Below are 141,834 nucleotides of genomic sequence, written 5' to 3'. Positions count from 1 at the left end.
ATACACGCAGCTTCGGAGCAAACAGAAAAATAAAGGGGGCAGGAGAAGGCGCAGCAGAGGGACAGACAGACGGACAGACAGGGCACTGCTGCGATTCGCAGTGACCCGAGCGGTGCCCGACCCTGCCGAGCCCCGGCGGCCCCCCGAGGCTCCCCGGCCGCCGCGCGGCTCCAGGGCGAGCACAGCACTCGCTAAACGCCCCCCTTCGCCCTCGTTTCGTTTCCTTTTTTTTTTTTTTTTAATATAAATATTTTAAAGCATTTTCTTAAATAAAACAGCGGCCGAAGCCCAGCGACAATTCCCGTAAAGACGCAGGAACAGGCAGGACGCAGCAACAGGCAGGGCCGGGCGCACCCCGCTCCCCCCGGCCCCGCTCCCGGCGCGTCCCGGCTCGGCCCCGTCCCGGTCGGGCCGTGTCAGGGGGCAGCGGGGCAGAGCCGGGACGTGCCCAGGTTTTGCCCGGCTCCGGAGGGGCTCACCTTGGGCTTGCTGCCGCCGATGGCCCCCGGCCGGATGGAGCCCGTCTCCTGGTACCTGCAGAGAATTTTGGAGACGCAGCCGTGGGACACTCGCAGCTGGCGAGAGATGACACAGGGCCTTATGCCATGGTGGGCCATCTCCACTATCTTGTGTCGGATATGGTTGGGTAAAGGCCTGCCATTGATAAACACTCCTCCGAGCTGATTGACTCTGCCCTGGCCTAGAGGAGTAGAGACTAGAAAAGGAGGGGAGGGGAGGCGGGGGGGGGGGGGGGGGAAACGGCGTTAACGTCTCCTTCGGATCCCGCTGGCTGTCTTTTTGCCGTCGCTTTCTGGAAGGCAACTCGCCGCCCCCCCCCGCCGAGCCGCCCCGCAGCGCGCCCGGAGCCCCTCCGAGCCGCCCGCGGGCAGGGCCGGGCCGGGAGGCTTCACCTGAGCCCCGGTGCCGCCCGCAGGCCGTGCTCCGGCCCGCCGGGAAGGTCACCAGCCCCCGGGGGGGGCACCCAAAAGCTGCGGAGACCCCGCCGAGCAGGGCCGGGGGCCGCCGGCCGCAGGACGGGGCGCGCACCGCTGCAGCGCCGGGGCCCCTTTCGGCTCCGCCAGCCGATTTGCGTTTTCTAACTTTTCCCCCCGCTCCCTCTCCCCCGATCGCCGCTTCCCGCAAGGGCGGCGGGGCTCCGGGACCCCCCCCCCCCGGTACCCCTCCCCGGCTCCCCCCCGCCGCCGGCCGTCGGGGCGGCCCCCGTCCCGTGGCGGTGCCGGTGCCGGTGCCGGGCCTTACCTTCCAGCGGGAAGCCGCTGCGGGGGTAGTTCTGCCCGGCCCCGGGCCGCATCATCCTGGGGACGGCTCCGGCCAGAGTTGTCATCGCGGCGGGCGGCCGGGGTTATATCCGGCGGGCGGCCGGGCTGGGGGAGAGCCGCGCTGTCGGGGGGTCCCCGCCGGCAGGGGGTGGGCGCTGCCGCCGGGGGGCGGGGAGGGGGCAGCTCCCCGCTGCCCCTCGGGCACTGCCCCGCACCGGGAGGGCTGCGGGGGCCGGGGGCCGGGCGGGGGCGGCGTCGCTGTGCCCGGTGCGGCGGGGAGCGGCAGAGCGGGGCCGGGAGCATTTATCGGCTCCGGCCCCGGCGCGGCTCCGCGGCGGCACCGCCGCGATTGGCCGCCTCCGCCCGGCCCGGCCGCGCCGCCCCAGCTGATTGGGCGACGGCCGGGGCTCTCCCGCATCGCCGGCAGCGTGACCGGCTCGGCACGGCTCGGCACGGCTCGGCTCCGGCACGGCACGGCTGCCTACAGCCCGCTGCAGCTCGCGGCGGCGCGGCACGGGGTGGCACGGCTCGGCACGGGGTGGCACGGCCCGGCCCGGCTCGGCCCCGCGCTGGGCTCCCGTTAGCCAGCACCGCGGAGCCGCTCCGTGCCCCGACGGCAGCCCAGGGGTCCGCTGGGCTCCGGGCGGGGGGCACGAGGCCCCTCTGTCCCCCAGCACCTCCCCTTCCCCCTCCCTCCCGTTTATTCGTTTCGCCCCGCAGCCCCTCGCCGTGCCGAAGAAGCCTCCCGGGACCGAGCGGTGCCACCGGGCCCGCAGCGGGAGCTGCCGTCGGGGCTCGGCGCTGCCAAACGCCGCCGGCAGGAGCGGCCCGGGGCCGCGGGTGTGTGCGGTACCGGCGTGTGCGGGGGGCTGCGGGCGCTGTGCGGTACAGCCTTACTAACGAGCGTTTGTTCCCAGGAATTTATTGTAGTATTCAAACTAAACTGCTGGAAAAATAAAAGAGGTAAAGTCTGCCTCGGAGCTGAAGTGACCACAGCAGGATATGACGCCAGGAGTGTTGTAAAGACTGTCTGTCCTTAAAGAAGGTACTATTGTGCGCGGCCTTTTATTTATAACTTGGTAAGTGCCAGCAAACTCGCCTCCTTTACACTCTGAAGTGCCAGCCCGGCTTTCCACAGCGCTCTTTATTTGCAATAGTCTATTCAGCAACTGTCACTCCCGAGCTTCAAGTTATTCAGGACCTTAATCAATCAAAAGGATGAGAATCGCTCAGGTTCCCCCTTTGAAACGGAGCGAACAATGTCGGCCGGGCCGCGGCTCCGCTTCCCCTCCGCCGGGCGCGGGGCGCGGATCGGGGCCGGGGGCGGGCGCCAGCGACCCCCCCCCGGAGGGAAGGGCGGCGGGGCGGGGGGAAACGGGGAGCTGCCGGCCGGCCCCGCACCGCCCCGCATCGCCCCGCATCGCGCCGCAGCCCCCCGGCTTTTCCAAGCGCTTTGGGATGCAGAGGCGCAGCCCCTCCGCAGCGCGCTGCCCGGCGGAGCCCGCAGGGGACGGGGCTCGGGGACAGGTTGGTGCGGGGAGCTGCGGGGAGAGGGAAGCTCGTGTGGGATCGGCACGGCGTCGCCGGCACCGAAGCTTGGCCAAGGGGCGGCTGCGAGGCCCCAGCCCCGGCCCCGGCCCCGGCCCCGGCCCGCAGCAGCCGCGCGGGTCTCCAGGGGGATCCGCTCCGCCGCCCTCTGTCCTGCGCGTTCTCGGCGGAGGAGTACGGAAGAAGCACCTTTAAAAAAATAAAAAATAAAAAGTAAAAAATAAAAAGTGAAGAAAAAAGAGAAAGAGAGAGAGAAAAGAAAGAAAGAGAGAGAAAAAAGAAAGAAAGAAAGAAAGAAAGAAAGAAAGAAAGAAAGAAAGAAAGAAAGAAAACTAAAGAGGAAGAAAGAAAACTAAAGAGGAAGAAAGAAGGAAAGAGATAGGAGGAAGAGAAAAAAGAGAATGAAGGAGAGAGAATAAGAGAATGAGAGAAAGAAGGAAAGAAAGAGAGAGAAAGAAGAAAAGAAAATGGAAGAAAATAAAATGGAAGAAAATAAAATGAAAGAAAATGGAAGAAAATAAAATGGAAGAAAATAAAATGAAAGAAAATAAAATGGAAGAAAATGGAAGGAAATAAAACGGAAGGAAATAAAATGGAAGGAAATAAAATGGAAGAAAATAAAATGAAAGAAAATAAAATGAAAGAAAATGGAAGAAAATAAAATGGAAGAAAAGAAAAAAAGAAAAGAAAAGAAAAGAAAAGAAAAGAAAAGAAAAGAAAAGAAAAGAAAAGAAAAGAAAAGAAAAGAAAAGAAAAGAAAAGAAAAGAAAAGAAAAGAGAAAAAAGAAAAGAAAAAAGAAAAGAAAAAAAGAAAAGAAAAGAACTCTTTAAGACCCTTGGTGCTTGAGAAGCGCAGGCAGACGCGGGGAGCGCAGGGGCCCAGCAGCGTGGCGATGCCCACCCGCGGGGAGCGGCCGCGAGTGGGGGCTGCTCGGAGCCCTCGCAGGACGAGGCGGAGGAGCGGGGTCCCTCAGCCCCGGGGCCGCGAAGCGGCCGTGAGTCGCCTTTCGCTGTCATTCGGGTGCGAGTGGGGTGGGAGCGGGGTGTGTGCACGGAGCGTGTGCATGGGGTGTGCGTGGGGGACCCGGGCCGAGCCCTGCGCTGCCCCCCGAGGGCTGCGCCCCCCCGGGGCCGCCAGAGCCACGCCGGGGCCGCCGCGGTACCGGGCGGAGCGGCCCCGTCCTCCCGCAGCGCCCCGGTGGCGGTGCCCCGGGAGGGGACCGGCCCGGCCGCCTGGCCCCGCTCCTCCGCCCCTCCTCGCCCCCACCCCCGCATTGCCGCCCTTTAGGCCAGCAGAGATGATTTCACGGTTTGCCAGTGGAAATAGCTAAAAATGCTCCTGCTAATTACAGAGCCCTTCCAGGCCAGGTGCACTTTTAATTGGATTAGCGAGTGCTCTATATTAAACCTGCAGCACATCAAATGGACAGTGAAAATTAGAGCTATTAGGAACAGAGGCAATCATTTCGGAACGATAACGTTGCTGTTTTCTCCTCTATTAGAAATAAATCAATTACACTGTTTCCGGGTTTGAGCGCATACATTAATTTCTCCTAAGGACTCCGGAGGGGATCTTCGCATAACTGTGTCGTGGGGGGGCCGGGGGAGAGGGCGTCGGGCTTCGGGGGTGGAAACGCTTGGGGGGGGAAATGGAAAGAAAAAAGAAGGAGGGGGAAAGAAGAGAAGAGAAGAGAAGAGAAGAGAAGAGAAGAGAAGAGAAGAGAAGAGAAGAGAAGAGAAGAGAAGAGAAGAGAAGAGAAGAGAAGAGAAGAGAAGAGAAGAGAAGAGAAGAGAAGAGAAGAGAAGAGAAGAGAAGAGAGAAAGAATGAGAGAAAGAGAGAAAGAAAAATTAAAGAAAAATTAAAGAAAAATTAAAGAAAAATTAAAGAAGTTAAAGGAATTAAAGGAATTAAAGAAAGAGAGAGAGAAAAAAACAGTTATTTTATTTTCAGGCTATTTTCGAGCACACCGAGCGTGTAGGACCGCCTGTTACTTCTGGTTCGTGTTCCCCGCTGCCCTCACAACAACCACCCCGCACCACAGCCGGCCGGGGGGCTGCGGACCCCCCCCCGCTGTCCCGGGGCCATGTTCCCCCCCCCGGCTGGTGTCCCCCTCTCTCCCAGCACGGCCCCCCCTTCCCTCCTGCCCAGCGAAGTGCTGCGGGGCTCTGCGGGGTGCTGCGGGGCGGGGATGCTGAAATTCAGCCCGGCTGGACCTCCTCAGCAGAGGGACCTCCGTACGACAGCGCGTTGGGAAACGCCACCAAAAAAGACACGAACCAAACCAACAGCGACAAAACCCAGGAACGTGGCCGGGGAGCGGCCAGCAGCAGCGCCGTCCTCATTAATTGTTTTTTTATCCCTTTTTTTTTTTTTTTTGGTGGCAGAAACATAATACTATTTGGCGAAAAAAAAAAAAAAATCACCAGCAAAGGGCCGGGGAGATTAACGTTTGGAAACTTATGAAATGTAATCTGCATATCCAATTGATTCCCAGCATATCAGTTGAAAGGATAAAGATGCATATCTCCATGATGGATATTGCATTAATAGGCACATAAATAAAGGTTGAAAAGTCATCACCGAAAGCTTTGAACCTTTTTCCTCCACTTTTATGTCCCGTGCGCACGCCTCAGCAGCGTCTGAGGTTTTTTTCCCCCTTTCGAGTTCCGTTTTCATCAATTCACGGCCCCAGCGCCTGGCAGCCCGAGAAGGGCTCGGCACCGGAGGATGCTCTGTGCAAGGACGGGGACGGGGCACAGGACCCCCTTGAACATCCCGAGCAGCCCTGGGGACCACTGCGGAGCCCCAGGACAGGGCAGAGCGCCCTTCTCCACCTCCTCGCCCCGCTGGTCCCACCGGAGCCGCCGGGACGCGATGCTGCGGGGGTGAGGACGGGGACAACCCCACGGCTCGGAGGGAGAAGCGGCCCGGCAGGACTCGGCCGTGCAGGGGGGCACAAGGGACATGGGCCCCCCCCCCAGAGCTCCGAGGGGCTCCCCTGCCGCCGGAAGAGGCGGAGGGCAGGGGCTGGTGGCCTCCTGCGGGGGTGGGAGGGAGGGAGGGAAGGAGGGAAAGATGGAAGGAAGGAGGAAAGGAGCGGGGAGAGAGGAAGGGAAGGAGGAAGGAAAGGAGAGAAAGAGAAAAGGAGAGAAGGAGAGAATGAGGGAGGGAGACAGGGAGGGAGGGAGGGAAGGAGGGAAGGAGGGAAGGAGGGAAGTCTCTCTGCCCCCCGGTGCCGCAGGGACACACGGGCGCAGCAGCCCCGCGCCCCCGGGCCGAGCAGCGGGGGGCACCCCCCGGCCCGGCCTCTCCCTTCGCTCACAGCCGCGTTTCAAACCGAAGCCTCTAACCCTCGTTAATTACTTGTGAAAACACCAGCGATGATTAAATTCCAGCGGCATCACGGCGGATTTCCACGGGGAGCCGTCCTGCAGTCAGACGCCCGTCCAGTCAGGGTTTGGCACGCCGAAGGCTCGGACCGGCCGAAGGGGCTCGCACCGGGAGCCGGGGGGGGGGGGGGGGGTTCGGAGCTGGGGGGGGGACGAGGAGCACCCGTGGCCCTGCGTGACCCACGGCAGAGGAGGCAGAGCCCGGGCCTGCCGGCAGGCAGCGGGCACAGGCGGACATCCAGCCCTGTCCCCGGGGGACTCCGGGGCCGTCCCCGGCCTCCGCGCCCTGCACCCAACGCGATGGGGCCAGGGACTGACTGCGCGGGGGGGGAAAGCAGCCAAGCGGCGCTCCGAGCTCCGACAGTGAGTTCGTTCATCGGTATCTCGCCCAGAGATTGAGGATTTCACCAGTTGTTCTTCTGAGGATGAACTGGATTGGGACCTGGGAGGAGAGAAAATGAAAGGGGGAGAGAGAAGGAAAAAGAGAGGGAAAGAGCAGGAGAAAGAAGGAAAGGGGGAACGGGGAGAAGAGAAGAGAAGAGAAGAGAAGAGAAGAGAAGAGAAGAGAAGAGAAGAGAAGAGAAGAGAAGAGAAGAGAAGAGAAGAGAAGAGAAGAGAAGAGAAGAGAAGAGAAGAGAAGGATAGTGGAAATGAAAGAATAAAGGAAAGGAAAAGAAGGGAAAGAGAAAAGAAAGGAAAGGGGAAGAGAACGAGAAAGGAAAGGAAAGCAAAGAGAAGGAGAGGAGCAAGAAACAAGCCTGGCAGGAGGCAAAGCAGACCCCCGCGGGAGGGGAGCCGCCCGTGGGGCCGCTGGGGGCCGGGCCGGGCCGGGCAGCACCAGCAGCAGCAGCAGCAGCATCACCAGCACCAGCAGCAGCAGCACCAGCAGCACCAGCAGCAGCACCAGCAGCAGGGCCGAACCCGGGGGTGCCGGCACGGCCCCGTCCCCCTTCCCGCAGGATTTCTGCCCCCGGGCACAGCCGCAAGGACCCGAGGGCGGCGCAGCCCCTGCTCCCGGCCCCAGGTAGGGCAGCGGGACCGGGGGGCTCGGGGCTCGCTGCTGCCCCCCGAGGCTCGCCGACGGTGCCCCGGGGGGCACAGAGCCTGCCCGGCCCCCGGTGCCGGCGGGGAGAACCGGGACCGGCCCCCGGCACGCAGAACGGGATTGGGGGGCAAGGCGACCCGCCGGTACCTGGCAGAGCACCTCGGAGGTCCTAACCAGAGGCTCTTCCCCCCCTTCAGAAGGCGATAGCAGCAACTGCCGGAGCCACCAGACCGCCACTCGCTCCCCGCATGAGCTCGGTCCTTCCCTAACTGAGCGGGATGTAAATCCGTCCTCAGAGAGGGGCGTTTGCTGTCTAACCAGAAGTAAGTGCGGCTTCCACTGCATTTTGTACGGTTTCATTTCATTTACTTTAAAGCCTGCAATACTAGCAGCTTGTTTTTCCTTTTTTTCTTCTTTTCAGTCAGAAGAGTATTTTCCCATCCCCTACCATTAACTGTGCGACTAGAGTCCTCACTCACAATGTGGAAAGCAAGCCACAAGTATTGCTCATCTCCGAGTTTTCTACACCGTAAAAAGTTTCATTATTTCCACATTAAAGGAAAGCAAATTTTGATTTATATCTCGCGCGTATTTCTCAGGTTTCAGTCCTTGAAAAAACCAAACCAAACGAAATAATTTTCTTGCTATTACTATTAATCAAACGGTTATAAAATAACGACCTGAATGGATTTGTTAGGGTGGAAGGCTAAACAACATAGAGGGAGGATGGGGAAACTGCTTAGATCTGGACCTGTAAGGAGCTGAAATCTAAGATTTAGATTCTCTGATAAAGAACAAGTAGGTTGGGGCGTAAATTCAAACAAAGATGTCAAAAACTTCTAGGCTATTCTTCCCAAAATCTGTATTCCAGTGAGACCAATCAACCTCACAGTATTTCATCTTACTGTAAAAATCCCCTTAAACCAGCCGAGGTGTTTCTTAACCGAAGCTATTTGGGAGAGATTACAACCACCCCGATCCAAAATGTCACCACCCGAATCCGAAGTTAAAAGTAAGCCTGAGCCCAGCTCGGGATCAGGGCTGCAAGGCCGGTGTCAGAAGTGTTTTTTGGGGGGCAGAGGAGATGTGTGCCAACCGGGTCCCAGTACTGCTCCTTCCTCACAACACGAGCAGAGGTGTTTTGTGCTGCACCGATCAGAGATCCGTGTAGCTAAATACATCAGGTACCAACACAGGCATCCCCCAGGACAATACACGCGTTTTGTTAAGGCAGCTGTGGCATTTCTTCCAAACACCTCAACCTCTACGCACACCCGCATCGAGGGGTAAAAACAGGGTAAGTCACGGGGCTGTCTAGCGATACTACAAGCAAGCCACCAAATTTAAACACCCGTCAGAAACATTAGAAATCAGAGCCATGAAAGACCTCTCTCACAACCTGCTTCCTCGCCCCGTTTGTAACATAATGAGAGAACGTGCAATGTTTGTGTACAGATACTGCAGGAGCTGCCTCTCACGTGGTTTAAGTGGTCAGAGGTTAATACAAACAAAGATGCAAGTTTTATTTGGCTGTATAATATGTTAACAAAATAACTAACTTCCAGTGAGATTAAACCTATTTTCTAGACCAGACAGGGACCTCGGAGCTGCAAAACGTCCTTAGCACAGGGAAAAGGGGCAGTGAATTCAGGAGGATTTATGCGTACACCAAGAACTCCCACAATATTAGGCAAACAATTCTCCTACATTTTTATTTCCAGTATCAGGCACTCGATATAGTGTCCATAAACATATCCCACAGTGTGTTAGTATCAAATGCACTGCTTATCCCTGACTCTGCAAGCAGAGTTGATTAATACCCATTTATCTGAATGATGTACACATTCATATATAAATATTGGTTTCTTCAGCAGTTGTTAAATTTTGACTGATGTGCACAACACACTGATATAGGAAAGAGACTGTTTCAGCCGCGAACACAAGCAAGGGAGCTGCAGCAGCAGTTTTGGTTGCCATTCGCAATTGCTGTTCCCCTAAGTGACTGCTCTCAGCGCCAGGTCTCAGTACAGGACTGCACACCATTTTCCAGGGAAACTTGCAGCTCACACACATCCAAAATTCCAGCTCTGCAGGATTTTTTGTTGTTGGTTTTTTTTTTGGTACAATCCCCAGTCTTGGCCAGTTGAAAAGCGCGGCTTCTCCAGTGACACTAAAACAGGATTTCAGCTGGGAATTCACATTAACTCTGTAGCTACATCTGTATTCCTAAGTGCTAATTCGCTGTGAGGACAATTCACTCTTCCTTCATTTGCAAAACGTATTTTATACAGTGTAATGCACAGCAAGCTACTTTGGACTTAAGCCTTGAAAACAAACCTGAATCCCTGTGAACAGTAATTTGAGCTACAAAAGAAGAGCACTAAGGTAAGAAGCAACAGTATTTCCATATGCACCTGTAATCTACCAACTTTAATCATGCCTTTTATAGTGCAAGAAAAAATAATTAAGTTTATTCTGTTTTCGTTTCTGAAGTATGAACCCAGACAGGAATTCACTTCCCAGAGTAAGATGCTCTTTTGGATTCTCAGCCTGCATTACTATTATACAGCCTGATTTTCTAAATATCTTTTTGGAAAAATTAGACTTTGCTGCCACAGCCCAGGCAAAAATAGAACCCAAACCACCAGTCACTTTTGGAAATTCAGGTCATCGATCTAACTTCCAGTGATGTGTGCTTCGGTACCCACTGCTGGTAGCTCCTTTTTTATCATTTGGCTTTGTGGTACATTTCTAATAACCGTACAGGAGAGTAACTGCTCTGTCCCTATTTGTATGATAAAGGAATACAAAAGTGCCTCTCTACACAGGCCTTTTAACCAATCCAACTAGATAATCAAGGTTTTTATTCCTTCCATGCATTTACAAAACACTCAAGTGTTTTTCTGTCAAACGTGACTTTCATGAGATGATATCTGCTGTTAGGTAAATTAACATCGTATGATTACTTGCTACCTGTGGGCTAAGCGATGCCGAAAGGAATATAATTTCTTCCCTGCAGTCACAGTGTTTATCAGAGACACCTTAAAATGAGAGAGCAGAAATAAAAAGCCCTTTGCTATAGCACCGATGGTGCACAACGTGTGTTAAGAACATAATGGTGCCTTAAAAAATTGAATTGAAAATTGAAAGAAGTTGTAATGCGGTGGTGACCGTGCTAGGACGTCCCCTTACATCTGAAGGGGCAGAAGCTCCACTCTGCCCCTAGGGCTGTATCACGTACTGAGCCTTATCCCCAGCTGCAGTGAGCCTGTGAGCACTCCTCAGCTGAGAAATCCCAGGTACGATGGAGAGGAGCATTTCCCAGGACTGAACTGCTGAAGACCGTATTTCAGCCACCCAGGTGCAGTGTCGGTGAGTTAAACTCTGCCCTTGTACCTGCTCTGCTCTGCCCCCTTGGACTGGCACCACTGCTGCCCAGCAGCCCACTCCAAATCATCGTCGGCGTACCATTTAATCTGACCTCCCACTCTGCAGTCCAGCGTGCTTCCAATCCGGTGCAGGAACAGAGGGCTACCACGACACAAAATTTAAGATCTATTGGCACGACTGGAAACTGCAGTAATCTCTCAAAATTCATGTAGCCCGTGCTCTCGCAGAGGTCAAACAATTCCTGGGAAAACTTCAGGTCTTCATTTACTTTCCTGGTGCTCCCATGTACTGGCTGCAGCAGCCCCTGCCACAGGCTGTGCAACTCAGAGTTGCATAGCAAAAAAAGAGTATAAGAAAATACAAAACAAACCAGCTTGCATTTCCCATGGCTTTCCCCCACGGTGCTGTGGCACACCCTGCCTTCTCTGCTTTCCCCCCACGTGCCCCAGAGCGCTGTTTTTCTGCTAGATGTGTGGATAGCGTAACTGATGTATACCCCTCCAGCTGCATATCTCCACATATTTTATGAACAACCAGAAAAGACAAGTGTTCTGACTAAAATAATTACAATAACAAAACACCACCAGTGACACGGTTTTTCTCTTTTCTGTATTTTACTTTTTTTTTTTTTTTTTTTTAAACTGAAACTTGAGCAAAGTTTGGCTTTGGACAAGTGATCTGTACACTTGGAGGAACCCAAAATACAAATATAATACTGGGATTCTAGAGATGTATACAATGCATGATTTTTTTTCTGACTAGTACTGTGATGTGGATCCAGACAAACGCTCCTGAAACCAGTGGAGTTTCCCAAAATTTGCGTAAGTACAGAGAAGGATTTGGCATGTGGTCAGACTGTCCATTTTAATTTGGCTCTGAAATATTTTGAAATGTATAGGTAGGAACCTGATATGTAATATGACTGTTCAATTGTAAATAAGCCTGAAAATCCTGCTTAGGCCTGTGATCTTCAACTTCTTGTAACGTGCAAACCTCTAAACAATTTAAAGTTGACCCTCGCATAACAAATTTAAGGTTCTGGTGATTGATTTGCTTTTCTTACTTACCTTTTGCAGATCCTTTAGAAGTAGTCCACAGATCCCAGTTGAAACCATTGGTTTAGACAAAATGGCAAATACTGTTTACAGAGAAAAAGGCAAAAATAGAACCATGATATGGAAAGAAAAGAGAAAGATGGAGTATCAATTTCTTCCTGTAATCAGTATTTAAGGGCCCAGCTACGTAACAGCTCTTGTTGTGACTGCAGCTCCTGTAAACTCGGCCAGGTCAGCGTGAGCTCGTTCAGACACCGCTGGCAGCACATCCACAGCACCCAGAGAGCCCCCAGGAGTAAATCAGAGCAGGAACGAGCTCCACCTGAGCTCCCCGATCCCTCCAAGGCAGCTGCGGCATGTTTACAGGAGATGGAGTTAGAGCAGTGCCCGCTGGGTGGGCCAGCCTAAACTGCGACTTAATGGAGCTTACCTGACTGCATACAAAGGCCGGAACACACGCTGCGTTTGCAGTAGAAGCACAAGCAGGTAAATCGTAAATTGGTGCATATGATGTACACACGTACATATTTGATATATTTATTTTTCTTAGAAAACATTGCTGCTGTTTATGTCCATTAATTTACATATATTTATTCTTACTACAGTATCATTTATAATAATACTTTCACTTCTATAGCACCTCCTCTTCAAGGATCTCCAATTGCTTAAAAACTTTAATAAATAAAGCCTCACATCTTGCCTGTGAGGTAGGTCAACGCTATTATCAAACTTTACAGATGCATTAACTGAAAAGAGAGAGGTTAAGGCCAAAATTTTCAAATGTTTGTACCTGAAGTCAACCATCTAAATTCTCATTTAGATGCTTCAATAAAAGTCTTGTGGTTTTCTTTGGTGCCGAACATCCACAACTACTGCTGAAGTCAACAGGGGCTAATAGTCAGGCCTGATTTTAGGAGGCATACCTTTTACATGGCCATCAAACAACTCCAAGTTTGAAAACACTGGTCTAAATACACAACCCACGGTCAGAGCCAGAATCGATCCCAGTGATTTATCTCCTCAGGGCCTTTATATTATTAAATATAACTTTAAAAGGCTGGTGTGGATCTGGTAAATAAACGTGACACAAAAATCATATACTATTTCCACAAACTATGTCCGTCATAGCAAAGGCTGTATAAATACCACTTGGGTTTGTGGTAGTGGTGTTTTTTTTTTTTTTCTTTTTTTTTGGTGGGGGGGGAGAGGGGTCCACAGATTTGTGATAATTAAGACTATGCACAGTACACATCACTTGTGCAGTCATAAAACACATCACACATCTTCACTTGCTGTCTTTACACGTCTACATAGTAAATTCCTTTGCACTTGTGATAAATAGAAGTGGTCAAGTAAAGGTCTATTAAGAGGATACTTGTCAGAATTCATGCAGACAGCTTGCAAAATACACATACTAAAAGATCACTTTTAAAATTCTTGAATCGTTAAGCACGAAAATAATTACCTCATTCCAATACAGTACTGTGTAGAAACGTGGAATAAGCAGCATCATCTTATTCCCCATGTAATAGATTATAACAACTAATTAAGTTAAAAAAATTCAGGCACCAAATGAATTATCCTGCAACATAGAATAGTACCTATATAGAGTGCTCTCCTTAATATACTACAAAATCAGTTGTATGGCAATATTTTTCATTTCATAGTATGAGCGTCTCATTGCGTTTCCCATACATCTCTGACGTGCCAACCGCACAAAACAAAAGCATTTTCTACTGGCCTTTACTGAAACTCCTAATACAGAAGAGAAACTTTCCAAGAGGGGAAAAACACCGTCTTATGACAGCTACCTTGGCAGAAGGTAAGTGCTCGAGACGCGGATTATGCTACTGTATTCCACCTTTACAGCGACGCTGGAAGTCCGTATTTTAATGTGGGTTTCTCTCACTGTATAAAAACTGAAATCAAGGGGCCAGTGAAATATCGTTCTCTACCACGGGACCCTCCCAGCTCTGCGTTAGAGCTCCATTAATTAAATCATCTTCTGTAAACTGTTTCAAGTGTGCAACGTAGCGCTTCAGTCTCCCACATTAAATGAGAATTTCAAAGAATTAAATAATAAAGCTTATTTTAAGCAACCAACAGAGGGCCCGGCGGCCTTCCAATAGAATTATAACAAAACCGTACGCGATACACTGAGGGGTGCTTTGGCTCAGCCTCGTGAAGACAACACGCCTCTGTCACAGCTTCTATACGCACTTTGCAGCCTCGTGAAAGGAAAAATACAAAACGCATCGTTAGCGCCGTGGTCCTGCCCTGCTCCCACCGGCAGCGAAGCATCCGAGTACCTTCCAGGTGGGGGCAACAGCAAGCCAGCTTCGTGCGGGGCTCCGTCCTGCGGGAGCCGGGCAGCAGGGGCTGCAGAGGCGGAGCACGGCCCTGGCCCCGGCCCCGGCCCCGCTGCGGCCCCACACCCGGCCGCCCCCCGCCGCCCCCGGCTCCCCCCGGCCCGCGGGCGCTACGTGTCGGTCCTGCGGGCTGCCGCCCGGCCCCGCGGGGTGCCGTCGGCCGGGGCCCCGCCGGCGTTGGCCGCCGCCTCGGGCCGGTACTTGAGCCAGCAGATGAGCCAGGTGACGACGACGGAGAAGAGGGCCAGGATGCTGGCGACCGACAGGCAGATGGGCCCCACGGGCGACGGCGAGGCCGAGGCGGCGGGCTCGGCGCCGTACTGGTTGACGAAGATGAGGCCGGTGAAGAGCAGCACCACCATGGAGAGGAAGGAGACGACGACGCACACGCAGCCGGCGCTCAGCGCCGCCCGCTTGCAGCTCTGGCAGCTCTCGCACCCGCCGCCGCCGCCCGAGGAGCGCGGCCCGGCCCGGCTCGGGGCGGCGGGCGGCGGGGCCAGGGCGGCCGCCGCCTCCCGGGCGCGGGGCGGGCGGCGGGGCGGCAGCGGCGGCAGGCGGTCCTGGGGCAGCGGGTCGCGGGCCCGCAGCTGCGGCGGGCAGGCGGCGGCCAGCTTGGTGTTGACGGGCAGGCCGTGGACGCGGTGCTCGGGCAGCGCCGTGCGGTGGCGGCACAGCGGGCAGGCGAGGGAGCCGCCGCCCGCCCGCCCCGCCGCCGGCCCCGCCGCCGGTCCCTGCTCGGCGGCGGCCGGGGGCTGCTGGGCGGCCCGCAGGTGCAGCTGGCTCAGGCACTCCTGGCAGAAGGTGTGCAGGCACTCCAGCAGCTTGGGCGCCCGCCGCTCCAGGTCGAAGTAGTTGTAGCAGATCTTGCACTCGTAGTCCTCGTAGCTGGGGGCGGCCGCCGCCGCCGCCGCCCCCCCGGCCGCCGCCGCCTCATCGTCCTGCCGCCCGCCGCGCCCTACGCCGCCCTTCTTCTGCGCCGGCTCGGCCATAACATGTCGCCGGAGGGGGACGGAGCGCCGCGGAATGGCGGGGGAGCCCCGGGCGCCCCTCGGCCGAGCCGCGCCTGGCGGGCGGGCGGGCGGCAGCCGCCGCCTCCTGGCCGCGCCCGCGGGCTGCGGCGAGCCCGGGCCGGGCCGGCGGCAGGCGAGGGGCGGGGAGGGGCGGGCCGGGCCGGGCCGGGCCGCGGTGCCGCCGGGCTGCCGCGGGGGGGCGGCCGGAGCGCGCTGCCCGCCGCCGGGGCCGCCCCGGGCCGCAAGGCCGCGGCGCTGAGGGAAGGGCCGGGGGCTGCGGGGGGCCGTGGTTGTGCTTGGGGCCGTGGAACGGCCCGAGCTGGAAGGGACCCGTAAGGGTCACCGAGAGCAGCTCCTGGCTCCACACAGGTCTACCCCAAAATTCAGACCGTGTGACTGAGGGCACAGCCCGAACGCTTCTTGAAGTCCGACAGGCTCGGTGCCGTGACTGCGTCCCTGGGGAGCCTGTTCCAGTGCGCCACCACCCTCTCGGTGAAGAGCCTCTTCCTGATGTCCAGCCTGAACTTCCCCTGCCGCAGCTTGACACCATTCCTGGGGTCCTGTCGCTGGTCACCAGAGAGAACAGATCGGCACCGGCACCCCCACTCCCCCTCGTGAGCTTATTTCTTGAAAGTAAGCTCACCTTCGTGAACTTCACTTCTGCAAATGGAGTCAAAAATCCCCCCTTTTTAAAAGCCCACACTGGTCTGCAGCCTCAGGGGCATTCTGCCCACAGTCACCCGAGGGACCCTTTCAGTGTTAGCTTTTCTGGTGCTGCATAGCATCCCTAGGGAATTTGGAATATACAAGGGCTAGATGAAAACAGTCCATTTTTTACACTGCACCTCATTTCATTTACTTGTGAATTCTTGAAGTCATATAAATATATATTTTTAAGGGTCTTTGTCTGCTTGCTTGTTTGCTAGTGCTTCCCAGTTTAGCCTTGCCTTCTGATTTAATTAGTTCATTGTTAAGTTTCAGGAGGTCTTGAATATGGGTGTATGTCAAATTATCCCAGGTGCCACCCTTTCACTTAATATTTTTGCAATTTTCATAACCCTCCAGCTTTTGGTTAATTTTCAGGACACGTGAAAGTGCCTAGATCCAAGCAAATTGGAATTAATTTTTCAAGAAAATTATTTGAGGCACTGTATCAAAAGCTTTAATAAAGTCCAGATATATCAACTGTGTTTCTGTTTCAGACTGCTTTGCCTCTGTCTTTTGTGTTCTGAGTTTTCTTATCTGAGTTGTATCTGCCTCGAGGTCAACTGAAACTCCACCTAATGAGTATATGAAAGTCAGCATTGGGAAAGCTTCCTGTAACTCAGGCATGAAAAGCACACAGGCAAAAAATGGCAAAGCTGAGCATAACTGAAAAATAAAAATGCTAGAGGTGAAATTAGGATGAATTTTACTTTTTTTGATAAAACTAAGAATGAGAAAAACTTGTGTTTTGTCACAGGAACTAACTCCATCACACCCAAGCAAGGTTATCTTGTGGCACGAGGTCTTAGAGAAGACTTAATGGAAGGTAGAAGCAGGATGGAGAATTGTGACAGCAGCAGATGTCCCCATCCCGGCGAGTGGTGAGCTACTGCTTTTGTCTGCAGAAGGATGCAGCTCGTATTTACCCGCTTGTATGGCCGGTGGTTCTTGTGCTGTCTGTCCTGACCCTTTGGCTGGCATGGGGCATCGTGGTCACATAGTGAGAGGCACAACCGAACGCCGTCCCATTTTCTGTTATTTTTTTCTGCTGGACCAACTCTGCAGAGCAGGTTGCTGCTGCCTGGTTGTGCAAGGCCTGCAGCCAGCGCAAGGAGAAACACTGGTGGCTGTGGTCAGGAGAGGAAACGAGGCTGGGACCACAGCGGCTGTGATTTATGTACACTTACCTCGCTGTGGAACAAAACCACTAATGATTTTAGCCCTCTTGTCAGCCCAGCGCCATGCCACCTGCGTATTGGGACAGCCTGGTCTGGAGCAAGGCTTGCACACCAGCGTGTCAGCCTGCGGGACGAGCTGCCTGCCCGCATCTGCTGGCAGCCTTCTCAGTGAGGGTGAGCGGCTTTGGTGGGCAGGCTGCTGCTCCCGCGGACATGGGCTCCATCACCCGGGTCCCCAGGGCGCCTGGCCTCCATCCCGGCTGGATTCTTCCCTTGTCCAGGCCCGTCGTTCTCTCCAGGTGGAGGAACTGGACAATGAGTACAGGTAAACATTTTCATAGGCCTTTCATTAAAGGTCTCGTGGGCTGGAACTGAAGAGAATAGAAATGTCTCCAGACTTTGGAAGAGTTACTGTCATTCTCAAGGTCCAGATGTACTCTCTCCTTTAGTTGCTTTAATTGCAATTAGCATGTGTTTTTTGGACTGTCAGCTTGGAGGGCCTGTTCTTTAATGGAAAAGTTGTATTGGTTATTGTAAAAAAACCTGAAATGCAGCTGAGCTGATTCTGAGGGCTGACTTTTGGCTGAACCAGTGTCTGAGCCTTTGGATGTTATTCAGCAGAGGTTGTGTTATGAATTCTGAGCAAAAGTGGCAAACAACCCTTATGAAATACACATTTTTCCACTTAAAATAATCATCCCGCAGCTGGTAAGAATTGATTTTTTAGCATTTTAAATATTGTGCCTGATTTACCCAGTGCAGCATGCCAGTTCTGTGCCGGTGTAAGCCTTGATCCCAGAGGAGTTGTAACAGTGAGAAATGAACCCACTGATGAGCCAAGCCCCAGATGTCGCAGAAGAATCCTCACGTTGGTCACAAGGAACGTACTGGCATGCATCTCTAGCATAGCAATAGAGTATTGTTTAGCTGTTTTAATTCTTTAGAATTTCTGTGTTACTGTACAATAAGTATGTTTAATGAAACTTGACATCTTGCTTTTTATTTGTAGGTAGGAAGGACGCTACCTCTGATGCATACATAAGACAGGAGTGGATCGGATGCCAGCCCATTCAAGGTAAAAATGCTACGAACCCCTTTTTGATGCCCATGTTTTCCATACATTTCAACAATTAAGTAGCTTGTATAGGACTGATGCGAAGATCACTGAAGTCGCACAGCTCTTTGGTAAGTCCTTGTGGTTTAATTTGGTATCATGGTTGACAACAGAAGCTTTTTGCCAATATTTTAAGATCAAGAGTGTCTTACTTTTATAAAAGTCTGCTTATTGTATGAGTTTCTAGAGTGCATTACGTAACTAAGCCTAGAGCACGTTTGGTAAATATTTAGAAGAGAACCGTCTTGCTTTTCATCCTTGTACTCAAACTCAATTTACATGGGTTTCCTCCTCCAGCCCCATTTCCACTCACCTTTCAGGGGTAGCAGAAGCTGCACATTACATTTATGCCCTATAATTGGATTGTGGGATGCTGCAACATCATCTTCTGATTTCTTCACGTTAACATTTTATTTCATATAATGTATTTCTGAATAATTTATAATTAAAGTGCTTTTTTTACCTTTTCTGTCCTGGAACTACTTTTGCAGCTATTGCATGTGTGGTTTATTGCATTCAGTACAGAAGGGAATGCTAATTTCCAATAGTATTTGTGTGCCATTTTGGGGAGCTGAAAAAGGAAAGAGAAAGGATTATAGTTATGAGCAATTCCACATCAGTCAGAGCAAAATGTGTTGTTCTCTTAATGCATACGATATGAATGATGCAGAGGTAAATCGCTGCGCAGGTACCATATTTGACACCCCTCTCCTCTCCAAAACCCTCTTTGTTGTGTTGTAGTTGCTAAATATGGTCCTGTGTCAGTTGCCTCAAGCAACGAGGAATGTGTGAAACATCCCAGATTTTCTAAAAGTGAAGCTGCCTTCTCCTGAAAGGTGAGAAAGGCCAGGAACTGACATTGTGTCTTGTTTGCAAGCCCTGACAAAACTCTGGCGCATTTGCAATAAAAGGGTGAGGGACGTGGGCTTTCAGCTGGGAATGAACACATCCGACACCATTTCTGATTATTCCCACCCATAGGTTTTCCACATCCCTGTGTTTTCTGCATGTCACAAACAGGCAGCCGCATGGTGAGATTTGATTAAGACAAGATGAAGAAGCATTTAAAATTAGGGGTGTACGTCCATCAGTGCAATATCCTTCTCAAATAGCCCAGGTTGAACGGCAACAAGGATCATCACTAGACTTGCTACCCAGAGTGAACTCATCCTGGACATGTTACTTAAGCCGATGGCAGGCATGGGCTAACCCTACCTTTCAGGCAAGGGGGACTCCAGTGATTTAATCAAACAGTTAGTAACTGTTCTTAAATTCGTGCAGACTTCCAAGTTAGTTGCAGCTTTAGGAACAAATGTATTTTTTTAGAATTTGCCTTCTACTGAAACACACTTCTTCAAACCCTTCATTGATGGTATAGCTGAGAAAATAATCTAGGAATTGCACTGATGTAACTGTTTTTTTTTTTTTTTTTCCAAAAAGAAAATAGCTAAAAAGGGGAAAAAACTGAACTGGGAGAAGTCCTTTGGTCTGGACAGTAGTGTGTTTCCTGCATAGTATGGTAATAGTGAACGCTGAATTTGATGTTGGAGCGTTAATTTAGGTGCTGGTGCGGGGCTGGCAGAGCTGCGTTTGGCTTGGCTGGTGCAGCGTGTGGCTGCAGCGAGCTCAGCGAGGAGACTGGGCGTTTGGGGATGAGGGACATCACGCCTCACGTAGCACCTTGGGGCTTATGTTAGCTACAGGTTAGGGCTCTGCTGGCCACATTAAAGCACCCGCATTTGAAAATACTGCTGAAATGAATAATTACCAATAATAGTGGTTAGTGTAATTACTGAATAGCAGCATGGCTATTTGCTATTGGGCAGTAACTTCCTGCTACCCAAATTGTCCTTGCATTCTACTGAGACAGAAAAGCTATTTCTATGTGGAATCACTTAAAAAGATTATGTAGTGCTTTGGGAACTTTATTTGCAATACACAATACCGATTTCAGTTACAGCTTTTGTTACAGCACATCATTGGCATTGAGTTGAAATAAGGATGGTTATCTTCAAACTAAAGTCCCGATCCAGTGAAGTTGGTAAGCATTTTCTCATCAGCTTCAAAGGGGACAAATTTTTATCCTTAGTAATGACAGGGACACATTTTTTTTAACACAGCTTGGAAAAAACTGCTATTGCCCAGACCACAATATTATGTATATGTGCTTAAATCAATTTTATTCAGAATGAGAAACAGATGAAGGATTTGGAGATTTTTGCATTCGTACTATTGCATCAGTTCAGATAATAAAATTGTGTTTTTTTGTTGTTGTTGTTTTAAGCTGAAGCAAGCACATGGGAGTTTCTTATTTTTTAGACAAACTTTAACATCTCACAGGAAATATCAGATTTAAAATTCACATGATGTGAACCTAAAACTGGATCTATTGCTAACCTAAGGGGCCATTTCTATCAATTTCTCTGGGCTTGAGGTTTGTTTCAATTTTCCATTGTAGATATATTCCAGGTTTATGCTCAAGAAGCTCCTATGTTGGCAGGGGAGAAGACACTTCATAGGTTCACCTGAGCTTCCTCTAAGGTAGCTTGTGAGAGGTGGCTTGCAGAGCAGCAGGAGCTTTGAGTACCAAGTGTTAGGGATACATTAGGAACAGCCACAGACCACAACACAAAGCCTAATTTTTCTACTGTATCCATCAGCAGCATGTTCACTGCGTGCGCTTCTGGTGCCCCTTCTCTAGGAAGGCATCTAGGGCAGAAAATATTCAGGAAGAGCAGGGAGGAGGAGAGGCTGCGAAGAGCTTCCAGGGGAAGGGAAGCAAATGGTCTGGAACCGCACGACCTGAGGAAGAGGCAGCTCAGAGGGGATGCAATAGTGGTCTGGCTGTCTCTGCTCAACCAGCCAAGCAGCTCAGACATAGCAAATGAATCTCCGGCATTAAAAGGGCCGAAGACTGCCAAAAGGGAGGCTGCCAACTTTTAAAGTGGCCCCGCCAAGGGTGACTGTAACTCTAGAGGGAAAGGGATATCTGATTTGTTACTTGGCATACTTTCGCTGTATATTCTGTTATGCTGGCCCACTCATTTTCATAATATTGGAAAGGAAGATGAGAAGCTTGCTTCTAATGGGTTGATTAGATATTAAATATTTTGGAACAAAAAAGGCTAGCAACTGGGATGTCTTTCTGATGGGGGTGAGAACTCAGGATGTTAGATTTGGAGAAAAAGCCCTCCAATTAGCTGAAAATGCAGTTCTAGCTGAGTCAAGAAAGAGACTCCTTTATCCCAATTTGAAATCTAAATTACTTTAATTGAAGAGTATATGGTTCCTGAGTTTTATGAGTAGGAATAATTGGAAATGAATTCAATTGCAATTTTTTTTTGGTACACAATTGTTTTTCCCACAAAAATGTGGACTAAATTTGTACTCCCACTAGTGAGTGCCAATTTGGAAAAATTCCACTGAATTCATTGCAGCTACCCTGCTTGCACCTTCCTTTGTGAGTACAGAATCAGGCCCTGCGTGCATAATTTCTCCACTTTTAGACCTGAGGGAATATAATCGGGAGCCAGGCTGAGGTCCCATTTCAGATCAAGTCTTTCATATGCAGATTATAAAATCACTGAAAAACAAGCTTGGTTTGGCAGTTACTTTAAAAGAGACCTTGGGTGATTTTATCAACAGCAGACGAGGCAATTCATTCTTCATGCTAGGAATCACCATATAACTCATTCTGGGAGATGCGATCTATACTGACTTTTTCACGGTGAGGGAAAAATACTGTATTTGGGAGATTTCTTAGGGCCACTTCAGGTCTTCTGCCCTCAAAAACCTCATCCCATAATCTCAGAGAAATGTCTTTACACAATTTATTTAGATCAATATTTTTGTCTTATTTATTTCTGTAGTCTTGTCTCATGTCTCTGACTGTCTGAAGCTTCAAATAAGATTTCAGAAGCTCATCCAAAGTTTCTATATTAATTCTATTAGAAGCATGGACTTTGAGTTAGCAGTGTGGGTCAGGTTTGTAGATACCAAGGCAGGAAAGCACCCAAGGATTGCATCTTTGCTCAGATCTTGCACTGCTAGAGACCTCGTAACCATGAAGAAGGGGAGTTAAAACATGATTTTGTCTTCAGCCATTGCCAGGAAAGCTGCTGACCAGATGGATGATCCATGAGGGATGTGAACAACGGTAGTTAAATGCTCAGGAGTTGCTACCATTGTCTTTCAAAAGAATGTGTATTCCCCAAATGAGCACAAGTAAATAGAGATAACTATTTATTGGGCACGCATATCTTCTGTAAAACAATGAGGGAATGGCTGAAGTCTTGTTCTCGGATTATTTTGTGGGTCAGGAACGTAAAGCAGTGCCTTATGAGTAGTAAGGTCCAGCATGCCAGATACAGCTCTGGGTATTCAGGAACACTAAAGGCTTAGCACAGCTAAAGCACAATTCTCCCCTGCAAAAAAATACTGACAATACCTGCCATTTGGTGGTATTTTGATGCATCTCAACAGCAAAGCATCTGCTCTAAGAGTGAGGCATGGGAGAAAATAATTTCTGTGGTGAGTTACAAGAGGCAGGCTCAGTGCTAGCTCCAATCTGACGTGGGATGATGGAGCTGCCCAGGCAAGCTGCCTCCCCAGTGCTGTCCCCACGGAGATGCCAGTGAGGGCAGGAGAGCCCCATATTTCTGTCTCTCTTTTGGGTCCCTTTTCCTTCCTCCCTTCTCCAGTCTGAGGACGTTGCACCCTGCTTCAGAAGGTGCCTGATGCTCAGGAAATACATGGGTTTGTGCCGTGGTTTACGCTTCTTGCAGTGCTTGGGCCAGGCCTGTCCTGACACAGGCAGTAAAAGTCCTGCTCTGGAATGGTGCAGATCGCCTTAACGTCACCTGAAACAAAGGCAAATGCTGTCAGACTGCCTAATGGTTGTTTCTATCTACTATCCCATAAAAGATGTACATATATATCCTTCTTGGTGTACTGCCAGTCAATCAATGTTAAAAAGTTGACATATGGGTGTGGGATTTTTTGCTGCCTTTAAAATAGGATCAATGACATTAAGGTTTGTCAAGTAAATAGTAGAAATAAAGCAAAAAAACCAAGAGCTATTTATGGTTTTAGGATGGCATCTGTAGGGTGGGTGGCAGTAGAATGAAAAGCAGAGAATCTCAAGGCTCTCTGTAGCTGAATGAAAAGACTGAACATACATTTTTGGTGGTTTAAGAAGCGGTGGTTACCCAAGGTTCATGCATACAAGCAAAATAAACCCTATGAACTAACGTGCTGTCAGTAGAAGATTTTCAGAAAGGATTAGTGTTAGGCACTGTACATTTACAAAGCTCTAACTAAAATATGAAGATATACTTAGTTTATGACTGACTGCAAAAAATCAGGGAAGAAAATTGAGCAGAGGGAAAAAAATGAGCCAAAGTAAAAGAAATCAGTAGCCCAGACAGTTTGCAGGTTCTCTCCTTCTTATAGGATAGAAAAACGGACCAAAACATTTGCCAGAAAGTGAGGTTTTGTACCACAGCAGAATGGATTCAGTTCTGATGTCTGGGTTATCATGCAGTGGCAATGCCCAGCTTCGTGTTGCATACGCAGAGCTTAAGGGAAAGAAAGAACAGCTCTCAGCCTGTTGCATTCCTAACAAATGCTTGGCAGCAGTGACTCATGCCACTGATAAACACTTAGAAAACATCATGCTGCAGCTTCAGGAATGATGGCTGAGGTTTCCTACATGTAAGGTGCCACTGAAGAGAAACTATGAAGCTGCCTGGGGGAATGGGACCTGGCTTTTAAATCCTCAGCTCTGAACAGGATGGAGAACCACGGAACAACGTGCAGCGCACAGAGGGCTCTGGCAGTGGTCTCTGCTGGGGCAGGATAAGCCAGTGCTGCCCAACACCAGTGGGTATCAATTTCTTCTCCTCTGGGAAGATTATGTGATTAACATCAACAACTCCTTTCCGTCAGTTTTCGCTCAGTTTTGTACGTGCTGGATGTGAGGGCATCCATCAGCGACCAACAGTTCAGAGAAAACACGCCGTGGTCATGCTCTGTTTGTGCACAGGGGCGCCAAGCAAAACCGACCTTTTCAAGAATAATGGCTTGCTTGAAAGACAGGGAAGTTGTAAAAAGAAGGGCGTTACACCGCGTTCAGTAATAATTACTCAAGAACTGTCATGTTGTCACCATTTCTTCATCTGCCGAGTGAGAGTTTGTTCAAGATAGCGTGCTAAGAGATTTCTGGGAGTAAAACAAGCAAACAGAAAGCCTGTTTGTTCAGCTGACCTCTTTCAGCGGAGACCGCATCTCTGCAGGGCAGCTGCCCCACGAGACTGGCGGTTCTCGGGGAATCCATTTGTCGTGATCTAGGAGCCCCTCCATGCTCCAGACAGATGGCTTTACGTGGCCGGTTAGCAGGGGTTGCCGAATTGCCGTACCAATGTGCTGTCCATCAGGCCAGGCACTGACTGCCCCGAGCACAAACACGCTGGGCAGCGCCTGAGCACCACGGTGAGAGCTGCCAGGAACTCTTCCCCTGGTTTCACGTACATCAAGGCAAAACTCAGCCCAGAGAGAGAGGAGTTTTCACCAATTTAGGCCTCGGCTCTTGTTGAGACAATTTTTCCAGAGGGATGAGATGGAATTGCGAATGAAACCAATGCAACTCTATTGATAGTCAAAGTTTTAAAAATTCTTAGGGGTTAAGTTAGTTATTTAAACACAGTGTTATTAAATTCCATTTTGTCATCATTTTCTCCAAACACTGAAACAGCCAAGGTGTGGGATAAGCCTACAAATAACTAGAAATGTTGAGAGCACCTCCAGGAATTTCACAGTAGAGATGCATGCAATTGAAGTGTCCAAATGATATGGTGCAGAATAATTATTTAAATGACATGCTAATCATTGCTGGAAATTAGCAATACCATTTCAAGCAATGCAAATCATAAGCAATTACATAGCATTATCTGGTTACTTACACTACAAACAGAAAAGTTAATTATTCCTACCCAAAACAGCAGCAGAAGCTTCAGCACATTCTCCTTCCTGCAGCTTTTGGAGATGCTTTCATCTTTCCAAGTTCTGAAATTCACTTTTCTTTTTGTACTTAACATTCTCTCAAACTGGAAAGATGACCATATATATGGTAAGGATTTAATAAGAAAATTACGTGAAAGTTATAAAAACAAGGGTCTGCAATTCCATTTTTTCTGTGCCTAAACTTCCAGGAGTTGATGAGCTGTTTGGACCTTACAGGAGTGATATATTTAGCACACACAACACCGTGTGCTGCTGGAGCTTCACATTTTTGAGACCATCTGTGCAAAGACAATTGGCTGTGTGTTCAGGGCACTGAAGGCAGCTGATGTATCAGAAACATGTTCCGATCTCACCATGCTGCTCAGCTAAGCTAACGAAGAAGGTACTTGCATAGAAAATGCTTTCTCAAAGCCAGAAAAGCCATGCAAAACGGGCAGGCTTGAAACCCATTACAGGTGTGTGGACTTCTGTTGCTCTTAATTGAGTTGGTTTTGTGTTATACCCTCTCAAATGGAGATCAAATCTGGGAGAGATCCAGTGAGAACAGTGCCTATCCTGGGCTTCCCATGGCAGACATGTAGCTGTTCCTGCTGCTGCAGAGCAAAGCCTGGTGAAGCTTCGTGTTTCATGTTTTTTATTGACCTACGTTGCAAAAGTTTGTTTTTTTTTTTTCCCCTCAGAAACCTTCTATTTAAAAATAGAATTTTATTTGAACTTTGATATGCATTAAATCAAAAGTGAAGGATTGAAGTGCTGTGAAAGCCACGTTTTCTGGTGGGGTGGTTTCTAAGGGCACATTGAACAGCACTTTGCCATCTCTTCAGCTTACTTCACAATCTTCACTTCTTCCAGATAAACTGAGAAAGCTCCAGTTTGTTCCCTGGGAGGTTGGTGGGTGGTCGGGTCTGACATGCAGGAGAGGAGTCACCTATCCAAAATAATGTGTTCAGTAATGTGTCAACTAAATAAAAAAGAAATTGCAGGAAACTTATAAAAAGGGTAGTCAGGACATTGGTATTAAAACTATACAATTTTTAACAGTTTCCTTTGCAATTTGAAGAGTGAAAAATGCAAATTACCAAAAAACAGTGAAGGAAGATGAAAGTGAGCTGGGCTCTGAAGTATATAGAGAAAATGACTGAGGATAAAGAAAAGATACAGGATGATGCTGGTGAAGAAAATGTGGCCAACACCTGCTTAAAGACAACATGCCATGATGCCAACGCATCGTTGGGATTTCTTTCTTCACTGCGTGGCCAAAGGAGCCTGTGTAGGTGCCTGCAAATGGTGCGGCAGAGGCATTGCAGCCCAGCAGCCCAGTGGCGAGCTCTATGGGTGCCGAGCGTGCTGGTGTCCACTCCATTTCCCCCCTCACTCTCTGCCTTGGAGAAGCAATGTTGTGGTGTTCGTGGGCACAAGGACAACCTGCCACCACCTAACACGGCTGAGGTGCTGCCCTTCAGAGTGAAGCCTGGTTGCTGGCTGCGTTTGCTCCTTCAGCCCCATTTCCTCAGTTTATGAGTCAAAACAAGACTCGTCTGACTGTCAGAGCTGCAAACAGGCTGGCATCTGAAAGCAGAGCTGTGTTCTTATGGCAGCATTATCCTCCCCCGGTCGTGGAATTTGTACTTAGCTCTCAGCTTTGTTGATGCTGGAGGCAAAATGATACACTGGCATGACAGCGACACGTGTTGTTGTTAAGGAAATGCTTTCGGTGCAAGGCACTATTTTCAGCTTACTAAAAAGTTATCCTTTGTTTTCCCATCTTGCGTGCTCAGCCCAGACGTGAATTTCCTCCCTCATGAAAATGGCGCTGAGTGCTGACCAGCTGCTGGGGAGACGTTTTGGCCCGAGATGAGGTAGTTTCACCGGTTAAAACTTTTAGAATGTTCTTTGCAGCTGGTCCTTTTACACACTCTCAGAGCTACATAGCTCGTCCTTTGCAGTGGTCCTGCTTCCACTGCTTTTACAGAAAACTGCATTTTGAAATGCCAGAAAACCTGCATGGGGCATACAGAGTGTGGGATGGGCACCTCCTGAAGATTTCTGTGTTTCTTTTTCGTGTTTTCATCTTTCAAGGAGCCAAATCCTGAGTGTTTTTGTTGGCAGTCAGAGATAATGTGAGGCAGGTCTCAGGAAAAGGGTATTAGAGCCTTGCTCTGTAAGAGGAACATCAAGAGGAATGATTCATACTCTTGCTTTGAACAAGAACAAACAAGTTGTTCCATGAGCAGTGCCAGTGATAAAACAAGCTTCCTATAGATGTGTATTCCAAGTTACTACGAGCTTTCCACTGCAACAGTCACTTTTGTGCTCTCAGTTCTCTCATCAAACCCTCCATCGTCCCTGTGGCCCTACACTTTTACTCTGTGGTCCTTCCTGTGATCCCATAATCTGCCCTGCAAGCGTCCCTGTCCTTCTGGAAAAAAATGAGCTGCATGGGGCCACCCTGCGGCCCACACCGTGCCATTTCTCTCAAACACTGCAGGAGTGCAGTTCCCTGGGGACCTCTGCTCCCACAGCGACCATGGCTCTGAGGTGTCAGTGGTTCACCTGGTGGTAGGGGCAGGAGGGTCGTATTGGCATTGTCTTCCTGAGAAAATTGCCAAATGCCAACCAGGTGTTTTCTTCCCTGAAAACTCTGTCACCTCAATCTAAACTGAATCGTCTCTTTCATTCTGGACATCAATCTCTGTCAGGAACATAGTGTTCACAAATCCCTTTGCTTTCCTTAGCAAAAAAAGGGGTCATGAACTTCCACCAGCAGCTAATGCACCCCTTGCCATGCTGATTCAGCGAGGCTCAGACATCTGGCCCCGTCAGGCATCCCCACAGATCTCCTCTGCTGGATATTTGCACCCTTGGGCCCCCCAGCACCTCAGTGCCCCTCGAGGGTCGGAGCGCTGCTCTGTGGGACGTGGCAGGCAGTGCCCTACCCATGCGCAGACTTACCTCGCCCATCTGACTCGAGGACTGAAGGCATGCCTAAAGTTCCTTAGGACCAGGCATGCCTCAAACCCATTTTGGTTTTTATTTTCAATGAAACCACATTTCTGGCCTCGCTTTTTCTCCCAGTGGTTTCTGTGTGGGTGGGGAACCACTTGCCTCACTTCTTCTGGGGCTGCCCCTTCCACACAGCATGGGAAGGGGCTTGGGGCTGACCCCAGCCTTTTGTCACTGAGGCTACCCTAGGGACACACAGGGGTAAGGCTGTGCAGAGTACTGCCTCTGCTAAAATAATCTCTGTGTCTGTTGAAGTAATCTGCTGCTGTCATCTAATGCCATGGGTGTCCTAAGCCGCAGCCAGGAAAATGGTAAACTCCTAAAAGTACATCCCTCCTTGGCTTTTGTGAAGGCCACAGTGAACAGAAAATAAACCAAGAGCTGGAAATCATAGAATCATTAGGGTTGGAAAAGACCTCCAAGGTCATCTGGTCCAACCATCACACTACCACCAATGTCACCCATTAAACCACGTCCCTAAGCACCACGTCCAACCTTTCCTTGAACACCCCCAGGGATGGTGACTCCACCACCTCCCTGGGCAACCCGTCCCAGTGCCTGACTGCTCTTTGAGAAGAAATGCCTCCTCATTTCCGACCTGAACCTCCCCTGGCGCAACTTGAGGCACGCCGGTTAAAACAAGCAATACCCAGACACCTATGTACACAGGTATGACTTTATTTCCCCAGACACGTCTATACACGTGTGTATTTATTTCCCCAAACCCTGTCAGGCGGCCATTTTATGGGCTGAGGGACAAGCGCTCGTGGAGCCAGTGGGCGGGGCCTGGCGCACCTACGGGGCGGAGCCAACCCCCGGGGCGTGGCCGGGAGGGGGCGTGGCCTATCGGGGTGTGTCCGAACGGGGCGTGGCTTAGCGGGGCGTGGCCGGGCGCACCTGCGGGGGCGGGGCCGGGCGGGGCCGGGCACCTGCGGAGCGGCGGCCGGCCGGGCGCAGCATGGCCCGCCTGCTGCAAGCCCTGCGCGGCTCCCAGCCCGTGGCGCGCTTCCAGCGCTGCTGCGGGCTCTTCCCCGCCGGCGACGAGGGCGGAGGAGGCGGCGGCGACCCCGCCGAGGGGCCCCGGCTCCGCGCCGCCTGCAACGGGGCCGCCGCGGGGCCGCCGCGCCGCCGGGGGGGCAGCGCCGGCTGCCGGCCGCCCAACGGGGTGCGGAGCGGCCGCGGCTCGCAGGTGAGTGCGGGGGAAAGGGGGGGGGCAGTGACTCAGCAGGGCCGCGGGCCAGGCCCCCCCCCCCCCCCCCCCGGGGTGCCGCGGCGGGAGGGGGGCGGCCGGGGGATGGGGGTGCTGGGCTCCCCCCGGCTGGGTGCGCGATGCTCCGGGTACCCGCACGGCGCCGCAGCCGCTCGCAGCGCGGGGCTGTGGCCTGCCGGCTACCTGCCGGTAAACGCGGGCTGCCCCCCGCGCCTCCCCTCGGGCTGCCGTGCGCGGCCCCGACCCGCACGCCGTGCTCGCACCGCCATCCCGGGCGTGGGGAGCCCTCGTCCGGCCCTGCCCGGCGCCTTCTCGGTTAGAAGAGAAGGGAACTAGGGTACTCTTTCTGTCTCTTCGTGCCGAGCTCCAGCAAAGCGTTTCAAGGAAATTAGGCGGCCGAAAGATTTGTTTTCGCTGCCTGCTTTTGCAGCAACGTGGTTAATGGAGCAGTGTTGACACCAAAATCCTACCCAAGGTAATGCTCTGCCAATAGAGACGTTCACTTCACCTGGAGCAATCGCTGTGGCTTCCACATTAATAAGGAAAACAGAAAGTACCTTGCTGGAAGGGCGAATGCATCCTGGGCACAGCACCTGGCCATGAGAGCGGGAGGGTCTTTTTCCACATAAAAGCTCACTTCCCACTTCTGAAACACATTAAATTTAGATCTAAAGAAAATGGAGAGGGAAGTAACGGCTTGAAAAATGTTTCAGTGCAGTGTTAGAATTGTTAAGATAGGTTCCTGGCTCTTGTGGAACCCATTTATGTGAGGAGGGTCTTCTGCAGCCTGCCAGGAGCCTCCTCGGGAATGGGCCCTGGCAGTCCCAGCAGGGAGGTCCAGCATTTCCATCCTGGTGTAGAAAGCAAAGTTGAGTGTGGATTTTCCTTATGCTAAACAAACATACTCCATTCTCTGTTGCTAAATGGCCTGGGCTGGCCTTGGTGTATCTGGAAAAAAAAGAAAGTGGGTTTGGGAGCCTAATACAAGTAGCAAAGTCCTCAGCTGTTAGCTTTTATGATTAGTGGCGTTTCCTTGCTCTTCTCTGTGGGCGTTTGCAGAAAGGTGCCAGAGCACCGCCCTTGTGGCTCACCCCTGGTGACCCTGGGTGGCTCTGTGCTCAGCTGGAGCATCCCTTCCTGAAGCTTGGGGGTCCCAAAGGCTGTGTTAGTGGGACAGATGGCTTCTCTGAGGTAATAACTGCCATACTACTTCATCTTTCTTGCAGTGATACAGTAGTCTAGAAGTTCTCAGGTTCTCCTATGTGAGCTGTTGTACGACCAGGAGATTGGTCATACCTGCGGAGTACGTAATTATGCGCTGGAGTGAGGCTGCTGCCTGTGGCTGGCCAGCTGCTGGGGCTGCAGCACCATCACCCCGGCACCCCCTTTTCTGTGCTGGCCCTCCAGCTCCCCATCCGAGGTGGGCTGGATGGGGGTAGGGGTGCTGAGGGTGCAGCTGGTGGTGGTTTGGGAGGAGATGGAGATGCCTGGCGTGGTTGGATGCTCATGGGGGAGCCCAAGGGAGGGCAGTGAGGCAGGACTTGTGGGGGAGACCTTTAATTACCCACATGTTTGTTGCTGGTGGTGCTGCTCATGGTGTAGCAGTGTCTTCTGTCAGGTATAACCTGCAGCTGACACATTCTCTAAGTCAGCAAGGCCTCGTCGCTGCTCTCAGCAGCACCTGGTCTGTGCTCCTGGGCTTCGTCCCTCAGCCCCATCTGCCCCGGGAGCTGCTGTGGGATAGTGAGGCAAGGAGTGATGTGCTTGGATGTGAAGTGTTTCTTAAACATTGGATCTGCTGCTTAGTCCATGTTCTTTGTGTTCCCTGCCAGATTAGAAACTCCTTTTTAAAAAAAAAGAAAAAAAAAACAAACAAGCAAAAAAAACCCTTCAAGTGAAAACACTGATATCTGAGGATAATTCATGGTGTTGCTAATGCAATGTGCTATTTATGCCCTGGCTCAGGCTTAGTATTGAACCCAAGGGCTTTAATTGACGGTACTGATGGGTTTTCTTATTACAGAAGACAAGACAATAACTTCTTATAGTTACGCTGTCTCTAGCTGATAATTCTTCTGCACTCCTTTCTACGATTAGTTTGATTTACAGGGAATCTACATCTGAAACTGGTTGGAAGGTGTTTTTCCTGATTTTCTTTGTTGCTTTATGTTTTTGTATTTGTAAGTTGCACACAAACAAATACTAACTTTCCAAAGACTTTTTCAGTGTTTTAGTGAATAGCTAAAAAAATATTTTGTATATTTGAAAAGCAGAGCGCTGCTTATCTGTAGGCTCCTGATGGAAGCTCGGTCCTGAAGCTGATATCCTGAATTAAAGGCAACAGAGAGGGGGAAAAAAAAGGAAAAAAAAAAATCTTATTTCAAGTTTCCCGTAGAGATTTACTCGTTTCTTCTCCCCATTTCCTTTTCCGAGATGCTTTATCATCTCTTGCAATCTATCTTTCTGACTGTGAACGAGTGCAGTTCATATTTACTCTGTAGTTATACCTTAACTGTCAGAACTGCTCCGGGTGGGTGTGATGTTTACAGACTGCCTGATCGCAGTTCCTGATTGCATGGCTCTGCCTTGCGCCGGGTAGTGCGGAGACTGATGGCAGGGGCAGGGAGGCGAGGGTAAGGGCAATGGAAAAGGTGGATGAAAATGCGCATCCATCTTGGGGCACTGATGTCCTCGAAGTGTGGGTAATTGCTGGCAGCACACAGATGAAAGCCCTGCTTTTGCTGAAGTGGGGTGTCCGGCAGCTTGACGCAGACTTGTTCCAGAGCTTTGAGGTCTCTCCTCTGTAGTGTTCCCTTGCAATAGGTTTTGCATCTGGGATTTGTTTGAAGGTTCCCGTGGAAGGCAGCCACTAAGGGATGTTTCAGTCTGTAAGTGCAAGAGGCTTTCACGAGGTGATTGTGATGGCCCTTTTGGCGATGGCATGCAGTCCCATCCAAGATGAGATGGCCGGAGAGCTGCAGCGAAGCCCAGCACGTGCCACTTGTGACCAGCGCTCAGTGACCTGGCAGATCTTGCTGTAGAAGCACCCGATGCTAATAAATGTTTGTGAAACTTCACTCGCTGATGGTAATAGGGATCGTGTGTAGCTGTACGGTGCTGTTAGGGCTGCTGCTGCTGGCGCGGGGGTACGTGAGGGGCCGTGGTGGTGCTGGGACCGGGCGCTTCATGACTCAGCACAGCCTGAGTCATCCCTTTGGACGCTGCTGGACCTCGTAATGAGGAGTTGTCAGGATCCTGGGATTAATTCCCCTGCTTGGAGGCAAGCCACTTGCTGCTTTATAATTCTGCTGAATGTCGCAGGCCATTAGTTCAGCTATCAAGCAGGAGAGTAGGAGTTCATCTCTCGTCATTTTTCTCCTCTGTATCTTTGGAGTCTGGGGCAGGTTCAGTGGGCAAGGGGCCAGAGGAAATCTCTTCTCCTGGAAAATTCCTTTGGACAGCCAGTTCTTAGGTTACCTGCCGTATGTGTTTTATAGGAAGCATTTACAGGTCATCTGGGCAGTGGAAGGGGACTACTGACTGCTATGGCCTTGCAGGCAAGTACATCTGAGGTCTTGAATGTGTGCACAGTGTTGTCTAAAGCGTGAGAAACTACATCACATGTAATTATTTTTTTAAGAAGACTATTCAAGTTCCTGCTTCACGGGGCTCCATATCAATTCGATGTAGTTGGCACCTGTAACTTATTCTTTCCAAGGTAAACAACTATTGGTCTGGATATGGAGGTACATGAACGCTTTCACGCAGGGTTATGTTGCTAATTTGTTACCATTTTAGTACTACATTAGTCAACATGTATTACTAGATGAAAAAGATGTTTAATCTGTCCTTTTGGAAGCAAGTGGCAGTGCAATGTACTGCTGCGGAGCTCCTGGAGTCTGGCAGCACAAGTGCCCGCAGAGCGATGCCATCACTCCAGCAGCAGCCCGTGTCTGTCCCTTTTGCAGCTAGTTAGACCTGACAGGGGCATAGCTGTTTGCTTAACAGCTTAACTGGGTGCATCGCCCTCAGCGTTCCCTATCGATGATTCTGTGTGCGTGTGGAGAGCGTGCAGGTGCCTCACTTTGCAGGAGAAGTCAGTGTCGGGCACCGCAGCCGTGCCACAGGAGAGCAGAGACCAGGCTGCCCGCCACCCCGGGCGCTACAGGAGGAGCCCCCGGGGGAGCAGAAGGGGCACGTCCCTGTGGGGTCAGTGCTGGGGTGAGCAGCGAGCTGGCACGGAGAGAGGTGTTTGTTAAGCTCCGCCAGCACCCGCTGGTTCGTGCCGAGCGGCGTGGAGGTGTGGGAGCCACTGGTGCCACCGAGCAGGCTTCGGTGGGTCGCTGCTGCTCTGCTTGTGCCTGTCCCCGTCGGAAAGAGCTGGCATCAGCACGGCTTGCACTAATTGCAGCTAGAAACGAGGTTAGGAGTGAATGAGCTGCACACATCCCATCTACATCTCTCATCCCCAGGGCTGCTCAGGTGGCCTCGGAGCTGCCTCTGCAGCCCTGGCTGCTGTTCAAATGCCACGTGCCTTGCTGGGGGTCTGTGTGGCTACCACCAGGGTTGCCCTAGTGAACCCCAAGCCTTGCTCGGCACTGCCTTAGAAAACTGCGCTTTGAGTTGACTCCTAGCCAGGGAAGTGGTCGCTTCTCCCTGCGCTGTTGATTGTAGCACGTAAAAAAATTCAGAACTGTCTGAAAATGGCATGGTGTCACTCTGCCCCTTGGTCCTCCAGGAGCCTTGCTGCTCCGTGCCTCTCGAAATAGACTTCTGCTGTGGAAACAGTCTTTGGCTGGGTCCGTCATGCTGCTGGGTAGGACTAAGGGGCTCATCTTGGGTTTCCAGGCGATGGTGTATTTCTAAAACTGAGTCTTCAGCCCAGAGCAGTCTTTTTGCTCTGAAACATGACAGCAGAGTCCCGGTTCCCGCGGTCGCCGAGCCGTGCTCTCGTGCTTCTGGTGGGTTTGGCTGCGGTCAGCTGGGAGCAACCAGGAGCCAGGCGTGCTGGGGAAGCAGCGCTGTGGGGCTTCCCCTCCTTCCCGGCCCCTTCTCCAGCTCGGGAGCAGCCCGGGTGTCCGGCAGCCGTGGCAGTGCCGGGACGGCTCTGACTCAGGCGCCTTGGCAGGGAGTGGAGCAGGAGGCGGTGGTGTCGGTGTGTGGGCAGGTGGGCGCCCGGTGCTGGCGTTCTGCAGCGCTCCCATCCAGAGCTGCTGCTGCTGGTACTCAGCCTGCAGAGGTACGAAGTGCCGTTGAGTTTTGGAGGAGTTTCTTGAGCTGTTTTGAGGCTGGAATCCCTGTCCTCTTGAGCAGTCGGTAATTTGCCTTCTTGGGTTCTTAGCTCGTGTTTCTTTCCTCTCTCCGCAGGTACTGCTGCAGCTATCTAACCCCTGAAACATCTTCCTCTGCCACTTTGAGGCGTAGGCTCCGTGGTGTACCTCATGAAATTGCAGTGTAATTCTGGAGAATTAAAATGCAATTACACAAACCTGTTCTCCCACTGTAAATCAGGCAGGAAGGGCAGCCTTTTCCTTCTGTCCTTCCCTCTCCTGCCTCTCTTGTGCCCTGTTCTTTCCTTTTTTTTGCGCGAACCAGTCCTCCTGGAGAAAGGAAGATGCTGAAGCTCTTGGGAAGCTCTCCCACTGCCTCCATCTGGGCTCCTGGAGCAGCTTGCGTCCAACCTACATGACCTCTGGTGGGGACAGCAGGGCTGGTGGCTTGCTGAGAGGACGGAGGAGCTGAGCTAAGCCTTCCCAGTGCTTGTGGATAAGCAGTTGCTATGCATAAGCAGTGCTGGTGGTGTGCGCCTTCCTTGGCAGGAGGCTGCTGTTGCCGCCACTTGTCAGTGGTTAAAACCAGAAGCTGAAGAGCTGGAGGCCTGAGGAATTTCTCGGGCAGCTAGAGTAGTCACGAGAGGGGCAAGTTCCCACAGAGCACGCAAGCAAGCGTGAGGGTGCTGCTGCCCTCTGTGTCGGGGAGGGAGGTGGCTGCTCAGCAATCTGAACGCTGTGGTGGAGGGCAGACCTGTTTCAGGCTTCTCCTAGTGATGTTAGGAGAAAAGGAGTGCAATTGTGACACCAGGAGACCACTGTGTGGGGAAGATCAGATAAGTATTATTATTAACAATATCTAGAAATCCGAAGTGTAGGAGCTGGTAGGAATCGGGGTATCAGGTCTCCAGGCTTCTGCTGAGGAAGGAATTTATGAAGTCAAATGGCTTGAGTTTTTGGAGTGCCCCGAGGAACCTCTTTTGACAGAAAGCAATGAGTACAGAGGCTTTTCAGAAGAGGTTTCGTAGCCACATGGGAGGAATCAGCTGGAAATGTGGGTGTGGGGGCTGCTGCTGGAGAAATGAATTTAGGAGGAGCTGGAGGGCAAGAACAGAAATCAAATAATCTCGTCAAGTTGAAGGTATGGTTGAAAACTGACTTCTATTCAATGCCTTTTGAACAAGGGGGTATCGTAAATACTCAGCTACAGAATGGAGAACAACAAGCTCGGTAGTGCCTTCGTGGAGGCAATGATTGGAGCAGGTCCCAGGCTGAGCATGGCCCAGGGATGCCATGCTGTTCTGAAAGCAGCCTGCAAGAGGAATGAAATGGTGCAGGACCGTGCCTTCAGCATCGCTGTGTCATGTCTGATCCGTCTAGAGTTACGGTGCCCACAGGCGTGCGAAGTGCCGTGTCTGGGAAATACCAAATACCTTCTGCAGGAAGCACCGGGTGGCTGTGCTGTGCCAGATCAGGCTGGGTACGTCCTTCCTGCTCGCCTGTAACTAGCTTCTCCCTGTCAGCCTTCTGAGGAAGGAAACACTTTGTTCCTTGTCTGTGGTAGCTAAAATAATGGTGCTAGGTTTAAATTTCAGTGAGAAAGCGTCGGGCTGGGTGGCAGGGAGAGCAAAGCGCTCTGAGATTGCCTGGAGCAAGCAGCGGAGCCTCCATCGCTGGTGTCGGTGAGGACAGGTTAGACCCTGCTGTCAGTGACGTGAGTGCAATCTGTCCGTCCTGGGTGGACAGACAGACAAGGCTTCTGTTAGTCTGTCTTGCAGAAAGCAATGGGCTGTCCTCCAGCTGGCTGCAGGCGCTGTCCTTCACGAGATATCTGCCTAGTTGGCAGCCACTGCCTTATGTCTCTGAAAGACTTCTGTTTTTTTCTTTTTAAGGAAGAAAGCTTTCTTTTAGGAAGATGATTCTTTTTCCTTCGTTAATTCTTCCTATTAATTGCTAAGCAAGTCCTCTGTCAACTCTAGTCTCACTTTATTCCATTTTATATTCAAACAACCCAGCAGATTATTACATCTATTTGTGCCCTTTCAGTGAAGCAAGGAGGCCTAATTATGTTACTTCTAGAACGATGTACAGAAATATATAATTAAGCCTGCCTCCCAAGTACTAATCAGGGCAGAAGGGAAAAGAATCTGAAGACGAGAGAGCTGAGGTGTCTTCTCTGTGTCCTGGACCTGTGCTGGCCATGCTGTTGATGACGTGCGTGCATCCATCCTTTGGGGATGAAGTGGGAACGTTGGATCAATATACGCTGATGGAAGTCGTGATGAGTGGTGCGAGAGACATTGGCTAGGGAACTGCTAAGGCACCTTGCTGAGAGCTTTGCATAATGGCTTTTTGTTTTTCTTTGGTGCTTGGGATGAATTAAGCTGCTGAAATGCTACCAGAAATCCCCCTGACTTTCAGACTGCTTGTTTGTCTGAGACCATTGAAAGCACCATGGTTGGCTGGCTGGAAGCTCTCCCACTGTTACCTCTTGCGTCTGCATTAAACGATGATTCAGGGCTGTCCCTAATAATTATGCCTTCAGTGCATGCCACTATAAATACGTGCACAGCAGCTGCAAGCTGGGTGATGCCTGTCTGTGTACTAACCGACGGGGCAGACGAGCCATTTCTGGGAACGGGCAGAACTTTGTCGCATTTAAAGAGGGTTTTCCCCTGCTTGGTTTTTCTCCATCCCATGGTCTCTCAGGTTTCAGTTAGCTGCAGGTCTCTCCCCAGGGACAAGGACGCTGCACAAACCTGGGCAGCTCTCGTGCCCTGGCTGCATCACATTCTGGAGGGGGCAATCACAACCTAATTAAAAGTGCCTGAGCAGAGCAGGGAGCTGCATGCTCATGAGTTTGGTTAGGTGAGATTTGTCAAGCCTTGGGGCTCCTTATGTACATTTCGTAGGCTGTGTGCCACCGCTCTCCCCTCTCCGATCTTTCCAACATCTCTGCAATTGTTTCCATGCTTCTGTTCCTCCTTGCCCTGTTTCTCATGTTACTGCTGGTGCTGTGTCCTCCAACCCATCCCTGAGAGGGGCTTATGGTGCTGCAGCCATGCAGGGCCTCCTCCTGGGGACACGGCCCCCTTGTCCTGGCACCCTGTCCCACCTCGGAGAGGCGAGTGTCCAGGCTGGTGCTCCCGAGGGAGGTGAACGCAGGTGTGCTGGGGGTGTTGCTGGCTGCTCTCCCCTGCTTGGTGGCGCCCAGCTGTGCGGATGGGTGGGAGGGCTGAAGTCTCTGATGCTGTGTTCTTTGCCTTCATTTCCAAAATCTGATCCCTAATGTTTTCTTGTGACTTGGTAGGTTGTCATATTAACTAGGTACAGCTAATAAACGTAAGCGACATAAAACCGACTGCTTACAGACGGTACTGCAGCACCAATGTTTCCCCCCAGATTTATGCTCCGTGCCGTACTGCATTGCAGGACCGAGCTGCCTGTCTTCTACTGTCTGCACGTACAGCAGCACCTAGACAGGAATTTGGGGCTTTTTTCATGTGCCTTGTCTTCAGCAGCTTCTCTAAACTTTGTGACTTTTTATAGTGTAAAAAATCCCTCAAGTGAGAAGAATCACAGTGCATTAAGTAGGGTCTCTGGGGGAGAAATTCCCAATCTTGTGCCAAGTTTCTGTTGCAAGTGAAGTAATGTAGCGACTTCAAGAACCTTAATTAATCGTGCTCATCTCCTGAAAGATCCCAAGTAATCGAGAGCTGGTACCAAAACGTTGGTTAATGGTGTCTCTGGGTCAGGCTCTGAGCCTTAGGGCTGGTCCCTGGGAGATGGGGCGGAAAAGCCAGTGCCTGTTCAGCTCTTACACGAGAGATCCTACAGGACTTGGAAAGGGGGTGGTATCTTTGCACAGCTTCTTTCCTCTTGTGTGGGGTAAAAATACATTTAAAATACTTGTCATTAGCCGTTCAGCTGCTGTTGCTTTACCTCAGCTATAGAAGCTCAGTGTCCCTGAAGTGCATACATTGCCAAACACTGGGTTCCCGTTGTACTGTGGGCAGCGTGCTGGTGCCCCCGGGGTCCCTGAGGTGCTGGTGGTGGCTCGATGGGGTGGGGTGGCTCGGGGCCGGCTGGGTGGCTGCATCCTGTGGGGGCGGCCCCGGTGGGCACCCTCCTGCCCACCGCCAGCGTGTGGAGATGGGAGAGTCGGGCTGAGCTGTAATAGCTGCTTTGTGCGGATATTTATTTCGGGCAGGTGCTTCGTTCAGGGAGACTTGCACACTCATGTGCATCGCTTATAATTTGAGCAGCTGATTTTTTTTCTAAGTAGATGAGAAGGGTCATTTGTTTGAAATTATCCATCTCCCGTGTCTGGGAATGCTGCGGCTTATTATACTTTTCTTCTGAAATGTCCTTAAAATTCTGGCTTTGCCTACAGCCTTAATTACTGTCCATTAAAAGCTCTCTGCTTCTGACCGGGTAGTGACAGAGATGGATGGAGGGGCTGACTCACTGCGAGTGCTCGGAGGTTACGGGAGGCAGCGAGTCACGTCAGTACGTTAAGCATAAACTCGTCTGCTAAGGCTCAGTCATGTAAAAGTGCAGCCTGAAAAACTTCCGAGTGTTGGAAGACGCTAAACGTTCACACAAATTAATTGTGATGGCGTCTTCCTGCGCTGAGGTTAGAATGGGAATGAGAAGGGAACACGCTTTGTGAAATACAGCAATAGTTGCTTTTGTCAGGAAAAAAGGGACATGGGGAGTAAGCGTTAGCTGAGTGCTGGGCTTCGGCCCTGCTGCTGGAACCAGGCAGGGACCTCTTGTGGGCTGCTGTCCTAAGGCACGAGGAGCAGGTTGGTGGGCTTTCTGTAATTACGACCTTAGGATCATGATGATTGTGAACTTTAATTACCACATGCTCTCTGAAAGCAAGCGGAGCTATTCCGAGATCCCTTTCACGCCTATCCTCTGGCTGTTGCCGTCACCTGTCACAGCTGTGGGCTTTGTCTCACGCCTCGTGCGTGAGCCTGTTCAGAACTGCTGGTGTGTTATTAAAAAAAAAAAAAAAAAGGCGTTTAAAAAAGTCAAACTAACAAGTGGGAGATGACTTGTGATGGAGAAGAAGAGAGAAAAAGAAAGGCTTATAAAAACCAGTGTGGAAGGATTTGGCCCTGCCTTCTGCCTCAAAGTATTTTTAGCTCCGATTTCTTTTAGAACCTGAATAATTATAAAATTGCTTTTTTTTCCCCCTGCAAAACAGATTATTGTAATTAGAAAATCTTATCCCTCACCCCGCGAGGTTTCAAGTAGAAAAGAATTACCGTGGGGACATGTCTGATCATCTCTTATCTAAAGCCCGTAATTCCTGGTACGCTGGAGACGGCTGCCTAATTGAGGAGTTAACAGTGCTGGCAGAAAGCATTCTTTTGGGACACACAGATATGACCAAAGATGGTTTAATGATCTCAGGCAGGGGCATCAGAGCTGCTAATTGCACCCGGGGTGTTTTCTCACTGGTGTGTAGGCTCGAGACGTTTCGGCTGAGAGCTCCGTCACCCAGCCAGCCATCGCACGCCGCTAGATTTCCTGAGAGCGGTGCCGGTAACTGATCTGTGACCTCCATTACTAATGCATGGGGGAACGCTCCTGCAACCCGAGCGCTTCAGAAGTGTTGACTCATCTTTTCTCTTTATTGATGCAAAAATCAATTTAATATACAATTTTTTCTGCAATAGGTGAATGAACATAGTCTTTTTCCATCCTGCTTTGGTGGTTTTTATGCAGTTTGCCTCCTCTCCATACTGAGGGCAGATTACGGGACTCGAACATCTAATTGCTCTTAAAATGAGTCACAACTGAATGTCTAGACTTCCTAGACAATTTTTATGCTTTCCCACTGTCACGTAGGATAAGGTTTTCTCTCTGGTAGATTAGGCTCACAATCAACTCCAAGCATGATAGCTTTCCTCTGAGCTTTAGGAGTTCACATCAAAGCTGTTTAACCTAGGGAGTCTCTGAAACCTTTGTGTTCCCTTCGCAGCCCTCATCTGTAGGATGTTCTTTCAGCCCCTATTTACCCAGCCAAATCCCATGCATGTCTTTTTTCTTGGGAGAGATGAAGAGAGTTTGGCTCTCTTGCCTCCCAAATCCTCTTCATACGCATCTTCCCCTTTTTTCCAGAAGCATACGGGTGTTTGCTTACAACCTGACTGCATGTTGCAGCTGCTGTAGCAGGCTGCTTGGTGATGTCCCGGTCCCAGACATCATCATCAGCAAACCCTCGCGTCCTCCGTGCTACACGCAGCTCCATGTGGCTTCCCAGCTCCAGCGGGCTGCCTGCCACTTAGAAGAGAGAAAAGTAAAATTTCCAGGACTGTTGAAGTAAATTTGTCTGACTTAATGAGGCACATTTTAAAAGACGTAGTCCAGTAATTCCAGTTTACTGATTTCATCTCAAAACACACTCCCAGCGAAAGTGGTGGTGGCTCTTTTTAACTGCAGATGTAGAAACTTGGAAATAAAAGCATCAGTACCCTTTTATTAAATGTAGATAATTTCCCTGAAGCAAAGATTGATCTGATCTCTGGAAAGCCTTTGTAGATGTGACTGTTACCCTTAATTAGTCCTAATGGATTTCTGATCTCTGCCAAGTGTAATTGAGCTGTTACAATGGTCTTTGAGTACAAAAATTGCATTTTTTCTTGACATTTGTTCTAACAAATTATTTAGTTTAAGGCTTGGGAACCGTAGCAGTGAAATACCTTGGATGTTTGATATAGTTTTCTAACTCATTAAACATCCTGTTGTTTTCAGGGCTGTCCGCAGAAATATGTTGTGAAGAACTACTTCTACTACTACTTATTCAAGTTTTCAGCTGCTCTGGGTGAAGAGATCTTTTATATCACTTTCCTTCCATTTACCTACTGGAACATCGATCACTCTGTGTCTAGAAGGATGATAATCATTTGGTCTGTAAGTATTTAAAACACTTAAGCACGTACTTAATTCTGTTGCTGTAGCAAACGAGTATTTAAGAGTAAGAATAACCTTTCAAACAAACAAAACCTCTTCAAACAAACAAAAGAACCCAACACTATTTATATGGTTCTCAGTGTCTTCAGCCTTGCTAGGGTGAACGTTTGAACATGGACCTGGCAATATCTTTGACTACTGCTCCCCTCCTCGCTACCTGGGGTGTTACTTGCGGTGTTGTCCATCAGAAATACTGAAGCATTCTCAAATTAACAGGCTTCAGCATTGTTTCAGCCTTCCTAAATGCATTGTAGGGGATCCAGAGTAATGGGTTTCTATTCTGGCTCTAAAAACCACTGGATAAACAGGCACTTTATTCTATACAGGAATGTCTATTCTGTCACTGCCATTGCCTATCTTGATATTTATTACATCTTTGCCCAAATAAGATGGTTTTAGACTAAAGAAGGGAGGTAGGAAGCATCTCTGGTAGATGATGGACCCTGGAGATTTGTTTGTCAATCTACACTGATTTGAGAAATTGAAACTTGACGACAACTTGGATGCGATACTTAGCTTTTTTCATTACAACAATGCTTCTCCTTGACTTAGTCAATTCTGGTTAATAATATTCTGTCTTTTGTCCAAATAACGTGATTAGAAATAATAAAAACAATTTGAATTGGGTCATACACTTAAAATGCATCCAGACTTGGATGGAAGGCATCAGTTCTTCTGTGCCAGTAACCCTAGTCAATAATTTTTTATAAAGAGAACAGGAAAAATAACTTGCAGATGAAATTCAGAAGTAGGTGGACACTGTGTAATTAGAGCTGGGTTTTGGCCAGGAGTACACCTACTGCTTCTGGAAGCGTGCCACAGAATGATAATTGGTAGTCACTGCCTTCTGGTTTTGCATATTGCTCAAAAGTGACTCTTCCAAGCTGCTTGTGTGCTTCTGAAGACTTGCCTTGCCTTTACCTGGCAAGGAGGCTACCTGATTACTGGCCAGATCTAGCCTGGCTTAATTAGAGTACGCAAACGTCTGATATTATGACTATTAACATTATTTCTCAGTTACCAAGGGAGTTGTGGGGTTTCATTTTTTATACTGAAAAGGGGAAGCTGTTTTACATATACAGACTTCTGACAATCTGTAGCTTTAGAAACATTTTAATTATATTAAGGATGAAATGGTTCGAAGTATTTTGTAGACTTGGCATTAGTGTTATGGCAAGCTCAGCTGGATGGCTTATTTGCTTTTGAGCAGGAATTGGTTCATGGTGCTGTAAGGGGTCTGGGTTGGTCCGAGACACGTCGCTAACACGTGCTACAGCGGGATCGGCTTAGCTGCAGGGGAGTGCCAAGGTGTTCAGTGCGACACATCTGTGCTTTTCAGCTTACTCAGAGCTTTTTGGCAATGGCACTGGAAAGGTACCTGCCTGTGGTGGAAGGGGTGCAGGTCTGCAGGCGCTACCTGCCGTACGGAGATCTGAACACTCTTCTCTTTCTGTGCGGATGGTGATGATGGGCTGCGAACAGCCATAGAGGAAAACAAACGTAGCCCAGCGGTGTCTGACAACAGCTACTAGCAGAGCAGGGAAAGCAGCAGGGAAGAAAGCTGTCTGTGTTGAGGACAGGGCAGGTACGCTGAGGCTGGTGTCTGATGGCATGGAGCAGCTGGAGCATGGGGCTGGTACCGCACCGAGGGCTGAGCAGGAGGGAGTAGGGTTCCTCCTCGTGCTGCTGGGATGAAGAGACACCACTGGTGGTGTTCGTCATCCCCGGCAACGTTAATTGCGGTACTTCATCCCGTGGGTTTGGGAATTAAACTTGGGAGCTTCTGCTCCAAGCTGGAAATGATAGAATCGGGGTCCCAGGCTGAATCAGGGGGATTCTTCCCTTAAAAATTAGAAGTATTAATGCTGTTTGCAAGGCCTTCACGACATCTGCAGTAGTTTCTGCAGAGCCAGTCACCCACATTTGAGAAGGATAAATTCCAGCTGGAGCAGGGCCAGGGATGGCTAGGGAACAGGCTATTTTCTGAGCAGAGACTGAAAGCTGAGATGAGCCCCTAACCAAATGAAGTCGGAGACAGAAGGATGCTGGCTGGGAATGCCAGGGGAGGGAAGGAGCTGCTTAAAATAAAAACAGTCACAAGAGTAGATGTGTGCAAGATAGTCGCGAATAAGCTACATTGAAGCTGGAAGCTTTGAAACACAAGGGTCAGGTTCATAGCTGCAGGAGGGCAGTAAGAAGGATCGTGGAAAGTGCATTTCAGCAGCAGGTGAGGCTGCCCTTGGTGCCTTGGTTGTGTTCCCCAGTCCTAGGTCCTCAAAACCAGCTGTTCATGTCGGTTCGGTGGGGTGGTTCTGGGAAATATGGGCTGCGGTCACATCCAGGTGTTCTGGGAGCTTAAACCACGCATGATGCTTCCACGGTGCCCTTCGTCTGGGGATTCATAGCACGTCTGTGGGCTTTGCCTTTTTCTTCACGGGCAGACGAGTGAAATACCTGCCTGGTGTCTGAGAGCAAGGCGCGGGGCTGGTGTTGAAGGCATCCTGATGTCTGCGCTTCCCTTCCTCAGCCCTTTGAAGGGGGGACGCTCCTCAACCTGCACAAAGGTGGCTTTGATGCTTAGTGCTCCTGCCTCAGCCAGGAAGTCCGGAGATGGAAAACAGCTTCAAATAAAACAGCTTCAAATAAAACAGCTCTCGGGCACGCTTTAAGCTCACCGCATCTCAGCTTAAAAGGTGAAAGCTCACTTGAGTATTTTTTTCTTTAGAGTGCATAAATGTAAAGTGTACCCACACCTCTTTTAAGCCCATGGAACTTCAATTTGCACAATATAAATAACAACCAATTGTACAATATAAATAACCGCCCAGCGTGGACTTTGGGGTGGGTGTGGAGCCGAGGGTGTGCCGGGGCGATAAGCGAGCGGCCGGGTGCCTGCAGCCGTGGGCCTGAGGACACTGCAGCCTGCTGCCTTGCCTGGCGGCGTGGAGGAGCAGCCCTCCAGAGGCTTTAACCCCTCGGAAGTGCTGGCTGGCCCCAGTTCAAAGCTCAGCGCTCCGACAGCGAGCAGGAATCTGCCTGCGTTCACCCTGCCGCTGCTGTGGCTGTATGGCAGCTGGGTTCCTGGCTGCCGCTTTGAAAAGCTGCTTTGCAGCAAGCCTTGCTTTTGTTGCTGGTTCTGTCTCTGTTTTTGTGACGTTCTCCAAAACAAGCCCCTGACAGCTGGTCAGCGCACCTGCCCCAAACATGAGCTCTCATGTTATGCCGTGTGAGAAGCTGTCCGGCCGCTTTGGGCACGTTGGTCACTGCACCCTGAGAGGTGCCCAAGGGCAGCTCCAAGGGGTGGCCTTGTGTCCCTGCACTGGGGGTGCCGGGGCTCCCCAGTGTGCCCGTCCTCACCGTGCGTGGCCCTCTCAGGGGGAGCACGGAGCTCCCCGAGGGGCACCTTGCTGCTGCCCCGCTCATCTGCCACCCTAGGCTGCGGCTGCTGAGCGCAGGGGCTGCGAGCGGCGCCGGCTGGGTGCTTGGCTCAGTGCCTCTGCCTTGAGTCGAAGTCACGCCTGCCTTGACAGCCCTGGAAAGGAGCTGGCACTTCCAGGATGCAGTCTTTGCTTCTGCTTGGCTAATCTGCTGCAAATGCCGGTTTATTATTAGTGCATCCTTATTTTTTTTCCCCTCTCCACTGTGTTCCTGATGTGCTCTGTCACTCCTATCAGCATACAGTGAGTACGAGGGAAAACAAAAGCAACATCATTTTCAAGCAGTAAATTTCCTTCCTGGGAAGGTGACAAATACTTCTGCAGTCCATCCAGGGTTTCCAGAGCCAGATTATTGAGTTGCTATTTTAGAAACAAAACCGGTGGGTTCCGAGTCAGGCTGGCACGGCGTGAGTCTCGGGGAAGGAGCTGCCGATGCTCTTTGACCCCACATCTCTGGAATTTCATCCGCTCCCTTTAGTAGATCGAGAGCACGGCCAGGAGAGCTGCAAAATGGTGAGTTTAAAACAGATGTGTTCTGGTTCACCCTTGGCAGACCAGATACGAGAGTGCGAAACGAAGAACCAGCCCGACTGCTCCTGCCAACCCTCCCGGGCGGGTGGGACGGCTGGGAGCCTCCCTGTGCTGAGGCCGGGGTGGAGGCCGGGGACCTGGCACGGGAGGAGGATGTGCCCCGCTCCCCACCCACACCTTCTGCCAAAATGCCAGCAGTTGTCTTGGTTTCCCCGGCTCAGGTGGGAATGTGCGCGTGGAGAGGGACCGCGTGTGACTCAGAGCAGGAGAGTCACAGGAAAAGGACCCGGAGGCCGTTGTGCTGCTATAGCAACTGCTAATTGCATTCGTGGAGTAAAATGTAAGGCTGCTGACCCACAGCAGCGACAAAGCCTTGCCCTGTCCTCACCGGGGAAGGACTTTGCCTGGTGGGCAGCATGGCACGGGGACAGTCCTGTTTCTGTGTTGCTTCTGGTGCTGCAGGACGGCTCCTGGAGAGGGGGACAGCAAGGAAGTCTTTGCCCAAGTGTTTTGTTAATGCTTCTTGTCTCAGCCAGCTTCCTGTGCATCCCTTCCTAGCTATCCGCAGTTAATTACATCCTACGCCATCCATCACGGTTTTGACTTTGTTGCTTCAGTAATGGAAAAGTCTCCAGGTTCAGACAAACTTCCCCATGCAAAAGCAGAGGTACTTTTTAATATGCAAATTAAAATTATTTATGCTGAAGATGCCTGCAAATAGTTTTCCACCAGCGCTGCAGAAAATCCCTCTGGTCTGTGGCTGGTGCTGGGTGAAACACAGCTGGTACCAGAGCTGCACGCAGAACAGCACCAGGAGCCACGGCGTGAGACACGAGGTGGACACAAATGTCAGGGATGTAAGGAAGAAGCAAACAGAACAATAGAGCACAAAGAGATGACTTGCGTCAAGGTTCCTTTTCTTGTCCCTGGTCTACAACAGATCAAATGATGCCTTTTAGGGTGTTTAGGTTTGGAAATGCATACCCGTGCTGGTGGTCAGGTGCTGTAGGGTGACGTGCTGCAGGGCCATGCCTTGACCCACTGTTCCCTCTTTGTCCACAGCCACCATAAACGTGCGGTTTGCCTCCTGTAGGGTAGGCTGGGAGCTGCAGCAAAGCCACCCAGTCCTCTGATCCTGGCTTTGCGACCTAAGTGATGCTGAGTTACTGAGGGTCTGAGGCTGGGGTAATTTCTACCCATGTTAAATTTGTTCTGGGCCGTCAAGGGTATCTGGTGTTGTGCAGACAAGTAATTCGAGTTAAGTCCTGTGGGGGAAGCTTAGCTCTGTGTTCATCTTTAGCCTGTGCTCACCTTTCCATCTCCCTTCTTCTTTCCGGTGCTCCAATGTTTATGATTTGAGGGTTTGTTACAGGGCCTTTCTCACCTGCTATGTTGGAAAAAGCTGCTGCAGGCTGCTTGCTTTCTTTCCTGGGGCTGCTGGAGAATAAATCCAAAATGACAGAGAAATAAGGTCAGGAACTAATGAAGTGTGGCGTAAGAGAACACACCGCTTAAACGAGACGGACTCTTACTGTCCTCGGAGGATGAGAGCCGCCTGGAGCACAGCTCAGATGCTCCTTGCAGTGAGCCACCACGCTGTGAGCCTGTGCTGGTGCGACACCTGCAAGGCAGTGGCTGTCCCCGTGGTGTCCCCGCACCTTGTGGGGCGCCGTGGTGCTCCTCACCATGCGGCGAGCACCCACTGCCCCAGTGGTCCTGTGCCCCTGTGCTCTGCCTCACATCTGGGAGCTCCGTGCTGCAGCAGCGCACTGAAAGGCAGGTAAATAAAAGGGCAGCACTGGGCAGCTTTTAGCAGTGGTGTGCTTGTCGGAGCAACCCGTCAGCTCGGCTGCTGGGATGTCCTACTGCACCCGTGGGTGCTGCTTCTGCTCACCGGTGCAGCACGTTGCACATAAAGCCCAGGGGAGCTGAAGGTGAGGGTCTGGCACCGCAGAGGGCAGCGCTCAGCCTGAGCGTGCTGGGCTCCCCTTGCTGCCCTGCAGAGGCTGTCTCACCTCTCCCTGCCATACGTGGCTATACGATGTGTTTTTAAAAAATGTATAAGGGTCAGAAATTATCCTGGAATGAAAGGAAGAAACGTGTTGTGAGAACACCTGATATTTTTGCTTACCCGTACCCCCTCCAGCAGCCAGCGTGTTTGTGGCCATCAGAGGAGCCCGAGCACAGCCTTCATTTCCAAGGTGACTCACTTCCCTTTCGGTAATACCTTTGAGTATTAGGGCTAATAATACTTCTACAACTGGAAGTCGTTATTAGAGAGGACTGCTGATAAACTGGCTTGTCCGACCTTGCCTCGGAGGTGGTATCGCACCTGGTAGCCTCAACACTTTATCTTCTGCTGCAGAGTGATTGTGCTTTCAACCCTGGCGTTTGGTTATCGTGCAATGAGGAGCAGAGGCTGCAGCAGCAGGCACTTCTGCCGGGGCTGGCTGGGTGTCAGGGACTCCCCTCGGTGTGCCCTTTGCTGTAGGGAGGATGAAGGAATGTGGAACTCTGTTCTTTTTTCTGGGTCTGGTTTGTGAACCCTCAGTCCCAACATCTTGCTCTTACGGTGAAAGTATTTTTTAAGTGGCTGATGGGAGAGATGGATGCGGTGCAGCTGGCGGTGAATGTGGCAGCGGATGGGCATGCTGCTAGCCACGTGCCAGAGCAGCAAGCCAAGGAAGGATGTTATTTTAAGAGCTCTCCTTTCCTACTGGAAGTGCAAGAAGCAGAACGGTGAGCTGTCTTGTGCAGCAGCTGAGCAGTAGCTTTCACGACAGGTGTCAATTACCCTGATTTGTGTCCTAAAAAAGAAGTTTTGAGTTGCAGAGCTTGTTTTGCACATATCTGGGTGTACTATCCGGGGAGGGGTGGGGATACAAGAAAGCAAATGCCTTCTTTTTTGTTTGTGTCCTTGTTGTGCTGCCTCTTGCACCTGTTCCTAGCATTAGATCCCTTTGGGATCTCACAGCAACTCACTCGTGCAGAGCTCAGCAGGTAGCTCACAGAGCCCTTGCTGAAGCCACCGGCACCCCGAGCAGGTGCTTTGTTATCAGGGACCGAGGCAGGAGAACTGGTCGGTTGTGCTGCTCGTTCAGTTTTCTCCCTGCTGCCTGCCCAGGGATGCCCGGGTGGCTGCGTGGGGCGCATTGTGCGTGGGTGGAGCAGGAGCTGCCAGCAGCAGGACAGCCCTGGTGGCCCCGTGGAGCTGCTGTGATGCTGGAAGGGACCGGCTGGGGCGTGTGATGGTTTGGGGTGGTGGCAGAAGAATGTCTCAGGTGTCTCTGCTTTGCAGGACAGGGGTTAGAAGGGACGGGTTGGGAACTTACACTTGGCTAGTGTGGGACGGGAGCCAGCTCTCCTCCTCGCGCTGTGCTACTGCGGTGACGTGTCAGCGAGACCTGCTTGTGGTCCCAGCTGTGATCGAGTTACAGTGCTGTGTAGGAAAACAGCTGCTGCCTTCGCTGACCAGGATAATGGAAAATCCTTTAATAATTCAGGGGATGAACTCTACTCTTGGGGCGGTGGATTTTGCGGCAGAAAAGCTCAGATAGCCATGGTTCTGGGATGGGCAGGGTGGGAATTCCCTGTGTGGGCTGACAGCCTGTGGCGGTTCCTCTCCCCAGATCGTGATGTACATAGGGCAGGTCTCCAAGGACATCCTGAAGTGGCCTCGTCCCCTCTCGCCACCTGTTGTGAAGCTGGAGATGCGGACGGATGCGGAGTACGGGATGCCTTCCACCCATGCCATGGCAGCTACTGCCATCTCCTTCTCCTTTCTCATTGCAACCATGAACCAGTACAAGGTAAGGGCTAAAAGAAAAAGAGTTAAAAAACAAAAAAACATAAACAGCAACAGAAAACAAGCCTACTAGTCTCCTTCTAGCAAACTGCAGAAACCTCCACAAATCCAAAGCTGTTGCCGCTTCCAGAGGAGCTATGTTCATTTCCACTGCTGCACACTTCTCCCTGTTATCTGTAGCTGGCTGATAACAGATACAAGAATAATTTGGGTGGAAGTCTCCCTGCTTTAGCACAAACCCAGTTCAGAGATGCACTGTGGTTTGGAGGTTGTCGCCTTCCTGGTGACACTGAGGGAACCACATGTCACCTATTTTTGTCTGATGCAAGGAGAAGCATCCTTGGAAATGCCCTGACTATTGCTTGTGTTAGGCTAATAGTGCATAACACAATTTAAAAGCCTGTTTATTGCAGAAGTAGCATCAGTTTCACTGCACTGCTGCTGTAGGCTGCTTGGGGTGATCCTATAATTATTATTTTTCCCAAACCTTCAACCTTTCATCTTCCTGAAAGTTTTTTCCTGGAAAACCATTGCTCTGTGATGGTCATTTTATGAATCCTAACAGGCATTTCCTGTACTTTAGCAATAATAACTTCCTGGCTGCATCATTTTTAAGCATGTTTCTCGTTCTCCTCAAGTGCATTTCAAAGATAAACCCCTATAATCAGTCAAGAGGACTCATGGCCTGGCCGGGAGATCCTCTCGGGTTCCTCAGAGGCCGTGCTGCCAGCCGTCTGCTCCCTGCTGGTTGTACTGCCATCCAGATGCAGATGTGGAGCTGCTTGCAGGGGCTGAGCCTCCTGGTATAAAAGCAGCACGTTTCCTCTGTTTGTCGGGGAGTTGTGATACAACCGTGCGGGGGTACCCGCTGTCAGGAGTCACTCCATCACCCCTGCCCGTGGTACTTTGTGCTGGGTCTGCCAAAAAGACCTGGTCAGCAGTGCTTTCTCCTCCTTGATTGATAAGCTGAGAGTGGGGCACGCAGCTCTTCACGGGCTGCCTTGTGCTTGTTGGAAACTGCCATGAAACAAACAAAGCTGCTGTAAAATAATTAAATGGTTTAATTGCCTCCATTAAGAAGGAAAAATCTCCCTGTACGTTATAGCGCTGTCTTCCAGAGCTGCCCTCGTCATCAATTACTGGCCTGGACCAGCTCCCAGGCTGCAGGGGGAGTGAAGTGGGTGTAAATACGCTGGGGGCTTGGAGGAGCGAGTTGGAAATAGCACTGCATGAACCAGGGGGGACATCTGCAACGGGGCTGAGCTGTCTGCGCTGGGGCACGACCGAGGGAAGGCTCGGCAGGAGCTTGTGCGCCCGATGATGCTGCAGGAGCTTTTCTGCACTGACCTACGGCCAGCCTGGTCGGGCGCCAGGCTCTGGGGAGGAGATGGAGGCTGGGTTACATTGGGTGAATGCATCTCACTTTATTTTTTTTTATCCTCCAGAAAACTGCCCTTTAGAGAGTGAAATGAACCCATTGGACATGTTTTCAGTGGAGCCCTAAAATGGGATTTGAATGAGTGGAGTGAAGGGCTAATGTGTTAAGCTTATTCTTTATCTAATGTGATTTTTTTTACAAAAAAAAATGTTGATTTATTTCAATACTTCTCCCCATGCTAGTAGGCAACTCAGAGAGGGAATTATGTAAAAGCAGCTTTGTAAGAGGCTGATTAAACCTTAAACGCCGGAGGGAAGAGCGGCCCTGACTGCTCTAGCAGCTGGATGGCCGCTTCAGCCCGGACATCGATTTCCCCCCGCCCTGCTGCCGCAGCACTATCGATCCCGCTGCCTTCTGGGCAGACAGCATGGCTCTCGGCTCCCCTCGGGCTGCGAGGCGGCAGCGAAACCTCGGGGATCGCCTGTAGGACGCGCTGCGCCTCTCTTCTGGAGGCCCTCAGCGCTAAGGCCTCGCAGCAGGCGGACGTTGAGGGGTGAAATCCTGCAGGTGCCACCTATTTCCCTGGCCTGCCCCTGTTAGGGTCTTGTCTCAGCTCACACGGATCTCTTTGGACAGCTACGGTGTGTGAGGTCCCAGGCCGTTTGATTCCGTACCCCTGTGGAAGTGGGTAACGGCCTTACGTGTGCTTTTCTTTCTTTCTTTCCGCAGTACCCCTTCGAGCTCGGCCTGACGGCGGCGTTCGTGTTCTCCACGCTGGTGTGTCTCAGCAGGCTGTACACGGGGATGCACACCGTGCTGGTGAGCCACGCTGCCCTGTCCCCTGCTGTCCCCTGCCCTCGCCACGCACACGGCGCGCTCTGGCCGCCCGTCCTCCCGTGACGGGTGACTCGCCTCGCCCGTGCCACTGTGGGAATATGTAAGCTGTGCCTTCAGAGGCAGCTGCGAGGAAACCCTGGGGCTATTGCTGCTTGAATCTGAAGGGCAATTACTGACACAGCCAGCACTGCCACGTGTGGGTTTAAAGGCCGGGTGAGGTTGGTGCGGGATGTGGGGTGTCACTCCGTATTTTGAGACGTTAATTGCAAGGAATGCACTCGGGCAACTGGCAGGGCTCCCTAGCGAGGCTGGTGGTGCAAGAGCACCCGTGTCCTCAGCAGGAGGCATGGCCTGGGCTGGGCATGCCGGGGAGCGAGGGGGGCAATCAGAGTCGGGGACCCCCCTGGCAGGGGGAGAGCCAGGTTCCTTGGGCCTACAGGGCTGCAGTGACACTGAACAGCATTACAGAGAGCTGCTAGGAGGCAAACCTGTAGGAAACTCATCCCTACGGGGCTGAGATGCACAAATATGTTGTCTGAAAATAATCATCGGAAATCTGTGACGCAGGACGAGCTGGTTGGCCACTTGTTTAGAGGTGTCAGCCCTGCTCTGAGGACAGATTTCAGTGTAACTTACATCATGCAGTACCTGATGGGGGAACGTTACTGCCCTGTTAGGGAGCTGTCAGGGGGAGCCGGCTTCTGCAGCGTGAACAGCAGCCTCCACCAGCAGCTGGAGATGCATTGCTTGTTGGCTGCATGTGAAGAAATAGTGCATTTTTTATAACTAATAATGATGCTGTAATGAGGAAAATAGATGAGTGTAAGAAAGAGAGCCCTTTGTGTGATGGTTGTCTATAAAATATAGTCTGACCTCCCTGCCCAGGCCTACTGGATCAAAACAATATCTTAAATCTGATCTGGAGCCATCCTTTCTTCACCAGTGACCTTAAGTCAATCAGTAAAAATTCTTGGCATATTTCCCTTGCTGTTCCATGATAATGAAAGACTCCTCTAAATATAGATGGATTTTTAGGGTAAAGAAGAAAAAGTCCTTTGTGCCTCTGACACTATTAAAAAGGGCTTTAAAATTAAGGGGAAAAAAAAAAAAAGCTGCTCCGTGTCACCGTGAGAAATGCTGCCTTTCAGAGGGCCGAGCATCCTTCACCAGGGGCTTCTCTGTGCAGGGAGCTGGGGCAGTGCTGGGCAAGCTGCATGAACGTGACCTCTCGCCATGCATCAGCCTCTTGTGTGCAGCCACAGGTGCTTCTGGAGGGAGGATTGGGGCTCGGGGCCGTGCCCAAGCTTGTAGGGACAGTGTGTGGCTGGCCCGAACAGCACCCCGTACCCGCTGCTGGTGGTGCTGCCTCCTGGCTTCTTAACTGAGCTCCTCCTAGAAGTGAATACCGGAGGGTGTAATTAAGCAGTCATAATGTTTTAGTAAAGCAAATGAACAGGTAAAACGTATCCACATGGAGCGTAACTGGGTTTTCCCATTTAAGGACCCAGAGCACCAAGGGCAAGGCAGTTCTGCGCTTTGCTGCGGCTCAGGCTCGTGCTGTGGGGCAGCCCCAGCCGTAAAACGAGCCTGTGTCAGCATTGCTGGCAGTGCTGCTGAGCCGGGGGGCCTCAAAGAGCACAGCCACTTCAGTCGGAAAGGGGTTACCGTTAAAGGCCCTCTGCAGATGCACTCAGTGGTGTGAGAGCTGTCTGTTGCTGTATTCACACCAGAAGGAATACGATGATTAGAGGAAAGGGAGTAAGCACCAATGGCCTCAGCTGTTACCAGGGGAGCTTCTGCCTTGGAAAGGGATGGAAACGACACGGTTGCCTTGTTCAGAGAGAATTTAATTACAAAACCTGCCTTCACTGCCTGAGAGTATTCCCTGTTTGTAGGAAGCAGAGGAGAGGCAGGGTCTGTCACTTCCTCGTGCATCTCTAGTTTTGGGGCCTGAGGAGGTGAAAAGTGGGAATAGGAGTTACCCGGAAAGGAGAAAGCAAAAATCGGGGTGCACTTTGAAGCAGACAATCTGTGATTTTACTGAGATTATTTTTGAGGAAAAAAAAAAAAAGCAATGGGAGAAACTAGGACTGGGGTTTGTTGTTGGTGGATTGTCTTTGTTTTGTTTCCCCCAGACAACTGTATTTTGGAAATGTATGTATATATTTCCTCTCCCTCTTAAAACTATGGCCCAGTTTTTGATCCCCATCTCAGTGGGATGAACAGATTTTGGTCTCACCGCTGCCAGGCATGTTGGAGTCATCCGATGTTGGGACAGCTGAGTGATGGTGTTCTCCTTGGCATGCAGTATCCCAAATAGATAGGAGAAATACCACGGCAGATCGTGTTCAGAAGGGCTTCCTCAGCTGAGGGCAGCCCCCAAAGCAATGTGGCAGGCTTTCATCTCCCCTTTACCCTTTGTGGCCAGCCGTGGGACCTTGTGAATGCGCTGCGCTGCTGGGTTTCTCCTGGCTGCAGTGCAGACAGCGCCGTGCCTGGCTTTCCCTAATGGGAAAGCAGTACTGCCCGATGCTGGGGAAGTCAAAAGGATGCCTTTTATCACCAAAAAGAAGCCTGAAAGCTGTTTCTGTAAACACAGGTAATTGTTTTTTCCTTTTCTGAAAGTACAGGGTCAGGCTGATGCCTTTATTTTGCCCAGAGCACTCCCCTGGGGACGGGCTGCTCTGTGATGCTCGTCCTGCTCATTTTCTGTGTGGAATCTCAGGTTTTTAATAACACCATTCATCCTGAAATTATCTTTAAATATTGCAAAGCTGGTAAACAAACAGTGGCACTTCACATGCGCTAGCAGTACCGTCCTCGTGGGATGGAACACAAGTAAGGCATTTCAGGGCAGAAGGGGGAGTGTTGTGTCACACCAGTGCTGAATGAAGCCAGGGAATTCTGGCAGTAAGTGGCTGTGTACAGAGCAGAACAGAACTGCTTTTTTCCCTGATCGTTCAATCAAAGTAATATTTTTGAGTGCTGCTGTGTTTGGGGTGCTGGGTCGATGTCCTGGGGGCTTTTTTGGTGCTTCCAGTTCCAAGCTGTGGCATTAGCTTGGTTTTAACAGGAGGCGTATAGCAGGGTCTGGCCTTCAGAAAGCCAGACCACGTGCTTTTGCAGTCCTTAAAAAATAAAAAATAGTGCTGTAAGGCCTTGTGAAATAAAAACAAGCCAAGCAGCAGGACCCTGAAGGGCCAGCAGTGAGGGTTAGAGGGCAAACCAAAACGAGGGCTTCCCAGCGCAGCGTGATGTATGTGAGGTCCCTCTGGTTGGGGCAGGGTGCTGTGTGGCAGCGGGGGCTGTTTTGGGGTGGAAGTGGCCACATGGGGCTGGCGCAGCGCTGGCTGGTGCTGAGCCAGCTGCAGCATCCCTGGGGAAGGCTTTAAATAAATGTCACTGCCTCGGGCAAAATTCGCGCCTGCCCAATGTGAGAATTCCTTTGTAATTGCAGGCTGGAGGAGAGGGGGTGAAGAATGTGCTTCTGCCAGCACTGGACACGTCTCCACCACAGGGAGAAGCTAGGGTCCCCCTCCTAAACACAGTGTGGAGATCTCACAAAAGCAAATTTTCCTCTCAGACATCAGGGTAACCCTTCCTCTGCTGGTCTTCCCCCTAGCTGGACAGAGGAGGGGGAAGAACCATTAATCCTGCGCTGCCAAATGTTGTGCAGCCCTGCGCTGGGGCTTGGCCTCACCTCCCTGTGCTCTCGGCACAAGCCTGTCCCCTGCGGCGCTGGACCCGAGGGACAAGCGAGGTGCATCTGGCGCCTGGTGGGGCCGTGGGGCATGTCCCATCCTGGCTTGACAGCATTGTCTCCTAAGGAGCCTCCCAAAGGAGGAGGGCCAAGCCTGTATACTGCAAGCGGTATAAATCACTGCCCTCTGAGCTCTTTTGGTTGCACACCCCTAACAGTTATATAGTTATAGGTTATATACATGCGCTACTGTACTAATGCATGTCTACATTACAACATACACAAAAATAGAAACTAGTGCTAATTTAATTAGAAACCCTTAAAGAAGTTAGCACTGCTTTTTGAACATATATATATATATATATATATTTCTACCAGTAATAAATATATATATTTTCTTCCCACACCCAGATAATCACCTCGGGCACCCACACTGGGGACCCCAGGTACAAACTGGAGCAGAGTAGGCTGTTTGGGTCTGCGTGAGAACCACCCAAGCTGTGTTGCTGCACAGGGAGTCAGCAAGGGGACGGCGCTGTACCACTTGGGGAGCTTTAATCAGGTCCCTAAGCAGAGGGTGACGAAAGCTCTAGTGCCAGAACAATGCAAGGGTTAGCTGGGGAGAAGGTGCAAAATGCAGAGGTGTCCATGGGGATGGAGCCCGCGGGCATCCCAGTTTGGTTAAGTACATACAGCTGGGACAGAAGAGCATGTGAAGAGCTGCTGAATTTCTGTCCTTGATCACACAGGGAGGAGGCATCGGGATGTCAGGACTTTCTTCTAATGTAAGGTAGACAGATAGCGGGGTGGGAAGTGACCTCCACAGCAGTGGTGGGATTTTGGGATGTCTGTGCTGGGAACAAGCCCCAGCTCCTCTGTGTCAGTTCCGTGTGCTAGGGCCAGGCCCAAGCGTGGCTTCGTGTGTAATATCCTCATCTAAAAGTTGGTATCGGAAGATGGATTATTTTGTGAAATATTGACACCTAATATTATTCTACATTTTAGTTATCCGTAAACAACTTCATGTATTTCCATGACTATCCTAGTGTAATGGATAAGGAGATAAACGTAGGTGGAAATCTGTATGAGGAATATGCAAAATGGCACTTGGAGTTGCTTAAAACCAAGTGTGCTGTGAATTCATTACCTGGTGGTTGTAAACAGCTGAAGTTTGGGTGTACTTGAGTAATGCGCTTACCAGAAATTCATTAAATATTTCAGTTGTGAACAGGTCCTCTCATTCCTGCATAACTAGAAGTAAGTTCTCATAAATAATTCATGTTGGTCTGTGACCCAGCATAGAAGTAGTCAACTGTCACGACTTGCTGAGGAGGGTACAATCTAGAGAGCAGGACATTGCTGTATGTGATTAGCTGTAGCATTGATAGTGAATTTCATGGTCAGAATACAAAGTCTGTTGCATCCCGAGCAATACCTGGGGCAGCACGGTGACACTTCGTACACTGCGCTCTATTTGCCTGCTTTCATACAGAGCTGCTGTTTTGGGCTGGCTTCCGTCTGCTTTCCCAGCATTGTTGTTGACAACAATCAAGTTCTCCAAACACCTGATTTGCCTCTGTTAATAAATCAGGTCTTAACTACGGGCTCGCCTCAGGCACTTAAATACCAGCCAGATTTCGGAGGCTTGGGCAAGAGCTTTCTCACGGGTTTATTCCTGCCCGGAGGTGCCCACCTCTGGCCGGGCTGGTGGCGCTCATGGTATCCACACCGAGCGTTGCTGCCCCACTTCCTGGGGGCTGTCTCCAACAAAGGACAGCATCCTTCTATTTATGCAAAGCGAGTGATAATCCGATCGGTGTGATGAAATTTCTCTCATAATCCTACAAGTAAGGTTTGTGCTGAGGCAGCTTATTGTAAGATTGTCTGTGAGATGCAGTTGGGTGTCTGCTTCTGCCATTCAAGTGATGTACAGAGTGCCTGTAAAACGTGAGAGCAGGGGAGAGGGAGAGTCTCTTGTTCTGGGCGAAAATGAGTTTGTTCTGGGTAAAAATGGGGACCCTGCTGCCAAGCCTGGGAGCAGCCGTGTTACTCCCCGAGCTGGGAACCACTGGGTGCAGAGGGAAGGTGACTGAAGCCAGAGGTGCTTTCCCCTTGTGGAAAGCTGGAGGGGAACAGAGCCGCCCGCTGATGGCATGGGGCTGCTGGGGTGGGGAGGGAGGCAGTGGCCTCCCCGTGAGCGGCTGGCAGGGCTGGAGGGGGCGATGGGTGAGAGGGAAGGGCAGGTTTCTTACCCCAGCTGCTGTGGGCACGGAGGTGATGGCAGGGAGCTGGTGGTGGAGTTGTGGCTGTGAGAGCCTGCACCTGAGCAGGAGGCAGCGGTGGGAAGAAGCACAAAGGGTGCTCTAATGCTTATGCCCCCTCTCGCTTCTGCTTCGTAGCTGTTTGCAAAACCACCCCTCATTCCTTATCTGTGAACTTGAAGGCTTCAGTAGGTGCTGAGTTCAGGCAGTGCTGCTGCTGTTGCGTGCTTACGAATGCAGGTGTTGGTGCTTTGCAGTCATCTGGGGACCCATGTTTGGCCTTTCACCGAGCTTTTGAATGTGATCTCTTTACAGGACGTGATCGGTGGGGCGTTGATCTCGGCTGTGCTGCTCGTGCTCTTGTATCCTGCGTGGGACAGCATAGATCACCTGCTGCTCACCAGCCCCTTCTGCCCACTGCTGTCCATAGCCGTGCCTCTCGTCCTGTGTTACAACTACCCCAAACTAGACTATTACAGCCCTACCAGGGGAGACACCACTACTATTTTAGGAGCTGGAGCTGGAGCAACCGTGGGATTTTGGTTAAATAACCAGTACGCGGCGCCAGCCTACACCAGTGAAAATTTGGGGTTTCCTCTCATTACCAGTACGACGGTGGTGCTCGTGCTGGCCAGGTTCTTCACAGGGCTCTCTGTTATCCTGCTGACACGTCAGCTGATGAAGAGCGTGGTCCTCGGCACGTTATGTTACTGCTACAAGTTCCCCATCAGTGACCTGGAAGCCCGGAGGAGGCTGGAGGTTGAAGTGCCGTATAAATTCGTAACATACTCATCAGTGGGCTTCACTGCTACCGTCATCGTGCCACTATTGCATGGGCTGTTAGGATTGATCTGAGCACATTTCCCTCCTTGAAAAGTAAATCATAGCATCAGCATTTCAGGGAGAAGTTGTTCAAGGCGGGTAACTTGATCAAAAAGCATTTGTGCCTTTCTGCACTGGCCCAAAATGCCCGATTCTGAAGATTGAGGGGAATCACTGAACACAAATAACTGAGTTAGAAATCACTGATCTCACCACACCCTGTGACGGAGACCCGTGTTCCAGAGGATGTATGTGACGAGCACAGAGCACGAAGCCCCATCCCCACGGGACCGCCTCGCTGCAGGTCAGCGGTGCCGGGACGTGGGGCTGGTGCCGTGCTGCTGCTGTGAGCAGTGGGAGCATCTGCCCGGCTGCTTCCACGGCCAGGGACAGCCCAGCTCGGGTATGCCTGTGCGTTCCCTTGGGGAAATGCAGTGGTGGGTGTGCTTGTTGCTTTTCATACCGTCTTCTGATAGCCAAGCCATTTCTCCAGGCCTGGTTTTACCCATTGCAATCCCATTTTATTTAAAAAAAAAAAAAGTAAAGCAGAAGAAAGAAAAACCCAACCCAAAGCATGTTAAGTGATTTCTAACAAATCTCTCTAACGTTGACCAGCTTCCACTGAGAGATTCTTGTGCTGAACAGCAGAGCAGAGTTACCGCAGTGGTGAGGCTCGCGTTCAGCCTGCTTGCCCCTGACCTTGCTCCCCTGTTGGGGCCGGGATGAGGCCGTCCCCGCGGTGCCGGGGCTGGGGGACAGGCAGTGCCCTCAAAATGCCTTGTGGCCGGTGCCGGGGGTGACCGGGGTACGGTGAGAGGTGGTGCTGAGCTGCTGTAACTTTCTGGTGCTGCACAGCATTGTGATTGGTCTTCCACGCACCTTGCAATACCTGTATAAACCTGTAGGATAGTAGTTAGGGCTGTTGTGGCTTTAATTCTCAGGCTGCACATTGATAAATGTATATCTGCTCCAGGACCGATGAGCTGTTGAGAAATACAGCGGTGAACGTGGTCTGCTTGGCTAGGAAAACGTAATGCTGCGACTGCAGAGCTTCAAGGATGGCTGCTGTGCCTTTTCCTGACAGTGTATAGTAAAAGAGTTTTAACTATGTACATTTGTGTTCTTGGCTGCAAAAAAATAAATAAAATAACTTGAAGAATGTAAAGGAGGTGCTTTGCCATCCGTTGGCTGCTTGTACAAATAGAATCAAGTTCAAACACCGTAGCTGGTAGAGTTTTGGCTGAGCGGTTGGAGCACTTGCAAGAGCTGAATGACTTTAAAATATGGGCAGTAATCTCCAGAAGAAGTGCAGGCAGAAATGTTAGCCATTTGTAGATTTGCCCAGGCCGTGGCTCAACTACTTTTAAAAGGGGTTTGTGGACACGTCTGTCTCCACGTGTGCATGCAAACAGCTTAAACAAATTTTCCAGCAGGGCATGAGTGCACTTGTACCTCGTTTGAGCCACCAAAACTGATGGGTCCGTGCTCAGCTGGGATGCTCTTGGTCTTCTCCTCATATCCCACCATCAGATAGCATCCTGGCTCTGGCCCCACCAAGGATGCTCTTTGATGCCCACTGCATGAGAGCGAAGGCGCCGCAGCCTGGCAGCGGGGCCGTGTCACAGCAGCTGGGACAAAAACCAGGAGAAGCCTCCCAGCGGGTCGGGTGTTGGGCCCACGGTGTGGAATTGGGTGGTCTCGAGAAAGGCGCGGTTTGGCGGGGACGTCTGTGCAGTTTTGTGTGTAAAACTTCACTTCTGAATCACGGCTATTTTATGCTATGAGAATTTTATAAATTATACTTTATAAATCCAAGCACTTATATGTTAAATACTAAATAAATATTTTTATCTTTTATAGTATTCACCTGCATGTGGTTCGTGCAATACATGCAAACTGTACTGGGTTCAAATTTTAAAATACAGATATTTTGCAAGATTTGGTGTGGTTGTGTTCGTCTTGTCCTGTTCCTACTTGTAAATGACTGGTAGAAGGGGAATGACTCGCAGTTTGATAAGGTCCCCCCGTACAACCTGCTCGTGATCTGCCAACACGCTGCTCTGTCTGCTGGAGGTGGAGGGAGAGCTGTTCTGGTGAGAGGCGTTGGAAGATCTGAGGAAGAACAGAAAACCCGAGAGGACGCAGTACCAGGGACCCTGGAGGGGAGTGAAACCTCCCAAGACAAAAGAAGATTAAACAAGGAAGTCATTAATATTTGACCTAGACACTGGAAATTTGGAAAAATCCTTTTTTTTTCCTGTAGTTTTGCCAGATGAAAGGTAACAAAAGGGTTCATTTTCCATAAATCTTGCTACCTTGCATCACTTTTTTCCACCGTGGTTTTTGTTCTAAAAAGCTAATGCTCAGAGTACACGTATCCTGTACCAAGCTTGTGGTGCTAATTAACCCCGAAGCCCCCATTATAAATTCACTTGCAAATATCACCGAGGGGCAGGAGAAGAAAAATAAAGATTGCAGAGGCCTTCTCTAGCTTTGCGTTAGGTACCTGGGTTGTCGAATACAACTATGAGCAGTTTGTAAATATCAGACAGTTGGGTTTGGGCCATGCGGTAACTGTGCTAGAATTACGTGCCGTTCCCCGCCTGTCCAGGCGCACAGATCATCCTGAGCACGACGCTCCTGCGAAGCTTGGGTTTCAGAGCCGGAGCAGCCTTGCAGGCGCTGCTGGCATCGCGGGCAGCTGGGAGTGGGTTCAGTGGCTGTGAAGAGGCTTCAAATTTAACCTCACTGTTGACTCTGCTCCTTTGCTCTTGGCAAGCAGTGCTGCTTCCCCAGCAACGAGCTGGTGTCCTGCTCGTGGAGTACTTGGCTACTGACATGAAACAACAAGAACTGGGAGAACTGATCCCTGAAAGCCGTGCGACGCATGCCCCTGCAGCTCATGCCCGTAGTGCCAACCTAAGCCAGACTTTACACTCAAAAGACAGTAAATTCACGGGAGAATTGGGGCACCCAGAGTCAGAAAATCGTGCATACAGAAATATATTTAGTGCACACAAGTATGCCTGCACTCTGCTGAAATGCAAATCTGCCTTATTGTCGTCCTAATCCCCATGCATGACACACTAATAAAGAGGGTTTTTTTAATACTTACCATCTGTGGTACAGATTGCTTCCCACACTGTGAGCTTGCTTGGTTACAGTTGTGTAGGCACCGGGGAGAGAGAGATCCTGCACACGGCAAGCTGGATAGTCCCTCGGGAGGCTCGGAAAGGCGGGCTGCAGTTTTCTCACTCTCCGTGTGCACTCAAGTCAGTTGTGCAATGTCTGTGCTCTCATTTCACGTCTGTCACGCAGGGATAAGTAAAAACTACGCTGCCATCTGAGGGGAACCGCAGCGTTCCCAGATGGGTAGCTGTCGGGCATTTTTCGTGATGTATTAGCACTTGCACCCCCTAGCCTTGCCTGCTGCCCCCCCACCTGCTGAGACGCGTGACCGAGCTCCCACTGAAACGCCCGCAGGGTTCCAGAGGTAGGGGTGTGCAGGCGCAGCTCGCAGAGCTGTCCTCTTACCTTCTCCTCACTGTTGCACCTCACCTCTTCTCCCATTAGGCAGCGGCCATTACGTCCTCCTCCAGCACCCGGAGCTCTAACCCGGCACTGCTCCTCCCGGGGCCGGAGGCTATCTGGCTCCGTAATGGAAACGAGCCACACTAAATTGGCCTAATGCAAACTGCTTACTATTGTTAGTGTGCAACATTAGCAATGGTTATAAGATTGCAAATGAGCGATAGCCAACTTCATTAAAAGCTGGTAAGGAGCCTGCTGAAGCGCACTGAGCTGGCCACCCACGCAGCTGCCTTGCACCAGAGTGGACACATCGAGCGCTGCCGTGTCTGGATGGAGCTCCTCAGTTTCCAGGGGAGCGGAGGCACAGTGCACCGTGCTATAACTAGTGCCAGAAATCCACCTAGATGAAAATCCTGATCAGTGAGACGTTTTAGTATAACGTCAGGGGCAAGGCTGCAAGAAAATCAAACTGCCCAAAGCTGCTTGGCCCCTGCAGATAAGGAACCCACTGGTAGGGCTACGCAAGTGCAGCAGGGACCATGCTGGCTTGTACAGACAAATATCCCTCAGTCCAACAAAAGCTTTGATATTTTTCAGCTCCTTGTGCAAAAGACCACTGGCATATGCTCTTAAATGCATTGGTCCAATTTGGTTTGGAGCTTCAAAAACTGCTAGGCTTACATCAACCATGGAAAAATTTAATTCCACCCACTCCCCTTTCTGAATTTAGAATGATAAAGGAGCAACAGTTATGTCTGGAGTAGGGAAGCAAATATTACACACATCTTGCTTACAAAATATCTCTGGTTTTCATGAAACAAGTTTATTTTCCTCCCCCAGCCATTGATGAGCACATGACAACCGTACAGAATAAAAGCTCAACTCCTTAGTTCTGCTCACATTCACTCAACATTTGCTCTAATCAATTATCTTATTTCACGCAATAAGAAAAGAATGAGATTCCTGTTATGCAGCCATAATCAGTTACAGTATGAAGCTGTGTCTGTGGAACATTTCTGATTTTGAAAACTAATCACGTGCTCTGCCATTACATTTCTCTTGTAAAACACTGGGGTTTCACCCAACTTGATGCTTTTTTTCCCCTCCCTTAAAAACATCGGTGGCACAGTCTCATCCTTGATGCCACATTCTTATACTGTAGAAGCCTGCCTAATTGCACTGTAAGGAACATATTTACCCACGGAGCCAGACTTGTTTTTTTTAGTTTATTGAAACTTAAAAGCATAAGCGGATGTTCCCTGCAGAGAAAGACAGAGGAGCAGAGGATGCTGCATGTGAAAGTGGACATCTGTAGGAGGACAGAAGTCTGGTCTTCACAGGAAAGGCTCAATACTGATCTCTAGGGCAGAGCACGGCATGGTGAGCTCAAATTTGGTGATAACATCAGGGTGTAGGACTCCAAGTTTCCCAACGCTCTGACCTTTGGCAAAGATCTCAGCACAGCGACCGGGGAAGAAAGCAGAGCCTGTAAAGAAAGCAAGAGAAAAATCAATATTTCTCTGGGCCAAAGAAGTCAATAGGCATTTAACATGGAGAACAAAGCGCTCAGTATTAAACAGTTCTCTGTGCTAAGATGCTAAGAATGGGCTCTCGCTTTCTTGCATTAACAGTTGTCATGATTGATAGCGAACAAGGAAACCATTTGAGTTAAAAATAAAATGTGAAGCCCAAAGCGTGGGCATTTTTCGCACTCCAGTTGTTTTGACTAAGTTACTCTTGCAGAAGGAATTAGCACAGATAAGTCAAGTCAGAGGGATACTGAAATTAAGAACTTTTGCAGGCTTTAGGCACTGTTTAATACCTGAATGTTTCCCACCTTACTCTGTTTAAGGAAATAAAGCTGCTGTCATCTAAGGGGTAAGTAGGCACGTCACGCTTGATTACATGTCACATAATTAGAAACAAACTACATTCCTCATCTGGAGAAGAGCTTTTAAGCAGATTCATATACACTGTAAAACTGAGGAACAATGAACAACTCTCCTAACAGCAGCTCCATTTGCATTTTTTGTCCCTGTTCTGAGCTGAGCAGCATTTTTATCTGATAGCCCTTCGGAAGAGCGAGCCAAACCAAACCAGCAAGCTTCTTCTCAATCCACCTCTTTCAGAGCAAGTGTGTCCACCTGGGAGCAACAAAGCAAAAGCAGGCACTTCTGTAAGGACAAGGAAAGGCTCCACTGCTGTGCACCCAGAAAGCTCTACTCCCCTTCCAGTTTTGATAAACATTTTCTTCTAAGTTCTCCAATAATGAGGTATGTGGTACCCACATCAACACCTCCTGATGGAACCGACGCTGCAGGTGGTACTGCCCAAGTGTGCTGCTACTGACACTACCAGAATTCATCACAACAGCTGTAGGCAAGTACCACCTGCCATTTGTTCAAATTTAGTAAGATTTAGGATGTTTTAAATGCCTTTCCCTAGAGGAAAACTGCAGAATGTATGTTCCGAGGTGGGAAACTCTTCACAGAGGAAAAAAAAAAATCTCCCTTCTCTTTTTGTGGTTCAGCTCCAGCATGATTCGAGTACTGTGATGCTCCAAAAGAAACTGCATTACACTAGAAAAAATGGGCTCTGTAGCCTAAGCTGAAATATGAAGCTTGTGTATATATTATATATATATATATATATTATTTTGTTACTTCCTTCAATTATTTTAATCCTGAAAATGAGAAGAGGGCTGGATGTCACAGAAGCAAGGCATGGTGTGCGGGGCCGCCAGCTAGCAGTGCTGCAGACAGTGCTGTGGCCTCAAAGGAGGAAAGGGGAGAGGACGACACGAGGCTGCTGGAGCCCAGGCTCCCTGCTGCCCTTGTAGCAAGCTGCCTCAGCTGTGGCTTTATGGTAGTGGCCTGCACAGAGAGAAGGGGTCTCTCTGGGATTGCCACTCAGATATCAGACAAGTCAGCATCAGAGAACAGCCAGCTGCCCTGCCCTCTCCCCTTGCTCTGCATCTTTTTCTCAGTATCCCAAAATCCAACACAGCATCTCCTGCAAGAGGAGTCGGTGGGTGGGTAGGAGCGAGGCTGCGTCAGTGCGGCTGGGGACATCCCTGCGCCAGCTGCCTCTGAGCGGTGTGGAGACAGCCCAGGAGCTGCTCCACAGTCAGCCCTTGCCTGTTACTGCCGCGGTGCTCAGCCCTGGATCCTGCAAAGGAATCACAGTAATTTCATTTCTTACTGACAACCCACACTCTGATCGCACCAAATGCTGTTTAAGCTTTAGGATCAGGACCAGCCCAGGATGTTTCAATGTGTTTACCAGGAGCTATTTAAAAAGGCCCTAAAGGGCCAAATTAACCTCAAACCTCGGGACCATTTTGATGGCACTCTGCTCACTAGTGGCCAGGCCCAGAGATGCGATCTTTGCCAGCTCCCCGGTGGAAGCACCTCATTTAAGCTGTGTCTCCTGTAAGGTCTGTAGTCGTAACTTGCAGCTCCAGCAATGAGAGCAGCAGCTGGGTCTCTTCTATGTCCAGCAGGCTGCAAGTGTGAATTGACTTTACTTCAGTGGGTACTTCAGTTTTGGCTGCCTCATGAAGTGTGATGGCAGTAGTAAATGATCACAGGAACATTAAGTAAAGGTTGTTTTGAAGAATATTCTGAACCGGTACATTTTAAATCGTCCAGTTCCAATCTTAGCTGTGAATACAAACCAACTGCTTCCACTGGACATACAAAAGTGGAATTATTTAAGCCCTGAATTTTACTGACACGTGACTCTAGCCAAACCGACACTTTCCACTGCCAAGCTGCAGTATTCAGAATGAGCATTAAAATAAAACTTGACAAAACAAGTTTAGAAAAGAAACAAATGCCGCATATACAGATCACTCTGCAGATTGCGGGAGAAAACACAGTCTAAAAATAAAGTACCCTTGTAGTTAGTGGTAAAGGCTTTTCTATTTGAGCATAAAGCTGGTATTGTACCACGGATGTGAGCAGCATACAGTGACATTCTTTTAGAAACTTGTGTGTAAGCTTATACTGGCACAACAGCAAGAACTAAGCATATGTTAATAATGTTGGCATGGTACCACCCTACAAAACTATGGGAAAAAAATGAAAAAAAGCTTTGACAATACGGTTAATTAAAATACTGAGTCTAATTTGTCTGTTCTTTTGAGCTTGTGTGTAGCTTTGGGAAAGTTACTTTATCTTCTCGCACATCTCGTCCCAAATGTATCATGAGACTTAACCATTTTAAAACTTTAGATATTTGAATGGAGTCAAAAATAATACTGCACTGAATCAATCCACTGCAAAGCCAGTTACTGTCCCTGCATCTTTGTAACAATTATACATGTTTTTCCTCATTACGGTTTCACCTCTAGCACCCAGCGAGATAGGCCGAGCCACAGGCTTCTCACAGAGACCAGCTCAGCCATGGGATGTGACACCGTGTTCACTGGGGTGAAGAGGGCACCATGCTGAAGGCAGCTTCTAAGACCTGCGCTGTGTCCCATGGTACCACACAGTTCTGTAATTTCAGGCAAGGAAACGCTGTTATGTTACGCAGGGCACAGCCAGTCAGTCAGCAGTGAGGCCGAACACGGCCAGGTGGGGACATGAGGCCATACTCAGCGCTCACAGCCACAGAACCTCCACAGAAGGGTCACTTCGGTAGGCTGAAGCAGGTAAACTGAGCAGGATTAGTGACTTGCAACCCCCAAAGAGGAGGTGGTGGCTCTCCACCTGAGAGGGAGGAAGGGGAAAAGCTGCTGACTTGGCTCAAGCGTGTACCAGACACCACGCGTTCAGGAGGCCTGCCTGCTGCAGGCCGCGCCTGAGGCACTCGGCCGCGTGCTCGGTCTCCTGTGCACAGCCATTGCTGGGCAATGACCACGACGTTATTTACTTTGAGATTCCTTGCTGCAAAGATGTAAATACACAATTAATATCAAGAGGAAACACTTTGCTCCACAAAGTGTAGGACCTTCAAACCACCTCTTCATTTCTAGCTGTGCTAACCCTGAAGTGTTCATAACTTTGCAGGACACTCACTGCACCGTGTGCGTGGTGCTTCACAGACACAGTGCTTGGGCGGTATTGTTCTTGTCTGACTGGCAGAGCTCAGACAATGAGCCAATTAAAATGAAAGAACCTGTTAAAAGCTTTAGGATCCCATCTGTCTGGCTAACACTTGGCTCTTGCACCAGAGAAACCTGAGCTGAGGAATAGGTTTACAGATAGTTTATGAACTCTAGTTAATAATGAAACTATTATTGTGTCAACTGGCTGCACCACGGCATGCCTCGGAGGATATCCCTGTTTCCCTGAATGGCCTCCAGCCTGCATCCAACACATGGGGAACCTGAAGTTCCCTGAGCTGAGTGATTCTCCCACAGGTGGTAAACGAGGGAGCTGAGCTCACACCTGGGACTGGGTGGTGGTCCGCGTGTCTCTAACAGGCCACCACAACTTGGAGCAAATGTAAATTTCTGATTGAAAATATTGATATTGAAAGGGAAGCACATAAAGAAAGATAAAACACAGAAGAAACATAAACAAATGTGAGCAGAAAGTGGGGAAAAAGGGAAACAGGCGTTTTGTAGCCAGGGGTGTGATTGGAGTGATGGACCACCCAAGCCTAGAAAAGGAGATCTAAGGTAGGGGCACCTCCCTGCGCTGGGCAAGCCAGCAGCTGCAGCAGGGCCTGGCCAGTCCTTGCAGCAGGACAGTGACCCACAGGAGGCATCAAAATAACCATAGAACAAAGGTAAGTGATTTTTCTTGCTTTGCGTGTTTCTTGTAATACTAAGGAAATAGCAGTGGTGTTTTAGGCTCCTAGCAAAGCTTGCATGTGCGTTGTGTCCTAGGCCATTGTGTCGACTCTTGGAGTAAGGTACAAACCTCAGAGTGAGAGTTAAGGCTGTAGGAAAGATAGGTGCTTACACTGCTTGCACATACAGGGAGTCAGCAAAAATTGCACCATTGTGTTGCTTGAATGTACCACACGGTAAGCTGACGCCTTGCACTCTTAAGCCCCAGTAAAGCCTTGATGCCAAAAGGAATCCAGAGGGTGCCTTCTGTGAAAGGTTAGTGCAGTGACCTACAACTTTGAGCAGGAACTGAAAGCTGACAGTGGTGTCTGTTGTCCTGTCTGTGTAGCATTGTTAAGAACCGTATGGCTGTGAAAGACAGAGAAAGGCCGAGAAAGCAGCTACCTGGCTAGCCAGAGCCTAAAGCACACCTGAAGGCACGGTTATCAGTGAGTGTGCCAGGAGGTGACTGCATGTGTGCTGGTGCAAAATATCCAAAGTCTGCTCTTCTAGAACTGGTTGCTTGTGCTATCAAGCATGCTGAGTGAAAATTCATTTAAAAGTTGCGATTTACTATACCAACCACTTTAAGGACAACAAACTCCTCGCTCTTTTGATACAATCTTTTCTGTTCTGCACACAAATAGTACTTCACAAACTCCACCTTGGAATCCAGCCAGGGATCGTATTGTCCTTGCTGACAGAGACTTACACAATGTCAGAGGAAACCAGAAGGTCTAGCAATGGAAATCCACCTATTAATATGTCAACATTATAATTGCTGGTTGCAAGAAGGGGTGGGGTGAAACACAATATGCATTCCTAAAGAAGAGATGCCAAAGCCAGTCATGTTTTATGCTGATATCCTACACGCAAGTGAAAGACAAAAGCTACTTCTCGTGGCTGCAAGTAAGAATTGAATTTCCAATGTTCAGTGATGTAGAAGTAATACCTTTAATTAAAGCTTCTGTAGCATGTCCTCAAAAATCTGTAATTGCCTTTCTGTATTCAGGCAATGGGGCCACTTTGATTGCTTTGGGGTAATTCTTTGGCCAGTAATCCAATAGAGCATGTAGTCTTTAGCACGTTTTCTGGCTAATTGACCCCCAAAAAGCTCCGAGTTCCCTGCACTCTTTGTTGTCAAACACCTTGCACAGTTTCTTTTCTCTGCTTTACTCTCCCTCCTTTTCAAAAAGAAATTGATTAAAGTAGTATTATAGGCCTACAGTTGCACTAAGCCTTCAAACCTACTTGTTTGTTCCTATAATTTGAAGGAACATCGGAAGCTGAAGCTTAAGAAGGTAATAGAGAGGAGCTCATGTGGCCTCTGAAGTCTTTCATCTTAATTCCCCATGCCCTTAGTGAAAAGGCAGCTGGTGTGACTGGCTCACTCTGACTCACCTGTCCAAGTATTTTACCTGTGCTACATTGTATGGAATTTAGTTTTGAGGTTAGTGGTTGTTTTTCTTTTTAGGATCAGGTTCTTTGCGCTTTTGGCTAATTCCTTCTTTAGGTAGATGCATTCAAGTACAAACTCACAGTATGCCATCAGACTAGACAGTACTTTTTTTTTTTTTTTTTTTTTAAATAGGCAACTATCTTTTCTTGTGCGTGTATGCAGTGCAGTCAGGTTCCCAAAACCTTATGCAAAAAGCTCCCAAACTGCAGCAACCTCAAAATCACATCTTGTCATGGGATGATCTACCTTAAGCTACTTCTTAAAAATCAGAGACCTCAACTCTTGCATGATTTCTGGAACACTGTAAGGCTAATTCCTCTTTTCAGCGAGAAGCAAACTTGATAGTATTTAAGGCTATTTAGAGATCAATGATACTGTTCTGCAAATACAAACTTAGAACATACATCTTTGAAATACTGTCCTCTATTCTGATTTGTCTGAAATTAAAAAGCGCAAACAAAAAACCCTCCTCTTGCAAATATTTCTCTGTGATTGGCTGCTAAATGTCAGTTACTTTTACAATGCCTGCAATAACTTTTAACTGTAAACAGTGTGGAGTAATTGTAATACTGCTTGAGCCTGGAGTCAGCTGTTACAGTCATGTTAAGAGAGAGTTGCACTGAAACTGGGGATGGCAGAGGTAGCAGTCTTTTCCCCTCATCTGCCTTGAGAACAGAGAGCAATGCAGACTTCTAGGCTCTAACTTCATTTTTCATTCTTGTTGTGGCAGAGGATGTGTTGGGTGTCAGTGGATGTCCAGAGGTTGTCAAGAACATAACAGGTTCAGAGCTCCTCTTAATTCTTTTGTTGTTCTCCGGATTACAGTACTGTCAGAACTAGTTAAGATTATGTGGGTAACAGCAGTATGTTCCTGCCCTTTCTAATGGAAGGCAACATGTGGATGGATGCTGAGGCTAAGGAAAGCAGACATCCTGGGTCACTGATCCAGGTAATAGGATATCACACAGTCAGTGATGAAGTATCATTGTGACTACTTACATAATGTTTACAGAAAAAGTGAGTAGAAAACCTAGAAAGAATTTTACCGTTCATATATTTTTCTATAAATCAATATTTGTGTACCAAGCTCAATAAATTTGCATTTGTGTGGCAGTTGCAAGAAACAGCAATTCTTCGCTGGACTTGAGCTGCACTGTAGAGATACCATTACATAGCTCATCTTCGTTTTTCGGCCAGTTCTGAAATCCAGCTTTATCTGAAATGTTAGTTTGTCCTGTCTAAAAGTCCCAAACCCAAGCTGATATCATGTCACAGCTAACTCTTTGTTCCGTGACTGCTTTTGTCCCTCTTTAAGTATCAAGAGAAAAATTCACCTTTCGCATAAGAATCCTTCAAAAACGAGGAAACAATAAGCCGTATTCTATGGTGGAGGGGTGCAGAATACTCCACGTTGCACAGTAAGCCAGTAGGTTTTAGCCTTTGGGCTCTGCTTTCACAGAGGCATTAGAGGATAACAAGAACCAGCACTGTCAGTCTGCAAGTCTCTGTTAATACATGGCAGTTTGCATGATGTTTGTGCATCCCATGCCCTGGACCAAGCTGTGTTCCCCTCCCAGTATGACCTGACACCATTTGCTGAGATAGACAGCAGCCACCTGATGGTATGCTTTTATGGCTACCACATTTCATGCGGTTCAGAAAATGACTTAAACTTCCACGAAATGGTACATCATTAAGATATGAGTCTCAGCGGATGCTGAAACTGTTAGTCAGTGTTAGCAACTAAGCCTTCTTTTGTTGACCAGAGCCCTCTGGTCAAAGCACGTGGCTGTACCCCTAGGAACAGAACTGCTTGAACCAGCCGACTGTCAGCCAGCCCGGGACCAGAAGCAAGGCTGTGACTATAATAAACGTGGCTGTTTGCTTCTGGACCCAAACAAGGGAAGTCTTTGCCTAGGCTGAGTCTGCACCAGCTCAGCACGTCTTTGCTATCTACTGTTTTCTAATTCGTGCAGTACAAGTGAAGGTAAAGTCAATTCCTCTACCAGAGGCATGAGACTCACTAATCTTAATATCCTGCATTTACACAGACGTAAAAGTTTGAGACAAAAATCTTACAAACTCATGTTTAAAATTTTGTTGCATATCTAACTGGGAGAAAATGTATGTCATACTAAATTTGAAGCGCTGTCACTGCCTCTGTACCACAGTCCAAAAATCAAACCAAACCAGAGAACTGCTTAGCTACAGTGTCACAGCAATTTCAAGATGTTCCAGCACACCATTGGGCCTTCACGTAGGGCCCTGATGAGAACGGATGACTTATGCACCTGACGTTGTGTTGTTATCAGCCACCGGGCTCTGGGCTGATGCCGCCCTAAACACTGGTTTCGTAACTGCCAGCCAGCAGCATTTCTCTGCATCTTTATTAAAACAGATGCGTATGTGGGAAGAGGTTTTCATTGGATCATAAAAGAAGCCCTTCACTTCAAAAACAAAACCAAATAATTTAAAAAAAAACAACAAAAAAAAAAAAAAACAAAAAAACCCTCCCCGCCCCCCCAGCTCAAAGCTATGACAGTGAGGATAAATAAAACCAGAATTATTTTAAAAGCCCAACGTACTGCGGTGATTACTATGGCTACAAATTTAATAAGACCCCCTGATCACAGCATTACTGTTGTAATGAAGATGAGATCAGAGGAACACTTAGCCGGCCTCTAGTTGGAGCAGGGCGATGCTGTGCCAGGGAAGCCGGCGCAACCGGCGCTGCGCCCGCCTGTCAGCTCGCCGGCACTGCCCCTGCCCGCTGAGCAAGGTCCGCAATTTGCTGCTAGTTCTGCTTACCGGCTTGGATGAATCATCTCTTATAGAGAGGGCTTTGCAACAGCTACGCTGAAAACAGTTTCTGATGAAGAAATAATTTTCTATTTCAAAACGTAAGGAGACAGTATTTAAAAAACAAACAAAAAAAAAAAAAACACAAAAAACAAATGACCTAACTGTGTTGTGTAATGCAAGTTGTGCCAGACTTCAAAAATTCTTGATGCAAGGAAGATTTTTATCTTAGACTTGCTATGATGTGTGATTAAAAAAGATAGTTGCCTTCGGGGGCAAAAAACCAATGTAACTCTGAAGAGGCCTCCCCAGTACAGGAACAGCAGAAGAGCAAAGACTAAATGCTAGGGAGGAGAAACCAACGTCTCGGGCTCAAACACAAGCGCCAATGTTTCAGATGGCTCTGTGAGGTGACAGAAACTGGCAGAAATGAAGTCTAAGCATCTTGAGAAGCACTGCTACTGTTTGGAGCATCCCTGAACAGTCAGAACAAAAGGCAATGAGAATAAAGAAATGTAACCTTTATTGGTTAGTACTTGAAAAAAGAGGATGGTACAAGAACATAACTTGTCTCCTTGCAAGCTGACTTGACACCCTTCCCCAAAATATTTCTGTAGTTTCCATGGATTTTTTTTCCTCCCACTATTATACCACAGGAAACAGCTCCGTGTGAGGCAATTTGAAGGTGTTTGCCATCTGAAATCATCATCCGAATTCAAGAAACAAGTATTTTCTTTGTTCTTACACAACATTTCATACGCGGGGAAAAACCATCTGTCAAACATGGCTTGGTAATGGAAGTTTAAAAGAGGAATCTAACCTCTTGTTGCTCCATGCTGTGCTAAAAGAACACCCTTTTCTTCTACCCTATCATCATTTTTTTTTTTTTTTTTGGGATAAGCTTTGTGCAAACATTATAGGGTGTCGTGAAGGCACATTCAAGAACTTCCAGTAGAGGAACTGAAATGACCATAGGAATAGAAAAAAGCCCTCCTCAAACTTACATTTGATAATCTCTATTTTTTTTTCTTTATAATAGAGAAGAATTATGTAACACAAAGCTAATGAAATGAGACTTATTTCCAGAAACTAACCAAGGGTTTTGCCACGAAACTGTTTCAGTGTTGCTTGCCACAACTGTTTCACTTCCACTAGCAAGGCATCTCTGAGATGTCCAGCGATACAGCGTTCTGTCAAATCTTGATAGACTGCATTCATCTGTAGAAACTCCAGACACTGCAGACTCCCGACTTGGCTAATTAAATAAAATCAGCAACTCTCTCCTGTTCTGCATCTTTGCCAGGTACCTCCTTGGGTGTTAATTCAATTACAGTCAAATTTGAAGTATCAACGCTGGTGTGGTAAGACGCTTGATAGGACCTGGCTTAACTTTGTAGGGATTTAGTTCCTATAAACTGGAAGTAGCGTATTTACAGGAAGGAAATAAAGAGCAGAGATGATAGGTAATTAAAAGGACATTAAGTGAACTGCCACACCCAATCCATTAGATAATTTGACTTCAGCTGTTAGAACTGTAATTTTTCATATAACTAAGCTCTATTGATGCTGCAGGGAAGATTGCTCAAGAGCAAGTGTGAGAAACTAATTGGAAAGTCATAAGGTCTGGAAGTAGGAAAGCCAAGAGAACTAGTGACAAATAGCTAATTTTGCAAGATGCTTTATAGGTAAGCCATTGTAGCGCCCAGTGGTAGAATTCCTAAAAATCCTTGCAGAATTAGGGTAATATGTTTAAAAGTAGTAAAATGAATCGGATAAAAACAAACACAAAAAACCTGTCCCTACCTCTTAGTCCCATTAATGCATGAATTGACTGTAAGAAAAAAATCTAAACAGGAGCACACATTTCCTTTATTTATCTATGAGTAAACACACAATCATTGACACTCACGAATGACGCAATGCTTGCCAAGACAGGAAACTGAAAAGCCAGGATTGCTACTGAGAGCAATCAAGCTTGAATTCATTAAACCAGAACAGGTATTAACAATGCCAAGTTCAACATGGGTAGTAAACCTCTGTGTGTTACAATCTCCTAATCTAAACTGATCACCAGAGATACATGCAGGGGCTCAATTCTATACACGTAACTCAGAATTAGTCCTGGACTTCCCTCCTCTTGTCTTGTGAATTGAGATTAACTTTGAACAGAGATTTAGACTGTGATTTGTTGTATAATTATTATTATAAATGTTTATTTATGTCCTTAGTTATGGAGATAACTATTACACCTCTAATTTCACAGCTAAGCCTTATTAAATGAGAAGCTATTGCTATGATTTACTGTGGAATTAAAATTTTCTACACTTTACCACACCTTTTGTTTAATTAAGGGCAGTAAAAAGAAAGGAATTTTTTTTCAAGACAACTGTCAATTACTAAAGGAAATGAGACTTAGTAGGCATGTAAGTATGCATTTATTAAGTATGCATTTATGTTGAACACAAACTGGCTGACTTCCCAACCTTACTAAACTGTTGATTACCCTAAAAGAATGAATGGCATAAACATTTAAAAAAAACAAAAAACAAAAAACAAAACACACAAGGTATATGTATGTAAGACTTTAGCTGAAATTTACGAGTCAAAAATGTACAAAACAGTAGCTGGTGTCATAACCTCATGCTATTCATGGATTGTTTTCCCATGAACACTATTTCATCACATATCAATAGTCAGGGAAGGCAGTGTGACACAGTGAAGCAGTCCTGATTCACAGATTTACCATTAACATTTCCTGTGAACATGTCAAGTTGCTTTACTTTCATAAAATATGGGTATTTTCCCTTCTTAAACAGTTTGTGCCTAATTCATTCACATTTGGAAGGTAAAGAGACACTTAGAAGGTACTGCAAAAATAGGGCTTCTTTCCTTGAATCAGGGACAGTCATTCAAATATTTTAAGGTGAGTGAGGGTAATTATACCTTATACCTTACACCACACCCTTGAAGGCTATGATAGAGAATCCACCATTAGTATTTACTATGCATAAGCTCTTTTTTAGCTTAAGTAAAACTTTACTGTGGACCCAAATCCCACGAGTAACATTGCCTTTTGTGATCCCAGTCCTGATTTCTGGAAGAGAATAGTCATCTAGGACGCAGGATGACCAAAATGTGGCAAAAAACGTACCCGCTTCTGCAGAGACTAAAACTTGAAATTAAGAATACCTTCCAATATAGTTATCAGAATGTCACTAGTTTTCACTTCAAGGGAAGTGAAACCAATTAAGGACATGTAAAAAAAAAAAAAGACACAATTCCATTACATAGGATTACCTAACATTTGTTGGCTCCTTCTATTTGTAGTTTTGTTCTTTAAAAAAAGTTTTGATCTTATTTTGTTTACTTCCTAGTCATACACATTCATAGTGACCTGTACACTTTATTAATGATATGGAACTGGCTAAAATTTTGAGATTTTTTTTATGCAAAAAAAGGTATGCTCCATAATACACAGATTTGAGGAGTGATGCAGTATTTGTACTCATCTGTTTGGCTTTTCTAAAATATACCCAAAATGCTTCTAGGCCAGTAATTGTAGAGTTCAGCAAGTCTACTCTGTGTATTTTAAATCAATGGGTAGCATTTCAGAGTTCTGTCTTTGAAATTTTATAATTTTCTATATATAGTGGTAATAAGGAAGAAAGTATCCTCAGTAACTTTAAGAAACTGAAAAGTACTGAGTACCAAATGTATACTGAAATCCTTGAATTCATCCACTCAAAACCCTCCCTTCCTTAAGGCTGCCCTAAACACTTCATTTATTACCTAGCTCAAATTACACCAAAGAGTAGTGCAAAGGCCAGGGGACCGTCACAATTTCACCCATATTTTCTAGCATCTGTACTTTTTTCCACAGGTGTTGCTATAAAGGCAAAAAGGCTCTGACCTTAAGGTCAAATCACAGGGCGCTTAGGTGTTGGTAGACAGCAGGGGCTTAAATGACCATGATTTGCACGTATGGATCAAAGAAGAATGAAAAACGAAATGCCTCTGCTATAAAGTGTATTTGGGAAAGAGGCAAATATGTGCCCAATACATCTCTCTTCTATCTACTCTTCGTTGCTTACTCAAACATTTTTTCCAGTATTGTTTTCCAGTAATCACTGGAGCCATTTTAATCAGTCACACAAGGAATAAAACTGGACTAAAGCCCTAGCTTCACACTGTGTTGCAAACTAGGCTCAAGTTTTGCTTGAGATCACATACAGAAAATGTACCTGGAATCTTTCTAAATCAGAATCAGTGTTGTGGGATAAACCCATTTCTCAGTGCATAAACGTTAATTTGGCACAGGCAATAAAAAAGCATGCTCCATAAAGATGCATCTAAAAATCCATGCCATGTGTAATGTCCTGATTTAAAGCCTGAAGTAACTAGTACTGCTCTCTTTCTGAATTATTTCAGTATGCTGCAGTCTCTTAAGATGTTATAGGATATCTTTCTGCCTCCCTCCTCCCCCCGACTCTGCAATTGACCTTACTCCATCATCTGCTGATATTTTCTCTCACGCACGCTTAACTCAGAGATTGCAAAGCAAGTCAAAAACAAACAAACCCCTCTAAACTACTTTGACTTCCAGCCATCTCTGCAGTCAAGGTCTTTTAAGTAAGTTGGTGCAGTGACACTGCATTCCCTTTGGCACCAGAGTATCAGCCATCTGCATTGTTACTGAGGTTAAATTCCAATGTCAGGAGAACTGCAAGGATCTACATGCCATCCCAGGGGAATTTCTGAATCACTGGTGAAACAGAAAGTAGTAGGCACTTTTGTCTACAGCCAAAAGCCACAAACTGCTTGTAATATATTGCATATGACAAGGCATAATCCATCCTTTACACTAAATGCATTGTGTAGTAACATCATGGGAATGCAGGGATTTTGAAAGGATATTGCAAATCCACAGCATCAGGAATACTAAACAGTACTAGGATCTAGAAATAACTTCTTCATTGTATTAGGACTATTCTTTGAGATCTTTTTCCCAGTTGCTTATGTCAGTCATACGTTATTGAAGTGCTATAATACAGAATATAAAACATTTGCAAGTATTTTTACTACGGCAAACTTGGTATGTCTATTCAAAACAAGTTACAGAGGGGTTTTGAGAGAGAATCTGACAGTTAGGTTTGACTGTCACTTCAATGGCAGCTGAGTACCCAGCTCCTTAAGGCTCTTCTAAATGCCCCAAATAACACTTGCTGTTACCTGTTCTGTACTTGGCAGAATTAGAACAAAACCCACAGTTGTTTAAAGAGCCCTCTGGTCAACCTGAAAATCATAACGGTTTTAATTAGGAAAATCTTTGAAAGTCTGCCTAAATCGTACTGAGCAAACTACTTTGTGGAAAAAAATGGGAGGAGAGGGGCAGGGAATCAATGTATTACAACTGTGCATTAAAAATGTGCCAGGAGACCCTTTGGTTGAAGTGTTATGTTTGGCGTTTCTGGCAGCACACTGTGAAACAAGGAGGCATCTACCAACTTTGCGTTACAGTTTTACGAATAGGCAAGCTCATCAGGCTGTCGGGGATCCTGTAAGTGCAGAAAAAGGGCACTTCTCCAAGCTGAGCCAATATATGTCATTATTGTATACGCATTCGTGCACTGGTGCTCAGAGAGAAGTATAATTGCAAGCTGCCATCCCTGCAGTCTTGCTTTTCTGTAGCGTAATTATTACACTGTTATTTTAGTTAACAGAATAGATTAGCTGCTGGTGCTTGTTCTCTTACATCAACCTCATTACTCCTTCAATAAAGCAGTATGGTCAGCTTGCTTTCTTTATCTCTTGCATGCATATGCACGTACGTGCACAGAAGAGTCTTTGCACTTAAGGATGTTATTTTTAATTCATGGGCAGCTTACTCTGTATGGAGAATGAAGTGGCCTGTTAAACAACTGCTTGTCTAAGCAGTCTCAAAGACAGCAAGCAGGTCTTTGAATAAAAGACGTATATCTTCACATGAATATAGAAATAAAAGTTGCATATATAAATACAGGGTACAGATAAAGCTATAAACTAAAAGATCAGATGTAAGAAGCTTTCTTTTCCAGGCATTGTTACCCAAAGAGAACATAGTGGGTATCTGGCATGCACATTAATTCAGTAAATTCCTATTTACCTTATCATTGGATTAATTCACTGTAAACACTCTCTGAAGCTTATGGCATACACTTTACTATGAGTCTCCTCCTCTCCTTAAAAAGCTGTCAACTTGTAGTTTATATAAACAACAGCTTGCAGAAATACACTAAGCCTGTTTTACAATCAGTGAATGCAGTTAATGCCTTTTCATTTATACTGTGGTGTGGTAGCATATAATAAAAATCTCTTAGTGCCTACTGCTGACAATGGGAAGTTCACCTCACGTTGTAGGGGAACACCTGAGCTCAACAATAAGCTCTGCAGGACACAGATGTAGTGTATTCCTTACCTTCAGTTGCCTTGATCACATATCCATTCTCCTCGCTTGGTGGTACTTCCAGAAGTTGCATGACCCTGTCCAGCAAACCATGGATAATCTCAAACCCAGGGCTCTTGTTGTAATAAATGGCACATAAATGCCTGTAGTTTCTTGCACCTACATCTGAAGAAGAAGGAAGTAATTACATGATCTGGGAAACCATATGCTTTCAACCTTGCCTTTTTCATCTGTTTTCTTCTGCTACTGACTGAGGTACTTGTAGCTGAAAGGAGAAATAAGAACACAAAACGGCTCTCTGATGCACCTATCTAAGGAAATAAGGGGATTTCTTTAACCTACTAGCTCTCACAATCAGAAATGTAGATTTCAAGTGTCCCATGTCTTGGGCAGGAAATAGTGTTGTTAAATACAAGCATCTCTACACAATGACAAGTACCAGGCATATAGTTAAGCGCTAAAAAAAACATTCAAAACAGACAAGTTTTCTTACTGAGTTTTTGCATTTTGACTAGTGGTGTTGCTGGGAAAACTAGATATTGATAAAACTCAGTTGCAGAATAATTACCTATATAAAACAACTGGCCCACAACTTGAAATGCCTAATAACGTTAACAAGGTAATCTATGGCAAGATCTAAATTCACACAGGTTTCCAAATCACAACTGGTGTTTTCCATCATCTTGGACATCCCTGAAACCAAGTGACTATGTGCAACTTCCTATGAACTTGAGACTGTGATACAAATGTGTCCCACTTTGGACAGTTCCTTAACTCAAAACCCTACTTTCTTCCTACTGTAGATTTTCTTACATTACTCATCAAAAATATATATTTTTACACTTTCAAATGGAATATGTAGTTGTATGTTCCTATACTTGTACCTTCAGGCTATACCGTTGCTATATATACACCATCTAGGACTACTGCGGTCTGTTTAGAAGCTTTACTCATTGCAGAATTCAGGGTTTTTAGTCTTTTGAAAGAAATGATCTAGGAACAGAGTAACAAGCTGATGGTCACAGCTGCCAATTCTGCTATGGTGAAATGCAAAATACTGATTAATGTAGTGAATTCATTTATTGCCTCCAGGTCTTCACCTTCTCAAAGTTGAACAGCAAGTGCGTGTTCAGCAAAGTTGGTTTAACAAGGGAGAAATTTGTTCAAAGCAGGGCAGTAACTCTCTACACAACTATCTTCTTCCTCTGGAAATTCATATGCTTTGGAACTATCTTCAGTATAAAGGTACATTACGTTTCAGTTTGGACCAGACCTGCAGCTCTTAAGGCAATCTCCTGATCATCCCCAGTTATCATGCTTCTGTTCACTGTGAAGCAATCCTGCAGCACATAAACTGGAGTCCTTCAGTTGCAGTTCAGCTGGGAAAGGTGTTCCAGAAGCACACCAAAATAGCTTAAAGCACTAAAGGGCAATCAGCACATTTTCACTACAGCTAGTCAAAAACACAGCTTGCTTTTTTACAATATGGACTGCAAGTCATTGGCTGAGCTCCTTTTGTACTGCACTGCTTTGTGGTATTGACACAGTGTAACAAGTTGCAGCCAGATTTCCGTGTGTAAATTTCTTCCCATTCTAGAAAGTCCTCTGGTATCTGCGGACTTTTAGTTGTTCATATCTAGACAGACCCTCTCATCTTCACCTCTTCCTCTTAGTGGTAGTTAGATATAGGGAAAAATTTATTTACTGACAGTAATTGCTTAAAAAAAAATCATAATAGAAATCCTTAACACCTCTGGCTAATTGTAATGTTTGAGAGGAAAAAGGGAATAAGAGCTTCTTCAGTAGTGAAGGAATGAAGGAGTAAAAAGAACAACTCCACCTGGCCTGCAAGTTAAGGCAGGCCTGTACCACCTGCCATAAAGCTGCATGAGTAGGGCTTTCATATTTCTTTCCTGGAAATCAGCCGAAAGCAATGCACATGAAATCTAGTATATTACAGGGTGAATTATGTTCTTTATACAGCGAAATTGTGTGCACAATGGGCATTTCTCAGGACTTTTGATCACAAAGCATCTCAGTCAAACTCAGAGTTCCCAGGAAAAAAGGAGCTGCGCTGCGTGCTGCCCAGGGAGACAGCGTGGTTGAAGATCCCTACGTGGTCAGCGACTTAATTCACAGGAGGTACAGCTGCACCCGCAGTCTAAACTGTATGGAGGTTCTGGACGGAATTATCAGAACTGAGTACCTCAGACCTTGAGATAATTCTTTTTCTACAGGGTTTAACTGTTTGCTGCCTTCAATAGAAGCATTAGTGGACATCAAAAATAGCAGGTGCCAAGCTTCAAATAATAAGAGGTTTTTTCAGGCATCACCTAGTTAAGCAGTGAAATCTCTCACTCACAAGATTTTGGGGATGCCAGAAGTTCACACAGCTCCTTGGTTACAGTGGAAGCTCATAGGGAGAAATCTATCACATCTTACTGAAGCCAAAGAACCGAATCTGAATTGGTACGTCCCTGGGCTACAATTGGCCAGAGAATGGAAAATATTATATATACTTACTTGATCTTGTACTTTTCCCTCGATAAACATGCCTAGCTATTGTTACAGATGGGATATTAGGCTAAGTGAGCCTTTGGTCTGATCCACCCTAGCTGATCTTTGAAGTACAGTAAGCTTAAGCACAAGCAGAAACTCCAGCGTTCACTGGGTGTTCCCTGAGCTGGTAATGCCTACCACATAAGAAGTTAGACACCGAGTAAATCTACATCTTGCTTATTTGGTCCGACTGACCATTTAGTAAGAAAAATCTATCAAAAACTAAACAGGCAAAAGTTTACCAAGTGGACAGAGAAAAGGGGATTCAAAAGGAACACAAAATACAGGAGCAAGAGCCTACACAAAAGATGAAAGCACACCCTTTTTGAGCCAAAAGTCATTTAAAACTTCTAGAGCAGCAACCTGGCAATATAGCCACAAGTTTTCTTGACAGTCACTGAAAGCTGGACTTACTGTGACAGTAATTCTGCGTTTTGTCACTTGGGAAACCTTTACTGTCATTATTATAACTTGCAGTATTAAATAATGATGGAGAATTCAATCCTGAAGTTTTGTATTACAACAGCAACACAGAAAAGTAAAGGTTGCAGAGAAAATGCCGATAAACACGACATCTGACTTTTGTTCTCATAGCAAGCTGGCTGTTCAGTCGCATCATTATTGTGTGTCTCTGTTTGCTGGCTCTAATAAGGTGCCAGTCAGTACTACAGTCACGAATGGCGGATAATCTATTTTCACATTGTGTTGTCCAATGGAAAAGAAGGAAGTGTTCTTCCCTTCCTCAAGTCTTCATTTGTTCCTAAGAAGGCAAGCTTTCTGGGCTAGATATTCAGTAGCATGATTTCACTTTTCTCCGATCATTACGCTAGCAGAACGTGACAACTATCTGAACTTTATTTCATTACTATTCAGAGTCGGTGGTGTCTTCAGATCACTCTTCTTAAGTAAAGATTCAGAAAGAAATGTATACAACAACTCTTATATCTCATGATTTCAAGCCAACTGTGAAGATCTTTGGTAAAGTAAAGGACGCGTATTGAAGCATTCCAAAAAGCTGTGTTATAGAACTTATTCCTTTACAGCTACAACACAAGAAGTTCATTCACTGCAGACAATAGGAGAGAAAAAGTATTAGGAATTGTATGTAAAAGCTGGCGGATGTTAGAAATGCTTCAGTTCCTTATAACTCACTTAAGAGATCTCTTGTGTCATGCCATGAAGTAATTCTATTTTTTAAATTGGCCTGCCAAGTATGTCAACCTAAATTATATATATATATTTCTGAGACTTCAAAGCACTTCCTTGAGATGCTGCTGAAAAACAGTCCAAAGGATGGACAGCTGGTTAGGAATATGTGAGCCAAAGGGTGCAGGGGAAGATAAAGCAGTGCTGTATGCTGCCCCCTTCCACCTTACGGATGCTTCAGAAAAGTAACTTAATCTGAAAGGGGGCACCTGCTCATTTAAACTTGTATCACAGCTTCATGAAAATCCACAGCTATTTTCTGCTTGTAACTAACACTTCCAAGCAGAGTTTGGAAAAATGCTGCAAATTAGGCATCAGCTCTTCTCAAATGATGTAAATTATGTTAAAAATATGCTACCATAAGCTTGCCAAGTTCCACAGGATCACTAATCTGAGGTGATTTTATGATGGATTCATGTCTTTCATTGTGATGAGCAAGAAAAGGTATTCTGTGTTAGGGGTAGCAGTGTAAGGTAATCATTTATACACTGAAGCAGTATAACTATCCTACTGGAAGTGACTATTCTAGGGTTACAAGTTAACTACACAAATGCTATGTAACTTTCTCAAAATCAGCACATTTCCTCTTGCCTTGAGAAGAAACATTTCTGCTCAGATTTGGTTCCATTTAGTTATATTAAATCTGGCACACATTTTGCTAATTTAGTACGTCAAGACTTTCTGCCAGATATGTCTGAAGAGAAATAAGTTCTGTTCACCTTGGTAAGCGTAGGTTCTGTGTAAGTAGGCATTTTATTAAAAACCAGTGTTTAAAAGCTAGGTTCATTCACACATGAATGACTACAAGATGGCATTTCAAACACAGTTAATGTCAGTATACTTTTGACTCATACTTCTTACATTATTAATTGGAAATTCTGCATGCCAAAATCATGAAATAATAAAATTAAATTAGTCAGTCTGACATAAGCCTTCTGCAGGAAATCTCATTCCATATGTGAGAGGACAATCCCACATTTTTCAGTGTTTGCAGTTACCAGTTATTTCTTTCTCCCCTTCCCTTTCAAACTGTTTATTAGGCAAGTTTAATTTTCAAAGTTTGGGAAAAACAGTAGTTATTCTACAGACTCCATTAAAACAATTTTAGATATTGTTCACAGCCTGCAAGTTCTCAGCCCATGAGAGGGCTGCCTAGGAGCACAGGGTACAAAGCTGCGGCCTCAGAAGCGTTTCGTACATCTGTTGCAGTGATTCCCATCAAAATGAAGCACGCTACAACATCACTGTTTACAAAATTGTGAAGCAGCCATCCACGTAAATGAAAGCTTTCAAGAGCTACAATTAACATGAACAAAATAAAAGTAATCAATTTAACTTGCAAATTTTATAAAGCCAGGATAAACACGCTCCTTATTCCAAGATAAATAGCCCCTCTCTTGGTTCTGAGGAATACTAATGCTATTCTGCCATCTGTACCAAGTTTTTTGCACTTCAGCTAACTTCTGCCCCCCAACAAGGAATGAACTACAGCACCAAAATGTTTGTATTTACCTAAAAAAAAAAAAGGTACATGTTTTCCTAAAACTGCTTGTTTAGCTTGGCAAGGCTTCCCCCCCCCTTTTTTTTTAAAAAAAAGTAATCTACAAATTAAAATCATCACCAAAGCAATTTACTTGCCTTTCTGTTTATGCCTTATATAAACCTTTGTTTTGCAGATCCCAGATACCTTAAACAAAACCACTAAAATCTGAAACCAGATAATGAAACAACAAAACCATTTCTGCTGCTGAATTTAAAGTAATGTCAGCCTTTTCCACTGAGAGGCAAAATTTCATCCCAAGTTGTAACCTACCGTACAAGCACATACTCCCAAGAATTGTAGCTGTGTACTCTTTTTCCCTTGGTATACCGTGTAAAAAGGAATTGGTAAATTTCTTTAGAAAAATGTTTATTATTTTAAAAATCCATTTTTACATTTCATTTTACTTTGGTACATTTTTCCTGATAAAGAAGATAATCTGAAATTTTGATACTGTACAGTGAAATCAGTGCATAGAGGCCCCATCGCACAGGAAGGCTTTCACTGAAGCTTTTGAAAAGTGATCTAGCTGCTTTTGCTGTTTCATGTAAATAATTAACGTTACAGAGCAGTTCAAAGGCAGCCATGCTTTCTTAGCATAGTTGGATGAAAAGGAAAGATAAGGAAAATCTTTTTATGCAGGAGTGGGGAAATTTTATACTGTTGGGCTTTTTGTTTATTTATACATTTTTAAACAAAGACTTGCTCTGATCTTTACCCAGTATGCGTGCTACAAATCTGATTCTTTGTATTGCTTGTCAATAATCGAGAACACAAATATGGGGAACGAATAATAGCAATCCTGTTTCAAGGTGATGGAAAGGGGATTCACGTTAAGATAGACCACAGAATCATTAAGGTTGGATAAGATAATTGGTTGGTAAGATAACTGCCCTGACACCCACATTTTTGAGTTATAGTTGTCCAGATTAGAATCACGCTGCAAATACAACCTGCCGTTCTCTGACTCGAGACATTTTGCTTTTCAACTGGTAACACGGCGCTTCTTTGAGACTGCAGCAGTTTAAGCAGGCTCTAGTACTCTAATAGCAACATACCTTAAATATGTTTAGAGCAGGTTCTTTTTGGTGTAAAATTGCCTTGAGTTTATCCTTGTATGCACAACTGGGAAGCAGTCACAGTCAGGGCTACCAGCTGGAGCAGTCCCCTTGCAACGTGGACACGAAATCCTCCAGTAGCTGTGCAGTGTGTACCCTACCACTGGCTATTGGAGTAAACAGCATTGCTAGGAAAGATGCAATACAGCTATAATAAATAAAGTCTTGGAACTGTAACTGATTATGTCAAATCAATCCCCCTTCTATTCCTCTGGGTGTTGTACCAGCAGATCAGTGTTGCAGACAAACCCAGTGCTGCCATCTGGGTACTTACTTGGGGTCCAGGTCAAGCTGACCCCGCAGTTCTTAGTCATTCCTTCTGTTTCTTTAAAAAGCTGGATCTACTTTCATAGGTATCATTCTGCTGGAAATTCCTAATTTTTCCCAAACTTGCACAATGGTAATCTTAACTAGTTTCCCAGAAAGCTTCTGAAACTAACCTGGGCCTACAATCCTTTCAAAGAAGAAATTTAAGAGTTATGAATGCTGAGGAAGTTTTTCTTACCTTTACTAGGATCTTTTACTACAATGTCAGAAATCTCAAAGAGCTTTAAAGGCAAGGGCATCTTTCGGTTAGCAGCAATAGTTTTCAGTAGCCCAGGAAGGAGGGTAGTACGTGCCACCTGCAGGACAAACATGGATGCTGCAAGTGAAATACATTGCAAAATAGCTAATGCTAAAGTTCTTAACGTTTTGCCAGAATTCAGAAGTAGTCAGGTGCAAATACTGTACTAATCTCTTATGCTTCATCATCTTTGTTTTAGAATTATTAGAACTGAAAATGTACATTCTCTGTATGTTCTTTGTACTGTATAGCCTGAAAGACTGTATGCATGAGCTGTTTTTGTTCTTGGTCAGTACCTTTTATGTTTGTGGTACATTCTGTATTGAGCAGTTGTAATTACCATGCAAAATGATATATACAAACAGGTGATAATAGTCTAAACACCTTATGACAGGGGCTTTATAGGACTGTTTAGTTGTGGTAGCAAATAGAACAGAAAATACATGAAGTTTCCCCAAAATTATGTTCCTTAATTAGAATGTTTTTTACAGAAGAATGTTTTTACCATTAGAGGAAAGACCTGGAAAGGTATCTCTGAATCAGACTTACCAGAGGGCTTAGAAGGAAGATACCACAGTTTACTGAAACTTTAAACCTTTCTGTAAAGTGTTTACCTTTGTATTTCTTAGGTTAGAAACAAAATATGCCTCAAAATTGTTTTCCATTTATTTTACAGATCTCAAAATATCTAGTCATTTTCCCTATAAGCTAAATCATAAAATATCCCAAATTGGAAGGGACCCACAGAGATCGAGTCCAACTCCTGGGTCCCCAAAGGACCACCCAAAAAATCAGACCATGTGTCTGACAGCAAAACACTTCTTGAACTAACATTGTCACTACTTGTAAGTAAGTGCTGATTTATCTCCCCTGACAAAAAGATAATTTCTCATGATTATCTCAGGTACAGATAAATACGTTTGTTTGCCTCTGTTCAGATGGATCCACTCAGGATCACCAAGGAAAAGCAGAAGGAATGTTACCAGACTATCACTGACAGTTAACATATTTGGATAATTATTTGAAATAAAACAAGTATGATGATAAATACAGTAGTAAAAATCCCCTGCTTATTTTCTCTGGAGCAGATTTCAAAGACAAACAGATGCTTTCAAAATTAACCTGAGGTCCATCTTCCCAATCAAACATTCATGTATTCACACCACTGATAAATTTCAGATTCAAAAAAAGAAGCTCTAATACATACATACATACATACATATATATATATATATATATATATATCCAGAAAAAAAATGTGTGATAACAGCTACTTTAAAAAACAAACAAAAACAAAAAACCCTTCCCATTCAGAGCTCAGAAGGTAACTGCAGGTCCAATATTTCTATTTATACTTACTAGCTTTTCTAAATGCAGGCGTTGATCAATAATCTGGGTGGAATTTTCTGTAATAAGATAGTATGATGGCATGTAGCAAAATTGAGCTGAATATGGTATTTTACTTCACTGAAAAGCTAATAGTGTTTCACACTGAGTAAGTTATTTCTTAGTGAAGGTATAACAGAAAATGACTGCTAGCAAGTTTAGTGCATACCCACATCCTCTTTGCTGCAAGAAAAAGTAGCTCTATAGCTCTGTAAATTGTTTTCTGTTACTTCCTTTCTTTCCTCTTTATACACAGAATCTGTGACACTGTTGCTTCCAAACTTGACCTGAATTAAGTTACTTCACCTGAAATTCTGCAGTTTTGGGGTTTGCTATGTGTACTGCTTTTGTTGTAGAGATATCCATGCCAAGTTTATCTGCAATGTCTTCTTGAGAACACTGAGAAGAAGAGATGAAAGAAAAAAAAACAAGGTCAAATAGTTAAAACAGTGAGCCAATGACAGAACTTGACATCTATGATGAACAATGCAAGCATAGCTGTTGCGCTGAGGCCCTCATGTACAACACCTTCTTATAATACAAATTGAGTCCCAGTCTTGAGACAAAGTAGGCAAACTGGTTTATCTACAAATGTTAATTACTAACCAAAATAAAGCTAGTTAAAAAAAGTAGTGTTTATTAAGCTTCTGTCATAATTTGCTGTCGGAGGCTGACTTGCAGTGGAAAAAATACCTTATTCAGAAAATAGTACAGGAATGGCACCCAAGCTTTCTCACAAAGAAAACAATCCCTTTGGGGCTACTGACAGAAAGTAAAGTACTATCTCAGACAAACAAACAAAAAAGGTCATATATCTAAGTCTTCAATTTTCATAGCTATGTAAGATTCTCATAGCTCTGTTTTTGTTTTTCTGAGCTGGAATATTTCTCAAGCCCATATTCTCAAGGTGTAGTTTCAAGCTGATCAGCAAAGCAATACACATGTACTTTATCAGGCTCAGACAATGTCTGTGCACATACAGCAACAGATGCGACTGATAAGACCCACACTGCAAATTTTCAGAATTTATAGCTTTATTAATGCATTAAGAAACCAATAGCAGACTAGGCATGTAATTGAGGATTTGCCAGTATACTGCAGTCTCCCTTTGCACTGGCAGCATTCCGAGAAGTGTGTTGATAGTCTAAATGTGAGGAAAACGAGCAGATGATAATAGTCTACTCTTTCAGATGTTGACTAAAAAAGAAAATCTTAAATGAAAGCTGACCTTAGGAGGATAAAATTGTGTTCAAGTTTGCAGATGTGTATCTAAACTGCAGTATGTTACTACGATGCAACTAAGTGCATTTTGGCTAAATTTGAAGCCCCCACAGAAAGCAATTTTACTCTGTAGGAGTGATAATTTAGGGCTCAAACCAAAATGAGGATTACATTCACAAATATGGAAGCAGTGCTTGCCATATAGCACAGGGTCACAGAATGTTGTAGCAGAACTGATGTTTGCTACAGGGACAGACCTCACGTTGCTGTTTCAATGAAGTGTTGGTGACAGCAGACTGTGGGTTTCATCGTGCCATAGCAAAAATACAGTATGTAATGTGATAAAATAATATACTGTGTGATCTTCTGCTGTGGCAGTTCATAACGGTTCTCTATTGTAGTGATAAAATATACTCAACGTTTTTGAGCATATCAACTATTCAGTGCTGAAACAAAAAAAGAATTATATAGAGGCTTTTGCTTATGCTGTGAATTATAAAAGTTTGACCATGTTTTACACAGTAGTTCCCCAAGATGGTACTACCACAGGTAATCTTCGTCAAATACTAGCACTGCAGGAAGTAACATCAGTTATTATTGACCTGTTTCTTAAATGAGTAACGTTTAACAAGTAATAAAATATTAAAACTGAAATATATTTTTCAGACTTTAGAGTAACTACAAATTTTGCATTTTAAGCTCTATAAAATGTGAAGGTGTTAAAATTTTATTTGATCCATTTGGATTACCAACCTCAGTTGCAATACCTAAACTTTTCAAATGCATGCAAATGTTTTAGGAGCCTGCATCACTATATCCTAAAATCTTTGAGTACGTTATCAAAACTTCACTCGTGATTCCTTAATCTGCATTATATAGCACCTACAGGGATTCTTAAAATAAACTGACTGAATAATTATATACCAACTTGGTATCTAATCCAAGGAATCATGGGCAGGTGACAATACTGGGAAGAGACAAATAGAAAGCGTGATCTCCGAACTGTAGTAATATCCACCAGAAATTAATAAATTTTGATAAATTGTTTTCCAGATTATCAAACTATGATGAATTTCACATTGGGTGATCAAAATCTCTACAGACAGTTGTTGTCTTACAATTTCATACTGTCAAGTTAAACTAAAAACAGTACTTTAGCAACTATTTTTGCCTTTATACGTCGAATTGCATGCCACATTAAAAGTGACTTACTCAATTTCTCTGACTTACAAACTCACAAAATATTACACTATAATTCCAAAGCACTAGTAAGCAGTCACCTGCTTAAAACAGTAACAGGTAATACTGGTACATTTATACAACAGCATAGTCTCAACCATCCTCTACAGTTTCTGTGCATTGCCTTTCAAACAAGCAAGTAAGAAAATGTTAACACAATATACCAGGGCAAAAGTGAGTGCTTCAGTGAATCCAGCGGCCGCCAAGTCCAGTCTCAGAAGTTCTGTGAGCTTATTGAGGGGGAGCTAAAATGAAACAAAAAAAAGTTTTTGACTTCCATCTAAAAACACTCTTCTGTTCTTTCCCGAGGTGATTCTGCCTGTTACATTATGGTGAATTCACTAGGGAGGTACTCTGCTTGTGTGCTTAAAATTTTTGAAAGCATCAGCCAGCTGCCTTTAGGCTTGCCTGAGGAAATGAATCTCCCAATTAGAGATTTAATATGGGCTCCCTGCTTAAACCCTGTCTTTTTTCAAGTACCAGCGACCACTGGTCTTGGACTTATTCAAATCAGTGGGGCATCTGTTTTGTATCCTATCCATGGTAAATACTTCTCAAGGCAAAGCATGTCAAAATATTTAATTCCTACGTTCTGTTTTCCCCAAAGCCCTTCTGGCATGCACTAGTCATTTACTGACAACAAAGCGCTTATTTGAAGGGGCAATCTTACTTGATTAGCTATGGTGTACGTTTTCGGAATAGTCATCTGAATGTTGTTATAACCATAAGCTATTGCTGCATCTTCTACGATATCACATGCATGGATAATGTCCGCTCTGGTAGGAGGGATTTCAATCTCTATATTGTTCCCATTCCCTATGACGTGTGACTTCAAACACATCCTAGTCAGCAGCTTTGCAAGGTTTGATGGAGTTTCACTGAAACAAAACAAGAGAGTAGTAATTTACTGATCTTACACTATACTTTTTAAAGTAATCAGCGTTTCTGCTATGTTGCCTTATTTCCTGAATAATCTCTAAGTGCTTTACAGACTGTACGTAAACTCAGCATTCCAACAAAACCAGCTCAGATACTGACTCTGAGACAGTCATTTTTCTTTACTTCTTAACAGTTGTGTGAGGCCATGAAGAACCATTCCTCTTTTTTGAAAACAGCGAAGAAAGTCCTACAGAGTTGATCTAATTACCGAAGTTAACCCCAGAATTTTTTCATAGATTAAAAATCATGGTGTAAACATTTTTAAAACAACGTAATAATCAGTGTTTAAGTACCTTTTTCACGATTAATGCTTTAATAAAAAAAGCTTTTATTTGCAGTAACACACCTGATTCCTATCTTCTTGTTAATGAGTTCAGGTTTCACCTTCTCTTTTCGGTAAGCCAGTTCCTAAAAAGAAAGGCAAAGCTTTTCAACATACAGAACCCTTGCTACCTCTAAAAGGATTCAGTTTTGACATCTTGCTAATCTATCTTCTTCTGTGATACTCAAATGTCATCCACAGAAGACAGGTGTGGAATATTACGTTAAAGTCAGTATTTTATGATAACATGATTCTTGAAAATAATATTACAGTACACGATGCAAAAGCTGTTCTCAGTTAAGCCAGGAGTTTGAATGCAGCATGAAATCACTGTTATTGAAACTTCTGATAATTTCAGATAAATGCAAGTAACAGAGTTTCTGAAAGTTTCCAGTCACCAGTTCATCTTAAGTCAAAGCCCTAAAGCAGTGAATGGTCATGCATGAGACTGCATGGTCTAGTACAGATCAAATGACTTTTTGGAGGAAAAGGAAGGAAAACTTGTTACCTCTGTATTGGCACAGCAATGTTTACCATTATTTAGCCTAGGAAGTTTGTAACGTATCTATAGAAAGCTGTTGTGTATGTATATATTTAAAGTGTTTCTAAACTTCTAGATAAACAAATCCATAAAAACCTTAGCATCTAGAACTCCGTGAATTTTTAGCTCTATTTTATGTAGGGAAATTGCATTGCCTAATACAGTGATTTGTTTTGTTGGATGTCACTTTTAGCTTCTAGGTCTTTCCTCTGAAGACTGCAGTTACCATTGGTAAAAGAAAGACCTAAGATACGACTAGAAAAAGTCTCGACAACAAAAAGGTTTCTTTCTCCCTAATTAATTTGTACTTGCTTGATACATCTAATTTTATGAACCCAACAAGATCTGTCTTCAGTCGCTTCCAGGAAACAGGAGGGATTGCGCTCTTTATGCTTTTTTGTTCTCCTAAAGAGACTCTGCTACTGCACAGAGATATACCTGGCACTCCTAATACAGGCAAACCTGCACTTGCAGTCAACACACTGCCTAATAGGCCTTTATATAGTTGGAGTTTATAAAATGAAGGACTGAAAAATCCAGTGTTAAAAGGTTATTTTAACTCATAGGTATTAAAGCTTCCTGATCTGATAATAAGTTATGCTGAGGCTGATTTCAGCTGCCCGCTGGTCTCAGCCTGAAGGACCTCTTTCTGCATTCCTTTTTTCCTGATATGGAACAGGTAGGTTTTAAAGGCTGTAGACACAGATTATGACCTTTGATTGCAATCTCTACTTGTTTCTCAAAATGTCTGTATCACATAAACTCTAAACCCACAGTAGTGGTTACCACACATAACTTTAAAGCCTAGCTTTCTTTCTTGAGTATCAAACTGTGAGACTATTTTTAGCCTCATCATAAATTAGTGGAGCTTCAGAGTGAGTTTTCAACGTCAGGGGAAACTGAGGCAGTGTTCTTTTTTTGTGTGGTGTTAGAGAAGGCCCTGACTCACTTGTTACCTCTACAGAAAAGATGATAATATCGATAATATCACTCTTACACTTCATGTAAATAAAATCCTTTCCCCGAGGATAGTAAGATACCATCTCACTATGCTTACCGGATAGATGTGGGTCTTCCCATTAGGAAGAATTACTTCTACTGCTTCAACACTGTGAGAGACAGAAAAACAGAACTAAAAATGTGTTTTTTAAGTGTGGCCCAAATGTAATGTCTTTCTGACCTGATTTATACTCACGTGAATGGCTTCTCACAATATTCACTAAACATCGTGACTATAGTATCAAGAACAATTTTTGCCTACAAAATAAAGATGATAATCACATTGAAATCTGTCCTCTACTTCTACTGAAGGCAAAGTATAATAAAAAAGGGAAAAAAATCTTACGTTCTGTTCTCTGTGTACTATTTAGTAACTTAGAATCCAAAATCCTAGCAGTCTAAAATACCAGACCAAATTTTAAGAAATGTTTTGCTTCTGCTGCAAAGACATTTACACTAAAGCTTGAAAAATGGAAATCTTTGCTCTTCAAGGCTCTGAAACACTTGTATGTTTTTGTTAAACTGTTCTGAAGATACACAGAGATCTTTATTACCAGGTGGACTTGCATCTTTCAAACCTTTAGTTTAATTAGTTACTTCACTCAAGTTCAAGTGAGAATATAGAGGTTGAAGGATTGTGCATTGTTTAAAAAAATATTGTTAAATTAGCTTCACTTGCGAAATTTTTCAGTGAATAGTTGATATTTTAAGACATTAGTATAATAGAACATAACCATGAGATTCAGCTCAACTTCTCAATCTACAAATACTGTTTTTTGATGCCTCACAGTATAATTTTCTTCATGTAAACAGAACAGCACTATTTTTTACTATCAAAGTAAGCAGCAGCAAGAAGTATTTATTTTTTAGTTTGCTTAGAAGCCATTCCCCACTATGCAAATTTGCGTCAATAACACATCATTGTGTAGTTGGGTAAATTAAAAGCATTTTTTGCTCTTAAGCATCAACGTACACATTTTAGGGAAACTATCAATGAATGCACAACCTATATTCCAGAATAGGCAATTATAACCGCTGGGCTTTCATGCTTCAGCTTTGAGTTACAGAATTTGCATATGGAAGGACTTCCATTTGACAATTATTTGCACAGCATCCCTGCTTGAAAAAGATAACTAAGAAGAAAAGTCTTATCCCTTCCCTCAGCCCAAATTTTAAGGTGGAGACCAAATGATTTTTTACAAAGAATATTCCATCGAAGTAAGCAGTCTTAACAAACTTTCCTCTTTTTGAAGCCTTTCAGACCTAGAAAAAGTGCTCAAAACCAAAAATAAACCTAGTTCACTTATTTTCTAGTACAAACTGAACACATACTGTCATCATAAAGACCTAGTAAAAACAAAGCCCACTGAAAACACAATATTGTCCACAAAGCAAGTCTAAAACTCTATTGAGGGAATTCCACATAGTCCCACAACTTATCCTGTCCCTTTGAAATGGGAGGTCTGCTCTGTAAATGCCTGCCTACTGCAGGTCTTTGAGCATTATTACCCAAAGGGAAAACAATGACATTACAGTATATCAAAAGCAGAAAAGATTAACTTACCTTTGTCATATCTGTGCCTGTACATTCAACAAAAACATTTCTGGTGTTTAGGCTTATTTTTGAATGATCTCCTAAAACATGAAGAGAATAACAAATTAAGAAATGGTATTACTTATCTTGCAAAGACACTGATTACTTTTGTGAGTCAGAAAAGATCATCATCTTCCCCGGCTTAAAAACCGCTATGTCGACCGCACCAACACTCAGAATTCTTATCAGAACAGCAGCACTTTCTATTATCAAATTATAAATCAAGAAGGGGAAAAATACTGCACGTTCTATCAGAAAAGGCAGACCAGACTTGCTGACCCAGCTGTCCTTCTACATTGGAAGGTACACAAATCTACTGCCACTCTCTGTATCCAGTCGAAAAAGCAAGCTAGCAGAATAGCAGCCATCTGCTGGTGGCAGAGTGGTTCTTCACTTCCAGAGCATCTCACCTTTCCTGGCTTTGGCAACACATCTGCCTTTGTAACACGCATAAGAAAGCAGCCTTGGATAGGGAAGATTGAAGCGTTTTTTTAAAAAGTGATTTACACTGATAAACATCCATAGCTGCTTCTGCAAATAACCAAGATCTCAACTGTCATCTGAGCTACTCTGGCTTTTGTCTACATTAGTGGCCTAGTGCATAGGATGGGTTCCTTTTAAGCATGGATTTGTTTTTTGCCCGTACTTGCTGTTGTGGGGTATGCCCTGCACCACATCACTGATGCACTCAAAACTTTTTCATCTTGAAAAAACAAGGTGGACAATGCACTTAGGGGCATCATCTAAAATGTTTTCCTTCCAAATTGGATGCCAAGTCCCCAGTAGTCAATTCCTTTAAAAACTGGGGTTCTGTTAGTAAATGGCAAGTTATCTGAGGAGGCTGAACAGAAATCTGTCTCATGCTGCCTGTTAGGCATAGATGTCCAGTGCATACCTTGAAAGAAGTTCATTGCTAGTCACCAAATGGTGTGGACATATGCAGTCCTAGAATTGTTTGAGGTGGTGCCAAATAAAACCTTAGTCCTTCCCACCTTTCATTGCCCCATTCCCTGATGCAGATGCACCCCACAGGAGGCAAAGGGAAGCACACGCTTAGCTATACACAGGCATTCTTGCTCCCTCCCAAACAAGTCACTTAGCTTCTGTTTTTCCATTTCCTACCTGGGAAACTAGGTCACAGCTAGACTGACAGTCAGGTACAGTGGCAAGGTGAAGACTGAGGGAGGGAGGGATGCTGTACACCCTTTCCAGGATGCTATGCTGTACCCCTTTAGAACTGGAATGTACTCAGCTCTTCTAGACTCACTTCAAAGCCCATATAACCTTTCTTTTAAGTACTTGTAGATAATGAAAAAAAAAAAAAAGCAAATATTTACATTTCATTATCTGTCTAAAAAGAACTGTTAACCTGGAAGCTTCTCTCAAATACTCCTCTTTAAAGTACGGACAGTTTTAAGAAATTTAGCCTAACCTTTCTGATAAAATGTAAACAATGTGCAACGTTTATACGTGGAACACACTGAGGCTGGAGTAAGCCTAACCGAGAAGGATCAGATACGGTTGTTGACAGCACCTTCAAATTCAGAACAGTTGTTCTTAACCAGACTCTGTCACAGAATTTGAGCTGCCCTTTAAGATGATTTAGGTTAGCTGTTTAAGATTTGGATAAAGATTTTCAGGAAAAATACATCCAATGAGATTATCCCTGCAGATTTTATCAGTCACTGTAGGGAAATGGTTACTAATTTTTTACCTATATTGGTCTATAGATGTATAGATATACTGAAATATCTCTGTTAAGGGAGTAGTTTTTGCCATGTCATTAATTGGTTTCAGTAAACATGGTTCTCAAAAATCACCCCAAAGCTTCTTTTGCATTCAGAGGAAACTCATGTTTGGAAACACTGCAAAAAAGAGTTTAGACCAATTTATTTTAACCCATTAAAGACTTCTTGAAGTTACTTGTGATACCAAAAGGATTCACAAGAACTGCTTCACACTGCTGCTAAATACACTGGACTTAAGATGTAGATAAAGATCCCTGTTCTAACCATTTAAAACACTACAAAGCAGACTATTCTAGTTACCCGTTTACAAAATAATTTCTTACTTCTTTTAGCTAAATCATTGATGAACAAACGACATGTCTAGGTATACAAAATGCTTTTCTAACAAAGGTTCCTACCACAAGGAACCTGTCTTGAGTTTATATTATAAAAATGTAGAAGGATATGAGAAACTAAGTGCAAAGGTTTGCAGTGGGACTTCTACATTGTCTTGTCTGAGAAAAGAGGAATACTAGGAGCCCGAGGAAACAAAAAATGTGGCCTTGTTTAAACTGAAAGAAATACAGAATTCCATGTGAAGTTGTAAGTGAAACAATTTGAATAGAAGAAAATAAACGATATTGCTCATCAACGTTTCTGTTAGACACCCTGACTCACAAAACAGCAGCAACAGCATAAACGAGTCATAAGAAATCTTACCATTGATGATCGGTGGCATGGACAGAACAACACCATTGCTGTCATATATGACAGGATAAAGTGGTTTGTTTTCAATCAGGTGTAAATAGTGTCGAAGATGGCTGTCAGTCTGGAAAAATAAAGCATAACCCTAAATTTCACATTAGCTCACTTACGAATTTTCCATTCTACCACAGTCCTCTGCTGAGATATTAATGGGAACTTTTAAAGAGGGCAGGATTGGGCTTACATCTAGGTACTTCACTAGCAAAAGCTATGCACTGTCAAAAGCAGGAAAACTTGGAAATCAGAGAGCTTGTTTTTTGTTTTCTTCAAAAATGTTATTTAACTTTTATTTATTTAAGGATTCTCTCAAAAATGTGTAACACATGCTACCCAAACAATGCCCTTGTTCACCACAGCACACCTTCTACTGCCAAACCCACAAGCACCCATCTTTAGTTTATCAGAACATTCCTTAAAACCGCTAAAAATGTTCACTATGACACTTTTCATGATGAATTGCTGAATATTGACATGCTTACGCTTAAATTTGATTCAAAATTTGCATCTGTTCCAATGACATGGGTACATGCTCTACCAAAAATAGTTTACTTTTAGTCTGTCTGATGCCTTGTTCTCTAGCTTTCACTTGCCTTCAGTCAGATATCTTTGAGAGTTTCTTTTACCTCTGTATGTGTGCTCCAACAGAGCTCTATATTTTAATAATAGTATCATTTTCAAGCACTGATGTTTAAAGTGGCTTACATAAATCCTGTAAAATTAGACCTGTTAGAATCTTTTCCTAATGCTTACCTGGTTTCATCAGGATACTGGGCCAAGAGCAGTGCTACGCCTGCACAGTATGTAGCTGAGTAAATAATTTAATGTTGCCACCAAGTAAGTTGGCCCAATTAAAATAACATTAAAAAAAATATTATTTACATCCACTTTTTTCTCAGCTTTGTACAGTGAATATCTTCACAGTAAAGGCAAATACATAAACCTTTTACAGTACTATGAAGAGTATCACGAAAAGCAATCTTTGTGTTGATAAATTGGGAGGCTAACATCGAATTCACTATTTTAAGAGTTATGTTTAGACATCAAACAACATGATATATCTTTCATGGGCAATATGATTTAAGTATTACCACGCATTTCTCTGGAGTAACAAAATGTGGAATGTTGATTGGCTGAAGGTACAGAAGATGGCTGGGTTTTTCTTGTTAGAACAACCCTTAATGCCAGGGGTATACAAGATGTAAATTCTTGGGAACTTAGCTTCCTGTCTTTAGCACAGCAGCTCTGAAAAATGACACTTACCCTATACAGATCCATCATTTGTGAAGCTGTGTACTCCTGCGATTGGTTCAAGGGCCTGAATTTAATTTCAGAAGGTGCTTTAGCCGTAAAAGTAAATGGACCAGCAATGGTGTCCAAGTCATGGGTACCTATTGCTACTAATGCTCTTCTCCTAGAGAAAGAAAGCAAAATAATGACTTTACTAGTAATAGCTGGAGTTCATTTGAGATGATATGGTGCTCAATATTCCTGTACATTCATAGATCTTACTGAAAAAAGCAGATGGACAGTGTTGAGAAGCCTAGAAATTAATTTCACTCTGCATGCTACTGACGAGATACAAATGTTAACAACCCACACAACAGTCAAAGGCATATCCAATAGGACTACTGCAAAAGGATTTTTCCTCAACTGTTGCAGAAAATGTAGCAGCTATTTATGCTGAAATGTATTGAGAACAGGCAGAAACAGGGAAGGAAATGAGAAGGATCAAGAGAGCTGTTGTAAAAGATTTTCCTTAGCACGAATATAAATGTAATGCTTCTCTCCAACAGGCCTGTGAAATCTTAATGCGATCAAACCATACACAAACACTATATGCTACTTTAAGTTTAAGCACTAACCTGCAAATATTTTGGTGTAGCTTTTCTTGGAGGTCAATGAAACTGTCATAACGTTCTTTGGTAAAAGTTATGTTACGAAGAACTGCAGCTACAGCATGAGGACGGACTTTGGCAGTCTGCAACAGATTATAGATTTCAAGTACACAATATACAAAACTTAAAACTGATGAAATGTGCCCTTTCCTTCATAAAATCCCCTTTTATAAAGTAGTAATCAAAATGAAAAATTATGAAAATACATTAGAAATCCAAGGGAAAAAAAAAAGCTAACAAAACAAGTCTGGTAGAGGCAATGAGGTTTTCAATGTACCCTGTAACAGCCCAGAAGGGAAATGCAATCCGACTACCTGAAACTTTGATTTGACCTGCTACTAAATTCACCCAGAAAAATTTGTCTGTTCCTCCCCACTCCCCTTCCCTAAAAATAAATCACACTAAGTAGAAATATTTAAATTTCTTTAGCTCTTGTTCTGCAAATAAGATTTCCAGTCTCACTGCTGCTATAAAATCAGTCCTGATAATCAATTCCATAGCTATCTTCGTGGTTGAGAAATGTTCAATACCACAGTGCAGTAAACACTTTTACCTCTTCAGTGATAATCAGCCTCTGACCTTCACCTTTAGCTGGTATTATCTTTTCATACCTAGGGAGATTTATCCTAGAATAAAAATAGAGGTAAGTCTATAACTGAAAAACAGAATATTTGCAAAATGCAGGAAACTTTAGAAATGTGGCAACAACTGTATGTAGAAAATTTTGTTAGCAACTATCCTGGTTTTGGACATTGGGATTTGGGCATGTAGATTTTATTTATGCTGCTTAAACATTAAGTTTTCTATTGAATAGTAAACAGATAACTAAAATAGAAAGGATGACTTCATGAAGATAAAGTCATGTGAAGAGAAGTGAAGAAAAGTGAAATAAATTATTTGTATCAGTACTTATTACAGAGGAGCACAACAAAGTGCCTCTGCAGTCGTTGTTTACAGAGGATGAGTATCAACTGGAACAGCAGTTGAAAAAATTGTAGAACAGATCCAAAATGTAACAAGATTCTAGTCTAGTCTCTTACAAGTATGTAACAGGCCCTCTCCAGAGGAACAACAGGGAAGCATATGGACATCTGAAAAATCCAGCTGATCTATACATCAGACTGTCCTCAAAATCCAGTCAAGTGGCAAGGTTATTGACCAGAAATGGATGGGTATTCAAACAAGTAACAAAACACACACAAATCTCACAACTCTGTTACCTTTCTTTAAAGACCTGCAGTCCTCGGACCAACCCTTCGAGGCAAAGAAGATCGTATCGATTGGCAGGAACATCGATTTTATAGAGAATGGTGTCAGATGCACCCTCTGCCTTTCCTTCACCTTTTTCTTTACTTATAATGTCTTTCTCAGATGTCTGAAATTAAGCAAAAAAAATGTTTTTAACCTGAAATATCTTGACATTGACAGCACTATGATAGTGAGATAATATAAATGGAAAAACCATTAAGTAGAAGTTTAAAAGTATAATTTGGATTTATATAGCAAGTATACATGCCAAGTATCTAAAACAATGTAAAATCAATATCCTTCTCAGATGTAAAGATTGTAATGCAACATATCAAAAGAAAAAAATCACTATTAGAATTTGAATTGTTAAAACAGAGATAGAAGCACGAGTCTGCAGGCTAGCAGATCCCAGTAGAGAACTAGGACCTTATTTACAGCTACAGATCAGGAAAGATTGGTATTATCAGGTCTATTCTGAAATACAACATAACGTATAGTGTTTAGATGTCTTTTGAAAAACCTAATTAAAAGAGCAGTTAATTCAAAAAGCAAAAACAGAATGGGGTCTACTGGAACAAGATTTATGTTGATACAAGCAAGAGGGTCAGCAAACTTTCACAAGTACAGAATCTAGTTCAAAACTTGAAACGTAAATGAGTTATAACTCAGAAAATAGAATGTCCAGGGCAAACATTCTTGTGGTATTGCACACAAAAATGCATACAAAACACAGCCAGTAAGACCTTGCAAATATGTTTAATATTTGCCATACTTGCCTTGTGGCCTTATTTATGCTGCTAAATTAAACAAATTATTTGTCAACCGAGATTGCCAACCTTCACAAACTGTAGCACTATGCCACATTGGGGTCTCTTGCCCCCTAAAACAGTAATTTTGGGGTCTCCTTTTCAGATTCAAACCACCTGTGTTAATACAATCTGTTACAATAGTATTTTATACAAGACCCTAAAGGTATGTATTACATACTCTGGACTGTGCTACAAAGATATACGAGAACGTTTCAGGTTGAAAAGCTTGCTGCAATACTGCTGAGGGTTTGTGCAGGTTAAAGGGGACACTGAAGTCCTGTCCACATCACTTTTTCAGAACAGCCCCATGGGCATGGTACCCTCCAGACCTTGCCTAGATATTTTTTTTGGTGCATAGTGGAGGGCATTGTCCAGCACTATACTGGGGAATCCAGTGGCAATATGCTGCAGTGCAGGCTCTTACCAAATACACATGCTGTCATTCTGCTCCATCTATTGATCAAGTAACAAAATCATGACTTACAATGTCATCGAGCTCCAGACCAAACTCAAAGCAAAGCTCATCAAATTCTTCATCAGCTGTGGGGGGCGGGAAAAAAAGTGAGTTTTGGTTTACAAGCAGCGCTCAGAACTCTAAAACAAAATTTTGTTGCGTTTATTTTGTTGCATTTATTTTGAACGTTTTCAAAGCAGGTAACAGGCAATTTTGAAAAGGGGGCGAAAGTCACGTAAAGAATTTTGTTTGTCTGCATCTGAGTAGCAGTTTCTTTAGTACGTGTATTTATTGACACGTTATTTTCACAGTTACAGCGAGGGCCTCTGCGTGTCAGAGCCCAGCTCTGCCGCCAGCTGTTCGGCTGCGTGCCGGAGTCACCCCGGCCCGGCCAGACACGAGGACGCGGTGGCACAGCGGGGCACCCTGCACCGGCAGCCCCTCGCTCCGGGCCGGGCTCGCCCCTGAGCGGAGCCCCGCCGTGACACCGCCCCGCTGCGGCAGGGCAGCACATGCCCGCCGTGCCTTAGGAGCCTACAGCCCCCGGCGCGCGTTGGGGAACTAATCCCGCTGCTTCGGCCAGGAAACGAGTTCTCCAGTCGCGTTTCTGAAGAGACGCGAGCACAGGGCTTGTGCCTCCCCCCCGACCCGTTCCTCGCGCTGCCCCTATAAGCCACGCTGTGGGATCGCCCGGTCCCGCCCGTGCCCGGCGAGCCGCCGGCGGGAGGCCCGGGCCCGCGGGGCCGCCCTGCGGCCGTGCCCCGGTGCCGCGGCCGGGCCGTGCCGGCTCCGTGCTCGGCCCCCGATCCCTGCAGCCCCCCGGGGCCGTGCCCGCACTCACTGTAGCTGCGGCCCAGCGCCTGGAAGAGCAGCTCCCGCCGCACGCTGACGGTCGGCATGGCGGCACCCGGCCCGCCCCGGCCCGCCCCGCGCCTGCGCGGCCGCTCGCCACAGCGCTGCCGCCTGCAGGAGCGCGATGAGGGCAGCTGAGAGGAACGGGGGTGTGTGTTGTAAATAAATTATTTTATTCCTTAATTGCGTCGTTTGCATGCCTGGGGGGGGGTGGGCTGTGTGTATGTGTTATGGGTTAAAAACACGAGGCTGAGCGCCGCCTTATCGTGAGGCGGCCCGGCTGCGAGGGCACCGGTGGGTGGCAGCGGGGGCTCGGCTGAGGGGGGAGCTGCGGGTGCGGGGCCGGGCCGTGCTCGGAGCCGTTCCCGGAGCCGTTCCCGGAGCCGAGCCGTGCCCTGAGCCGTCTCCGGAGCCGTGCCGAGCCGTGCCCGGAGCCACCTCCCCGTCCCCGCCCGCCGGAGCCGCGCCCGGGCCGTTGGCGTGAGGGGCGCGTCCCGGCCCGGGACAGGTGGTGGCGGCGCGGAGCCCCGCGGTGCCGTGCGCCGAGCATGGAGCTCCGCTTCGCCCCCGTCAACGTCCCCCTGCAGAGGAGGATCCAGACGGTCGCGGTGCTGCAGTGGATCTTCTCGTTCCTGCTGCTGGGTAACAGCCTTCCTTCCCCCGCCTTGCCCCAGAAGGAAGGGGAAAGGAGAGGGTTTTCCTTCTTTTTCCCTAACCGCCGGCACCCCCGGGCATCGGGCTGCTTCGTGCTCTGCTTCCACGGCGGGACAGAGAGGTGCCGGGGCTGCCCCTGGCTCCTGGGCTCGGGGTCTTCTCTTCGCGGGGAGCTCTGGATGCCTTTCCTCCTCTGGGTCTCTTTCTTCCCGTGGAATCCTTTAAAAATACGTTCCTAAAATGCTAGTGACAGAATCTCGTTGGGCTGCCCACTGGGTTTCTGAGAGAAATTTTTAATGATTGTCACCATAAAGACTGCTACATCACTAATGCTGCTCGTTACTGATCCTGTCAAATAACTTTGTGTACCATAGTTCAATAAACTTTTTGTTTAAATAGGTGATGAATTTGAATAAAGATTGGCAGTGAACTGAGAGCCAGTAATGTGACCACTTTGGTAAACTTATGCAAAATATACTTTAAGAAAGCTTTCCTAACAATTTTACATAGTAAACTTGTTCCACTGATTGTTCTTCTGTAGTGAACTTTCCTAATATCTTAACAGACTCTTATCATTAAACATCTAATCACAACAGCAAATCTCATGGGTAGTTATCTGGAACTTGTTGAAATGAGCCACTCGATGAGGTAAACTGACCCTTAATCCCCTGGGACCAGGTCCCCGACCGTGCAGGTTGGCAAGGCGTCAGGGAGAGCCGTGTGTGGGACAGCCCCGACCCAAGGGGTGGAGTGACTGCCTGCCTGTGCCTAGCTGGCGACGTTGGAACACCTTACAGTAACCTGTGATTTCGGGTTACAAGGAGAAAAGGACTGCATGCATATCTTCCTTGTACATCTTGGAAATCCATTATCATTCAGATGCTGCTCTGATGTGTTTCAGACAACTGTTAGGTTATTTGGCCATACCCAGGTCATTTATGTACGTGAGAGAAGCACGGAGGATATGGAGCATCTTCACAGACTTATCCCTAGCATTTGGCTGGTTTATGTTACCTCTAAATTATATGGGGTTGGACTATAAACTGTTTATGTTTGTGGCTGCCCTGTAAATAGCCTGTGCTTTTTATTCTCTGTTATTGAATTAATTCTCGCACATCTCATTATTCCCGTCTAAATAATGCAGTGGATATGAGCGTCAGTGGAAGGAAACAATTTTTATCCTAGCATGTGTGGTACCAATGCTGCCACCTCTTTGAGGAATATGGGAAGTCCCATCCCTCTGTGCTTACTTGAAGTGAGTGGGCAGCCGAGAATTCCCCCTTGCTGCAGTTAATGGGGGCAGCAGGCAGCTGTCTTCTGCAGCTGGCACTGCCTGGGAATAAGTGTCAAGGAAAGTCAACAAGGAGGGGGTCTTACAGCTGCTTAAACTGAATACAGTGAGTGCACGTGACCATGAAAAAATCTGTTGGCAAATGCCCCCACAGAGGACAAATTGATGCTAATAATAATCTGCTTTCATTTATCTTTAGAGCTTTCTGGGGTGACTTTGTCATTTTGTATGTGCATCCTTGCAGTTACAAGTCAGTCAGGATGGTCTGGTTAAAAAATTTCATTTGGATCCAGGAAAAATCAGTTGGTTGGCTTTAGTAACTGTAAGTGACTGTAAGAACTGAAAAAGATGTTGGTTCCTAATGTCCTGGATTGCAGTTATACATAGATGTCCTTTACCCTTTTGTGTCTGCTGAGCTAACAGATGTGGAAAGAGTGTTTGTTTAAGCTCTCGAATTCAAAAGTGACTCTTCCAGATCATGCAGGCGATACCCAGGCACAAATGAAATACTGTGCGAATTCACAGGGAAGTCTGAGGGGGGTTGGTGGTGTTTGGGTGGGTGTTATCATTATTTTTCTAATATGGCTGGAACTAGTTTATACCAGGCAAGACTTTTCTGCAGATTCAGTGTTTCTTATATAAAAATCAGTTGGTAACACCAGATGATAACCAGTGATTTGTATCACAGGTATCATATAGTGTTTCTGTTTAGAGCAACGAATAAATAGGGTACTGGCTTAGTCCATAAAGTTGTCCATTGAGGATGTGGTGAGGTGCCATAGCTGAATAAAATAGTCTAGCAGGATGAATCATAAAGTAAGAGAACTCTAAAAATTAGTGCCTGGAAAGACAGAAGCTGAAGCAGGTAATGACATCCTTTAAATCTGGTAGGTGGCATGGGAAAATGTGGTTTGTTGTGCAGACTAAGCTGTAAGGGGGATGCGAGTAGGTTGTAACTTTGAATCTGTGATGTGACTTGGATAGAAGACTGGAAATCCAGCATTGTTTTTCTCTTCCTGGCTCAGACCCTTAAGAGTAGCTAAATTTAATGTAAAAAGTACATTGTGGTGGTGTTTGCACCTTGTTCTCCCCAGCACCTTGGTTGCAATGCTGCATGGTTTTCTTAGGTCCTGGAGCTGATGTTTGAAAATGCCCTCCTGCTTGTGTGGCTAAAGGCTTTGCACAATTTGGCCTGAAGTACGTGCACGCGATAGCTGCCTCAGACGGCAAACCTCAGTTTGCAGTTGCTTACCACCACTCGGAGAAAGAGCTAATCAGTCAACGAACAACTGGTTAAGTTCTGCTCCTTCGCACTGCTTACTGGCCTGGGCTAGGTCTGCGCTACAAATGCGTTGCTTCTGCTTTAGAGCGTAGGCAGAATAAACCTGCCTCTGCCTCCAAAAAGCTGCATAGATGTACACAGCGTTTCATTAGATACAAAAGGAACCTCCTTAAAATTCAGGGTGTAAGTTCCCGTGCTTTCCTGCTCTGTTACTGTAAGCTGCCAACATTTCCCCTCAAGCAGAAAAGACGAGTTTTTATTGTAGCAGTGGGTCTTCTGTTGGTTATCCAGGAGCATGAGTCCAGAAGCAAAAATGGCCTCTAAAATACTGTAAGCGATGTCTAGGAGCTAGTCTAACAATTTCCTACACTGTGCTGTTTGAAACTGCCATGTGGAAGTGCAACAGGCTAAAATAGTTTAGGTAAAGTTCCATGAAAGAGAAAAGTGTCTCAAATGGGCTTGTTGCTTTTAAAAGAAAACTGCCAGCCTGGAGTCTAGGAAACTAAAGCTGTCAAAATTGAAGAACAAGAAAGACAACAAACTGCTGTTTCTTGCTGTGTTAAGCAGAAATCCAAAAAAGCTTCAGACTCGAGCATAATTTCAAGTCATAAGGGTTTCACCGCTGAAACAGCAAGTATGTGAAGGGTTGCAATTTCAGAGTACCTATTTTGGAAAAAAAGCTGCAAGCTACAACTTAGATAAATGCATTTTTCTGTCTGTAATTACTGTCACTGGATGTTCATCGGCTTGGCCAGGGACTGACAGTCCCAGGGCAGGTCTGGCCCCGTGCCGAGCTCCTGCAGCGCCTGATGCTGCACGCTGGGGTCTGCCTCTGCTCTGCCTGTGCTGTTGTCCAGCCGAACCCCAGGCAGAAAGTCACCTGGAGAAAGGAGACCTGCAAGCCCACAAGTGCTGCTGAGATGAGCAGGGGCAAGAGCAGAGAGGTTGCACCGCTCCCATCTTGCATCCCATTCCCAAAAGCAACTGTGACAGGCAATAAATGCAACAGGTGTCACTGGTGTTCAGTGCGAAATCTTTGTTTTTAAGCTTGGAAATCCTTTCCTTAAGATTCCTGACTGAGCGCGTTTCACTACAGTTAGTAGAACATCTGATATCCTCCCACTAGGAACCGGTGTAGGTTTTCTTTCTCTTGCACAGTAACCGAGCAGCACTTTACCCGTAGTACGTACACGAGTTACACAGGCGAGCCGTGTGCCTGAGCACTGCCCACCTGTGCGCGAGGTTCGCTTTGTTTCAGGAGGTGCTCAGTGCCTGGGCAGCAGCAGGTAGGTCGAAGTGTTCCTTTCAAGACAAAGCAACGTAAACAAAAGTCAGTGAGATTTGCTTACGGTGCTGCTTTGCAGGTGCTGTACCTTTTGTTTTTCATGCTCTCTGATCTGCAGAAATCAAATGACAATTGGACCAGATAAAGCTAGGAGGCGAGCTGCTGAGCTTCTCCTCTGTCGGCTTCTGTGCGCGTGGTGCAAGAAGGGACAGAGGGATTTGGGCATGTACAAAATCAGGTGCAGAACTAAGTAACTTGGCAGGGGTGGTTCTTGGTCCAGATGGTGAGAGATGGGGGAGAGAGTGTTTTTAACCTTGTCAGACAAGGTTACTGGGATTTTGTTTTGAGGTGAGGAGGTGGTAGGGAAGCATGGTACCTCTTTCACGGCTCGTTTTCTACGTCCAGCAGTGGTGGGGCTGGTCTTGTCCTTACTGGGGATCTAGGAAGTGACTGTTGTGTATGTACCCGTGTTTATTTGCAAAATACTTAATAATACAAAATCAATACAGAATAAAAGCTATACTTTAGTATGCATGAAGCCACAAAATAATATGCTAAAGGCACTGGTGTATATTAATGTGCATCCTGTTTTCTAGTGATTAAACTTCTGTGCATGCAGCATGTAGGATGAAACACTCTGAATTTGGCTGGAGACAGCTTTGAGTTATGGCTCCGGCTTCCCCAAAGTAACAGAAGTGATGAAACATTTGCCACAGAGTGAGATATTGCCGCTGTAATAATAAGTGACTTCAGCGGTGAGAAAGCAGGTGTGCAGTGGGATGTGCTAAAGCGGGGAAAAAAAAAAATCCTTTTCCCCAAACATGTCCTGATGTTTTGTTATCTGGTGCTGGTTTGATTCATCAGCTCTAGTTGGCTAACTAAAGCCGCTATTCATTTTTTTTTAAACTTGCTTTCAGTACTCCGAGCCCTTCCTGGCAAGCTGGCTGATATTGCTGCTTGTTTTCACGTCTCTCTGTGCTCATCTCTCCCTGACGTGCACTGCTGGCCCTTGGGCAGGGATCGATGTGTGATCGCAGGGAATAACAGGGTACTTGCCGATGCCTGACTGACTAGTATTTCTAGGAATGCTAGCTCTGTTACCTACGTCTCAGGGAGGGAATTTAGCCATGTCTGTGGGTATGTAAGTGCAGAAAAATGGCTGTGCTGCATCAGGCATGAGGACCATCTACTGTGGCATCATGTATGTGAGCATAACTAATACTGAATGCCTAAGGAAATATGTAGACTAATACATTATTTGGCTTACTGTCTCAGGATTTGGTAATCAGTAACTCGGGGATTTACTGTATCCAGGCCGCTCTATCTAACAGTCAATAGTGCCTAATGCTCCATATCTCTTGTTTATCAGTATTTATCAATGGAAGGTCTGCTTCCTTGGGAACAGCAACCAAATTCCAGAGTAAACAAGCCCTTAAACCAGCCTCCGAACCTTGGCATCCGAGGGTTTGTATTTGTTATCACAGTAGTGTTGAAATACAGCTCACTTGGTAGGAATGCTGAAATATCTTTGTGACTGGGGCTCCTGACTGTGACGGATACACTGAGAAGGGACGGGTACGTATTCAACACATGCTCACCTCCTTACCACCTCAGTCCTGCAGATGGCTACCAATTTCACATGGATTTCAACAATTTTCCAGTGCAGTTACTTTAAATAAATTCCCACCTTATTTTTGCTGGGGTAATATTTTTTATTTGGCAGTCTGCCACAGGTAGAAAGAGGCAGCAAGTTCAAGTGCTTCTGGTGGAAACGTGCTTGTAGGTGGAATTGTACAGACTAGTAGCATCTAAACAGGGTGGTATTAATGTCATATACTCCATATTTTAGAGACTTTGAGGGTAAAAGCTGCAGAGCAGTACTCTGCAGGGGCATGAGCTTGCTCACTGTTGTCTTTGCAGACTGCCTCCTGTTAAGTCTTCCTTGGGTGCGACTGTAGGAGTTCATTTGCTGTATGCATTACTTCATTTGAATTTCTACCCCTTGCTTTACCATTTGTACATAACTCAGAAAGTATTTCCAGAAGCTAAGGTTGATGGCTTGTTTGTTTGTTTGTTTGTTTGTTTCTCTAATGAAAGAAGCCACTAGCAGGCAGAACTAGTTTGTAATGCCAAAATCAACTTATCACTGTTACCTTGAGAGATGATAGACAGGAAAAAGTGCTCATTAGGGACTAAATCATCACTGTGCAACTCTCTGCTTTCCCTCCAATGTTCTGTTCCTCAAGCAGCCAGCTCTGAAGCATTGCTGCTCTGAAGAATAAGGCTGAAGAAAGGTCTGTTCTGCCCTAGGTATGTCACTGTGCTTGTTAAAGAAAATGCCATCTTTCATTTTTCCCCTGTGGCCATAGAAGTAAGACACAAGATTTTCAGCTTGCTTTCTTCCCTAGGCATGCTTTATGTATTTGTGTGCACGTGCGCTCAAAGCCCAGAGGAGTAGCAATATTAAAAATCACATCTCTACGTGTGTGTTCACTGGAATGCCAGTGGCATAAAGATGTCCTGCTTATCGCATCCTTTGTGGGATGAGCTTCAATTCGGTCAACTCTGAAAGCCTCCAACTGATGTAAGCCGTGGCAGCACAATGTGTTTCCAAAAAGCTTTGCTAAGGGCATCCGTGTGCTGTTGTTACAGCAGGACCTGCGGCGTACTTCAGACCTGAGCTGTTGAGCAATCCAGAGGTCTCGGTGTGAGCGGCTCGGCTTTGGAAAGCAAATGGACTCAAGTCGCTTGTTACCCCAGTGCTCTGGGGAGCCCGTAATGCAGGTTGGATTGAGACCAGCGCCCTGGCCACTGAGGATACGCCTGCACTGGCTGGACGTGGTCTGTGGCTGCTCTGAGAGTAACGGGAGGCTTTCTTCCAGTGGGTGAGCTTAGATTTGGTGGCCATCACAATAGGTATTGCTCAGACGGTTTTGACTCCTTAGTAACTGCAAATAGGTTTGGAGCTTCCACCTGCCTAGGCCACCTTTATTTCCCCACCCACTGTGCTGGTTTCCTACTTCCTTTCTGTGTGGTGTTTAGCTGTTTTATGAGTTTCATGCCCACTGCTGCAATCTCAGAACCTATTTAATGAGCGAAGCATCAGGTGTTTGAGCATCATTGAGCAGTACAGTTGCTGGTGCTGCTACCTAACACTATTGTTATTAATTCAGGTTCAAGCAAAACAGTTGCACTCGCAGTGTACACTGGAAGTACATCTCAGGAGGATACAAAAAAGTGACAAATTCCGAGTCACTTACCTTTTGCCTAGAGTTTGTTTATAAAATAAGGTAAAGCGGCTGCCATTTTTTTGCTCAATGCCTTCTCTGAAGGAGAAAACACTGGTTTTGTGTTTATAGGCACGTTGGTTTTGAGTCATCGGTGCTCAGCTCACCTTGCTATGAGTTAATGCGCTGAAATAATGAGGAGGTATGGTACAAGGAATTTGCTTTGCATGTCTCATTGTGACTGCAATAATAAATGGGTTTTGTCCTACAGCACGCTGAGCTTCTCTCAGGAGATGCAGAGAGCACACTGAACTCCCTGCCCCTTAGATGCACACAGTAACGTTGCCTCCAGCTCTATTCTTGCTAAAGCAAAGCAGCAAGCGTGCTGATCTCCACGGCATGTTTGCCTGCACAGCATTGAATAGTGCTATCTTGCACTTCTTGCTGCTGATTTAATTAGCTCTCGCAGCAAGGATGCTTTGATCCAAAGCCCCTTTCAGCTATTTGGCTAGGTAACAGATACTTAAAAGCCACGTGATTCTGCACTGAGCCAAAAGTCCTTCTGAAAGGAAGGCTCAGAAATACAAATACTCACCGACTCTTCACGAGAACTTGAAACTCATTGACTTAGGGCAATTGAAAAACTTCTTGTGCTTATTCCAGCTTAGTGCATGAACCTTGTCATCTTGTCCAGATTATCATTGCTATGAATTTCTGTAGTTTCAGGATTCATTTTTTAAAGAATAGATAATGACTTTTCCTCCAAATACTCCTGTTCCCTATTTTGAAGTGTTGCCAGTGTGGGGTACCCAGGGAGTTCTCCCTTGGGAGCAGTGCAGGTGAGTGTCATCCTTCACCCACGTTACTTGTCCTCTGTTAAAAGTGTTCCCTAGAACTCACTGTTGCAGTTTGGGGGAGTTTTCCACATTGACTTTGAAGGTCTGTGGGTCTCAGTTAGCTGTGGTATTTTTCTAGAGCTTTTGCTGAGGTGTTTCTTTGTGTGAGACCAGGTTTGCCTGTTTAAGCAGGAAGCAGTGGGCTTCTGTACTGATAGTACCGAAGCACGGAGTGTCCTTCAAACAGTGGTGTTTGATCCTGCTTTTGTTTTGACTTAGGGTTGTTCCCTTCTTTCCTTTGAGCAAATGCAATTCCTTATTTTTCTGCTGATTCCTGCCAGAAATGGGAATATTCATTCATTCCTTTCCTACACAGTCTAACCGGCAGCTTTGCCTGCTTTCTTTGCTTCTCAGCTACCTCATAACAATATATCCTGTTCTGTGCTGAAGGCACAGTCAGACTAGAAGCAGGGATAAGCTGGGAGAAGTTCAGAAAAAAATAAGTATTCGCGTTGGAAGAAATACAGGAGTGTGCGTAGGCCAAGTTAGGCTCTGATTTCAGCAGCTCAAAACCTGCTTGAGGGAATTTGCTGAGAGTTTTCAACTCCCAAATAAACCCTGCTAGAGAAAATCTTTAATGAGGCTGATCTTAAGTAGGACAACTGGTTTTTATTGTTGGTTCATCTGCTTATTCCAAAGTTTTCGGTTCTGCCAAGGTTAACGCTGTATTAGTCAAATTATTGCCTGATGTAATTCTTTCAACGTTTCACTCCTCTCTCCTCACTTAGGTGCCTGGCCCAATATGTTTCACCTTTTAGGACATACCAGGATGTTGCCCTCATGAAAGCCAGTCAAATGTGGGACATACAAAACAGTTCTTAAAAATCTGCCATGTAAAATGCCATAGAATAATGCCTCTTTTGTGCGACTCTGCCTGTTGAGTCTGCCAGTGAGGACTGGGTCCTGTTTTGCTTGCCGTCGTATAAATATAGGGTGCCAAAGCCCAGGCTCCCTGGAATTCAGCATCTGCTGCCGTACTCTGATCCATGACCTGATGCCTTTTGCTCACAAGAAGCCAGAGTCAGCAGGCTGATGTAAGGTGTACTATAGGGCAGAGAGCAGCGTGCACCTCTGCACAGGCTTTACCTCACTGCTTATATCTGCCTAATTTGCTGCAAGAGTGCAAAATTCTGCAAATCCTACAAAGGTTAATGTCTCTGTAGGGAGTTTCCCTGAATTTCAGGTTGGAGCCCCAAAGTAACACATTCCGTGTAATAATTTTTTTTGTCTGTCTTTTTGAATTGTGTATAATACACTTCCTGCATATTGGTATTGTAGTAGGATGCTACAATCCTCATTAACCTGTGTCTGAAAGTAGCAGGGCTTAAAACTGATACTGTGCTCCCACAGAAATGGTGAGTTTCTGATTGCAGTGACATGTTCACAGGCTGAAATGAAACCTGAAACCTCTTAATGTTTTGGTCTTGTCTAGCACATCTTCTTCGTCAGCCCCAGAGCACTTTCTGCAGGGAGTAGAAGCACCATCCCTACTATATAAGTAGAGAAATTAAGCAGAAAGGGAAAATGATTGCCCAGCAGCATTCCTATTAGAAAAGAAATCTTGCTGCAGCCCTCTCCTTTCAAACCCCTCCTCCCATCTTCTTGTTCATGGGAGCATCACATCTTTGTTAGCTCTTGCTGTCTCCTTTTAGTCTGTCCTAGGTAATCCAGATGTTATCTATCAAATGTTAGTGTTCATCCTCACCACGGGGAGAAGACAGGTGTGTTGGTTCTCAGCTCGTGCTTTTGTTCTATTAAAAAAAGCAAGCATCATCTTAGGCTGATTCCCCCAGTTGTGCGGAGTAAGAAATATAGACTGAGATGATGCATCCTTGTAGGTAATTGCCTCAGTGAAACAACATTCACACAACGTGAAACAAGCTAACTTCAATTTGTGTACGTTTTCAGTAGCATCCCCGGTAAGAATGTGAGGGCTGGGAATTCAAGATCTTGAAAAAGACAGTCGTGATTAATGCTAGTTGTGATGTCTTTTTTTTTTTTTTTTTTTTTTTTCTTCTTTTGCAGCACAGTTTTGCTGTGGATTCTTTGTGATCTTGATTCTGGGCAACTTCTGGTTCCTTGCTGTTCTGTACCTTCTGTGGCTCTACCTCGACTGGGAAACGCCATGCGCTGGGGGCAGACGGTCCCAGTGGGTCAGGAGCTGGACTGTCTGGAAGTACTTCAGGGAATACTTCCCCATTCAAGTGAGTAAAAGGTTTCTCACTGAACTGTAAACATTTGAACAGAGACAATTTGAATAGCCATGAACATGGACTAATGCCTAGGACTCATCTTCGGTATGATTATAATGGTTATGCCATTTAAAATCTTTTTAAAACATGGGAAACCTGAGATTTAGTGTCAGAAAGGGGCAGGGGAGGGGGAACGGGCTGTATTTCTGCTTGGACTGTTGGGTCACAAGACAGTGCCTCAGCACAGTAAATGCTTCAGAGGTGATTTTTTGAGATTTATCTATTTAAACTTTGTTCAGCTCTAAAACAGACCAGTAAAGTGCTTGGAAGAAAGAAATGAATTGTCATTGGTTCTGTATCCCGTCAACCTGCAATTTCCACACGTTGTTTTTGAGAATCCCTGTGAAATGAATATTAAAACGTCCTCCACCATCTCTCTTTTTCAGCTTATAAAAACTTCAGATTTAAATCCAAATCACAACTACTTACTTGGCTTTCACCCTCATGGGGTCCTGGTAGCTGGAGCCTTTGGAAACTTTTGCACTGGCCCAAGTTTCAAAAATTTATTTCCTGGGCTTACTCCGTATCTTCATATTATGCCCATCTGGTTCAGCTGTCCCTTCTTCAGAGAATACATAATGAGTGCTGGTAGGTAAAATCAGAGTGTCTCAGCTGTTCTCCATATTAGAGCTTCTGCTTCAAACGTAAGGTCTTCTCCTGTACCTATAAGCTATACCTATAAGTTATTTCACTTCAAATGATCAGTACTGAATTTAGAGCACTGGCGCTAACTGTGATATGATGAACTGTTGTTGCAAAATAATTTTGAAAGGTTTTATTAATTTTGCTAAACTGTATCATGCATCAATATTTAAAATTGAACCTACCAGAAGTCTGAGTTACTCTATTGCGTCGTATGTGGCATATGCAATGCAGGTCGGTCCAGTGCAAGGAAGAGCTTTACAGCAGGAACAGTTCACAGCAGTTGTTCTTCTTGCAAGACTACTCAGAGAATAAGGTCTATTAATAGTTTGATTTTGTTGGGTGTTAATGATAGTTATTAAATCTGAAATGTTATGGTCAAACACCATATTTCTACCCTTTACAACACCATCTGAGTTAAACAGATAAGGTCAAGTAATTGCTGGTCATTAGAGTATTACTGCAAAAAATTTTGCCTAATACTTCCAGATGTGGCAAGAAGGGTAGAAAGGGGAGCAGGAACAGGAGCTAAGGAGCCGGTGGCTGAACTGATTTCATCTGCTGACTTTCCCCGGCCCAACAGCGAAGGGGAATGGAGCCTCCAGCACCTGTTATATATAAAAGGGTCATGGTTGTCATTGGTACTGCAGTAATAAAAGATACAAATAATAAGTACTAGAGTTTAGGGAATAGAAAAATATATAGTGGATCAGGACTGGTGTTCCTCTACAGTGGTTTAATACAGGAATTATTTTACTTAAATTCATTAAACTACAGCATTTGAGTAAGTACAGTCTGCTGGACAAGAGTAGGTTTGGGAGACAGATCTAGCTTTCAGTCCTGACTACAACATGGACACTGTGATTTCAGACTAACTATTTATCTGCTCCATGCGTGGAAACATGCCAAGGGTGCCCAGATTGATACCAGAATTGCAAATCCACGTACACTTCAGCGTACCAGAAGCGCATTTCAGTGCAAGTGTTATTGTTAGAGTTTTTCTAAGGCTTGCAAGGGTAAGGGATTAGTAATGTTGCAAGATGACAAATTTGAACATTGCGTAGCCTGGAGGTCAGTTTACCTCTTTTTGCCATCTTGACCTGTAGAAACAAGCATTTATGTGCTAGATGAGAAATAACTTGAGTAAAAATCATGCAAAAGAATAGTCAGCATCTTAGCTTGTTTTTCACCAGTGTGTAGCTGATAAACCAGCGTTTTATAATTTGGCTCATGACCTGTATTATACCAAAGGGGATCTTTTGCTCCCCGCCTCTGAAGTCTGCCAGTTGTCTTTTGGAAGACCAGTCACAGCATTACCCAAGCTGCTGTGCAAGGGAGAGAGAGAGGGGAGCAGTCCCCTGTCTCCGCTTCAGCAAGGAGAGGAGTTGGTCCTGGGGAAAGACAGTGCCTCTAGCTTTCTCTTCCAGGGAAAATGCATGCTGACTAGTGAATGAGCATCACTCACATGATTTGTGTCCTGGGTCAGCCGCCTTCTTCAGAGTAACAGTGACTGTGAAGGAGTATATGGCAAATGGAAATAGCTTTTTACTGAGTTCTCTGAACTTGCCCCAAGATCCAGCTATTTCTCTTGGTGGCTAGCTCTCAAAACTAGATCACAGTCATTGTCTTTGTTGTGACATGTTCATAATCCATTTTGTAATGTCGGTAATGGGGAAAAAAGGAGGTGAATCCTTCACTCAGCATCCAGAAGAGCACAGTTTGATACTAGCCCTGTAAAAACAACACAAAAACAAACCCAAAACACTACAACAACAACAACAAAAAAAACAACCAACAACCAACCAACCAAAAAACACACAAAATGGAAAAAAAAACCACAACAACCTAGATTTGATCTCTAGATTGTCATTTAGAATATATTAATTCAACACAATATAACTAAATATGGCTTCTGGGTGAGTGGTACCACTATGAGCCTTTTAAATAGGACTTATGGCACAAGGTTGCTCTGGAGGGGTCAGCTATTTCTGTTAGAAAGGACACTTTTCAGAATGTCAATTTCAGAGCAAGGTCTGAGTCGATGCTACAGACTCATACATCAGTGTGCCGCTGATTAGAAGTATTAGTATTGGCAGGAGCACCAGGAAACTACTGCTATTCTAGCCTAAAGAGATTAGCCTAAATAAATTTGAGTGACAGGTCCTGGTTACTAGAGAATAAGCCAATGCAATCATTGGGAATAATGCAGCTGAGCCTTTCCTGCTTCTTCGGACGCTGCTGTGTCCATTGCCTGAGGTGGAGCTGCTGCTTGTAGCTTTGAGAAGGGGTACAGCTTGGCACTGTGGATCCTCATTTGACTTAACAAGTGCTCTAGTCATTCTCTTAAACCCTCTGTGGTTTATGGCTTTAACTGCTGCTTCAGCAAAACCTGCTGCAGTTTAGCTGTGCTGTTCTCGGACGTAGAACCTGAGGTGGAGTTGAGCAGACAGCCAGCTGAGACAGAAAGTTGACTCTTCCTAAAGATCTCAAATTTCTGTGGTAGGCAAGCAGCATTTTAGCTCATCAGTGTGAAATTAAAGGACTTAACTAAGACCAAATCTGTCACAGAGTGAGGGTGTTGAACCCAAATCTTTCAAATCAGTCGTGCTGTAACTATTTAGAAACATGATTTAGACATAATTTATATATTCCACTGTACTTGTAAGTGAAGCATCAGTGAGTGACTCTCGGAATGTTTGCTCCTAAAGGAATGGTTTCTGCCTCCAAGGAGAGCGTCTCGTACGTGCTGAATAATGAAGGAGGTGGCCATGCGTCCATCATTGTGATCGGAGGAGCCGAGGAATCCCTGAATGCACATCCTGGAAGTTTGACTTTGAACATCCTCAAGAGGAAAGGCTTTATTAAAATGGCCTTGAAACATGGGTAGGTTTCCCGTCTGGACTGTCCCAGTAAGCACGCTTTGAATACAGAGTCTTAAATATAGTACAAATTGTATGTAGTAAACTCAGAATTAGAATTTGAAAGAGCTATTTGTGTATGAACATGCAAATATCTGACATAAGAGCTAGTCTGTACGCCTAGATCCAATCTGTGTGTCGAAAAATCCCTTTTGTCTTTCATAATTTATGAGCAGTAGGTGGAGTTATTAGCATATCTTGGTGATCTGTTTTAGTTGTTCTATGTTGCAGTAGCAAAAAGTAAGAATTGTGAAACAATATCAGTAAACCTTGGCTTTTATTGCTGACCGATGCAGACGTTGTTTTCTCTTATGTAAATTGGAGTTATAATAAGATAGAATTTTCTTACCGCTCCAAGCCAAAAAAATTTAGAAAGCTAGACCCTGTTTTATTAAATCACTGTAAAATGTATTCCAGGAAGATTTCTTTTCACCTTTATTCTGAAGACTTTTTTTGTTTTTGAAGATGGTTGTTTACAAAAGTAAATTTTGGGGAAATTTGGAATGAATCTCAAGAAAAACTAGCTTACTTTTTACTATCAAACATCTATCAGTATGTAACTAAACAGAGAGCATTAATATCTTTTGAATGCTTTACACAGCGTGAGCTGCTGTTTATACTGAACTAGTCTAGAAATCTAATGTACTGGAAGTATTCAAACCAATGACTTATTCCTGCTAAGCTGTCTATTAAGCTCCCAGGATTATTCATCAACATGCAAAACGATAAGAAAACAATATTAATCCTTGATGGATCTGTAACAGTTTTTAAACTACTAATTAGAAGAAAAAAGGTGGGCTCTGAGAAGTGCTCTGCTTTCACAAAGGATACTGAGGTAAATTTTTTCTAGAAACTGTTATGTGTCAGAATATTCCAAGAGGGTTTTTTCTATATATGTCACTAGGATTTTCAGAAAAGAGCTATACCCTGATAAAGTAACATTTTAGTGGAATTTGTACCCAGAAACAACACTTCTGTATTTAAATTGGGACTTTGATCAAAGACACATATAGGTACTAATCTCTGGTCAACCACTACTAAATTTATGAGTAGTTTTTATTTATTACCATAATGTTTGGAAGATTATTTAAGTCCTTTTTTTTTTTTTTTTTGAGCATGTCTGATCTGTCAGTTCACAAAGGTTGGTATTTATCTCTCATCTAAACTGATTTGGATTGAGAAACTGGATACTCCTCTGCCTTTCAAGGCCTTGATTTCAAGAGCATCCCCACCACATGACAACACTATCAGGGCACTTACAAAACACAATAATGGCCACTTTGTTCTGTATTAAGTTCAGTGCTTCAAGTAATGGTTCTCCTCTTTAAGAAAGTCCTAGTGTCTAGAAATAATGCCCTACCTGACTGACTTACCTACACCTCACACGTGATCATCCTAACCACTAGACTATGAGTTATTCTGGGTCTGAGCACCTTCAAGACAAACAGCCTCTGTGTGAACTGTAGGAAACCTGACTTCATTTCCGTATTTCTGTCCTGGTTTTAGACTGTATGACGATAGGACATGATGAGACTCTAGCAGCTACAGCTCTTGCAGCACTGTAGGCAGACCTGAGATCCTGTGCCAAAGGCATCCAGTAGTCGCTTCTGCTTTTATCATTTGTTTCTAACAGCTAACAGAATCTGAAATGAGCTTCCAACTTGTGGAAATGAAAGGGCAAGGGGGGTTTGCAGTGTGAGGAGGGTGAAAAGAACACATGTTGTAAGTGCCTGCATATCTTTCTGGTGCTTGTGATCCACAGCATCAAATACCAGGAGAGGAAAGGGCAGTGCATAGACCAGGAGTCCTATGCTCCCTGGCCCCGGCTCTTACAGTGTCGGTACAGAGAAGTTCTCGTTCCTCAGCTGGGAACTTGTCAAATTTGCTCTTATGTATGAAAGCTGAAGTCCTCTGCACTTCTGGAAGACATTTTGGTCCAAGGTAATACAGATATCTGATATGAAGTGAAGAAATTCTAAAGATATGAAAGAAGTGATGAATCAGCTAACTTATCCTTAGTTTCACAATCAGAAGTTACTTATTTCTCTGTCACAACCTCCTACATACTGTCTTGCAAAAGTCTTTACCATCCCGATTAGAAGAAATCTCTCAGTCTCGGGGTGCTATTGCACCACCAGATTTTCCTGTTTGTCTTAATGTTGTAGTAAAAAATGGAGTATTTACACAGCACACTATGTACCAGGCTTTCCAGTATTTTCTTTACAGGTGGCTGGGTCATATGTTGTATGAGAAACCACCCTTTGAGAAGACACCATTCAGGATAGTGAGTGGGAATGACTATATTTGGGGATCCTCACGCTTGAGAAACTATAGAAGCAGTTGTTTTGTCCATACGGGAGAGTTTTGGTTGTCCACAGTACTTTCCAGACAGCTCTGTCCTAAATGTATCCTCCTCAGGCATTCAGAGCTTTGTGATAACTCATCTCAACAATATTATGGCAATGCTATTATTTTACAGTAAGTGTTTTCTGAAAGATAGTGTAAGCTGAATGGAATGAATGAAACTAAGACTTCAGTAGAGCAAGTAAAACCTCTCAGTATCCCTCAGAGACTGCTTGGGATTACTCTGGTAGGTTTTTTGCTGTTTCGTTTTTGTTTTTTAAGCTTAAACTGTGTAGAATACTGTTTGATCAAGCTAAGAATTTATCTAAAACATACTGCAGTTGAGGCTTTAAATATAGTGATGCTTTTGCCTGTTGGAGATGATTGCACTGATTCCATCTGTCTAAGCTGTTTGTCCAGGAGCTAGTCAGTGCCCTTCCTCCCAGCCAGTTCATGAACGGAATGAAAATTCATTAGGCTGTGAAGGAGCCAGAGTGAGTTAATATAATTTCTGTGAGTATGATTTGACCCCTGATAAAAATAGATCAAGGCTAGTTTTCGAAGAAGTCTGGAGGAAGTAGGATTTCACTGGGAGTTGGACAGTGGGGGAGTTTGGCATTGTACTCATGTTTGTATGGATGTCTGTTTTTTATCATGCTTTTTGTGCTGAAATCAAGTGCATGCATTATTCTAGTCAAAAGGCAGAGGAAGGCTAAGATCTGTTTCTGACACCACCCAGCTGGGAGCATTATAAGGTTAGCAATGAGACTTCTTTCCTTGCCAAAGGAGAAAATGCAGTGGAACAAGAGTGGACTTGCTGAAATAGTGGTGGATAAAACCATAATTATGATGCATACAATTATTCATTTTTATTATTATGAATGATCATAAAAGGTTGTAATGGGTAGCAAACAGCTAAATACTGTCCAAATACTCAATGCTACTTGTGTGTGAATGACTTTTTTTTTTTTTTTTTTTTGAAACAAACCCAAAAACCCTACACAGCCAAAAAGCGGCTCCCCATCAGAAGAACTGAATACCTGCTACTGATAAATACTAGAGCTGCTGAAGATTTCTGTGTTGGTTATTGGGAAAGTTTCCACACTGCTGATGTGAACCACAGTGCAAATGCTGGCTGGTGTGGGATCCTCACTGTTCATTGTGTTGCTTTACAGGGCTCATTTGGTCCCGGTGTTTTCCTTTGGCGAAAATGAGCTGTTCAAGCAAGTTGCAAACCCCAAAGGTTCATGGCTCAGAAATGTACAGGAGAAGCTGCAAAAGATAATGGGCTTTGCTTTACCATTGTTTCATGCTAGAGGAATATTTCAATACAGTTTTGGCTTAATACCTTTCAGACAACCTATTCATACTGTTGGTAAGTTCCTTGTGCCTTTTCTAATGCTTTTGCAAATGTTTAAAAATGCATAGATGTTCTACTAATATCTGTGTAAATTTATAAATCTAACAAATATCTGGCTACTCTGCAGCGAAAACAAGTATGTGAGGTTTAAAATATACCTTTCCATACATATATATAATTCCTCTCCTCCCCCATGTCAAAGGAGGAAATCCTTTCTCCCTTTTCCCTTGCTGTCCCAGAACAAATAGTATTGTTCATTCACAGTTATTCCCAGGCTTATAGCTGCAGCAGTCCTCAAGGAAACCAAAGAGGTTGTCCAGTCCATACCAGAGGGCTGGCATAGCTCTGCAGCCACTGCTGTGGATTCTGGGTGCTGCAGTTACTTTGTAAGATGCCCAGCATCTTCATTTCTTAGCCCTGCAGAGAAGCAGCAGTTGGATGTTCCTGGTATTGCACAGCTACTGCAGCGGCACTCCGGGGCAAGGCTGCTGGAAGGAGCTGGTGTTGTTCTGAGCTGGTGCTCACTGGGACTGAGGGGGATGGAGGAGGGAAGAGAGAGGGCGCCTTGCAGTAGCTCTGCTGCAGCCCTTCAGCAGGCTGCTGCTTAGATGGCCTTCAGCTCCCTATGGTGTTTCCTTGCCCCCCCCCCCCTTTTTTTTTTTTCTATGGAAAGATCCATGTTTAATTAAGAACATGCATGCCATGTTGACAGGCAGTTTGGAAGAGATTTTTCTTGCAACAAAACTTGTACGATCTCATGAAATCCTTTACCTTTGGTGTCTCTGTTTCCTCATGTTTGAAAACGATTTATTACCATCTCCCTGCATTTGTGGGGGGGGATTGTGGTATGGCTCAAAGCAGGCTTGAAAGCGTTAGCTCACCTACTGAAAGCTGCAGAGTTTTACTGACCTCCACCCAAGCCGGTTAGCTGTGTTAACGATGTGGCCAGGTATCTGAGTTTCCTCCTCCTGGAGCAGACACTAGCTCAAAAGCTGTTGTCCCTAAAGCAAAGAGAGACAATTCAGTAAAAGCAAGGTCCCTGAAGTCTAAGTGTGCATGTTTAGGGCTTCACGAGTGGAGTAACTTTGCTTTTCCGGAAAATTATTACTGCTTTTCAGAAATAGAATCAGCTCTGGAGTATTGATTTGAGCATTTTGCTTAAAGCTGAATCTGAGGGAGATCTGTGTAATTTCTAATTCCACAAGAAATTCTCTGCTCCCAGGAGAACAGACTTCTGCAGAAAGGCTTGGGGGGTGGTTTGATGTTTCCAGTCAAGCTCCAAGAACTTCTGCGTCTGATGTGTAGTGATTCCCCCCCTTCAAAGTATTGCTCCAGCCTGGGCTGGGTTCTCACCTGGTGTAGGCCCTGAGAGCTCCTGGCAGCTGAACCTGTAGCAGGAATATGCAGAGTGGCTCTGGCTGCACTTTCTTTCCCGTTAGTCAACACCACCCAATTTGAAGTGGCAATATGTGTTGAAAGGGATTTTCAGGTGCTTTTGTAAAGGCTCCTGGAGAGTGCTTTTAACTCTCTGTTTTTCTAGAAGGAAGTTAAAAGAAGATTTAAAGATTACTTCCTCTGCAATCTTTGTCAAGTCTATTATGCTCTCAGTGCCTCCATTTATTTCCAGTGAAAGAAGAGCAGCTGTCAAAAATTGTGATTGAACAACGAAAGACTGAGGTCGTGGGAAGTCTCTGTCAGCAAATTGGAGTTTTTTTAACTAAAGCATTTTGTGGAGGAGACAGCCCTCTGGACTTCTGTGGGCTTACCTCATGTTCCCTCCAGACCTTACTCCAACTGAAGAAGTGTGATAGCAGGCTTCACACGGTGTCTCATGTGTGGGGAATGTTTAGGTTGGAATGATATTTGTGAGCAACTTTTGGTTCAGAGACACCTTACAGTGTTTGGGGGTTTTAAGTGCTACCACTCCCTAAGCTGAGGTAACCAATGAAATTTCTGGCACAGGTGCAGTGACGCCCATTTTGTATAAATTGTATAAATTGTATAATTGTATAAATAAACTCTATTTCCTTCAGTGTTTGTGTGTTTGCGAGGTTGTAGGCCTCACTCTTTTATCTGAATTTAAACAACAGAGGGGGAAAAAACAGACCCAGGGCCTAGGTTTGTGAAAGGCAGGATGAGGCCTGAGAGCAAGAGAACTGTGCTGTGACTCTGCCAGCTTGCTGGGAGCTGGGGCAGAGCCATTACAGGAGGGAGAGCAGTTTTACTCGAAAAGAGATGTCAATGAAGCTAATCCTGCTATTGTGTTTGACTTCCAGTGGGAAGCCCCATCCCTGTAAAACGGAACTTGAATCCCACCACTGAAGAGATTGAACAGCTACATGCGATATATCTACAGGAACTAAGAAAATTGTTTGAAGAACACAAAGGAAATTATGGGATCCCTGAGCATAAAACTCTTATCTTTGAGTAGTAAACCACAATCTGTAATTCTAAATCTCATGGAAAAAAATATTGTATGCCGAAAGAGTTTTCTTGCAATCTGTATTTTGCAATCTGTAATTATCCTTGTGTAAGGAATAATTTTAAGAAGGGATTATTAAATAGTTTATTGATCTTTATTTTATGGATACAAAAAAAGCATCTTTAGGGTGCAAGCCTCGAAGCCAGTGCTGTTTCGAGTTGTCCTTTTAGGTTCATCTGTACTAGAAATGCCAGTGAGAGACTCAACCCTGACGTTCTTACTGCCACGGTACTTTACCATAGCTTGAGCAGAGGAAATTGCCCCAGCATGAGAGCAAGAGCAGGAAAAGTGTATATACCACAGAGGTCTGTCGTTAGACATTGGGACTATAACCAACATGTATCAAACGCAAGTTGTCCTCTTAATGTTAAAAAAAAAAACCACACCCTGCTGCTCTTCCAAACAAAGTTGTATATTTTCAGTAGATGGCTATTACAAGCCATTTGCATGTGAAATTATGAATAAATAAGAGTTTTCTGCCTTGAACAGGATATCAGCAAAATTAATTTGTCCAACTATTAGAGCAGACCAAACGCTGTTTGCAGGAAGAACAGAGTGTTGAGTTATTCTGTGCGCATGTATGTGCTGGGTGGTGGGAAGCACTGAATAATGTGACTTTTTTGGACAAGCTGTACTTTGGATCATCAGTTTGTAAGATGAATCAGCTTTGTTCGGTAGTTTTAGTCTCAAAGGAGATGGCAGGCACAGGACAGAAGTATACCAAAGAAGCTAGTGTGGGAATCATGTGAATTTCACCTCTTCTGCAAATGAAAAGTTATCATATGCCAAGCACTTCCACACAAGGAAGGGGAGCCCAATTTGTTCTGTCTAGTTCTGAAATTTTACCAAGGAAAGTGTACTTGATTTATCTCTTCTTCCCCACGGATAGATGTGGGGAAGTACGTGGAAAGCAGTGCCTTGGAGTGACAGCTATAACTGCCAAAGCAGTGGGAGGACAGCTGCAGGGTGCGGCAGGTTGAGAGGATGCTTGGTGTACAAACCAGCTGCCTAGATTTGAGAGGTTTATCTTAAATGTGGATATCCATCTAAGAGAAGAAGAAAAAATATCTTAGCCAAACTCTTTTTCAGTTAAAGTGCCTAGGTTTCTGAGATGGTTTGTAAAGAGAATTATGGTATAAATATATATATATTTAAATGAAATTCTTGTATTTGTAAATGCTTTTCATCTGTGTGTGGACTTAGCAGACCTGGTTTTACTGAAGTGTTTGGTTTGCTGTAAGCAGTTTTTGCTCATTGGGCAGCATGGGGCATCTGCAGCTGGGCTGGCTCAGCACAGGTGTGCTCTGGGAATGGTGGGGCTGGCTCCATAAACACAGTTACATTGGACACATCTGATTCTCCTCAGGAGAAACGCAGCTGGCATTTTGGGAAAAGTTAAACCTTTGAAAAGAAAAGATCTTAGCAGAATTAAGGTCTTCAAGGAAAAGGGTCAAAATATTTTGACTCCTGAGGAGTGGATTCCTTATGAACCAAAGCCCCAAAGCTGTGTAGCTATTGCCAGACAGACCAGATGTATGTTGGTCTGGAGTTCTAGAAAACCTCCAGCAGCAGATTGATTTCCTTAGGAGGGCCGATGTATACCTTCTGGTATATAGCAGTCATTCAGAGGTGACCAGCCAGTGAATCCTGCTCTCACTTTCTTTAGGACTACAGATGTCTCTCTGGGAGCCAGGATGAGAGCTGGAATTCTTGTCGTTGCCTTCTCAATGCTTTTGGTGCCTGATGATCACTGTGGTGTAGACATATTACTTCTTCCTGCTTTGTCCATCTCTCCCTGGGTTAAGATCTCTGAAGAACTGTGTATGCATACAAAAGAATGAATATTGGCTTATCATTCAGGAGAAACAGGGGAGTTACGAGCAGAGCTTGAGAAGAGGAAGCACTGTGAGTGTGCATGTTTAACATGAACTTAAGATCAGGACTGTTTCAGCTCTTGGAAGGGCATGTGTCTAGGGAAGTCAAACATGGCAGGTTTGATACCTGGGAAGAGGTCTCCAGCATCCTGAATGCTGTAGTAAGTGATGAGCCCTGAATAGTCACTGACCCATTTTGGCTTAGCCAGCTATGTGAAATTTCCTTTGGTTTTGTTTTTTGCTGCCTGTCCTGATGAGGAGTGCTGATACAGTCATGAAAGAAGAATTTGGAGTCTGTGTCAGGCTTCCGTCCTAGATCATCTGCTCTAGTGAGATATTTCCTCTCATTTTCAACCTGCTCTTTTCCTAATACCTTAATGATATAGAAGCTCAGGATGTAAATTTGAAAACATTAGCATTGGGATGAGGGTGGGAAGTGTTTGGGTTGTAATAAAATCAATTTAGCTAAAAATTCTAAGGAATATAAAGATACTGATTTGGGGGCAATACCTGGTCCAGAGGGTACTCCACAAATAGGCTTACTTCTGAATTCCATGAGAAAATTATTTGTGGGCTCTGAATATCATTCATAACTGGCATAGTTAGAACAAGTAGGGATTGTGTTACTGTGACTACTAGCATTTGTTATGCTTTATAACACAGGAAGATGGAGGAAAAAAGAAGTCTTTGAGCAATATAAGTATATATTCTTGCTCAATAACTACTGCATATTGCCTGTGATGGTCCTTACAAACTACCTTTTATTAAATTTTCCATATGTCTAGGACTATTTTAAAGTAGAATATCAATCTCTAATAGGCGTGCTGTCTTCTAAAATATTTACCTCTGTGTTAGTATTTGGATTTGTAAAACAGCCCTGCTTGAACACCAGGTTGCTTCAGAGCAACCTGGAAACTGTAGATCTGTTGTGAATAGCTTCACCTGCTGCAGCCATAGGGAGGCTTCCCACATTCATCAGAATATCATTGTAGTTTCCAGTTGCAGTTCATGCTTGACAAAGCAAGAGCAGGCAGCTAGTAGCAATGGTGACGAACCCCTGCCCCATCTGTGATCAGAAGATGAGGTAGTGCTCAGATTTTTTGGTGTGATGCCCACACTTACTGTGACCTGCATTGTGGTGTGTTACTCTTAGTGCCTTTTAATGAGATGGGTAATCCCAGGGATGCTAGTCATCTATTAAAAAGATAGATGCTCTGCATTTTTACCATGCAAATACTGCTTCTCTGATGTGCTCAAGCTGGCAATGCCTGCCTGTTGCCTTGGAACATCTCTACCAAATTCGATTCACAAAAAGTCTTTAAGCATCAGTCCTTAAGATTTTTTACTTTCTGAACTACAAAGCATATTTTACACTCTTTGTAACTCTGTATGGCACCAGAAAAATATGAATGTCAGTTGTATCAATGATAGATGTGGCAAGATGGTGTGAGATAATAAAAGTTTGTACCAAAGAATGCTTGTGTGGACTGGAATTCAAATATTTGTCACTACTATTCGATAAAGGATTTGTACTTCATCCGTCGGACACCAGGAGCCTAACCAAACTCAAGAGGTCATATTAGACTAGCTATAAGGCTTAAATAAGGGGTCAGTGAAGATGGATGGATTGCTTGCTGCAGACTTCTGAGCAATCACCTGAAGCCAGGTTCCTGCTGATGGTCCAAAAGGGCTTGAGGAAGAAGGGATCCATGGCAGGGAAAAGGCTGAGCTGCAACTATCCGCAGCCAGGAACGCAGTTCCAGGGAGATGCAACAGGCAAGCCAGAGCACAGGAGGGTGGGTGGACTCCCCTGAAGAACTGGTGATAGAGCTTTTAGAGTTGAATTCAACTGAGTTCCAGCATAAGTTTGAATTTTAGGTTAAACTTGTATTGATGAGTCAAACTGTTAGTATCAGAACCCCAGAAAGAAGAACAAACCCTGTAGAGGCTCCACTTAACTCTAGAAACTGGGGAACAAAATAGCGGCTTGAAGTAAAATAAATTAAATTAAAAACAAATAAACAACAGCAAAACATAGCATTTTTCTATCAGGAAGAGGAAAAACAACCACCTTAAAACAGCGATGCCTTTTAGTTTTTATATTAAAAAAAACAAAACGAAACAAACAAACAAAACAATGCTTATACTAACAGCTCCACTGGCAAGTATGAATCCCTCAGCCTGAGAAAGGCTGAGGATGTTTTTTTACTGTTTTAATATTTTCTTTATGGAAGGATCCCACTTTGCATCTCTGCATACCATAAAGGGAATAAAGAATAAAAAGCAGCGGCCTTGGATTGCTTTGAAGTAGTCTCATTACACCTGTGTGTGTAATTGGGAGGTATGTCACGGTTTATCAATGCATCAACATCACGTATTAGTTTTATTGAAATACTAAAAAGACACAAGTTACACCCATAAAGCAAGAAAGAGAGAAAAATGAGGAATGGAGTGCAACTGAATTTTCTTGCTTTCTAAAGTGCTTCAGAGACACAAATGCTGATCACAGGTGCTTGTAATTGGTAAATAATGTTACCTCCATATTGAAGTAGTTGACCGTGAAGGGAATTTGGTGGCTGAAGGATGTAGACAGCTTTTCAGCTGATATTTCTTATGGTTGTATCAATTTGGTGTCAGCTAAGCTGCTGGTGTGCTGCCTGTAGTGCAGATCCAGCAGCCCCTTGTCTTTTCTCAGTTCTACAGACAGAACATGGCTGTAGAAAAAGAGGATAAGAGAAAAAGGAGGAAATTTACTTAAAATATGAATGTGCTGGATAAGTGTATCAATCTAAAAAAGTAAGTAAAAGAAGAACCATATCCTTTTTAGTTTCCCTCTATATCATAAAGGTAAGTTTCACAAATAGAGAAAGCCTGTGAAGAGGCCTTGTGCAGTGCAAAGAGGAAGAGGTGTTCCACTGAAGTATGCTGGGATCATGAAATTCTTGTTACCTTTGTATACTCAGTTTCTCTGACTGCTAACCTGTTTTACATGTTGCTAAAATTTGTGATGTTTCTCTGAATTTGTTTCCTGCAAAATACAATGAGAAAGGTTCTATCAAACTTTCTCCCTAAGTGCCTTAGTGACCTCCTGCCCAGCAAAGGCCTGCCTAAACAATGAGTCCAGTTGAAACAAGCAGCCCCATGCACTCTGCACTGTTGTCATTCTTGCAGGAGATGAGAGCTGCAAGCTGGGGAAAGCTCGTGCTTGTTGGCTCTGGGAGCCCTGGCCTCCACCTAGGGAGCTGTTTACCAGAGGGGCAGTTACTGATGAGTGGCCTCGGTTCAGCTCTGGGAAAGCACGTTGCAGCCGATTTTGTGGCTTGCTGAGGCCAGGGGCCAGGCCCTGAAGGGCAGGCAGTGGCGGTGTGGCTGGTCGGCTGCAGGGGATGGCTCTGCTTCATGGTGGATGGGTGGAGAGCCTTGTTGTCGCCTCGTTGTGGCAACAGGAATGCATTTTGATAAACTATGGACTAACGCTCTGCCATTTAAAGGTCATATTTTTTGGACGTAATGTGGTATTGGCTTTTTTAAGTTTCAAGAAACCTCTAGTAATGGAACTAGATTCATAGCTGGATGAACGCTTTTACCAGCAAGCTCACCATGCTGGACACAAACTCGGTGCTGGCCACGGCCTCCCAGGAGGCTCTCCTGGCAGCTTTGTGAGGGGCTGTTGGTTTTTAAGGTGCCTTCATAGCCCTTGGTGGGACAGGTTGAGGTTGGAGAGGCAGAGGAGAGAAACAGGAGCTGCCTCCTTCACCTTCTGCATGGCTTTCCCTCATCCTGGTGCCATTTCTGTGTTTTTTCTTTTCTTCGCCAGCTCTTCCATTGCCACCTGAACGGTGCTGAGGCAGGTTGGTGAGCGGGGCTCGTTGGGGCAGGGTGGCCAGGCACCGCCACTGTCACAGGGGGTGTGTGGCGCGTCCCCTCACCCTGACCACCCTGTGCAGGGCCTGCAGCCGCTGCCTCTGGCCTGGTGACCGTGCTGCCCCAGCTGCATGTGGAGTCTCCTCCGCTGCCGTGGCATTTACTGACAGAGTGCTGTGTCTGACTGGTGGCACCGTTCCATATTTTATATGAACCAGGTCCCTGTCTGCCATACAGGCGGCTAAGGAAGGCCCAGCTGCAGCAGCTGAGGAGGGACACGGGGACCTGGCGCCTCACGCCCGGCGGCCATCTCAGCGCCGCGCTCGGCCGCCCCCACCGCCGCCAGCCCCGGCCCCTCGCTTCCGCTCAGCACCGGGCCGGGCGTGCCATGGCCGCCCCGGGGGGGCTGGCGGCCGGGGCCGGGGCCGGGGGCTCGGGCTGGGTGTCTCTCCTGCTACCGCCAGGTGCCGCCGCTGTGCCGCGGCCGGGTTTGCGGCGTGTGTCTTTCTTTCCACATGCACAGGAAGTCTCTGAGGCAGGCGCTGTGGCAGCACGGTTTTGGTTTTGGTCCGGTCACTAGAGTCATAAATAAGTGTTGAGAACAGCCGACAGACGGTCCTCGGTACCAAGGGCTATTCTTTACTATCTTATGAGAGGCTATTCTTTGTTACCTCTCCCTGGATATCAAGGTTTAGGCATGCACTCGTTTCTAAAAGTGGACATAACCGTGACTAGGCGGTGCTCCCTAGCCTGGGGAGGGGGAATGAGAGGGACAGCAGAGGAGGAGAGCTTGTCTTGCTGCCCCTGCTTGGGGAACCTTGGGACTGATTCCCTATAAAGCTCAAGCTTGATGGGGTTAAATGCATTGACTCTTTGCCTCCTGATGCTCGGGGCTGCATGTTTGTGCTCCTGTGCCCAGAAGTTGCCACTGCTGCTTTGATGCATTCATTGCCTGCTACTGTCTCATCTTTTTCTGCCTGATTTCCTCCTGGCTCAGTGTTTTGTCAGAAATTTTTCTCTATTTAAATGACTTAGTGGCTTTGCATTCCTCCTCCTGAGTTCTTAAGGCTAAGAGGACAAAAGAAAGCAAAAAAAAAAAAAAAAGAGCACGCAAGACTGTTGCTACTTCAGGTGCTATTTGAAATGTCTCATCACTTCTTGATCTTCAGAGAAAAGCTGAAAAGACCCTGTGAAAAAGATATTTAGTATTCTCAAGCACAAATTGGAAACCTGGTTATGTTTTATAGCAGAACGTGTTGTTCATCCTTTTGATGAACAAAACCCAAACCCTCCCTCCCAAACCCCACTCTGCTGTCCTGCACTTGCCGTGTTGTCTCTGTATGATGCTTTTGCCTCCCTCTTTTGCAACTTTCTGTTCCAGTGCTCTGTGAAGTGAGTGCCTTGGCTAATGATCAACCAAAATGTTTGCTTTCCTTCCCCGGCATTTGTTCTATTTCATGCAAAGTCAGAGGTAACCCCCTCTTTGAATACACCCTGTCCTTGGGGAACAAGCAAAAATTGGTGTTTTTAGTACTTGTGCTGCTGCACATCCTGCCACGGTGTCTGAGACATCACCACTGTGCTGCTTGCCCCATCTCTGATGGACGTCATCTCTCCCTTAGCAGAGCTGGTAGGACAAGGTGCACGTCCACATCTCAGCCTGGCATCTTACCTCAAGCCTTCGCTGAAACTCTGGTTGGCAGAAACTGGCAGGGGTGTGAGGATGGGGCAGCTATGGACAGGGAGGGCCCTGGCTCCAGCATCTTGTGGGAGCTCACCTGTGTGGCCCCCTGCCCCAGGACAGCATCGATGCAGTGCTGCAAAGGGGGTGCTGACAGGCAGATTCTATGGGAATGTGTTTCAGCATGACCTTCCCGTTTAAGACAAACTTTTGTCCTCCCTTAGGCATTGGGGTTAACAGGTAAAGCATGCTTGTTTTCATTAAAAGTTGACAGACATTCATTCATCTTTTAAACTCATGTCTTTCTTGCTTGAAAAATCTCAGTTTTAGAACACAAAAGACAGATTTCCAATGTTTAAAAAAAAGGATTTATGTTTAATTATCCTTTTTTATCTTAGCAACAATGATAGAGTTTTACTGCATCTGTACTTAAGTCGCAAGAATTAAGAAATGCTTTTAATAAGTTTACTATCCTATGCCTTGACTCACAGCCAGTGGTGAAGGCCTTATCATATATCATTGAATTCTGTCACTATTAACTCCGTCAAACAAAGTTTTATCAGCTATGAACCAGAGATAAAAAAGGCTGTAATTTGACCATAAAAATCTGACGAGGTGGAAAATATTTGTTTAACTATCATATAATATGCTGGTTGAGGAAGCGTGTGTTATTACTGTAGCTTAGTTAACAGTGGTATCGTATGAAATGCGTTCTGGTGACCACTTACAAATTAGGATAACTGCTTTTCCTGTTCTGGAGGAGTAAATAATACCATTATTGGAAATCCTGAAGCATGACATGCCATTAATTCATGAAATTAGGCATCTGAAGACATTGTATTCACACTCTTTTGAGGAATAAGCAGGTGCTATGTAAACACACTTTGACGCCAAAGGGCATTTTATCTGCATAATGATTGTAAATTAATCCAATTAGATTTGACTCAAGTTGAGAGAAGCTGAAGTTCCCAGTCAGCCCCTTGCCTGTCCACCATCTCCTTCCCTTGTGGATGGTTTCCTGTTCAAATTAGACTGCCTGTTGCTATTCATTTTGATACAAAAACATGTCTTAGATTTTCTAGTTTGATAGGCAAATATTGAGGAGTGTCTCAAAGAAAGGACATCCTTCATGGGGCTGTCTCTGAGACCTTTTCTAGAAGTTTTTCATCCAGTCATTCAAAAGCGGAGCATGGAATCAAAGCTGTAACCAAATGCACTTTTTGTCTTGAAAGGAGGGGTCCAATACCTTCTTTAAACCTGCTTGTCATATCTAGGTTTTGTGTCTGTTTCCTACATACTGATAGTAACCAGGGAAGTGCAAGAGGTTTCTATTCCCAGCGCTGATCAGCGTTTCCTAACTTCAGGGTAAGCAACTCTGCTGCTCTGAAAAATGGTGTGAATGACAGCAGGCTAGTCAGTTACATCAACTGCTCTTGGAGCAGTAGTTGACAGTGCTAATCTGCATTATGTGGGATTAAACAGGCACAGTAATTAACTTGCATAAGCGCTTTAGCAACTTTTTGGTATTTGAACTGCAGCATGTCCTGTATATGGTGATGTAGAGCACCTATAGCGTCCAGACAGCATGGAGGGAAGCTGTGGAGAAGGAAATGCAGCTGAAATTGCAGGTGCTAACAACAGTGAAAGGGAGAGAGAGAAAAAGTGCTACGCAGCCAAGCCCAAATATTCACAGTCATTTTATCAGGAATTAATGTGTGCAGAATGTTTTACAGGTGTGTTGAGAAGGCATTATGGACACTGTGTCCACAGTGCTCATTGCATCCAAACAACTAGGGAAGAGATGTCTCCATTTCCAATCCTAGTTTAAGTGTTATTTTCTGGTGAAAAGTGAAGTTGTACGCAGGAATTGGTCTTTCAGTTTTATAGTGTTTACTCATCACAAATCTTAACTTTAATTCTTTGTGTTATGCTTGGGAGATCCAGTTTAAATGAGCTGAACCAAATTCCTAATCTGAACTAAAATGCTGATGTAGACATGTCAGAACTTTCCGCTAGCCACTGTCCTCAGGTTCTGGATTCTGCTCAGTGACCAAGCACCAGCACCTTCACAGCATCTATGCTGAGAAGCACTACAGAAATAAATCCAAAGCAATGCGTCTATTTCACTGGTGTATAGCAACTCTTCTGATGCGTCTAATTCAGATCTGCCTTGAATCAAACAGCAGGGAGGCCGAAATGCAGTTGACTGTAGCTTTTTCTCTTTCTTTGAAAACATACAGTGCGGGGGAAAAGGTCTTGAAGTCAGCAGGAAAACCTGAGAAGACTGAATTTCCCTAGTATATCGTGTGGTATCCTGGGTCTTACGCATCAAGCTTGTTTCAGTTTTACTTGAGGCAGAAGTTAAGAGTCACTAACAGGTCATCTGAAATTTGTAGGGCTTGAGGAAAAAGTGCTGATCCAGTCTGCCTTGTAGACAACGTGGGTTTTTTGTTTGTTTGGCTTTCAGACTTGGGGTCCTCTTGCAAGCCTTGCAGGAATCTGTTCTCAAGACCTCTTTGCCTTTCAGGAAGCGTTGTTTTAGGAGACTGCCCTTTTCAGAGCAAAGCACTTGAAGTTTTCTCATCACCCAGACAGTCACATATAACTCCAGATGTTTTAGAAACTGTTGGGAAAATGCTTGCTGCTGAAGAAAACAGAAAGCTTAGGTGTGACGGACTTTAGCCCTGTGCCACAATCCATGTGGGAGTGTAGAACTTCAGAGTCCTAATTCAGTCTTAAAAACTGGTAGTGACCCTGCAAAAGGTTATTTTAGACAATGGCTAATCAGCTCAGGAGGATACCATTTATAGGTACCGATGGTGTAACGCTGTCTCTCATGTTTGAAAACAAATTCAAGGGGAAACTAGGCCTTCTGCTGCCTTTTTGGTCTTTTAACCAAACAAGTAGTCCTGAGCACTGGTCTAGGACTCAGGAGCAGGTTGGTGTGCAGGAAATGGACTCCCAAAGGAGTTAAAGGGCTGATAATTTTGTAACAGACAAATGAGAGTTCATTAATGGATTGCCTTGGGACTCAGCCTGGGCCCTCATACTTTGGGCCTTGGTTTACCTCTTTGGCCACTGCGTTGTCACTGCTCCCCAGGCTGCTTCTGCTGCAAACTGCTGCAAGTGTAGCTAGATGCCAAAGCCTGCTGGTCCTCACAGCTCTGTCACAGGCTAGTTTCCCTGCTCCTGCTGTAGCACCTGGAAATCCCACTCCTAATAACCAGTCTGTGCAGGCTGGTGTAAAAAGCAGACGAGAATAAGTTATCTTAGTGGCCTGATCCTAGTGAACTCTCGACTTCCCTGTCTCTCACAATCCAGTGCTGAAAGCCTGACCTTCTCTGCAAGCTGACCAGCCCTGCCAAGGGAGTCTTGAGAAGCTCATCTCCCTTTGAAGAAAACCACTCATGGGTGTGAAAAGCTCTGATCCTTATCTAAATCTGGATATGCTGTCAGAATGACGTGGAGGAGGTAAAACCAGTAAGTGATAATCACCAACTTCAGTACTCTTTTTTAGGTATTGCTGTTTACCTGCATAGAAAAGACGGCCCCTAGAGCCCTGTAGACAATAATTTTTGTTTTGAAAGCTGGTTTAACTCCTCATTGATCTTTCAGGTAAGAGACAGGGAAATGAAACAAACAGGTTTCTTACAGTTAGTAAAAAGCAAAGCATGTAAGTAAATGATCCACACTTGAAGGAACAAAACCGAAAGTGTGAATGTAACAACATAAAATGACTTTGAAGTTGAACTAATTATTTTATTAACTAGAATCCTAGAAACCATGTCTTGTTTCTACAAGAATCTCTTCAATTGATTTTTGTGTTGACAGGCTGGCACTCTGAACCTTTGGGAAAAAGGCTATGTGCATGGAAATCCCCAGTTGTAAAAATATTTGTTGCACTATTTGTCTATAGTCCACAGTGGCAGCTGAATATTAATGTTGACATGCTTAATATTTATAAGGCATTGTTGTCAGTTTAGCTAATATTATATGTGGTGTGTCCTTTTCAGTATTTGAAGGATATTCTTCCAATATTGCCTGACTCTATTCTATGTTTGCTGTGTAGGATTTCACAGTGCAAGGTGGTAAGAGCTGAAGAAAATAGATAAGAGCCTGACATTGGCTCTTTCCATTTAAAAGTGCTAATTTCCATTTAAAATTGCTAAAAACCACATTGCGCTTTATGCACAGTGGCATCAAAAATTCTGATTCTGCTTCCAATGAAGGCAGTAACACAGTGCTCTCATCACACCTCCTGATAATTTCAGCTCTGTGCCGAGATTGGGAAGCTGCTCACAGGTGAGACTGCTGCGTGTGATGTTTTCAGCTTCCTTTGCGATTCCTGTCCAGCTTGATGGGCAGCTCCTGACCCCATCTGCGCAACCAGGGGGCTGCTCTGCCCCGTGCTGGTTGAGAAGCAGTCGGGCACGGCCACCCCACCTTGATCTATCTCCGAGGGCATCTGGATTGCGCTGGCCACGGTGATGTCCGAGCGCCTCACCTCGCTGCAGGCACCCGCTGCTTGCGGTCACTGGGTGGAGCGGGAACGGGGCTGAGCCAGGTGCTGACATCCAGGGGCAGCAGTCCGGATGGGTTATGGGCACTGATTGCCTTTGGCTTAATCTGCCGGCAGGCAAAACCGGCTGTCGTCGGGGGGTGCAGATGGACAGCTGTGGTTTTAATCGCTTGCATTAAAAAAAGGAAAATGGAGGGTAACATCCAACCACCCTGTCATTGTTAGAGGGCTCCACCGTTACCACCTGCTGCCAAACACAACAGGCTTGTTTGCTCTCCAGAGCTCAGTGCAAAGAGGGGAATTTGATTCCTTCTCCGTTTCAGGCTGTAGCCTTGATTGTAAGTGAAAACTGCACGCTTCGCTGCTACCCAGGGCTGTAATCCAGTTGCCAGAACTTGTTAAGAGAGCACCAGCCAGCCCTTTGTGTAGTTTAACCTTTCCTGGTCAGGAGCGGTACAGAGGGACATTTTTAATGCACCAGGGCTGACTTCTGATCTAATGCCAATGCTGCTATGGTTTTCTTGTCATTATTACTTTGGATAACTTTCAATTACATTTTCAACAGAAAAAGAGCTTTCACTTGTGTGCTCACTGGGACTACATTTTAATTGGCCAGGTATTGAAAAAAGTGGTATTGTTAAACCATCAGCCTGAGCTTAGGTAAAATGTGATTTCTCAGCACAGTTACCTAGATGTCCTCTTTTAAGAATTTATAAACATTCAAAATAAAAAGAATTAGAACATAATGTCCAGGTCCTGTTCATGTTTGAAGGGGGCTGTGCAGCCACCCCCTAAGTTTTAGTGAGGGGCTTGCAGCAAAGGAGCTGTCATGGATGGGAGATGTCAAATGTTAATTTGTATGTAAACAAGCATGCATGTGTACACGTGTGTGCATGTATATAGAAAATGGGAGAACTTCCTGTATCTACCTTCCATTCCTAATAACTCTTAGAAGTTTTGAATGCTGACTTTTCATAAGCTTTCTTAGTTCTCTCCTAAGGTACTTAAAGTCCAGGTCAATGTTGTATAAGGCAATTTGAGGGTTGCCATTGCTCTGCTCTATCCCAGTTCAAAGTCAAAAAATTACTGAAGGAAAGGGTTTTATGTTTTAAAGGTGAAGTAGTTCCATCAGCATTCTCCTTGTTGGTCTTAGGTTTGTTCCACCTTTTCATATGAAGGGCATCCTTGCATTCTTGAAAGTATTTTCATCTTTGTGGTCCTCCGTTGGACTCATCTTTGTGGCTCTCCGCTGGACTCTTTCCACTGGACTCCTGGAAACACAAGACGGCCACAAGATAGAGCACAGGAAGCTCCGCACCAACATGCGAAAGAACTTCTTCGCGGTGAGGGTGACAGAGCACTGGAACAGGCTGCCCAGGGAGGTTGTGGAGTCTCCCTCTCTGGAGATATTCAAGGCCCGTCTGGATGCCTACCTGGGCAGCCTGCTCTAGGGAACCTGCTTTGGCAGCGGGGTTGGACCCAATGATCTTTTGAGGTCCCTTCCAACCCCTGCAGTTCTGTGGTTCTGTGATTTTTCCTTAGTGCAGCAATATTGAAAAATTAAGTAAAATCTTTCAAAATGTACACAACTCACCTTGATTTCTTTTCTGGTTGGATTCTTCTAAAGTTTCCTGATTCAGCATCAATTTCAAACAAATCTTGGCAACTAAGGAAAGAGGCACAGAGAGCAAAAGGAGATTGGACTGGAGTTTTCCATTTTAAACTTGAAGCGTGCAAATCTGTAACCTAATTTCCTGGCTGAAACCTACATGTAGATGAACGTGGTGACCCAATATCATGATTTCAGCTGCTTTCAGATCATTCCCCTCCAATAAAAGCAAGTGAATGAGGATTGAAAAAAATTAATTCAACAATGCTAGATCATAGTCTTAATTATATGCAATCTAATGTAATGAGAGGCTGTGACTATGGGCTCCTGGTATTCTCACTGCTCACTTGTTGCTCATGCCTCTTGGACTGTATTGGAGTGTATTTTGTGTATTTCTTACACTGAATCATTTCAGAAGTCTGGCTGAGAGTCTGTGCTGAGGTACAGCAGCAAAGAAGGGGGTGTGGGCTTGCCCTGAGGAGGAGATGCTCCGTGGAGCCACAGCCTGAGACATGAGCCTGTAAAGCTGAAAGGAAGCTGAGGAGCTCCACCATGGACATAGGTAAGACACGAGTGTCACTCCTGGAGCTGCGCTCGCCTGAACTCTAGAGGTATTTGGATGTCAAGTGAAGTCCTCACCCGGCTGGTGTTATAAGAAATACTCTGGCTTCTGGGGGTATGGGATTTACCCATGCTGTTTTAATTCACCAAAGAGAAAAAGAGGGCCTGCCTTCGTGCTTTGGGACTGACCTTCCCCACCCAGCAGCACCTGCAGTGTGAGAGCCTGCTGGGGGCTGCGTTTCAGTGCTTGCTGCTCGTCCCAGCAGGAGCTGTCCCCAGCCGCCGGGTCTGGCAAAAGTAACCACATGGGGGGTTGGTTGTTAGCAAGTACAATATTTATGTCTTTTTGTTTTCATACTTTTATTTTCTTTTTCTTTTTTATTTTTTTTAAATGGTAATACTGCGCAATAGGTGACCTAGTGATGGTTTTAAAAAAAAAAAAAAGCTCCATAGGAAAAACAAAAACATAGCTGTGTTTTTGTTTTGTTTTATTATCCTCATTGCAAGCCTCTTGATGTTTCCAAGGCCTTGACTGCAGTGGGCTTTTAGCCTGTGCTTTGAATATATCAGCATATCTGCTGCAAAGTGCTGGGTAGGTGTGCTGCCACTAAGTACATGCTGACCAGCGCAGCAAGACCTGCCTGAAAACGCCGGGTACTGACTGCAAGGAGGGACAGGAGTGGGCACGGGCACGTGGGGAGGTGGGAAGAACCCCAGGGTACTTTCTGTTGCTGTGCTTGTTTGTTCTTGGTTAGGGGATGAGCTAGAGAGAAGGCAAACGAATACCACCAGAAGCAAGGTGTTGCCAGGCAGATGGCAGAAGAAATGGTGCTGAGTCACACGTGTCCTTTAGGCAAGGATGGCAGGAATTAACAGGCAGGGCAGTGTTTGCAGTGAGCACTGCTGTGCCTCAGTGTCTGGCATTCGGCTACGCAAACATGCACGTGGTTATGTCACCCACCGAGGTATTTGCTCACATACCTATGGCCAGGCTGTGAATTCTTTAATTAAACAGGAGCCAGCACCTAGTGAAGCCAGTGGGAGTTTGGCTCAAGTGAGAGGGATGTAATTTTTCGTTTTAGCTAACATGTATTGCATCTAATTGAACCTGCTGCAGGGGAGAAAGGCTGATCTTAAGCCGATAATTCCGTGTTTAGATGTGATTTAAAATAACTGGCTTAGGGGAGCAGCAGTGCCTCCACTGATCCCAGTGAGAAGCATTCTCCTGCCAATGCTGGTTGCAGGTCCCAGAGAGCAGGGAATTACCGCTCTGAATGACATCAAAGGCCAATTATCCCATCCTTTCAGCCACCCATTGAAGGACTGAATGAAAACCAACAGCAAGAGCTGGGCTGAGCCAACAAGAGCTGTGGAACTGGAACTGGTTTGTTACTCTTCTCCACACAAGCAGTCTGCCACCCAAGTAGGGGAGGGTTCAGGCAGCAGAGCTGAGGGGCAGAGAATGCAGCCCTTGAAACGTGGTCATTAAACCTGTTATGAAGAGGGGCTATTACTGCAATTAGTGCCAATGAGATGGGGTACAGACGCATCAACTTCCAATTGTTTTAAAAATGTATCTAGCTTTCTGTGGATAAACACCCATTTGTCGGTTCAGGACATCCACAGTTGTTCTTACTGTCACATTTGGAAATTTTAGCTCCTGATGGAAAAATAAAAGCATGGAGGGGAAGGTGTTACTTGAAAGCAAGTGAAGAATCCTCATGCTGTAAGCATTCCTGATGGTGTGAACATATCTCCATGCACTCAAGAGGTATTAATCTGCATCCTTGTTAGTCATCGTCATGTGCCTAACCATAACCATGTTGTCAGTTACGTGGCAGCAGAAGTATGCATGTTGTTTTTCAAGTATGAAAAGGCCTTTTCCTTGTGGTTGCAGTCTCCTATGCTAATTTGCTAGCCTGTAAACTTGGGCGCTGGTCTAGTGCGACTGTTGTAAGATCAAGGGCTATGTTGCCTGTACCACAACAAGCAATGAAGTTAAAGAAGAAAAAGGGCAAAGGTGAGGGAGAGCAGGGGTTACAGCAGCTGAGTCGGAGCATTTGAGTTATGTGCTGGGAGCAGCCAGGTACAGATAAAGTCGTTTGTGAGGACTACAGTTATTGCAGGGAGGGAGAAATATGGCAGGAGATGAAGCAGAATTTTCAGGGGACCCAAAAAGCACAGTCAAACAGGGTGGTTACCTGTTTGCTGGCCTCTCCTTCCTTGGCACCAGTTTTGTTGTGTTCTTTTAAAAGAGCTATTCTTGAAATCTAACACCTTCTTCTTGAAATGCCAGTTGCAGTTCTGCCGGCTGTGTTTTCAGTAGGGCACAGCTGTGCTGCTTCACAGCTGGCATTTCAAATGGGAATTATTTTGCACTTACGTTAGTCAATTCCCGTGATATCATAGCATATATATATATTTGCTAAATCAAGGACTGGGATCTGTAGGCAATAAGTATTTCTGGAAAGCCACTTTGTAAGCCTACAATTAAAAAAAAATTACTTGCACCACAAAAAATCTAAACAAAAAAAAGTAGTAAACCTAAGATTGCATCCTTCACATTCTGGATTCTGAGCCTGTCAAAATTTCATACTTTGTTTATATAAGCACTGAAGTCTTATTTGTCTTTTTTTTTTTTTTTTTTTTTTTTGTGAGGACTAAGTGCTTTGGCAGCATTGCTTTTTGGCATGGTGAGAGATTGGTGCCTTAGAATTAGGAACATGGCTACTTAGTATTCCTCCAGGCAAAAGATAATTACTAAATATAATATAGAACTACTGAGTAAGGGTGATGGGGTGTAATCTGTTCCACGCTGCACGATTCTTTGTAAATTTGCAGAATAGCCCTAATCAACTTCTAAAATCAGGCTGCAAGCTGGATTTTCTTTTGCTTAAAAAATAACTGCTCTTTTCATGGTGTAATTGTTGAGCTGTTGATTGTTACCTTCAGTGCTGTGTACTGAGAAAGAGCTGGAGTAATAAAAAAAAAGTCTCAAGGGGCTCATGTATTGCTGTTGCAAACTGTTAAAGGCAGAAATAAAGAAGGATCAGTTAAGCATGTTTGTTTTCTGTTTTCTTTGAAACAGTCACAGGAAACTTTACATTGCTATAAAATCTGGTATCCCTTATACATGAAAAATAAGGAGATACGTGTTTAATGCTTTTTAAACTAAATTTCTTAATAACTATTAGTTCTCAAAGGTTTGTATCAAGCTTTCACTGGCTCAGCAGGAGCAAAGCATATGGCACCTAATGACAGTTCCTCTAGCTGATCGTATCCCAAAGGCATCCAGATTTCACACGCAGATTAGATATTCCACAATACACTTTGGGTAACTATGTTAATTATTCACTATTACATTTACATCATTGCTAATTACAGTATCACCAGAGTAGTATTGTTGTCTATTACAGACTCAAAATTGAAAAAATGGTGCTCCAATTTTTTCTTAGAGGACAGTGTGCTAAAAGAGCCCTATAGTTTGCAGGCGTATCTAACAAGTCCACACAGTACAAAGCTAATGGTTTTTATTACTTTAACGTAAGAGATTAAATAGAATTTCAAGTGTATGATGACTGTTTATCAGGTCGAAGATTTTACATCTGTGCATATTTTTAAGGAATTAATAAAATTTCTACCTAGGCCTCCAGAACACACAGTTCATTTCTACTTGTTTACTTAAGTAGTTGTTATTGCCCCCACCCCAGTGAGTAGCATTACCTTGCTACAAGCAAAATAATGCTGTTGACTGTGTTAGCGTCCTATTCTGGAAGAAAATGGAGCTGACTCAGTCGATGCAATTGAGCTTCGTAATCTCTCTCTGAATGTCTTCCAGGAGCAGAACAGGTTGTGTGAGAACATGACCTCGGTGAGCTGTGTGAATTAGGACGATTTGAAATTCCAGGCTTTTGTCTCAACTAGAGAAATAGATGAGACAAAGTGCCCTTAAAAACAACCCAAATAACCTTAAATGAAGTGCAGATATAATTTTAAAAAATTACAGTGAGTAGGTGATGACTAGCTGAAGTATGTTCAGTTTTTCCCAGGTTGTCGTGGGCATGAAAGCTTAATATATTAAACACACGCTTTCTTTGCTTATAGAAGGTCTCTGTGAATACCTGTGCTATCTGTCATGTTGTTGGATGACAGCTGGCTGCAGAGGAATGCAATGGTCCTCGTCTGCGCTGCGTGCCGAGCATATTGCATTCTTTCTGTGCTTAATTGGCCACCAAAGACAAGCCTAAAATATATTTTGTGAGTTATTTATAGTTTGAGAGGATAAAGTCATGTTTGTTATCGTCTTGCCAAAGGTAATATATATTTGGATTGAGGTTAGAATTTCTTGGCATGGGTTGTCTCCAGCAAGGTCCAGCATGCAGTAGTTAGCAAGAAATGCTGCTCGTGTTTAAGGTGGATTGCTCCTTTATGACTTAAGATTTCTTTGAATTATGATGTTCTCCTGCAAACGTAATAGATCTTTGGTCTCCTAAGGGAAAGATTTTGGAGAACAAATGCTTAAAAATATTCACTGCACATACAAAGTATTTGTTTCTGATTTTTTTTTTATACGTATTCATGTATATTCAACTTTCATTTCTTGGAAATGCTCTTGTCTTGGAAATATCAGTAGAGGTAAGAGGTACATAATGCAGTATTTTGAAGGACACACCTATGACCCATTAGCTGACCAAGCAAATGTTTTCTAGGGATGCAGGTCGTGCGGATGTCCTCATTTATCTGCTGTTAAGAAAACGTGCTTGTAGTCTTCCTCATGCATGAACTGTCTGCCTTAATCTTAATCCTTCTAATCCTTAGACCTTTCCTGTGTCAGGTGAGGATGAATTCTCTGTATACTCTCAGATATTACTGACCTATTTTCCCTAAACCCAAACCACCCTATATCTGAACTCAGTGTTGTATCACTGTAATCATCAGAGACCACACTGTCTTCCATTACTTATGCCTTCTTAGATTTACTTCAGAAGAATGCCAAGATGTAGGATTATTATCGTACTTTCATTATTGCACCCTCCAGAATAAATTCTTCAATATGACTTTTCTCTTAAATCCTCCTGTTCTTAGTCTCTGAATATTTTCTTTTTATTCTCTGATAATTTCTTATATATATATATATTAATTTTTCTTGTTACTGTGAATTCTCAGTTCTATATTTATAGCTTTTAAATATGTTTTTACTATATAGAATAGAATATTAATATGTAAGTGTCTCACTGTTTTAGAATTTATTTTGCTTTTTTTAAGCCGGTGATCCCTTTCTTTACTACTGCTGTGAGACATTCTTAAAATTTATTGAATTTTGTAATTACTTTTTATTAGGCACAGAAAATCTATCTGCTAGCAAAGTTCTATTTTATTGTCTGCTGTCTCCGATGCCAGATTTTCAATCACTAGGCAATCGCTATGAAGCAAAGGGGTACATCCATCAGTCAAAACTTAACTAAATCTCCTACCATTACTGAAGAGTAAACTGAAGAGCGAAGGTTGCCTTAAGCAGCATGTTGAATTATTTGTCTGAGGCAATCAGTAGGGAACACTGTAAGCGCAGAATTGAGCAGATGTGACATTCTGCTTGGCACTGCCCAGAAGAACCTATGGACATGCAAGTCCCTGAATAATCACAGTTTTTACACATGTGCAACGGTCATAAATTAGGTTTTATGGAAAGAGTTAACCTTTTTTTTTTTCTCCCACCCATTAACAACATGTTTAAGGTTGTCTCCTCTTCTGCTCTG

The 141,834-nt window shown here is 45.5% G+C and overlaps 5 protein-coding genes across 7 annotated transcripts in view; 2 read left to right on the top strand and 3 right to left on the bottom strand.

Annotated features, from left to right (window-relative positions):
* Positions 1-1,345, bottom strand: part of PAX3 (paired box 3) — a 76,435-nt gene extending 75,090 nt beyond the window's left edge. For all 3 annotated transcript variants that reach the window (XM_035544714.1, XM_035544716.1, XM_035544715.1), the window contains exons 1-2: positions 1,261-1,345; positions 480-715 (exon numbers count right to left, since the gene is read on the bottom strand). In XM_035544714.1, coding sequence (XP_035400607.1) covers positions 480-715; positions 1,261-1,345 — 321 coding nt within the window. The remainder of the gene's footprint in view (positions 1-479; positions 716-1,260) is intronic.
* Positions 1,346-14,188: 12,843 nt separating this feature from the next.
* LOC126913411 (RING finger protein 223) lies at positions 14,189-15,067 on the bottom strand. Its single transcript, XM_050712595.1, has one exon. The coding sequence runs from the start codon at positions 15,065-15,067 to the stop codon at positions 14,189-14,191; it is 879 nt and encodes a 292-aa protein (XP_050568552.1).
* Positions 15,068-29,066: 13,999 nt separating this feature from the next.
* On the top strand, positions 29,067-58,379 carry SGPP2 (sphingosine-1-phosphate phosphatase 2). Its single transcript, XM_035544720.1, has 5 exons — positions 29,067-29,297; positions 41,357-41,515; positions 49,173-49,352; positions 51,456-51,545; positions 57,840-58,379. Exons 1-5 carry the CDS (start codon positions 29,067-29,069, stop codon positions 58,377-58,379), a joined length of 1,200 nt encoding a protein of 399 aa, XP_035400613.1.
* A 4,710-nt stretch (positions 58,380-63,089) lies between these two features.
* Positions 63,090-101,442, bottom strand: FARSB (phenylalanyl-tRNA synthetase subunit beta). The gene is made up of 17 exons (XM_035544719.2): positions 101,328-101,442; positions 100,517-100,572; positions 99,196-99,350; positions 98,529-98,601; positions 97,943-98,058; positions 97,341-97,491; positions 96,036-96,144; positions 93,559-93,629; positions 92,191-92,252; positions 92,053-92,104; positions 90,479-90,540; positions 89,864-90,071; positions 89,358-89,438; positions 87,040-87,132; positions 85,288-85,405; positions 78,372-78,524; positions 63,090-63,363 (listed from the first exon to the last, which is right to left on the bottom strand). The coding sequence occupies exons 1-17, from the start codon at positions 101,383-101,385 to the stop codon at positions 63,212-63,214; spliced, it is 1,770 nt and encodes a 589-aa protein (XP_035400612.1). The 5' UTR covers positions 101,386-101,442; the 3' UTR covers positions 63,090-63,211.
* Positions 101,443-101,596: 154 nt separating this feature from the next.
* MOGAT1 (monoacylglycerol O-acyltransferase 1) lies at positions 101,597-125,313 on the top strand. The gene is made up of 6 exons (XM_035544677.2): positions 101,597-101,980; positions 111,999-112,177; positions 112,612-112,813; positions 115,576-115,750; positions 119,304-119,503; positions 121,765-125,313. Exons 1-6 carry the CDS (start codon positions 101,887-101,889, stop codon positions 121,917-121,919), a joined length of 1,005 nt encoding a protein of 334 aa, XP_035400570.1. The 5' UTR covers positions 101,597-101,886; the 3' UTR covers positions 121,920-125,313.
* Positions 125,314-141,834: the final 16,521 nt, after the last annotated feature.

This window comes from Cygnus atratus, chromosome 9 (genome assembly GCF_013377495.2).
Source record: "Cygnus atratus isolate AKBS03 ecotype Queensland, Australia chromosome 9, CAtr_DNAZoo_HiC_assembly, whole genome shotgun sequence".
NCBI classification, from domain to species: Eukaryota; Metazoa; Chordata; class Aves; order Anseriformes; family Anatidae; genus Cygnus; species Cygnus atratus.
The sequence above is the reverse complement of the archived record's forward strand: the minus strand, read 5'-3'. Positions and strand labels throughout refer to the sequence as shown.

Bases quoted from the DNA above. Each gene is read 5' to 3' on its own strand.
- LOC126913411 (XM_050712595.1), bottom strand. From the start codon at position 15,067: ATGGCCGAGCCGGCGCAGAAGAAGGGCGGCGTAGGGCGCGGCGGGCGG.
- SGPP2 (XM_035544720.1), top strand. From the start codon at position 29,067: ATGGCCCGCCTGCTGCAAGCCCTGCGCGGCTCCCAGCCCGTGGCGCGC. The intron at 41,516-49,172 runs GTAAGTATTTAA...TCCTCTCCCCAG, and splicing joins GGATGATAATCATTTGGTCT to ATCGTGATGTACATAGGGCA. The intron at 49,353-51,455 runs GTAAGGGCTAAA...TTCTTTCCGCAG, and splicing joins CAACCATGAACCAGTACAAG to TACCCCTTCGAGCTCGGCCT.
- FARSB (XM_035544719.2), bottom strand. From the start codon at position 101,385: ATGCCGACCGTCAGCGTGCGGCGGGAGCTGCTCTTCCAGGCGCTGGGC. The intron at 87,133-89,357 runs GTATATTGTGTT...TCTTCTTCTCAG, and splicing joins AAGCACTCACTTTTGCCCTG to TGTTCTCAAGAAGACATTGC. The intron at 78,525-85,287 runs GTAAGAAAAACT...CTTCTTCTTCAG, and splicing joins AGTAAAAGATCCTAGTAAAG to ATGTAGGTGCAAGAAACTAC.
- MOGAT1 (XM_035544677.2), top strand. From the start codon at position 101,887: ATGGAGCTCCGCTTCGCCCCCGTCAACGTCCCCCTGCAGAGGAGGATC. The intron at 112,178-112,611 runs GTGAGTAAAAGG...TCTCTTTTTCAG, and splicing joins GGGAATACTTCCCCATTCAA to CTTATAAAAACTTCAGATTT. The intron at 119,504-121,764 runs GTAAGTTCCTTG...TTTGACTTCCAG, and splicing joins ACAACCTATTCATACTGTTG to TGGGAAGCCCCATCCCTGTA.